The sequence below is a fragment of the Neomonachus schauinslandi genome, chromosome 1 (assembly GCF_002201575.2).
Source record: "Neomonachus schauinslandi chromosome 1, ASM220157v2, whole genome shotgun sequence".
In the NCBI taxonomy this organism is placed as follows: domain Eukaryota; kingdom Metazoa; phylum Chordata; class Mammalia; order Carnivora; family Phocidae; genus Neomonachus; species Neomonachus schauinslandi.
In genome coordinates, this window is record NC_058403.1 from 39,382,662 (window position 1) to 39,526,840 (window position 144,179).

At 36.0% G+C, this 144,179-nt stretch overlaps 3 protein-coding genes across 5 annotated transcripts; 2 read left to right on the plus strand and 1 right to left on the minus strand.

Annotated features, from left to right (window-relative positions):
- Positions 1-27,143: 27,143 nt before the first annotated feature.
- On the minus strand, positions 27,144-32,129 carry CGGBP1 (CGG triplet repeat binding protein 1). Of its 3 annotated transcripts, none has more exons than XM_021689406.2 (3): positions 31,933-32,129; positions 31,118-31,321; positions 27,144-29,115 (listed from the first exon to the last, which is right to left on the minus strand). In XM_021689406.2, the coding sequence occupies exon 3, from the start codon at positions 29,094-29,096 to the stop codon at positions 28,593-28,595; it is 504 nt and encodes a 167-aa protein (XP_021545081.1). In that variant the 5' UTR covers positions 29,097-29,115; positions 31,118-31,321; positions 31,933-32,129; the 3' UTR covers positions 27,144-28,592. The 3 variants fall into 3 exon arrangements, with proteins under 3 accessions (XP_021545081.1, XP_021545082.1, XP_044769814.1); XM_021689407.2 differs by lacking the exon at positions 31,933-32,129 and adding an exon at positions 31,492-31,869; XM_044913879.1 differs by lacking the exon at positions 31,933-32,129 and having other exon boundaries at positions 31,118-31,869.
- Positions 32,130-32,409: 280 nt separating this feature from the next.
- On the plus strand, positions 32,410-116,665 carry ZNF654 (zinc finger protein 654). Its single transcript, XM_021689414.2, has 9 exons — positions 32,410-32,625; positions 57,627-57,772; positions 80,270-80,351; positions 94,498-94,633; positions 97,242-97,444; positions 98,100-98,239; positions 107,054-107,195; positions 110,583-112,929; positions 113,526-116,665. The coding sequence occupies exons 1-9, from the start codon at positions 32,437-32,439 to the stop codon at positions 113,531-113,533; spliced, it is 3,393 nt and encodes a 1,130-aa protein (XP_021545089.1). The 5' UTR covers positions 32,410-32,436; the 3' UTR covers positions 113,534-116,665.
- Positions 116,666-120,911: 4,246 nt separating this feature from the next.
- C1H3orf38 (chromosome 1 C3orf38 homolog) lies at positions 120,912-127,731 on the plus strand. The gene is made up of 3 exons (XM_044913885.1): positions 120,912-121,307; positions 124,076-124,314; positions 125,805-127,731. The coding sequence occupies exons 1-3, from the start codon at positions 121,181-121,183 to the stop codon at positions 126,483-126,485; spliced, it is 1,047 nt and encodes a 348-aa protein (XP_044769820.1). The 5' UTR covers positions 120,912-121,180; the 3' UTR covers positions 126,486-127,731.
- Positions 127,732-144,179: the final 16,448 nt, after the last annotated feature.

A 144,179-nucleotide genomic window follows, 5' to 3' on the forward strand; every position in this document is an offset into this window, starting at 1 on the left:
GATGGTAACCCCGAAAATCACCAAGAGGGAAATGCAGAAGGGAGACAGGGAAGGGAAGAAAGCCAATATAGGACATGTTAGGGAGCAGAGTTTCACTTTGGGCAATGAAACTAAATCCCACTGGGGCCTTCTGGGAGATGCAGGACAGGCCTCAGATTTGTCTCATTCAAAGAACAAAAAACTGGGTGTTACCCAACCAATTCCTGTCCCTCATTGGCTAAGGGCTCTTCCCATGAGCATTAGCTCCCTTGAGATCCCATTCAGCCCCATATATGGCCAAGCACTCCCCTGAGGCCCAGGAAACTTCTAGTTTAGGGTCACAGTACTCTAAGTAAGAAGCTGTTGGCATGTGTGGGAAACATAATGGCATAAGGGATATGGCATGGACACCAACAGCATCAACTAGAGTCCACCCCTGCACTGCACAGATCTACTTATGTCCCACATTAAGTTCCTTCTGTCTAGTCACTGTTCTTCAATTGAGTGGCCAGTCACAATTTAAAATAAAATGAAATACTAATGGTAGGAAATAGCTGGCATTTCTGTTAGTCTAACTTGCTTCATTTGAGTGAAACTCAGACCCTCATTCTTGAAGGGTCTGATCTTTTTACTTTTTTCTAGCCAACCCATGGTTGTTGCAATTGGCTTTTCGCTGTTACCATCAAAAAAGTACCAAGAAGAACCCAGTGAATATCCTAAGTTCCAGACATACTTTTCCTTGGCCTGAGGAGCCAAAAATGACCAGGTGGCAGCCATAGCTTCAGATTTAGTAGAACTTTATTGGCCCCGTGTAGTCCGGGAGAAGTCCTACTTCTATCCTTTGATTCCAGGATTTATGTGTTTGACCGTCACAGTCATAGTGCACATAATAAACGTTGGTTCAAAGCATGTATCATATCTTGAAGGATAGCACTGCAGTATCACGGAATGTCATCCACAAGCTAATGACTTAGCTTGTACCTATTATGAAGTCATTTCAACATTGTATCACACTGGCAGATTCGGGTAATGTATCATAGGACCAGTGGTTCCTGGTCTTCTGCACATTGTCATGCCTCCTTTGCTGGTAAAGGGGTCCAAAGCAACCGAATTGCCACAGAGTTGTTGATTGATCTCCTTGAATGACTGTGCCATTTGGGGGCTCAGCATCAGTCTCTGCTGTGGCAGATCTGACGTTTCAGCAGCAGCAGTAGTTAGATTAGCATTGGTAAGAGGAAGCCATGCTGTTGAGCCCATGTACAACCTCCTTCTCCACCACCATGACTACCCTCTATAAGTATGCTGTGGGCACTGGCCAAGGACAGAGCTAGCTAACCTCCAAGGATGTGTTATTTTGTACACTTGGTTGTTAAGCTCCTCCTCTTCCATTTTATGCTTATTCCAAAAACCTATCCACATGTCTGTTACTCAGTGTTCCTTGATTCTGATCTTTCAATCTTGGCTCTTTCTAGGCTCCTGACCCACCAGCCAAGGTACCTGGCATGTCTCCAGATCTTATGTATAGTCTTCTTTCAGACTACTTTTCTGTCTACACAAATGTGGTGACCTAGGGTCCTGCCTGAAGCTGTGTCCTCTGGGAGGATTTCCCTTCATCATTGTCTTTCAGTGCTACATCTGAGTAGGTCCATAGTGTAGCAGTGGTTCATTTTTAGCTCACTCCAACTTACTGAGCCAACTTATCTGTAGAGAAAGGCATAAAAGAATGTCTTAAAAAATATTTTTTTAAAAAAAAACTGTTTAGAGATTTTATTTTTTTTGAAGAAAGGGATGGGGAGGGGCAGAGGGACAGAGGGAGAATCTTCTCAGGGCTCAACACAGGGGTCAGTCTCCCAACCCTGAGATCCTGACCTGAGACAAAATCAAGAGTCAGATGCTTAACCAGCTGAGCCACCCAGACACCCCTGTTTGGAGATTTTAAATAGCATTCTACTAAATGACCTCTGATTAAACAGAAAAATAAGAGAAACCTGTGAAATACTTAGAACTAAAAAACAATGTACTGTGTATCAAGTCTAAGGAACACTACTAAAACATGGCTTAATGGAAACATGATAATTTTAAATGTATTTATCAGAAAACTGGAACAATTAAAAACAAATGGGCTAGGAGTTCAACCTAAGACGATAGAGAGGGAACAACAGAGTAAAACTGGTGAGGGGAAAAAAGGAAGAAGGAAACAATAAAGACAGAGGAAGAATCAACAAAATAGAGAATGACCAATAATAGTAATAAACTGAAAAGGAGAGATTAATAAAACCAAGAGCTGGGGGTGCCTGGGTGGCTCAGTCGTTAAGCGTCTGCCTTGGGCTCAAGTCATGATCCCGGGGTCCTGGGATCGAGTCCCGCATCGGGCTCCCTGCTGAGCAGGAAGCGTGCTTCTCCCTCTCCCACTCGCCCTGCTTGTGTTCTCTCTCTTGCTGTGTCTTTGTCAAATAAATAAATAAAATCTTTAAAAATAAATAAATAAAAATAAAACCAAGAGCTGTTCTTTGAAAAATCAAATTAGATAGACAAGTAAAATACACATACAACCTATGACTCAGAAACCCCAGTCCTGGTAATGTGCCCAGAGACAGTCTTGCACAAACCCCTAAAAGAACAGATACAAGATAGTTTGTCTCAGCATTATTTGTGAAAGTGAGCATTTGAAGGAATCTTAGTTATCCACCACTGAGACAATGGATAGATAAAATGTGATGATGCATATTATAGAATGCTATGAAGTATTCAGAAATAATGAACTAGAAATAATCAAAGCCACATGGATAATCTTGAAAACATGAGAGGTGAAAAAAAAATACATAGTATAATGTCATTTGTGTAAATTAAAAACACATGAATAGAGAAGAAACACTACATGTTTTAGGGATACAAAAATTTTCTAGGACATAAAACACATTAGCATATACCCTGGGGGTAGGGGAGCAGATATAAGTTGGAATAAGATCTGAAGAGGAATATGATACAATTAAATAAGATAAAATCAAAGAGAAAGCTATGTTAATGGTGATAGTGTATCATGAACCAAGAAATGAGACTGGCAACTATTTGTACCTGAGGTTAAAAAAGAAATTGTATGTCACTATTAACTACTAATTACATGACATGGAAAATTTTATTTTATATAATGTAGAGATCACATTTTTTTCATACGGCCGAATAAATAGACACCAGATTTGATTTCTGATTCAGGTTTCCCCTGGGTTTGTTTTTTTTTTTTTTTTTGAGATTTTATTTATTTTTTTGACAGAGAGAGACATAGCGAGAGCAGGAACACAAGCAGGGGGAGTGGCAGAGGGAGAAGGAGGCTTCCTGCTGAGCAGGGAGCCCGATGTGGGACTCGATCCCAGGACCCTGGGATCATGACCTGAGCCGAAGGAAGACGCTTAACGACTGAGCCACTCAGGCACCCTTCCCTGGGTTTTATTACGCTTTTTCTGTGAGCAGACTTTGGCCATAATTTTCTCAATCCCTAAGGAATTCAAGTATTTATCCAACTTAAAGCTCCATAGAATATTGTCATTCAGATGAGTTAATTAAGATAATAAATAATATTCAGTGAAAAAAGGTCAATACTATGACTCATAAATAGAAAATTCAGAAAATGTCTTTAAAGGTATCTAAACAAAATGCATTTCTTCCTATGTATCAAATGTTCTAGGCAGAAATTTCTATATTTCTAAATTCTCAACATTTATTCATGTAGTCTTAGAGGAAACATACTCCTAGTAAACATCAAAATAAAAATCTAAAAGTAGATACTTAATAGAATAAAACATCCCCTGAATTACATCAGAATCAATTTCATCTTTTTAAAAAATTCATATCTAAATAGGAAAATTAGAAATCGTGGAAAAATACATAGTTAATCAAATTTCAAAACATCCTAAAAATAATAAATTGTATTATTTGATCCTAAAATCCTAGTTTTAGATCTACATTTTTAATATTTCAATTCCCTTTTTTTTAACTTTTATTTTTTTTTTAAAGATTTTATTTATTTAAGAGAGAGAGACCGCACAAGCAGGCGGTAGGGGCAGAGGGAGAGAGAAGCAGACTCCCCGCTGAGCTGAGTGGGGTTCCACTCCAGGACCCCAGGATCATGAACTGAGCTGACGGCAGACACTTAACCCACTGAGCCACCCAGGTGCCCCAACCTTAAGATATTTAATGATTTTTAAAGTTGATGTACGTGAAGACATTTTAAGACATTTTAATTGACTTATGTTATAAAATGTGCATTTTGCACATTTTAAAGTATATGTTTTATAGCTATAAGATCTTTCCCAAAGATATCAATTTATCTTTGTTTTGGACACCAAATTCATGTATTTTCCATTGTTTTGAATACTGATAATAGCTTTGTCCTATGCCAAACATGGTTTTATACAAAAACCTGCATATTTAAGTTTCGTGATCAGTTTTGGAGTGGAGACAGAATAAAATTGTCCTTTAGGCAAAAGTAATCCAGAGGGGGCGCCTGGGTGGCTCAGTCGTTAAGTGTCTGCCTTCGGCTCAGGTCGTGATCCCAGGGTCCTGGGATCGAGTCCCACATCGGGCTCCTTGCTCAGCAGGAAGCCTGCTTCTCCCTCTCGCACTCCCCCTGCTTGTGTTCCTGCTCTCGCTGTCTCTCTCTCTGTCAAATACATAGATAAAATCTTTAAAAAATAATAATAATAATAATAATCCAAAGAAAACTTGGCTCCAGGGTTAAGGCTGGAAGAGGCCTTAATATAGTTCATGAAAACTATTATCTAAAAGTATCACTTGTGTTAAAAGTAAAATTTACATGACTTAGTATACTGGAAACCTAGCTGGTATTCAATTAATATTTTGAAGGAAGGAAAGGCCAACACATCTTCTCACAGCATATCATTTCCTTTTAAATACCCTTCATTGAACACTTTTGTCTGGAGAGGTAATTAGAAGGTTCAGAAGGCAGGACATAGGGCCTGGAGGATAGTGCAGTTGAGGCTGAGTGACAGTTTTGTCTGCACTTCTAAAATTTTTTCTACTATTGCTCCTCATATTCCCTATACTAGGTCTCTGGCTGAATATGTATCAGGAGGTGTTGATGTCCTCGAGGGTATAGACTTTGTGACTTTTAGTGCTGTTGTAGATCAGATGCAAATACACATACGTATGCATTGATGTTAGTGAGTAGGCTACTGAGAATTTATTCCCATCAGTTTCACTTTCAATTTCTTGCGGTGTTAATGGTTCCGTTTGGCAATGCGTATTACACTGCGGCCACCAACTCTTTAAACTTAGCTTCCTGTAAACCTCTGTAGCAAAGAACAGCGTCCTATATGAAACTTTTTATAAAATGCCATTCAGAGATTTATGCTTATTCTGCATATTTAATTTACTTGGGCTTTTGTTGCCCCGCTTTTGTTTAACAATGTTTTTCTTGTTCTCAACTTGCACTCTGTGATTTTAAGAACATGATTTGTCCCTTGCTTGCTTGGTGCTTGGAGGAAATCTCTCCTGCTCAGTTTCACATCGATCACTTGGTATCTTAATAACTCCCCAGGATTTGGTGTTTTGTTCTTATAGCTGCTGTGATCTATCAATGAGCCCTTACAACTCTTTGGATGTGAGCTATGTGGTTTCACATATCTGATTTAATTTCCAAATTCCTCCTTGATCTCTGAACTCCTCCTCAAGGCCGGAAGCTGTGACTTACTCATCTTTGTATATCCAGGATCAAGATCAGAGCCTGAATTATGGCAGGTACTCAGTACTTGTTGAACAGAAAAAGAAGCAGATTTGGGACTGGAATCTGGAAGAAACTTATTCTAAATGTCAAATTTGTTCTATACTATACATCAGTGTCATATTATGTGGCCAAGTTATTTTACAATAGGTGCTTTTTATATATATGCGGCCACCAACCTCACAACAAAGTAGGAATTATTACCCTCACTTTATTAAAAACAAAACAGAAAACAGCAAATCTAGTGCTCGGAGAGTGTGAGTAACTTACTTGAGATGAAACAGGATTAGTACGAGTAGTAATAAAAAAATCTCTTTCAAAAATTGAAGCTCTGTTATCTAATTCCAGCTGCTAGAAGATAGATATGGCATTTCTCCCAATCCCAGCATGGTGTCAACCATGGAAGGCAGGAATATTTGGGGGGAAATGGCCTGTTTAGAACAAGAGGTGGTTGGATCTTACTTAATGGAGTTTGAATTACCAGGTGACAGACCTAAGGGAATTCTGGTCCTCTAACTGGCATGCAACCACCCAAAAACAGAAAGGAGAAGAAGCAAAAAGGAGTGTAGAATTAATGCAATTTTCTGTCTAGATGTTAACATTCAAGTAGTCATCAAACAAGACCCAAGATTAGAAGGTCTGATTTTGTAAACTGCCTTCCCAGTATACCATAAACCAAATAAAACTTCCAGGACAAAAAGACAATCTAACAATCGTTTATCAGATTCAGTTACCTATTGCTTCATAACAAATTACCCCAATATTTAGCAATTCAAACAATAATTTTGCTGTATCTCACAATTTTGTGGGCAAAGGAAGTTGAGCCGGTCTCAGCGGAGAGACTCTTCTGCTCCATGTGAGATTAACTGTGATCATTGGGTTATATAAAGTGGTGGATGGGATGATCTGGAAGGTCCAAGACCTTTCACCCGCATAACTGATACCTCGGTGGGAAAATCTAGAAGGCTGAGTTCAGCTGTACTGTTGCCCAGAGCACCTGTTTATGGCCTTTCTAGCATGACAGTTGCAAGATAGTCAGACTTCTTACTTGACAGCCCAGGACTCCCAGAAAGAGTTTTTCAAGAAACAGAAAGTATAATCTGCCGGTTTCTTAAGGTCTGGTCCTGGAAACTGGCACAGTGTTTTTTCTGCCATAATTTATTGGTCAAAGCAGGCATAGAACCCACAATGATTTAAGGTGAGGGGACATAGACTCTCACTTCTGGATGACAGGAATGTCAAAGAATTTGGGGCCATTTTTAACCCACTACATAGCCCAATTAACTTTCAGTAATTCTTGCTTATAAATTATATCCTTCAATACATTTTTTTTTTCAAAACCGAAAAGAAACATTTTTGTTCCTCTCTGTTCTCAGATTACTACTCCTGTAGCCATATCATATCCTACCTTATATTATGGCTACCATATATATTTTATCACCACTTCTAAAGTTGACACAGATATTTTTATATTTATGCCCCATAATTGTTTATATACCAATATGAATGGACAGTTCAGGCAGAAATTTCATAATTTCTTATTGAATTGAATATGAAATTTCATAATGAATTGTTATTCTCACTCTTTTCTTCTTTGCCTCTAACTGTTTAAATACTTTCAGACTCTGCTCTTCTAAGAGGAGGCTGAGTGTGCTGCCATTACCAGCGTCTCAGTGTGCACAGAATTTTTCCCATTATCATTAAACAGGAAAGGGTAAAGCCAAAAAGCATTTGGGGGACTGTATAGGCCAGACTTGACATTTCACAGAAGTAAAAACTGAGGTTCAGAGAACTTTATATTAACTTGTCCAAATCATGCAAATAATTTATAGGTCAGCTGGAACTAAATCTAGGGCTCATGGGTCTTCTTCAGTTGTACTGACAGTATACATATTTTTTTTCCTGTTTTTTTCCTAAAGATTTTATTTATTTATTTGACAGAGACAGAGATAGCGAGAGCAGGAACACAAGCAGGGGGAGTGGGAGAGCGAGAAGCAGGCTTCCTGCTGAGCAGGGAGCCCTATGTGGGACTCGATCCCAGGACCCTGGGATCATGACCTGAGCCGAAGGAAGACACTTAACGACTGAGCCACCCAGGCGCCCTGATAGTATACATATTTTGTGTTGGTCTTTTTTCAGAAGGAATTTTATTTGGGAACTAAAAAGGAGAAACTGTTTTTAAAATGCCAAATTAATCAAATGGAATACCAAACCATAGAGACTAGTGAATTGCCTGAAGGCAGATTTAAAACAAAAACAAAAATAGGGTGCCTGGGTGGCTCAATTGGTTGAGCATCTGATTCTGGATTTCAGCTCGGGTCATGATCTCAGGGTCATGAGATGGAGACCATGTTGGGCTCCACACTCAGTATGGAGTCCGCTTGGAATTCTCTCCCTCTGTCCCTCCCCACCCCCCGACTCCCCACCCCCCCAGCTCACACGCTCACGTGCACTTTCTTTCTCTCAAAGTAAATAAAACCTTAAAAATAAATGTCACAAGACTCAGTCTAAATGCTATTCATGGTATCCATCTCTCTCTCTCTTTCTCTTTCTCTCTCTCTGGCTCTCTCTTTTATTATTATTTTTTTATTGTTATGTTAATCCCCATACATTACATCATTAGTTTTAGATGTAGTGTTCCATGATTCATTGTTTTTGCATAACACCCTCTCTGGCTCTCTCTTTAAACTAACTTCCCTTTGTCTTCTTCCCCTTCTTTAAAGGCATCTTTCCAACCCTTTGTCCTTGCTTCTGGTTACCTCTTAGGTCTTTCCTGTCTCCAAGACAGTTCTGGTCACTTTGGCCAAATGGGACTACTGGCTCTTTATTGTTTTCAAGACAATTCCTTGTAGAAAACATAATGTATTTTCCTTCCACAGGAATGTGCTAACATATTAACCCGTATCTCAGCTATCCAGTAGAAAACCTATGAAAGGCAAATCAGCTTCAGATTCCATCTTAACTTATTGGCAAACATAGTTTCTTGAAACTTCCTCAGACTGCTTGCCTGGTATTGAGGATATAGGTGATAAATAACACTCAAGTAGATAAAATTATAATGCCAACATTTGTAATTAATGCATTTACTTATTTAATTGATTTTACAAATAACTAGAAGAAACTCAGTCACTGTGAGAAATCTCACTCCAAGGAAATTATAAATCTCATTCAGTCAAGGTGATAACCAACCCTCTCAAACCACACAATCTAAATTGAATTTCTTTTCTTTTTCTTTTTTTTTACTGTACTTTTCCTGTAGCCTATTCTCCTCACTGAGGAAATAGCATTTACTTTATGGAGTCACTATCAATAAGCTCTAGCTGTTGTAATGCTGAAAGTATAGACAAAATTCTTTAAATAAACCAATAAACACACCACTCCACTTGCCAGGGCTATTAAGCACCATTTGTAGGAGCAGTTGGGTAAAGAGGAAGGATGCCAGAATGTTATATATCGTGAGTTATTAGAGTATCGGTCATACCATGAAACTTTTGACACCAGCTACACAGATCCTAAAGACTGTAATTCTGAATTAATATGACCAACATATCTTGAGGCCCTCTTGCAGTCATAAAAGTAGCACGTACATAACTGAATATCTTTGTAATAAATTTGATAGGCTCCCATTTCCTACTGGTCATTGTTTGCTCCAGGGACATTAACTGCCTCACATTTTCAGGTTAGAAACCATGAATATGCATGTACAAGAAAATGAAAATTCCTGAGAGTCTCCTACCCAAAGACAAATGTTGTAAATACCTCAGGATGGATTTATTTGTAATTTACTTTCTCATTTAATATAAAAACATAATGTGAAAATTTTTTCATGTCTAAATCCTCTTCTACAGCATCTTTTTCTAAGAGCTGTGTAGCATTCTACCCTATTACTGGTTCATAAAAATGGACTAATTATTGGTCATTTAAATCTACTTCTTTGTTCTTAAAAAAATGCTGTCATGAATATACTAGAAGTATATTTATTGCATACATTCATGACTGTTTCTTCATGACAGAAACAAATAAGTGGAATCTCTGGACCAAAACATTTGCACATTTTAAGGCTTTTACTGTGTATTCTCAAAATGTATTCAAAATCTACCATTTTTTATCCTCTTGTCCTTTTTTTTAAGATTTTATTTATTTATTTGAGAGAGAGAGAGTGTGTGTGTGCGTGCATAGGCTCAGGGAGAAGCAGAAGGGAAGGGAGAGGGACAAGCAGACTCTGCTGAGTGGGGAGCCAGATGAGGGGCCCAATCTCAGGACCCTGAGATTATGACCTGAGCCAAAACCAAGAGTTGGGCGCTTTCCCAACGGAGCCACCCAGGCCCAGGCATCCCCCCTCATTTTTTATTCTCTTAACATTATATGAGATATCCATCTTTCCCATATGCTGATAACATTTAAAAAATACTAGTCATCTTTACTAGCTCAAAATAAGTTATCTCACTGATATTTCAATTTTCATTTATTTGAATAGAGTGAAGTTATTACACTGTACTGGGAATTTTTCCCCTCAATTCTTACCCTATTAAAGATTCTTGAGGTTCCTATCAGCTTAATCTTGTGTTCCTCAGGTCGAGAGCAGAGTGTCTCTCACAACACCCAGACCAGGGTGTACCCAATAATGTTTGTTGAATAAATGAAGATGGCATCAGAAAAAATTAGACCAGAAACTTAATAGATAGTGAGCAAAGTTCGCCCATAATTAGGAATTGGTCATATACTCATATACACACAAATATACAATGGAACAATTCACACATAAATAATATTAAGAAGAAATTAATTCTCTCAAAAGTGTAATAGAAGAACTTTCTTTGGGACTAATAGGTAAAAGATCATTCTAATGTAGGTAAAACCCTTAACTGTAGAATTCTTAAATGTGGTTTTACTAATTTATGAATATACCCCTGCAACTTGAAGTAGGAGCTTCTAAATTCCTTTCTAAGCCTATTTATGGGCCTGCTGCAATGAACAGACCAGATGCATATATAATTAGAGCTTTCCCTTGTGTATATTAAATTCATTGCTAAAACATTAAAAAAAGTGTATTCTCTTAAGTAATACGATGAATTCTGTTGATTATTGAAATGCTGATAAAAGAAAAAATATAGTAATCCTATGTAATATAATAAAAACCTCAGTTAGGTGAAGGAATATAATGCAAACCAGCACAATACAAGGCATAACTGTGTGGAGTGAGTTGGCGTGTATCTGTGTGCTTGTCTCTCCATGATACCACAACCCAGCTGAAGCCTTTAAGGAAAAAGTTCACTGTTCTGATGACCTTCTAGAGGGTGACCTTCCTTGACGACAAGGCAGTGTCAACATTTGATGTTACCACACAGTGCAACTTCCCAAGCTTTTTGTTTTGTCAGTTCTTCCTTTAGAGCCTGGAGTTCAGCCAGCAGAGGGGAAAAAGAATGAAAGAGGTTAATGTGGTGTCTCTCCAGATTGGATGGGGGCCCCCAAATGTGGGGCAACCGGATTGGGTGGAAGCTGATAGCTCGGGCAATGAAAGAATTCACCCGAGGCAGAACAAAGGAGATAGACGTTTATTGAACACACTGCAAGGGCAGGACAGCCCAGCAGAAGCCTCTGCCACAGGGCAATGGGTGGGAGCTGTATTTAAAGGGGGAAGGTGAGGAGGAGGTATGGGAGCATATGGAATTTTCCTTTTTTGGTACCTGTGTCCAGGTGTAAGTAACCCATTGGTCAGCTAGGGCTTATTGATATTTTGAGGTGGGTCTCCTGATGGGCCTGTCTGTATTCAGCCAGGGGGCTCTGGTCACTGTGGGCCCTTTCTAATTCCATTATTCAAGCCTGTTGCCTAAAAGCAGCCTCTACAGTTGACATTTGACTTCCACTCACATTCCACCAGCTAGCACACCATGACCTGAGAGAAGGAGACTGGGGAATGCAGTCCAGCTGTATGCAAGTTTGAGGAGCAGCTAGCCATTCTGTGCCACTTGGCCTTTTGGGTTTTGTCATATCTGTGTGGCGTCACACAGTGCCTTGGAGTATTTTGCTCTACCCAAGTCTCATATATGCTATTATTTATTTGGTATGTTTTACATTCACTTATTTTTTATACTTAAGGACTTATTTTAGAAGAAACCTAGCAAAACTATAATTGGAAAACCAAAGTGAAATATCCATAAATAGAACTTAACTATAAAAACTGATGTACTAAAAACAAAACAGTGTTATAAATTCTAAGCCTCTGAGCTGAGGCTGGCTCTTTCTTTGATGAAAATGGAGAGTAGAGGGCTAGAAAGAGGCAAAGTGTCTATTAAAGTATTCTTTTTCCATTTTCCATTTGTGAATTCTATTTGTTCTTTTTTTTTTAAGATTTTATTTATTTATTTGACAGAGAGAGAGAGCATGAGCAGGGGGTAGGAGCAAGGAGAGAGGGAGAAGCAGATTCCCTGCTGAGCAGGGAGCCTGATGACACAGGACTCGATCCCAGGACCCTGGGATCATGACCTGAACTTAAGGCAGGCGTTTAACCGACTGAGCCATCCAGGTGCCCGAATTCTATTTGTTCTTGACTGTAATATTTTCAAAAATGTTCTAGTTTTCCTAGCCTCTCACTAATATACCATTTTCAAACTTTTGATGCAATTTGAAGTACAGTTCTAAGTTACTTTTTAAAAATCCAATATTCCTTCAATAGCAAACTTTTCTATATGATAATGACAGATATATTTGGATTCATTCCTGCCACCTCATGTTTTGTCTTTTGCACTGCTTTCTTCGTCTTTTATTCCTTTCTTGATTTGTTTGAATAATTTTCTTTTTCTAAATTTCATTTCCATTAATGGGATTGGGAATTACACATACAGTTCCTGTTCTTTCATTAATATACACATTTATATTTTTAGTAATATCTATAGTCAGTTATATCAACATCTAAAAGTTGTAATTTTAGCAATAATTAAGGTTGATCTTAGCATGGTTTTAGGTTTTATTTACTTTGGTTTTTACTCTAAACCTTTATCCCAGTCTCTAAATGTTGTCATCAAGAATTTTAGGACCATATTTCACTGTTTTTAAGCATTATACATCAACACTATTAAAATCTAACTGTGTATTTATGTGCTGCTCTTGTTTATTACATCTTCTGTTATATTCATTTAACATTTTTTGTTATGTATTGTCATGTAATTATATTAAAGAGGTTCTGTGGGTGATAACTTTTGCAGCCTTTGCAGGTCAGAACATTCTTTTTGATCTTACATTTAAATTCTAGTTTGGATAGGAGTGCCTGGCTGGCTCAGTCAGTAGAGCATGTGACTCTTGAGCTCAAGGTTGTGAGTTCAAGCCCCGCATTGGATGTAGAGATTACTTTAAATAAATAAATAAATAAATAAATTCATTCATTCATTCATTCATTCTAGTTGGATAGGTAAATACTTGTGATTTCAGAATAATTCATACTCAGCATTTGGAAGGTATTTCTAGAGTATTTTCCAAAACCACCAAGTGATTCTTCAATTCTCAGTGGACACCAACTGGGTGTCCTACAAATGTAACTCAATTATGACACTACCTGGAGATAGCATTAGATCCCACCAGTTAAGGACTCAGTCCTGCAAGACTGACTTCATGTCAGATGCCAATCACAAGTTCAGGCTGTCACTTGTGCTTCTGACAGACTGGTTATATATGGGAGGTTCCCATGACCCTCTCTTCAGTTTTTTTAATTTGCTAGAGGAGTTCACAAAAGTCAGAGAAACATTTACTTACATTTATCAGTTTATTATAAAAGATATTCATAAATAGCTAGATGAAGAGGTACATAGGTGAGGTCCAGAGGACTCTTAAGGGCTGGAGCTTCTGTCCTTATGAAACTGGGATGCAACACCCTCAGCATGTGGATGCCTTCACAAACCTGGAAGTTCATCAAGTTCAGTAGCATAAACTCAGGTGTGTTCGAAAGAATTAGCCATGAATAACAAAAGACACACCTATCTCTCAGGAAATTATAGTTTTAGGAGCTCTGTGCTATGAGCCAGGGATAAAGACCAAATATATTTCTTACTATACCACAGTATTGATATATTGACTTCTGTTACCCAGTATTTAGTATTATTCAGTACTAAAGTACTGTCCAGCTCCTGGAGGCATTTTCTGACCTTGGGACACAGTCTCAGGGAATGTCATGGTGCCCCTAGAGTTTGCAAAGCATCATTTCCTGTTTGGATAGTAGTTTTCCTTTTGGGGAGCTTTCAGCAATTTTTCTGAGTCCTAAGAGTTCTGAAATTTCACAAGTAATTGTCTAAGGCAAAGATTTTTATTGTGTTAACATTTGAAAAAAAAAAAACATTCAGAGCACTCTTGTAAATCTCAACATTTGTGGTTTTGGGCATCATGGAAAATTGCCCTTTGTTGCATATTTGGTTATTTGTCCCCTTCAGATTCTCTTTTTCTGTCTTTCTGGAACTTTTTTTTTTTTAAAGATTTTATTTATTTATTTGAGAGAGAGAATGAGAGAGAGAGAGCACATGAGAGGGGGGAGGGTCAGAGGGAGAAGCAGACCCCCTGCTGAGCAAGGAGCCCAATATGGGACTCGATCCCGGGACTCCAGGATCATGACCTGAGCCGAAGGCAGTCGCTTAACCAACTGAGCCACCCAGGCGCCCTGGAACTTTTATTTGATAGACAACATACATGCTCACCTACTCTTTCCTGCTCTTTGCCTTTTGCCCTTCAATTGTGGAGAGTTCCATAACTTTATCTCCCAAATCATTTAGTACTGATTGTCCATTTATTAAATTTTATTATTTTTCATTTGGAGGAACTATGTTTTCCTCTGATTGCAATCTTTTTGTTGCAACCTATAGTTTTGTGAATACAGTGTTCTCTTGTATGATATCCAATCTGAAGATAGTTCATTTTTTAAAATGTTCTCTTGGTGTTTTGAATCATCTGATGGGTCATCTTAATCAATGTTATTTAATGCCTTTGGTTTTGTCAAATACCTGGTAAACTTTTTGACTGATGCACTAAGTTAATGAGTAAGTTGGTATTATGGGGTTGAATTGTGTCCTTCAAAAAGACACATTGAAGCCCTAACCCCAGTACCTGTGAATGTGACTTTATGTGGGAGTAGAGTCAATAGAGTCTTTGCAGATGTAATCAATTTAAGATGAGATCACTAGCATAGGCCCTAATCCAATATGACTGTGTCCTTATAAGAGGGAAATTTAGGGGCTCCTGGGTGGTTCAGTAGGTTAAGTGTCTGGCTCTTGATTTTGGCTCAGGTCATGATCTCACGGTCCTGAAATCCAGCCCCTGCATAGGGCTCTGTGCTGGGTGTGGAACCTGCTTAAGATTCTCTCTCCTTCTCTCTGCCCCTCCCCCCCTTAAAAAAAAAAGAGGGAAATTTAAGTACAGGCACACTGGGAGAATGCCAGAATGTGACAATAGAGGCAGAGATTGCAGTGCTGCTGCTGCAAGTCAGAAATTGCCTATAAGCCACCAGAAGCTGGGAAGAGGCAAGGAAGGATTCTCCCCTGTAGGCTTCAGAGGGAATATGGCCTAGCTGACAGGCTTGAGTTCAAATGTGTAGCGTCCAAAACTGTGAGAGAATACACTTCTGTTTTCATGTATATATGCATTCATATACATACATAAACATACATACATACATATATATATGAAGATTATTACAAGGAATTGGCTCATATGATTATGGAGGCTGACAAGTCCCAAGAACTGCAGTTGGTAAGCGAGAGACCCGAGAGCCAACGTTGCAGTTCCAGTGTGAATATTGGCAGGCTTGAGACCCAGGAAAAGCTGATGTCCCAGCTCAAAGGAGCCAGGCAAGAAGAAATTTCCCCTCACTTGAGGGAGTGTTAGCTCTTTTGTTCTATTCAGGCCTTCCACTGATTGGGTGAGAGGACAATCTCTTTTATTCAATTCAAAAGTTAATCTCTTCCAAAAACACCCTCGCAGACACATCCAGAATACTGTTTGACTAAATATCTCGGCATTCCATGATCCAGTCAAGTTGACACATTAAATTGACCATCACAAATCTGCCCCTGGTCAACTTGGTACCCATACACATCTCATTAAACCATACTTAATCTTCAAATAAAGACCATAATAAGGTCATAATTCCACCTAATATGGCACAACTATCCTGTGTACAACCAGAAACATACTAACCCTTCCTTAGAAGAAAAGGTTAGGTCTTGATGTGAGGTTTACTCTTCTCTTTAATATCCTTTAACTTAAGTTCTGTGATGTAAAATTAATACATAAATAGTATGATATAAAGGCAATACATTTATGTACCATGGTAAGGGAATAGGAAAAGAAAGAAAACAAAGAAATAGATACAGATACATAAACACACAAATGTATTTGTAGCAAAAAAAAATAAAAAGAGGGAATACTCAGTGACAATTACAGTCTTCATTTCTGTGATTGGTTTTGTGGTCATTGCTGGTATTTATAACTATCTTCTTTCACTGTCCACTCTGTATTCTCTTTACCTTCAGGAAATACCTCAGCTGGGCATGTTACCTGGTTGGGGGACCCAAGTCTTCATTTCTGAAGGGTTTGGGCCCTTTGTGGCCCTGCCTGGATGAAGTTGTCAGTTTTCCATTGACCTTAATCACAGGGCATGGCAATACTAAGAGATACCCTAAGGGATCTCTGTATTCCATACATACTCTTCCTTACCTCCATTGTGGAGTAGCAGTCCAATTTCCCCTTGGCAGTCAGGTTCAATTACCCCAGCCAGCACAATAACTCCCTTCCTTGGCTATTGATGCAGAGACATGAGAAGCCCAAAGTGGCTGAGCTGTTGTCTCAACTTCCAGTTTAATAGAATATCATAGTTGTGTCTCCTGATGGAAGCATTCCTCCCTTTGGAACTAAGGCCTCTAGGCCAGCAGGGCATAAAGTCATGAGAACAGGAAGCAAATATTTTGCTAGTGGGTCAGCACGGGTAATAGTAAGTGGCACCACTCCCATTTCTACTCCTTGATTCCCGCACTGCTTGTGGGAGAAACAGTACAATATATTGGATGCTGATTCAGGGTATATATAGCCTTCTGGAGAACCTTCCCCAGCCCTGTAAGGTATTGCCATCTAGCTAACCTTATTAGCCATTCACCCTGCTGATTACTCAGAGACAACATCTCCTTCTCTTCATATTCATTCACTTTGAGCTTGCCATTTTTCTGGATCTGTTCTGAATTCTTCAGTGGTTTTCTTCAAAGCATTTGGGCTTTGTTTTTTCTCACTGTCTCACTTCTCAATCGATCTAAAACAATCTACTTTTCATCATCCATATAATTCAATCTTTCCATTATCCAGAGATTCCTTAAGATGTCTTATGTGCTCATGAAAACCTTTCTTCTTTTCTTTTTTTTTTTTTTAAAGATTTTATTTATTTATTTGAGACAGAGAGAATGAGAGACAGAGAGCATGAGAGGGAGGAGGGTCAGAGGGAGAAGCAGACTCCCTGCCGAGCAGGGAGCCCGATGCAGGACTCGATCCCGGGACTCCAGGATCATGACCTGAGCCGAAGGCAGTCGCTTAACCAACTGAGCCACCCAGGCGCCCCCTTTCTTATTTTCTAATGCTACTATGAATTTCTTCTCAGATTTTACGGGGTTTGAGACATAAAGGGAAGCAAATATATGTGTTTGGCTTGTTATATCTATCCACTCTCTGGCTTTGATGTTTAAATGTCACATATTGAGACCAGAAACAAAGGACTTCTGGTTAAAAATGGTGAATTAGTGGAGTACCTGTTTGGCTCATTCAGTACAGCATGCAACGCTTGACCTTAGAGTTGTGAGTTTAAGCCCTACACTGGGTGTAGAGCTTACTTTAAAAAAGTAAATAAGAATATTTTTTAAAAAATCAAGAAATAGTTATTTAAAAAAAAAACCCTTTGTCCAAGTCTTTATAAAAAAAAAAAAGTGAATTAGGATGTTTTTATCTCCTTTGTCTCATAAAACTTCACTGAAATAAAAATACATAAATTAAAAGTGTGTGTGTGTGTGTGTACATGTGTATAAAACACAAGGACAAATGAAATGGGAAAGGACACATTAATATATGATAAATTTTGCCAACTTTTTTTTTTTAGAGAGGGAGGGAGAGAGAATGGGGGGGCAGAGGAAGAGGGAGAGAGAGAATCTTAAGCAGGCTCCACACTCAGCACCAAGCTCAATCTCATAACCCTGAGATCATGACCTGAGCCAAAATCAAGAGTCGGATGCTTAACCTACTGAGCCACCCAGGCGCCCCATGCCAACTTTTAAAAGCCAGAGTGTGGTTGGGCGGGTAATAAGTGACTGCCTGGAGTAGAGGAAGTGCCCAAGTCATTCACTCTAGGCTCAGCACTTACAAGCTGAAATGAGGCTCTGAGCATGCTGCAGTCCCACTTCCCTAGACCACACAAGTAGGTAACCATTTCCCCACTCATGCATCTCCACCCCTCACCAGTCAAAGGGCCAGAAGGTTATTCTCTGGAAAATGTGAGCCCGAGAAACTCTAGGTTCAGGAAAGTCAGCCAAATAGAGCGTAGTAGTGAGGCAAGGGGCTAACTACATGGGGTTAAAAGAATTATTACGTATTGAACCATAAACTCCTGTATTAGTTTCTTCACGCTGCTGTAACAAAGTACCGCAAACCACAAGTCGGTGGCTTAAAGAGCAGAAATGTATTGTCTCACAGCTCTATAGGATAAAAGTCCCAGATCAAAATGTAGGCAGGATTGGTTCCCTCTGAGTGCTATGAGTGAGAATCTGTTCATCTCTCTCCGAGCCTCTGGTGGTTTGCTGGCAGTCTTTGATGTTCCTTGGCATCTGCTGTATCACTCCAATCTCTGCCTTTATCTTTATGGGGCATTCTTATGAGTGCATGTCTGTATTCAAATTTCCCGTTTTCACAAGGGACCATGATATTGAATTGGGGGCTCATCCTCTTCCAGTATGACCTTGTCTTTTTTTTTTTTTAAGATTTATTTATTTGACAGAGAAAGACAGTGAGAGGGAACACAAGCAGGTGGAGTGGGAGAGGGGGAGAAGCAGGGTCCCGCTGAGCAGGGAGCCCGATGCAGGGCTTGATGCGGGGCTTGATCCCAGAACCCTGGGATCATGACCTGAGCTGAAAGCAGACGCTTAACGACTGAGCCACCTAGGCACCCCTCCAGTATGACCTTATCTTAAGGAGCTATATCTGCAATGGCCCTATTTCCAAATAAGGTCATATTCTGTGGTATTGGGGTTTAGACTTCAACATTTGAATTTGGGGGTACATAATTCAATCCATAATAGTTCCCTTACTCATCCTATTCTCAGAATTCCAATAATTGGGTATTCTATACACATCTTTGTCACCCCTCTCCCTATGTGTTTGAAAAAATTAAAACTAGATAAAAGATTTAAAAAAACTGACATTTGGAGTTCTTCAAAGACTGTGTTTTGCTTCTGATTATTCTACCTGTTGTCAAGTCTCACCCATGCATACAGAGATTGCAATCAGCTCCTTAGTTCTTAAATATGAATGAGCATCCTAGAATCACTAGATACCTAATAATGTTTCCAATAAGGAAGAGACAGATTGAAACAGTCAGAAATAGAAAGGCCTGAAGGAAACAGACACAATGCAGGATCAGAAGAAAGCTTTTTAAAAAAATTATCACAGAGGGATAAAATACTGCAATCATAAATTTATCTTTTTTTTTAAAGTAAACTCTACCCTAATATGGGATTCAAATGCATGACCCTGAGATCAAGAATCATATGCTCTACCGACTGAACCAGTTAGGAGGAGCCCCTGCAATCATAAATTTATAATGGGATGCGATGAAAAGGAAAGGTTTACAAAAAAAAGAAAGAGGTCTTAGAAATCAAAAACAGGGTAGAATAAATGAAGGAGAGTAGATTATCAAAGAAATAATAAAAATATAATATGAAGTATATACAATGAAACATATGTATGAATATATGAAAATACATATACATGAATTATATGTGAATAATACATATATTCCATTTATTTCCCTGGAGACCTTCCTTCTCAACCCTTTTTCCTCTTGCTCTACTCTCAACCTGTGTTTTTCCAGGTCCAATAGAGTAGTCATCCTGGGATGTCTCTTCACTGCTTTTCTGGAAATAAGTATTTACAATCTAAAAATAACATAAAACCACCTTATAAACTAAGAAACAAGTTTGAAAAAAGCTCTAGACTTACTAATAAAAGACAAGGAAGCAATGACTTCAAATTATCAAAGAAAATTATTTTCAATCTTCTTGGCCAAAATTTTAATTGTGAGGCAATGATGAAGTTATTTTTAGTCACACAACATATCAAGAAATAAATCTTCTATACATTCTTTCTTGGGAATCTTTTGGATCATCATGCTTAAGCCAAGTAATGGATTATGCAAAGCATAGGTGTGGACTACAAGAAAGGAAGAATCTAGCCAGACAAGCAGCAAAGCAAAGAGACATTTCAGGATGACCACTGTTTTGGACCTAAAAAAAAAAAGTAAATTCAGGGGCGCCTGGGTGGCTCAGTTGCTTAAGCAACTGCCTTCGGCTCAGGTCATGATCCCAGGGTCCTGGGATTGAGCCCCGCATCGAGCCCTGCATTGAGCCCCTCATTGGGCTCCCTGCTCCGCGGGAAGCCTGCTTCTCCCTCTCCCACTCCCCCTGCTTGTGTTCCCTCTCTCGCTGTCTCTCTCTCTCTCTATCAATTAAATAAATAAATAAAATCTTAAAAAAAAAGCAGATTCAAATTTGAGCAGGGGGAAACAAGGCTGAGAAGAAAGTTCTCTGGGAAAATAAATAGGATTAATAGTTTATTTGACATATTTTTGCATTATAAAGGTATCTGCTCTAAATAAGTATATGAGTATTTGCCATATCTCTTGGTGCATTTGGGAAAAAAGGGAACATAAGCAAAAGGAAAAATGATATAAAATGAAAAATTTTTATTTTTTTTATTTTTTTATTTTTTTTAGATTTTATTTATTTATTTGAGAGAGAGAGAATGAGAGACAGAGAGCATGAGAGGGAGGAAGGTCAGAGGGAGAAGCAGACTCCCTGCCGAGCAAGGAGCCCGATGCGGGACTCGATCCCGGGACTCCAGGATCATGACCTGAGCCGAAGGCAGTCGCTTAACCAACTGAGCCACCCAGGCGCCCTAAAATGAAAAATTTTTAAAAAATAAAAAAAATTGTTTGAGAAAGGAAATAATCACAGTACACTATTCGGTTCAGTGGTGAACAGTCATTTACATGGGCATAAAAATGGAAACTTTTTTTTGTTAATTTTAACTACATAAAAATCCTATGGTGAGAGAAAGTGTGGAATGATGATAGTGGAAAACAACAAAATGTTCATTTTTAAGCATCATGCCTAAAATTGATAAATCAAAATTGTAGCATAAGCATATTATATTGAAAGTAGAAGAAGAAACAGGTAAACAAGTTCAAGGCAGATGATGGGAGAAGTGAAGAATACGCAAGGGTGAGAGGGTGAAGCAGGGATTACTGATTATAAATAATTTACATTATTGGAGTTTTAAATCTATATGTATGCGTTATTTTGAAGAAAATAACAAATTAAAAAAAAAGAATACAGAAGCAAAGAAAATACCAAAATATGCTGATCATAATTTGAAAACATATTTGTAAATGTTATGTCTTTCCCAGATGTGATATGATGACTGTACTCTGCCTACAGCTCTAAGAAAACAATTAGGTTGATCGGATATATATATTATTAGCTTCATTGTTGACACAAGTTAACAAACACAAAAGTCAACATGATGGGCACATTTACATACACCTAATGAGTTTAAGGTTAACTGCAAAGGCAGAGAATTTTATTGTAAAACCTATAGAAATGTAGAATCTAGTCATGTTTATGTATAACTCCATGCGGATACTGGTTGCAGCATTCTGGCAATATTCGCAATTTTTTTTTTAATTTACTATTTTAACCATTTTTTAAAGTTTATTTATTTATAATCTCCACCCAACATGGGGCTTGTGCTCACGACCCTGAGAACAAGAGTCACATGCTCTACCAAGTGAGCCAGCCAGGTGCCCCAGTATTTGCAATTTGAATTACAAAAATCTGCTCCATCTTATGGGGATCCCTAAAAATGTGGATTAATAACTACATGGATTGTAGACCTGAATTTCCTACTTAAGACTCTTGTGATGTAAGCAAGTTGATAATATTTTGTATTAGCCAACGGTGCAGCATTCAGAATCTACAAGAGGAAGAGATGAAGAAGCATTAGAGAAGAAAGAAGGAAATCTGATAAGACAGAAAGATTAAGAACAGATGGCCATTGGTATATGGGAAGATTGCACCTTGATTGTTCTATGTCACCATGATACTGCATAGTAAAGAAATTACTGTTGTGCCACTAAGCAAGGGGATGCTAGGCAATCCCCCGCTAGAAAGAGTTTTCAAAAGACTGTGGATTCCAGAATAGTTACCTCCATGGAGAGGAATAGAGTTAAATGACAATTACCAGACATGGAGTTTCAATCCTGATTTAGTGCTGGTTTTCTGAAATAGAAAATTAAAGCGTCTCACAGACATTTTAAGTTATAAAGAACTACCTGATGATATATTATGACATTCCTCTTATTCCCATTAACTGACAGATTTTGAAACACATTGATGGGGTTTGAGCAGTGATTAAATTTATTATAGGCATTATTGAAACACAGTGGAGTAATGTATACAACTTCTGTGAACAACAGAAAGTTTAGGCTATTTATAGAAGAAGAATACAGGGATATTAAAGTTGTAGCTTTGAAATTAACTCACCAGTACGTACTTAGTAATGAATAACTTGGGAAAAAGAAAGATGACTTAACTTTGTAAATGTGCAACTAAATGTTATGAAAGTAAATTTTAAAGAATTAAACAAAAAAGATGTTTTAAAATATTTATTCAATATTCTCATTAATAGTGTAAATGAATCATGTGATATTGCTATTCTCTACAGTTGGATATAACTACTGTGTTTGCAGGTTTCAATAAAAGTCTACTTCATATTTCTACACACATATATGTGTGTGACAAAGATAACTTTGCTTGTTGTAAATAAGTCAATACACAGGGATGTAACAAAAAGCAAGTATTCTCTCTCACTGCATTCAATATCACCACGTCAGTAATCTTGGCATATGGTGCGTGCCGATCAACTCATACATAGTGCACTTCTACAGCAGTGTTTTTTTTTTCTCAGAAGTGAGAAAACACACTTTATAATTTTTAGTTAATATTGTGGATATCTCTTCTGATCCATACTTTTAGGTCACTTGAATAGCTCTGTAATATGGATGTGTCATGATTTTTGGACCATTCCCCTATTGCTGGACATTCGTAGTATTTGCAGCTGTTTACTATTACAATGTTAAAATTAACTTCCTTTTCATATACCTTTACATATGGATTATTTTGTTCCATAGGATATATTCATAAAAGTAGAATTTGCTTGATTAAAAAGGATACCTAAAATTATTATTATTGAATAGGTACTATATGAGCAACATAAGAAAAAATTCAGAGAGGAAAAATGAATATAAAAACAATGTCCTCCATTACACATTGATTCATTTGATGCTTAAAAAGAAAAGTTTGGAGAATCTGTCATCTAATATATATACCAGCCCAGGCAGGGCATTGGATTAACTAATTCCACTGATTATCGATATCCAATATTCAACGGACCTCTTAATTTACCATGCACATTGCATTACAATGTGTGGCAGGTTTGTATTTTACTGGTCTTTAAATTGGTCAATTCCATTGCTTAATAGATTTTAATCTGAAAATATGTATTTTGTGGATTACAAAAATTACCAGATTTTCAAAGGATGTGCAGACCATTTAGTACACAAATTTTCAGTTTTTACTGCTCTTCTTGTACAAAGTAAGACTTTGAGAATCAAAACAAAACCAGTGATGACAGTTTGGCTAACTAGTCTTATGACAAATGCTTAAAGGAGCTGCTTAGAAAAGACAACAATATGTCCCCTCCGCCCCATCACAGTGTTATGACAATGAATTATGATACTGTATTATCACTAGAATGTATGCTGCTTGAAGGCATAAATTTATTTTCTCTGATGTGTCCCCAGTAGCTAGGGTAGTATTAGGTGTAGGATAGGGACTCAATAAATACTAGTTGATTGCATATTATTCAAATTTAACCAAGAACTTGAGGACATAGGCTTTTAAATGATCTGATTCCAACATTTAAACGAGAGAGGTAAGAGACATTGACTGTACTAGTATGCATATAAAACAATTGAAATCAAGTAACATACTGAGAGGTAGTCAGATGGAAATCATGCCCTACATTATCAAATGCATCAGATCACAAGTAGTCCTATTCTACCACCTAGTTTTAGCTTTCACAGGGCTAGGTTAGTTACTCTGATCCCAGGAGCATCTTTGCGTGATGACATACTTTATTACAGGTACATAATACAACTCGACTTATACATAGACAGAAAAAAATATAGGAACTGTCATGAGACCCAGAGGCACATATATTCAATTGGTTTACATTTGATAAAAGTTTGGTAAGACTCTTTAGGAAAAGTGAAGACAGATCTTTCATGGTTTGTTGATATTAAACTGGAAGCAGAAGTATTGACTGATTTTTTAAGGTCCTTTCTACCATTTTGATCCCAGGAAATATACTTTATAAATTCAATAATTTTTTGTCAGACAGAAGTGAATAGGAGAAACATATGCCCTCAAAACTATGTGAAACTGCTAAAAGGCAAGACAATTTTCAACTTTTTTGCATTTTTTTTTTTACCCCCAGTGGTAAGAATATAGCAAATCTTTGAAAAACCCAATAAAACATATGAAGTGCAAATTAGGCCCTTGTCTTTCATAAATAATATTTCTAGAAGTAGAAAATTAACATGTTTCCAATTAAAAGTGCTTATTAGGTTAATTTAACTATTACCTATATAATTTTTAAGGAAAAGAGCTATTTGTAGCCATGATGTGTATCTGATTTGACAAAATATATGCTTTTTACATTGGCCATAAGGCCTAATAATCCTATAGAGATATAAGTAGGAGAAAAATAAAACTCTAATTAGTAAAATTCTGTTGCTATTTTGGAACTACAAAATATGTTACTTAAAAAAATAAAATACAGGGCGCTTGGCTGGCTCAGTTGGTAGAGCATGTGACTCTTGATCTTGGGATCATGAGTTTGAGCCTCACGTTGGGTGCAGAGATTACTTAAAATAAATAAATAATTAAAAAATATATAGATGTTACTGACTCACAAAATGCTTTCAAAACTTCTGAAACAATTTCTTTTTGAAATTTATTTCTAAAAGTCACAAAGACAAAACTTTAAACGTGACACATTTTTACTAAGGATACATGCGTGAGCAAAAAAAAAGCACGGGAATACAAAAATAAACATAGTAAAATTTTAATGAATACAGTATTGTGGATACAAGTAGAATACCACTAGGTAAGAACTGTATTTACCTTAGAAGTCTAGGGTAGTATGGATTGAGATAAATGGTTTAGGACAGCCACTTCACTATTCACAAGTTAATCAGTGCTGACCAGAAACTAAAGCAATTTATATTTTAGGTTAAGATTTTCAGTGAAATTATAGGATGAATCTTCTATTTAATGAGTATGTTTTAAGGTGATCTGCACTCATTTAAAGGCAGCTGGGGCAAGTCAAACCACAGAGAGCCCTCACAAAGACTAAGCACCAAATGACAAAATGTTTGTGGCTTTCGTTTTGGGCCACTTTAAATTTTATTTTGTTTAAATGTGTTTTCCATTAACATTCACATACAAATTCTTTCAGGCAAAAGTTTTAACATGGAACTTTCTGCTTGGAGATCTTGCCAACTGTTACTTACAATAGTTTTTAAGCAATGAATACTTCAGAACAATCCCAAGCGGATACTTAAATTGGTTACAATTGTAAGATGCAGAGCTTTTTCTTCAAAGTTTTCTGGTCCCCCAAAATTCAGTAGGGCCAAATGCATTAACTGGAAGTAGCATTTGTTTAAAAAAAAAAACGATGATAATGAATAAAATAACTATTTAGGCTCTCATACACAATCTTTCTAAATTTTCACCCTGTAAGAAATGATTACAATGTCCTTCAGGTTTGCTATATGCCCCACAGAATAAAACAAAACAAAACAAAACAAGGAATTTAACATTTCAACAAGCTAGTAACTATTTACTGTAAGCATATAGTGAAGTTCTGGAAGACATACCACCATACTTCAAGAAAACACTATTAACAGGTAAGCATGTGTTGAAGAAGGCAGTTTATAAATGAAACATTACAAATCTTGTTTATGCATACAACTTATAAAATAGAAAAACTGCTATTTTTCCAATAGTATAGCATCACACTAACACTATATAATTAAGATCGAAAGCTTCTGTACACACGTCCACTACACCTCCACAGCAGCATACGCCTTACACATTTTCATTTGTTATCCAACATATGCCAACCATGGTTTCACGGATTTGTACCAGTTTGAGCAGGCTAAAACAATCATTCTGCCTTATCAATTGACTATGAGACAAAGTTAACCAGTTTCAGGGAACAAAAAGTTTCATAATCAGTAAACAAACATATTAAACCTCCACACAGGATGGAAAATGCTTCTAAGGACATGATATAATCCTAACAGGAGGATGGATTATGCCCCTAGATAAAGTGTATGTGGGAATAGTTAGGAGCCTGGAGAAATACATTAAGACATATGGGACCTAAATGATCATCAAATCAGTAATAAGTACTAGAAACACAAATGTGAATTATTGACTTTTCTTGTGCAACATCATCCAGTTTACTGCTTAGGACTACTCAAAACTGTTCTGCCACTACATGTTTGCTGTTAGTGCAAATTAATATTGAAATAGGGAGCAGTCTGAATCACATGGAATTTTGAAAAATTAGAATGATTGTATATCTAACCTTATTTTTGTATTCTGAAAATGCTATAAAACTCAATTATTTTCCTAGCTTCGTAGATCTTCTACCATCTTAGATAATTCAAATTAAACATGGTTGCCTGCAAATTCTTTACTAGGGGAAGTAAAAGCAAAGTACATTTTGGTTTTGCTGCTGGTCTCATGTATGTGCTTTAGCAATGACAGCACTACTCCAGGCATTTATTGTGCTAGTTTACATAACTAAACATGAGAAAAACTCATAGTTCAAATTTTGACAAGAAAATTTTTTTTTTGGTGGCAGGCTTATTTTAAAATGAAAACAAAACAAAAACCCACTTAAAATCTAAAAATCAGATGGGCATTTTAACAACCTGAACTAGGAACTTAAGTCTATGAAAGAAACTTAGACATGGGAAGCTGTTTCTGAAAAATAGAACCTTTTCTTATTCACTTTGGCTTTTTTTTTTTTTTTAATGAAGATTTGTGGTAAAATGACCTCAAAGAAAATTCCAAGTCACATAGGGCATTCATGTCAGTGCTTTGTAATAGAAATATATTTTATAAGTATTTTAAACTTGAATGTTTTCAAGGAATTTAAGATTCTTTTTTAAAGCTCTAGTCCAAGTCTTCAGCTGTTCAGTTTTTAAAAAATATAATTTGGGTCTCCAATGGAGAGGACATAACTGGGCTAAGCTACTTTTACTTTGATGACATTACAGGATAGTGAGGTTCACATAGAGATCATTTCCTGAACATGGTTGACCTTTAACAGAACTGATTATTTCCTCACCCAAACAGTTATGCAGGATACTGCCACATCTCCACTACAAAATCTTGCCAGTCTTTCTAGACAATTGTTTACCATCCATGTTTAAAAATCTTGTACCACCAGAGGCAAAGCACATAAAAGTGAAAATAAGTAAACTTGTTTCTAGTCTATTTACCTAAAGTCTTATAAATCATATGGAAAAATTAATGTATATAATTTCCTTATTATCTGATCTGTCAGCCAAAAAGTAATTACTAGTTTTCTGTAAAAACAGGAAACTCAATCATAAAACGTGTTTAAATTAAAATGCCAATCTTGAAATCTTTTAACATCAAGACATTAAAAAAAAAAAAAGCTTGCAAATTCAAGGGGATGCTGGAAATGAAAGTTATGGTTCAAAAATTTGTTTATAGTAAGAGACTAAAATCATGTCACTGCAAAATTCCCCATGGCTTTTGGCACTGACACTGAAAGATTTTAGTCTTTTGGTCACTTGAAGCTGCTACTAAATACATTAAGCCTTTTTAAAAAGGGTGAAAAAAGTGAGGAACTGAATGATAGATAAGGTAACTACATCATATACACGCATAGTTTGAAATAAAGACAGTCATTTCTTTGAGGGATCTGAAGATATAAGAACAATTTCCCACCATCCCTTCCTTTTTGAAGAGGATCCTCTAATCAGAAATAATTCCTTTAAGTTACTGTGAGTGGTGTTGCCTGGCAGCAGCTTCAATTTCCTAGGCTAGTGTTCAATCCAAGTAATTAAGTAATCTCACAAGGAATAATCATATATGGCAACAGGGTAAAAAAGCAGGGCAGTTCTTCCATGCACAAACATTTCAGGAGAAAAACCATCAATTTTAAAGATAACCATCAGGTTTCAGGTATCCTAGCATACTCTAAACCCTAAGTTTTGCTTTACACCATTGGTGACTAAAATTAACAAGTTTTGCAGTGAGGTTTTTTTTTTTTTGTTTGTTTTTTTTGCCTGCAACTATATACACATTGCAAAACTATTCTGCATCACATGATTTTAAATGAAATAAATATAAAAATGAACCACACAATCAACACATAACTTTAATACTCCACATTTATCTTGATCACAATGGTGGTAACCTCCTTGTCAACAATCTTGTGAGTTGAGGAGTTGATTCTCATTTTCATATCCATCAGGAAGATATGCTCTCCTCAGCTGGTCTGACTTAGGTATGGAGCCTCCATTCTTCACATGGCGAGACAGGAAAGCACGGACTGCTGGATGATCAGCCTTCTCAAGTGGGATGTTGGCTTCCAGGCACATTTTCACAAAGTCCTGGATAACACTGACTTTCTCTGTTTGCGCAGTACTGTTGCACTGAAGGGATGCAGTTAGGGGCCTCTGCTTCTTTCTCACATTCTGCTCTTCAAATTCTGCCTTCCTCTTGGTATGAGTCTTCGACTTAAGGTGGTCACTAATGGCAGACTTGCGAACATGATTCAGAACCACATTGCAAGAAGTGCAGAAGAGTTTTCCTCCATCTTCGTGCAGCTCACCTCCAAACTCAGTGACTCGATCCAGGGGAGTCACATACAAAGCAGTCTTAGAACGGTTTCGGGCAGGTGGTGCTGTCACTACAAATCTTTCCATTCTGACTCTGAATAAGGTTCTTTCAAGACAAGAGGAACAAAAGTAACTGTTACAACAACAGCTCATTCGGGAAGTAATTAACAATAAAAAGCAGGTATAAACATTTCAAGACTTAAAAGACTTCAGAAAACTTAATTTAAATTAACAGAATGTGTGTCCATTAAGTCTTACCTGAAACGTGTAAGGAAAGGCAAAACCAGAGCAAGTTACTAGTAACAACTGGGTCCATTCCTTGAATTTGATGAAATTCAAATAAATTAGAACTATGAAAAAAGAACTCCAACTAACCCAGATGTCACTATCTTTTAGGAAAACCTAATCTGATGTCAATATTTAGGGTATTAATTATGTTACTCTCATTCAATTTAGATGTGTACTGAAGTTTAAAAGAGCTTCTTTTACCTTCACAGTTCTGGGACAACTGATTTTAGGAACACAATTATAGGCAATTGTGTACAAAGTTTGTTCAAACAGGTGGGCCACTAAACTGGCCTAATTCTATATGAAGATTTGTTCTGAGAAGAAAAAAAGCAAAAACTGAAAAAGAACACAGACCAACTGCAATTAACTGCAGCAACAATGACATTAAATGTTAAAGCCAAGATACAGAGCTCAAAGTCGGTCATTTTTTAATGCATATATACCTCCACTGAGTTTTCTAGAGCGTGATAATCAAGATATGCAAAGTGCTTTTTCTAACACTTTCCCCCTCTTTTTTCCATTAAAGACTAATACGTTTGTTAATTATTTATTTCACTTATTAACTAGTTAAGTTAGAACAAATCTAAGAAGTTAACACAGTGCCTAGTAAATATGATAAGTGCTCAATCACAATTTGTTGATGGAATAAGTAAATGATTATCTTTACTATTTTTCCAAGTATTTAACTCAGAAGCAGCTTAATAATTTCTCAATTTACCCTAGTAACAAATTTTTATGATCTTTGCCAAAATCATGACATTACATTATGGACACTAAAAACTTGAGATACTGAACAAATGTTGTCAGTGACAACCATTTGTTCTCTGGAGCCATGCCTTTGGGCCAAGCTCTGACATTAGCTTATATATAAGAAATTAAAATGAATTTGATACAATTCAAGATAGAATTCTGTTCTCTATAAATACGTTAGAGAAAAATTCCTAAGTACATTCTCAACAACAATGCTTTAGAAGTGTAATCAGCAATAATGGAGTATTCTCTTAACCCATACTAGAGAATTCATAATTGGGTAATAGAAAAATCTTTCTCAAAAGAACTCTAAATTGCCAATGTGTTAGACACCTGTGGACATAAACTGAGAAACAGACTTAACGTTTCACAGAAATTCTGCAAAGTATGATAAAGTTTAGATTTTAATACATTTGATTCTATTTTCTTTCCATTAACAAACTGTTCAATGCTTGACTCTCATGTGCCAAATACTGTATTAGGCTATAGGTTTTCAATGGCAGACAAGACAGACAGGATTCCTGCCCCAAAACAGTTAGCAATGAATTCCATTACACATGTTGGTACTTTAAGTCAATGGTACGTATTTTTTACTCCTATAGAAAATCAGTGAAAATTGTGATTAATTTTGTTCTAAGCTAGTTATGAAAAACATTAAATATCTGTGCCCAGGAATACCTAAATCTTTCGCTGTGAAAGTCTTCTGTCTTTAAATATCTGAATTTCAAGCTTTAAAACAATAAACATGTTCATTATTCCCTGAAGCGTAAAATGCTCAATCGTTTGTGCTAATGTGAAAGGCCTAAACATTCCAATGTCTTGTAACTTTCAAAAAAAAAAAAAAAAATCTGTTTGTGTTACTGTAGAGGCAAATATCCACCCAGTAGAGGATGCTCGACTTTACAAGAGACCCGAATAACAAAAGTGTTTTCAACAGAAGGTAAAGATATTTTAAACGAGGAAGTTAAAAAGTTAAGAGCAGGAATTAGCCAACAAAAGCGAAGCAGCAAATTATCTACTAGATCTTATTGAAATAAAACTCAGAGAAGTTTTCAAGTTTAAGTGTTTACCCGATCACTTTCCAGTTTTTTTCGTCTTGATACTTAGTAGTGAAGGGTCTCCACCGCAAAACCAAAGACGCTAGAAATCCTGGCACTTTCGTTTGTTCAAACCCGGAGATGCCTTCAAATCAGTTTTTCAACAAGTGGTGATGGGGAAATAGTTTCTGGGCTTGCACCCTATTTTCCCTGCGGTGCCGGGAAGTCATGCCTTTACTGTAAAACATGAAAAAAAAAAAAAAAATGGAAAGAAAAAATGGGGGAGGGGGAGGGAACGAAGGGAAGATAAAAAGACTAACAAGAACGACACAGCCACCACGGTGGTGTCTTTAAAACCGCTCCCTTTAGGTTAACTCCACACAGCAAATCCGGATCCCAACGTTTACCTCAACACTCCTCAACCCAGTCCTTTCTCAGTTGTCCGCCCCGCTTTGCACCTCCTCGCGCGCCCCAGGCCCCAGGGTTCGGGAGGGGGAGGGAAAGGCGGGGCGCGGGACGTTCCCGGCGTCTAGACTCCCTCCTCCCGCGTCAAGCTCAGCACGCTGGCGCCCCACAACCCCTGCCCCGCTAGCTAGGCAGGGCCGAGACCCAGCTGCCGGCCGTGGGCCCGGGAACTCGACAGCAGAGTTGGCGGCAGTCTCAGGGGAGGAGGCGGCAGGCGCCTGGCGGAGGCGTCTGCTGTCAGGCTTCCCGTCTCCTCCCTCTTCCTCCCGCCGACAACGGCGCCCCGGCCCCGCCCCCGGCTCCCGCTTCAGGACGGAAGGCCCCGGGCCCAAAGCCCGCACCAACGGCCGGGCCCACCCTCGGCCTCCCTAGCTCCTCGGTACCGTAGGATCGGGGCCGCCGTTAGGGGAAGTGGACGAGACCTGGTCGGAAGGGAAAGGAGGAGGAAGAAAAAAAGAAGCAAGGGGATGAGGGAGGAGGAAGACCCGTCGCCGCCGCCGCCGTCGTCGCCGTTGCCCGATCGAGCCCCGCGGCGGCCGCCGTGTCCCCCGCCGCGCCCCGTCCTCTTGCGCCGCCTACGGCAAAGCTCGTAGGCGGTCCCCAGCAACCGCCGAGCAGCATTGACCAACAGACCGCGAGTCTATCAAACAGACGGCTGATTTGGCCAATTGGAGTGGAAGGGTGGGCATGTGTATGATTGGCGGCTAGACTTCTCCAATGAAAACTGGGGGCGTGGGTGGGCGGAGCCGGAAGTAGAGCCAGCCGAGAGGCCCCTGTCCGGCTGGGGCGGAGGGAAGGGGGAGGGAACTAGAGGAGGAGGAGGTTAGCCGAGGCAGCTACAGCGGCGGCGGCGTAGGGGCTGGTACGCGCTGGGCGGCGAGAGCCTCATGGCGGAGGAAGAGAGCGATCAAGAGGCCGAACGCCTCGGAGAAGAGCTCGTGGCCATTGTGGAGTCCCCGCCAGGCCCTGTTGGGTTTAGAGCTGCGGGCGACGGCAGAGGTGGCGCTGGCGGCGGCAGCTGCGGTGTCGGCGGCTTTGGGATCAGCAGTCGGGATTACTGCCGACGCTTCTGTCAGGTGAGGCGCCCGTCGGCCTCCCGGACTTGTCACCCGGGTCTTGGGCCTCCCTGCGTCTCCTGGCCTTCTCGTTCTCGAATCAGGGCTGTGTCCGGTGTTCGCTCCCCCAGCCCAACAAGAAGAGAGAGTGAAGCTCCCTTCTCCACCTATCCCGCTTGGGGTGGGGGGCAGGGAGCGGGACTGGGATGACCCGCGGGTTTAGGGTTGCTGAGAAAGTGAGAGTTTGTCAGGGGTGGAGGGGCTGGAGGGAAGGAGGGTCAGCTGGCAGGAAGGCTGTGTACTGACATGCCTCCTCTCCTCCAAACAGACCCCTTTCTGCCCGAGGGTCCCGCCTTCTTGGGTTTCCTACCCTGTTTCTTCTCACCTCATTTGGAATCTCTGGCAACATTTCCTGCCTTCCCTTCTCCGCCCCTTGCCCCCCGGTATTCTCCCCCTTTTCGGAGATGGGTGGCATGCCCTCTCTCTACCGCCCCCTCTCCTGTCATCGCCACCCCTCCCCCTCTACTAGGGTCTCCTGTCATCCCCTCATGAGATCCCAGTGGGCCAGTTCTCCAGTTACTTTTTTGGGAGGTGGGGTTAAGGCAGTGTGATTTTCATCTTTCCTTTTCATACCCTGGTTCCTCGACACATGTACTGTCTTTTCTAATGAACTGCTGATGGAGAAAGTAGTTTTCCTTAAACTATTGCTCTGTTACCTCACCACCCCCTTCCATGTTTTAAATTACAGTGTGTTTTATGTAGACTGTAAAATACAGTGTCCGAACGGTGACGGTAAATTATTTACTTGGTCGTCTGCCACAACGATTTGATGTAGTTTAAAGTGTTTGACCATAATCAATTAGGGCAACAAAGTACTTGTCTAGGGGTAAAATTTGTGTATTTACATTCACATCTACATGTATTTATAGTTTAAACATTTCGTTCTCATTCACAACACTCTTGTTTCGAGAACTGTTTTGGATTTTTTTTTTTTAACACTCCGTTTCTTTATTTGTTTGTTATCTTGGATGTATAGGGTTCAAATCATGGCTCCACCACTTGCTAGTTGTGTTACCTTGTAACCTAAGTAACCTACAAGTTACTTAATCTTTTTGTGCCTTCGTTTCCTCTTCTGCCAAATAGGGAGAGTAATTAAATGAGAGAATATGTAAAGGATTTGAATCTTTTACATATTAATTGAACTTAGCTATTAATTTCATTGTGGTAACAAGTAGGAATAAAGTTAACAAGAAGTGAGCATTGTGTTTCCTGAAATTTGATTTTATGCCTTTGCAAGCATTGAAAGAAAAAGGATGGAGTTGACATTTTCAGGTAAGTTTTTAACACTTTAGGTTAAATAAATTGTTTTTTTAGCTCCCTCCTCCCACTTCCATAGATAAGTTGGTTTGAAGGTGGAAATTGTCCTGGTATAAAGTGTGTCAGTTTTCTTTGGCATTGCTCTCTGTTAAGTGACTTTCATAAAAAAAAAATTTTTTTTTTTTTTGGTATTGGCATTCACTGGATTTAGTGATTCAGTGTCTTTATAGTACTTATCTTCTAACTATGTTTTATATGTAGAAACCATGTTATAGGCAGACTTTGTATCTACGGTAATTTTAAATTTCTGAAAATAAAGTTACAGTTGATTTCTTTAATATAGTCAATGGCAGAAAATGTTTTCATTTTTTCTATGTTTTGCTTTTTATATCATTAATGAGCAACTTGGTTTTGGTTACATTTAGCTTTGTTAATTTATTTGATCAGTAATCAAGTAATCAGTATAATTTCAGTTAACTGCTGTAGAATTTGAAATTTTGAGGGCCAGAACATTTTTGTAGAACTTTTAACTACTCTTCTATATCTTGAAATCAGTTTTAAGAACAAATGAAGTTGATGGTTCTGTAAAACTCCACTACCTCCTAAATATCCAAGAAAATAAACTAAACAGGAAATACTTAACGAACTTTTATTTTATATTGCTAAGTTATGAGTTAAGTTATACTGACATACTTTCATGTTACCAACTTTTACCTGAAACCTCATTACATATTTTATAGTACTCTAGATTACCAATAGATCTGTTCTTAGGGTTCCTGTCCTAGTTCTACCTTGCAGGTGAGCTTTGTGAAGTTCTTTTTTGTATTAAAACTTTAAGATGGAATAAAGGATTATCTTTATTAAGTTGAATTTTATCCATTGTTTAATATAATTCTAGTATAGTAGTTCTGTTTTATTTGCCAGTAAGGGAAGCATTGGCTCATAAACTAATTCCCAAAGATTGTTTCTTTTTAAGCATTTGGTTTACTGATATTTACTAAGAATAATATTAAGTAATGTATATTCATTAGTAAATTACTTAATCATGGGTTATCTATAAAATGGATAATATACACTTGGGTGTGTGACAGTTAACCAAATATATGAATTATACACAGAGCCTTGTGGTGTTGAGAAGAAAGACTCCTATTTATCTTCGTTTTAGAAAGAAATATGAATCAAAATTTCTTGGCAGTTAGTTGTGTGGGTGAAGGGAAAGAGGAAGGAACACTTGAAGAGAGCTTCTTGTGTCTTTTACCACAAGGAAAAGTAAAACAGAAGACAGTAGGTAATGTACGTAATAAATTATGCCTACACTCAATACTTTGATGATATACTTTTCTATTTGAGAAGCAATACCAGTAATTATAAAAATCTTAAACTAAGGGAATAGCCCCTGAGGTTTCAGCTAATTTTTGAGATGATGAATTTGAGAGATTGAAAGTGTTGGTTACATGGTCTAATGTTGGACTAACTGCTTCTGTTACATCCTCCCTTGGCTCTTATTAGTAGACTCTGAACAAATGCTTAAATAGAATTGGCCCTTAACTGACATTTCATTTGCTTTAAGGAGGAAAGGAGGGGGAAAAATAATTTTTATTGAGGGCCTACTAACTATTAAGGCCTTCAAATTGGTCTTATTATGCAAGTTACATAATTGAAGTTGAGGCCTGAAAAAGTTGACTTGTCTTCAGTTTCAGTAGGTGGGCAAGCTGGGATTTGAACCCAGCCTTCAATTTCTACTGAAAGGCAGATTGAAATTACAAATAAATCCTCAAATAATTAGGGGAGCCTTGGTGGCTCAGTCGCTTAAGCGTCTGCTTTTGGCTCAGGTCATGACCAAGCCCCACATCAGGCTCCCTGCTCGGCTTCTCCCTCTGCCGCTGCTGCTCCCCCTGCTTGTGCTCTCTCTCTGTCAAATAAGTAAATAAAATCTTAAAAAAAAATCCTCAAATAATTATAAAATGAACTTTTTCTGGCATGTTGTGTAAAAGGGAAAAGTAGTTACTGGAAGTACTCAGGGAATCATGGATGAAAAATTTTAAAAGTACTCTTTCATTATGCCATAGTATAAAAAATATTTCAAGAAATAGATAATTATTATTTCTCTGACTTCTTTGGTACTGTGAACTATTTGTCCAATACTTCAAGGTTGTAATAATTCAACTTACCTTGCTGCTAGGTATATTGAAATGTTTTCATAATAAATTGTATGCTAGCAAGTTAAGGTACTTTGTCTTAGTTTAGTGTCAGAAAGAATATAGTGAGTGATAAGTATTTCTGGAAATATTTTGATATGTTGATTAAAATAGATTTTAAATTGTTTTTTACTATAATATAGTTAATAGCCATCCCATAAGGATGTCATGAGTAGAAAAGGAGAGAATGAACCTGAAGTGCTCAGTACTATACCTAGCACATAGGTAAGATTAAATAGATAGAAGCTATTAATATTTCTGTCGTGTGAAATCCTCTGAAGGTTTAAGACGCACACTAGAGATAATCTAATCTGTAGGTCACTTATAGTTTTTATCCCATAATAAAATTTAGAGAAAATTTAGGTATGTTACATTTCTAAAATTCTGTTATTTAGGGATGCCTGGGTGGCTCAGTCGGTTAAGCGTCTGCCTTCGGCTCAGGTCATGATCCCAGGGTCCTGGGATCGAGTCCCGCATCGGGCTCCCTGCTCCACAGGGAGCCTGCTTCTCCCTCTTCCTCTGCATCTCTCTCTCTCTGTCTCTCATGAATGGATAAATAAAATCTTTAAAAAAAAAAATTAAAAAAAATAATAAAAATAATAAAAAAATAAAAAATAAATAAAATTCTGTTATTTAATAGAAGACCCTGATGAAGTACTAAATGATGTGCAAAAACAACTACATTTCTCAGAGATTTTGTTTCCTTCAGGGGACCTTCAGTAAGTCTGGAGATATTTTTTTTTTTTTAAAGATTTTATTTATTTATTTGAGAGAGAGAATGAGATAGAGTATGAGAGGGGGGAGGGTCAGAGGGAGAAGCAGACTCCCCGCTGAGCAGGGAGCCCGATGCGGGACTCGATCCCGGGACTCCAGGATCATGACCTGAGCCGAAGGCAGTCGCTTAACCAACTGAGCCACCCAAGCGCCCCAGTCTGGAGATATTTTTGATTGTCTTCATTGGGGGGTTGCTATTGGCATATTGTGGGTAGAGACCAGGAAGGCTGTTGAACATGCACAGGGCAGTCCCAACAACAAAGAATTATCTGGCCCAAAATACCAATAGTGCCAAAGTTGAGAAACCCCACTATACCCTTACTTTGGAACTCAGTGGATACTTTATGTCTGTAATACTGATACAAATGGCAAACATGTATTTTTTAAAATACATGCTAATGTCTCTTACTTTAGAGAAATTAAAATTTAAGCTTTTTTTTTTTTAAGTTTTATTTATTTAAGTAATCTGTACACCCAACATGGGGCTTGAACTCATGACGCTGAGATCAAGGATTACATGCTCTTCCAACTGAGCCAGCCAAGTGCCCCTAGAGAAATTAAAATTTAATTGTTTTTAGAAAATATAGTCTTTATTTTTTAGTCTTAATATAGAATTTACATAGTGTTTATAGTTCTTTGAGTAGTTTCTTAGGGTATAAGAGTACATTATTAACAATTCTTGCTATTAATTGGAATTATTTTTTAATTTATTTGAATTTTTATAAATGTTTCATATGTATTTCTTTTAAAATATCCTACAGGACTTAAATATCAGGAATTGCATTTTGCTTCTAATAGAGACCTGACTTAAAGAGCTTAAACAGTTGTATACATTTATTTTTATTGTGAAAAGTCTTGAATGAGTAGTATTGGAATGATATGGTGGCTTTATCATCATAGTACCATCATTTGCTTTTTCTTATCAGTCATCCTTGTCTTATCTCAAGTTTGCCTCATGACTCAAGATAGTTTCTGGAGTTCCAGCCATCACATTGGGAGTTGTAAGTAGCAGGAACAGGGTGTGTCTGGGCTAAGCCAAACATATATTGCCCAAATCCTACTCAGTGACTTCCATTTCCATCTTGTTAGCTATCCCCATCTGAAAAACAATGTTAGGACTTTTTTGTATTGGTTTTTTTTTTTGTATTATTTTTCCTGATAAACACATGTCTGTGATTCTGCTAGTAAGGGAGAAGAAAGCAAGAAGAGATGTTAGAGAGGCAACCAGTTTTTTTCTTTTTATCCCCCGACAGCTTATCATAAAAAGCAGCAGTCATGCTCTGTCCCATTCTTAACCGACATATTCCCTGGAGGCAGTCACTTGCAACTCTTATAGCACTTATGATTTTTACCTCTATGTTTATAATTTTTTTTTCTCGTTATAGATATGATCAGTTAGCCTAGTTGATGGAGGAAGTAGGGAGTACCTTACTACTCACTGTTCAGTATGTACACTTTGATTTTACCACCCCTCCTTGCTTTCCTCTATATTGCTTCCCTTCCTTCTAACCCCTTCCTTCACTGCCCTGTCATTTCTGAGTCTCTTACAGTTCAGCCTCTTCAGAGAATCCAGAGTTTCCATTGATCTAGGAGTTGAAGGGATCTAGGGGAGACTTTGAACAGATCTGTTTCTCACTCTCACCTCCACTTTTGGAGATATGTGGTGTTTCAGATTCCTGAGATTTTCTGGTGTTCTTCAGTACAAATTAACTTGTTCCCGAATTCTCCCCCCTTTCTAAATAATAGCTATCTGAATGTTGTCATCTCTCTCTTTTCACTGTTTTCCTCCTTGTGGGTTTAGGTCTTTTAAAACAAAAATATTTTTACTGTTATTTCAGTGGAGTTTTCAAGTGGGAGCAGAAATAAATGTGTGTTCAGTCTGCCACATTTAACTAGAAGTCTTAGATTAGTTTTTCAGCTCAATAAAGAATAATAGACATGAAAGATGATGAAAAGGAAAAGAACTGAAACTAATTCAGAGTGATTTATTTACTTTTGAAAAAGAATATCCTACTTCTTGATGTACTCTGTAGTGAATATTCAGAGCTAGAAATAATTTCATCACACAGATTTACTTTGTTCCTTCTGGCAAAATAATTTTTATTACTAAATTGCAAATTAAAATTTTAGCTTTTTAAAAATCGTTTTCAAAATTTGACACATTTGGCACATTTCCACTGTTCATAAAAGGTGATTTCCATGGAAAGACATTAATTTATTATAATTAGGAAAAACAAAATAAAATGAACCCTAGATCTTGATGGCTATATTTGGGGAGCTAAATGCTTTGTTGATGTTGTTTAATGCATTTTAGGTTGACTTTCAGAATTAAATGGTACTGATTGTTCCTTATGACATTATTTGTGATAGCAAATCCTTGAAAACAACCTTAATGACCAAAGTTAGGGGAGTTGTTACATATAGTAGAATACTATGTTCTCCTAACAGTCATATTTTTAAATATTTGTTCATATGGAAAACTGTTCATGGTATAATATCTACTGAAAAGAAACAGGAAGCAGGTAATTTTTGTAAATAAAAAAGACTGAAAAGAAATATACCAAATTGTTAATAGTGGATAACTTCTTAGTGATAAGTTTATAGCTGAATTTGATTATTTTCTTTACACTTATTAATTTTTTTGTATTTTCTGGATTAAACCAACTACCTTTCTAATCAGAGGAAAAATAAAGTATAAAAAACATTTTATTTTTTACTCTTCCTACCTTCCTATCTTATTTTCTGTGAATAAATGCAGTAAATGCCAGATTACTTGAGTATGATAAAATGTTAACTCCTTGTTTCCTAAGAATATGTAAATTTTTAAAAAATGAATTGGTTAAGTGAACTTATAAAGGTCATTTCAGTTTAACCAATGAAACCCTAAATTTAAATAACTTCTTTATACACAATCTTGCATTAAAAATATGTCCATATTGCTTTCTAATAACCACCCATCATACTAGCTTAAAAAAAATCAATCTCAATTTTAATTTTGTAGATAAAATTGTAGCAGAAAATATTTTTAAGTGAAGTTCATTGCTTTTAAGTATTTTAATGATACCATCATTTTGCAGTTCTGCCAAACAGAAGTGAGGCACCAGTTGTACTATTATTGTTGGCACTGAATCTTGATTTTTCTGCCAAAAAGTACTAAACTATACCTTAGCAATTACAAACAAAAGCAGAAAAAAGAACTTTAAATGAAATTTAAGAAAGCTATGGTAAAATCGGTGTCTGGTAAGTTATTTGAAAACTTAAATAAGATCAGTTAAATATGGTTAATTGGTATACCATTTTAAATGTATATTAATATCTAATGGTAAGGATAGTGGAACATTTAAAATCTAAGGTAATTTACTTAGCTAAATATTAATTCTCATTACATTGTAAATCATTTATAGTAGTACCTAGTCTAAATTAGAGATTATTTTTAAGTTTCATAATGTCCAATAAATCTAATTCTAGATAGGTAACCTTTAGCTTTTATATAGTATATATCACATTGATTTCTTAGCTCCCTATTTCTCTGACAGGTCAGCTCATTATTTCAGCAGTATACTGTATTCACTATGGGTCTGTTCCTAGTATGAGGCCCAATCAGTATCACCTGGTTAGAGTCATGGTGGAATACTGGTGGCGAACTCAACATGAGAGGAGTTCTGTCTGTATAATTTGTTACATAAGATCCTAAAGTCTAGTACACTGACACTCTGTACCAAGCACTGGGTACACTCAACTCTTCAAAGCAGAAGTGAATATGAAAATAGCTGAAAGGCTGTCCATCTAGGCAGTAGGAAAAAAAGACATTGATATTATAGTTGAAGCTTGTCAGTTATATAAGGCACTGGGTATTTAGTAGTAAGCAAACATTGTCCTTGTTTTTGTGTACAGTTATAACTTTGATAAGTTCTATGAAGAATAGGTATACAATACTGTAAAAATAGGGCCTAATAAGAGGCTTGCCTATTTTTGGATTCTTGGGCAAGTTGAAGTCTGCTGAGATTTTTTGGTTTAGTTTGAACATGTTAAATTTAAGATGCCTTTCCTCAGCCAAGGAGAGATCTTGAAGATAGCTGGATTTAGAGAATCCAGAGTGTAGAAGTGAGGTCTGGTCATCCTAGCCGTGTGGATGGATGGTATTTGAAGCCGTGTGGATGGATGGTATTTGAAGCCGTGTGTATGAATAAGCTAACATAGGGAGATAATATGGAATGGGAAAAGAAGCAGGACTTAGAAATGAAACTTTAGCAACTCCATAGTTAAATTTCCTGGTAGAAAAGACTGAGTCTTCAAATGAAATCTGAGAAGGATTAGTTAAAGAGGTTGGAGAATACCAAGTAACTATGGTGTCATAGAAGTCAATGGAAGAGAATGTTTCAGGATGGAGTGAATGATACTTGACATTGAAAACTATTGAGATCCAACCATTGAATGAACATGGAGAGGTCTTTGGTGACTTTAAGCAGAGCTGTTTTGATGTAGTGATGGGAGCAGGAGTCAGACTGGAGTAGTTTGAGGAGTGAGAGGCAAAGAAAGAGAGACAGTAAGTATAGATAACTTATAAAGGAGAGGAAATGATATGGGTAGAAGCTGGAGAGCTTGTGGATTAAAGGTGAGTATTTAAAAAAATAGAGCGGTGAGAATTTGGCATGTTTAAAATCTGATGAAAATGATTCATTTGAACGGATGACATAAATCTACAAAAGAAAGAAGGGATAATCTATAATATAGGATGCCAAAAAGGGAAGGAAGGTTAAGATTCAAAGCACAAATGGAGGGGTTGCTTTATATAGGAGCTTTGGGGTAACAGGAAAGTTCATCTGTTGAGAGTACATGACGCTGGTTGGAGATTGAAGGTAAATGGATATCTAAAATGGTAGCTTCTTAGAGAGGTTGACTGAATTGACCTACAGAACCATTTGAATTTGCTGATAATGAATGTAGAGTGACCGCTAGTCTATACTTTTGTTCAGCAGTGTTTATCTGCATAGGTAAAGGCATGATTAGTTATATGATTAGATAATTATGTTATGTTGTAATTGATGAGTTACTTAACTTTGAGAAAAAAGGGCACAAGCTTATTTTCTGGCTCCATTTGTGGTAAAACATGGTACAGAGAAGTGAAAGGAGGAAAGAGAGAAGGTAAGAGAAGTGGTTATGTCAGTACAGTAGCCCCTTTGTCCACGGTTTCGTTTTCTGCGATTTCAGTTACCTGAGGTCATCTGTGGTCCAGAAGCAGATGATCCTCCTTTTGATGTACTGTCAAAAGGTCAGTAGTGGCCTAACACTATGTCACATTGCCTATGTCATTCATCTCACTTCATTTCATGATGTAGGCATTTTATCGTCTCACATCATTAGAAGAAGGGTGAGCACAGTACAATAAGGTATTTTTGAGAGAGAGAGATACCACATTCTCATAACTTTTGTTTTAGGAAATTGTTATAATTTTTCTGTTATAATTAGTTATTATTGTTAACCCCTTTTTGTGCCTGGTTTATGCAATAAACTTCATTATAGATATGTATAGGAAGAAACATAGTATATATAGGGTTTGGTACTATCTGTGGTTTCAGGTATCCACTGGAGGACTTGGATGTATCCCCTGAAGATAAGGGGGGACTACTATAGATATTAATAGGTGTACAACATTGCTCTATATACAGTGAGAATATGTATATGTATATAAGTGGGTATATATAATGTTTCAATAAAATGTATACCCAGTTTATTAATATATATTTCTGTAACTGGAGTTTACTAAAACTAACCATTGTCTATTTTGAAATTGAAATGTTCTAAATACTCACTAATCACTATTGTAACTGATTAGATGTATTTTATATTTTTAATATCTGAAAGGTTTATTTTTTGGAATGTTCTATATATGTATATATAAGTCATATTTTGAGTGTTTTCCAAGTATCAGGTGCTGCAATAAGTTCTTTCATGTGTTTTATCACTTAATCCATTACCCTACAGGTTATGTGCCACTGTTTCTGTTTTATAGATCAGGAAACTAAGACCAAGAGAGTAAATGGCTTGACTGAGGCTCTGTAGCTAGTATGTGATTGTTGGATTGGAATCTGGCCAGCCTGACTGTCAAGAGCCTATGTGTGTACTTAGCCATTTCAGTATACACATACATTATACTGTACCTAGGAATATGCATTTGGTATCTATTGTAGCATTTGTGAATATGTATTTGATAAAGCAGTTGTGGACGGAGTAGAAATAGTGATTAAAAAAGACTCAAGGCAGCAGAAACTAAAGATGTTCATGAATGTAAAAGAGAGAAAAAAAATCAAACTTAAGCTATCAGAAATTCCCTCTTATTTTTTTTTCTATCAACCCACCTAAATGGGATATACTTCTCTCAGAAGCAGTGGCTCACTGTAGTGTTTATTTTTAAAATGCAAGAGTTGTGATGATTGCAAACTAGTAGAAGTTATTTTATGTTACTGTGTTTTGAAGGCAGGAGAGTATGGGATATGTTTTAGATATTTATCTTAAATGATTAATTTTTAAAGTTTCTTTCCATATTACTTAGATAGAACCTTGCATAGATGTGGAATTCTTACTAATCCAGGGTATAGTGGATATGCATTTTTCGACTTAATTATCTATCCTTTTACCATGCTTTGAAAAACTCTTGCCTAAAGATCTCTCAGGTAAAAGTAAAGTCTAAATTTATATTCCATGCTCAGGAGGGTGTAGTGAAATGGATAGCTCATTTTCAGCTGGTGGGAGTAAAAATCACCACAACCTTTCTGGACCACTATTCATCAAAATAGATGACAAACATTAAAAATAATTTTTACTTTTTGGTTTAGTAATTTTCCTTAAAGCATTAACTTTTGAGGAAGTGTAAATTTGGATAGAAAGCTATTCATCATAACATTAATTTTAATTAATGAAAGGAATAAGTTGAAAATGGAAAAGCAACCAGAACATCTAAAATAGTTGAAAACTTCTCAACCCTCATAAACTATTATTTAGCCTTAAAAAATGATGTGTTCAATGACTATGTAATGACTTAGGAAAATCTAATAATACAAAAAAATTGAGGTGGAAAATTGGTAGCAGGATTATATAGTTTGAACGTAGGCTGGTGTAGTCTCACTGTGCTCACATGTGGATTTTAGAGAAGGAAAGTGTGAAGATAAGTCACATGAGCCACTTTATTAGAAATCGGATTTTTTGATGGTAGAATATAGGAGCCATTCGTATGCTTCAGAGTCTGTGAACTCTCTGAAATTATTTGCAAAAAGTTGTATTTGCCATTTCCTTGTTGAGTAGTCTGAGGTTTTTTTGGTCTGTTTTTGTTTTTGTCAGATTCTCTTTAAGAATTTCAAAACTTAGGCACCTGGGTGGCTCAGATGGTTAAGCATCTCTGCCTTCGGCTCAGGTCATGATCCCGGGGTCCTGAGATCGAGTTCCGCATCGGGCTCCCTGCTCAGTGGGGAGCCTGCTTCTCCCTCTGCCTCTGCCTCTCTCTCTGGCTTTCATGAATAAATAAATAAAATCTTAAAAAAAAAGAGGAAGAATTTCAAAACTTGCTAAAAAAATACAACCCAACAACATTCCAAACACACCAAAAGTTATGAACCTTTACTGTAAGCCATTGTGACATAAGCAGTATTGCCTGTTTTTATAAATAAAACTTTATTGGAGTATGCACATTCATTTTTACATTTTCTGTGGCTGCTTTCATGATACAAAGTCAGGGTTGAGTAGTTGGGATAAAGGATGTATGGTCCATAAGCTGCTTTTTGGCTCTTTAAGAAAAAGTATGTCAGCCCCTGTCCTAGATTCTCATTTATTCTTTGCAACAACCCTGTGAGATAGATACTATTTTTATGTTCATTTTATGAATAGTGCAGCTGAGACTCAGAGAGGTTAAGCAACTAACCCCAAGTCACACAGCTTGAAAAAGGAAATATAGCAAGATGTTAACAGTGGTTATATTTGGGCAAGTACAGTGATGGATGATTTTGTTTTCATATATAATCCAAATTTACTACAGTGAGCATATATAACTTCTGATCTAGAGAGGAGAAAGTTGTAAAAAAAATAGGTAGAACTAAGTTGTGAGAATCTTAAAAATCATTTATCCTTTTATTATTTTGATTTCCTATGTGTCATCCTGTGTTTATATACTTAGAGTGGATATGGAATTCCCTTGGCACTTAACTCTTAATACGCAACTCCTTAACTTCTTGATTTTATGAAAAAAATTATTGTATTTATAGTTTCTTAATTTGCTATATTAACTGAAGTCATTTTGTTCTTAAGCTCTTGAGATTCTTTGTTCTCTCTTTTATACTTTGAAGTTACCTTCAAGTATTAAATGCTCATAATTTAATAGGTGCTCTTAAAATGCTACATATGTGTCTGTCCAACAGTATATAACTTAACTTTTTCTTAATATCACTTGAATTATCCTTAATTATTTTAGGCATAGCTCTAGATACATGAAGTACCATAAAAGTGTTGTAGAAAGTATTCCTAAAAGAAAAAAAATTGGCTGTAAACTATGTGAAAAGCTTCATTTTAATGATTATAGAGGATTTAAGGAGGAAAAAGTCACAATTTCTGTCTTCAAGGAACTGAATCATCTGGTAAGAGAGAAAAGACGTAACTGACTACTGCATGCACTGTTATGACCTTGATCCAAACCACAGTTATCTTTTCCCTGGATTATTTTATCTCTCTGCTTTCAGTTTTTCTGTTTATTCTCCATACAGCCAAAGTGATCCTTTTAAAGACATGTGAGATCTCTTCTAAACCTTCCATGCTTTTCTTTCTCAGAATCAAAGCCAGAATTCTTACAGTGGACTATAGTGCTTCATGATAAGGCTCTTGTCTATCTCTTTGATTAGTCTTTTTTTTTTTTTTTTAAAAGATTTATTTATTTATTTATTCATGAGAGACAGAGAGAGAGAGAGAAGCAGAGGGAGAAGCAGGCTCCCAAGGAGCAGGGAGCCCGATGCGAGACTCGATCCCAGGACTCTGGGATCGTGACCTGAGCCGAAGGCAGACGCTTAACCGTCTGAGCCACCCAGGCGCCCTCTTTGATTAGTCTTATAGTACTCTTTGCCTCCACTAATTACCTTCAGCTGCACTAGCATTTTTGCCCTTCCTTCAACTTCTGTGCCCCTGCCCTTAGCCTTTGCACTTGGCTTTTGTTTTGTCTACCAGAAACACTTTTCATTTGGATTTCTATATGGTTTGCTCTAGGACTCGGCTCAAATATCCTTTTATAAGAGAGATGGAAGCCTTCCTTGAACATCCCACATAAAGTATAAAGTATCATCACATCTCTAGCATTCTCTTTTCTGTTTACCTTGTGTTTTGTTTTTCAAGGTACTTAACACTATCTAACATATATTTGTGTACCAATTTTCCTTCCACTAAAAATGAAAGCATTAGGGTACTTGGTACACAGTAAGCACTCAATAAGCTTAGAATAAATGAATGAGTAAATATAAACGTAAAACAGTGAAATAGTGGCTAGTCCCACTAACACAATGTATACTGGAGAGACTATTTCTAATAGTCGTAATTTGAGAAAGTTTTAGTGGACGAGATAACATTTGAATTGAGTCTTAAAAAATTGTTAGTATTAAAATGTAGACATGAGAAAGGAAGTGGTATGAGTAGGAGGAAATTATAAATAGAGCAGATAATTTGTGAAAGGTAGATGATGTATTTATGAATGGGGGTAGTTAATTGTGTAGGGCTGTGGTTCTTAAAAGTGTGATTCCCCAGACCTGCAATAGAATGTGAACACTATTAGCAATGCAAATTCTTGGCCCCACCCCAGACCTACGGAATCTTGAAACTTGGGCTGGGGCCCAGCAGTCTGTGTTTTTCACAAGCCTCCAGATGATTCTGATGCATACTAAAGTTTGAGAACCACTGGACTAGAACATATATTCAGAAAAGTATTGGTACATATTAAGATTGGAAAACATGGATTGGTCTAGATCTTTGCTTAGGAATTTGAATTTTAGGTTTAAAGGCACAACAGTACCATTATTAATCTTAAAATATTGTTTTAAAACAGACTTGATAAGTAATGAATGAAAGCCTAGTCAAAAGGAAGCTATTGGAGTATTTTGGAAAAGGAGTGATTGAGGGACTGACTGGATAGTGGTAATGAAAATGGAGAGACAGGAACAATTTCAGGAAATATGGAAATAAAGTATTTAGCATCTGGTTAAATGTGGAGACAGGAACAAAGAATTTTATGAATTTGCATTGGGTTTCTAGTTGAAATGTCTAGGAATATGGTGGTAGCATTAATGGTAAACGGTAGAAGGAAAAATTAAGGGATCTGAATGAACAGTACAGTTTGACTACTGGGTTTGAAGAGAGTGCATTCTAAAAAAAAAAAAAGGAAAAAAATTGTTAATCGCTAGGCAGAATGGACATTTTTTTTAATGTTGAGGATATGCATTTCCATTTAAGAACAAGGCATTTTCAGGTAACCGATGATAAAGTTTATTGAAATACAGAACTCATAATTTCTTTTCTCTTTTTAGTAATACTTTAGTATTTGGAGTAAAGGCTTTTTAAAAGAAGAGCCTTCTATGTTTGAGAGTTACCTTACCTGTGATTGTTTTCAAGTTTAAAATTTCCTTTCAGGTTTTAATTTGGGGACGGGACCAAATGTCAACACATCTAATAAATTAGATGAAATGATTTGTCTCCCATCATCAGGTTCACAAAGAATCCAAAGAGGGTAAGATCCCAAATTCTTCCCTTCCAGAATTTTGCTTAATCGGAGCCAGTGGGTCTTTCAGGTGCCCCTATGGTTAGAGGTGGGGATTTTTCAAGAGCTGTAGCTTGGGTTGTCTTTCTCTGATTGGGGATAGCTCTTTTCACTTCTCCAAAAGAGAATTATTTAACTCCCAATTTCTTTTGTGTCTTAACTTTTTAAAGAATCCAGAAGGTCAGTAGGGCAAAAATTTATTACTCTACCCAGTCCAATACCCATTAAAATTAGAACAGTAATTCCTTCAACTTAGTACATAGTCCAGTTGATTCGCATTACTTTTGCCAGTAGACTTTAGTGATATCACAGGGAAGATGGGTGCACAGAAAACAGGATATCAAGTCATTTTTGGTTTCAACCTCACTAGGGTGCCAGTCAGTTGTGCCAACTGCCAGAGTCTAGAACGTGTACCTAAGTTTTACTGGGAAAATTCATCAAGTGATTGATTGTGCCACTGTATGTTTACCATATTTTAGGGGGCAGTGGGAGCACTTAATCTTAACATTTCTACTTCCTTGAAAGTGTATCTGAATTTCTGACTTGCAAATTTCTGTGGAAGGCAGCCCAGGGCACTAGAATGTGTTTGATGTTTTCTCCTTTAGATTTTTTTCATATTAAAAACTTTTAATTTCCATTTCTTCTGTGTAGTCCTGGTATTCCTGTGCTGTAATAAGTGTGCATTCTGTTTAGTGGCACAGCTTCTATACCATCTCTTGAAAATAGTGTATCACTTACTTATAGTGTGTAAAGTTCAAGGCACGATCTCCACAAGACTCCAGCCCTGCAGTTTCCAAAGCCCCAGTGTCCTATCCTTATCTCTGGATTTCTTTGTCCCCAGCCTTGTGCCAGGACATTTTTAGTCCTGTGCTACCTTGGCTATTGCCATCTTTCCTGAAATTCTTAGGCCTGTTGAGCTAAAACCGTAAAAGAACTCCTGTTGTGCCCCTATTTGTATTATTTGGATAATAACCATAAACAGGTACCAGAAATGAAGCTGCTTTGATGTTTCTGATGTCTGTGCTTGAAGGAGCCCAGTGAAGACAATATCTCTTTTGCCACTTGTTCCTCTAGACCTTTTCTTTACTCTGCTTTAACTGTTCTGGGCCATGCATCATTTGTTCTACTTCATTGGTAGTGTAAACATTCCTTTTTGTCACATTCCTTTCAGCAATAGTAGGTTATGCTATTTCAGATAAACATAGCTGGTTTTTGTTTTTGTTTACATTTTAGCCTGTTTTTAAGTTGGCTTCTCTTGTCTTTCTTTTCCTTTCTCTTTGCCTTTGGGCCCAGGTTTGAATGTTCTACAATTTACCTCTTGTAAGATTTCCCATAATGTCATAGATGAAAGTCAAGGAATTCTGAGCTCATTAAAAAGCATTCATTATCAAACAGATTTTGCCCACTCTCATCTCCCTGACTTAAAGAAAATTTTATCAGCTCAACCTCAGACCTAGGACTGACCTCTTATTTCTTCTTCAGTGTTGTTTTACTTATTCACTCTCTGATGCCTAACTTTGAGTTCCTCGTGCACTTTCCATTGTGGCACCATGCCATACCATACATTACCCTCCATAATAACGAGTAATTTGAAATGTCCATGAAATGCTTCTGGTATTTTAAGGTAATCTCTCAGCCTTTTTTTTTTTTTTTTATGCTTCAAATCTGTACAGATTTTATGTTACCTTATATAATGGTCTTCAAGATGTGGTTTTTCACTTGCTCTTATTATGGACTTTCTATTTCTTTAAAAGAACATCTTACCATAGTTGGATTTCTAGTCTGGTTCATTCTGAGATTTCCATCCAGGGTTACCTACCATTCCTCTGTTACGTACCTTTGGAACTAGTCACCCTTCCTTTCTAATGAGGAACAACTAAAATACCTTTTCCCCTTAATTCCACTTTTAAGAGCACATAGTTCTGATATATATGTATTTCCTTTTTCTTTTTTCCAATCTGTCTAGTCTTCTTTTTTTTTTTTTAAAGTTTTATTTATTTGAGAAAGAGAGAGGGGGAGCAGGGGGAGGGGCAGAGGGACAAGGGGAGGGAGAGAATCTCAAACAGACTCTCCACTGAGCACAGAGCCTAACGCGGGGCTCAGTCTCATAACTCTGAGACCATGACCTGAGCAGAAATCAAGAGTCAGACTGCTTACCCAACTGAGCCACCCAGGTGCCCCTATCTATCCTTAATTCTAAGGGTAAACTTATTCTTAAGGTAGTACCTCTCTTCCATCTTTATCAACATGACCTCCTTTTATTTTTTAACTCTCCCACTGTTATTTTAATTATAAGTGTATCATTTTTAAACAAATTTAGTTCTTGAGACTGAGCAAACCTGGTACCTAAAGTTAGTGTTTAATGCATGGACCTTTTAAGTTTCTCTTTTGGCCTCTGAATTTGTAATAATTCCATTGAATTTTTTTTCTGTCCCAGCCTAAAAAAGTGATTTACGTCCTATATAATAAGGAATCTTACTCTTCTTCATCTGTTCACTTGATAAAATCTACTGGCCATCTTTGTTGAACTCAGATAAAATCTTCACATCTACAGCCTTGATTAGATTTATGAACTTATAAATTCCAGAAGCTACTCGAGACCATGTTGTGACACTGAGTTTAGAAGCCTTTGGACAAGTCACATGAATCTAAGAGCCGTTCTTTGAGAACAAAATTAAGAGGGAGAGGGATAGAGTTTAGTTCAGCTGATCTAGGACTAACTATTTATTTTTCAGTTTTTATCAAATTAAGAAATTTCCATTTTTTTAACATACAGTGTTACATTAGTTATATTAGTTTCAGATGTACAATATATGTGATTTGACAGTTCCATACCTCACCTGGTGCTCATCACAGCAAGTGCATGCTTTAATCCCCATCGCCTATTTAACCCATCCTTCCAGCCCTTTGGTAACCATCAGTTTGTTCTTTATAATAGTCTGTTCCCTGATTTTTTTTTCTCTCTCTCTTTTTTCCCTTTGTGCATCTTTTTTGTTTCTTAAATTCTACATATCAATGAAATCATATGGTATTTATCTTTCTCTGACTGACTGATTTTGCTTGGCATTATACTCTCTAGCTCCATCCATGTCATTGCAGATAGTAAGATTTCATTCTTTTTCATTTTCACCTATTAATGTCTAAAAACCCTATATGACTAAAGGACATTTAAAAAAAAGCAATAATAAAATCAGGGCCTCAGCCATACCTGCAATACTGTCTCTGGCTAGGTCATGCTGAATTGAAGTCAGATGCAGAGCTCTGCTTAGCCCAAGCTAGTTAAGTCATTATTATGTGCACACACATCTGTGTATACCACTGGCATCCTACATTGTGTTTGATATTCATATACATTTGTGTGTGCATATATTTTGGGGTTCACTTGTTTATTTGACAGTTTTAATGTTTATGAGGGAGCATTCAGTATATTATTCTTCCTAGTGAGTTTGGAATCAAATGAAAAATTGACAGGGATCAAAATTTGTCTAGAATATTTAAAATGAGCCTATTTCTTCTTTGGGTCAACATAAGAGAAAAGTTGGGTCTTATTTTTTTTTTTTTTTGGAAAGTTGGGTCTTTAAGCAGATATTCAGGCAACCACATATGATATGGAAGCAGAAAACTCAAGAAGGAGATGAGAGCCTTCTGGGAGTGATATTGTAATGGAATATTCTTGCTTTGGTTTGTAGCTTTGACTAGCTAATCATGAAGATTCCTTTTAATAGTAAGATTGTGTGGAATATTAAGGGGTGCTCAGTTGGTTGAGCATCTGACTCTTGATTTCGGTTCAGGTCATGATCTCTGGGTTCTGAGATTGGGCCCCACATTGGGCTCAGTGCTCAGCGTGGAGTCTGCTTGAGATTCTCTCTCCCCCTTTCCCTCTGCCCCTATCTCCCATATGCACGTGCACACACACACACACACACTCTCTCTCTCTCTCTCTCAAATAAATCTTAAAAAAAAGATTGTATGGGACATTAAGATTTAGAGGCGCTTACTCCATTTTCCATTTTGTAACCAGTTGATTCTTAATCACATTTCACTATTTAAGATCTTAATGTTGCAGAAATACCTATTTAAGGAGTGGTGAGCTGAATAAACAGTGTGCTTAATTGAGCACCCAAAAGAACTGGGTTTTAGGTTGTCTGTTACTGAAGATTATGTCCTTTGTAGATTCCAAACAACTTTTAACTTATTAGGATCTATTTCTAAACCATTTTGGTGGGTTTTTAAAATATGACGTTAATTTTAGATTTTCTTTACGGGATTATCCTGATAGAAAAAAGTCAAATGACAGTTTTGTTTAGAATAGAACTTTTTGAATAGAACTTTTCTTTATCTTTTTTATTCTCAATGGAAAACTGGTAAAAAATAAAAAAGAATCCTGAGGTATCTGTTCAGGAATGAAGCATTTTATTTGTATTGCTATATCTAGGATATGCATCTCTTTGTCAATGAGTATTGAACTAAATAGTTGAAACTCAGCAGTAGCTTTTGACTAGATTTTATTTGGGAGTGGCCTGTCTGCTTGCTTAAAGTGCATAAAATTTGTTGTAATTCATCATACTTGGAAACCTATAATTAATCAGTTAACATTGATGCAATGAAATAGTCGAAAAGTTAGCTTAGCTTTGCTGTTTTCTTAGAGTGTACTGGTATGCGCCAGGAATTATCTTAGATTTTAATACATTATCTGACTTCTCTCATCACCCTGTGATTAAGGTGAGACTAAATTCATTTTATAGGAAACTTAGACTGAGAAGTATAATAATTTTACTAAGTTTACACAGCTAATAAATGACAAAGCCAGGTCTATCTGATTCTAAAACCTATACTCTTTCTACAGTGCTGCCAATCTACCTATTTTTCCATCTGATCCTAAAAAAATACCCATAGGCAAGGGTAAATCTTGATGTGTAGTTAGGTAACAAAATAGAGAAAGTAAACGTATAATTGTACTTATGTTATAAAATAGCCTCTAGAAAATAAATTAGAATATTGAAATTTGAGGGAAAAGGTAAAAACAGAAAAAACTTTTTAAAGTTTTAAAAGCTGAACTTATTTTATACTTATTGAAAATATAGTGTAATTATCAGGAACAGAAAAGTAATATTGGTGTAATAATCACTAAGTTACAGACCTTATTAGAAATTTAACCGTTTTTCCACTGATAATTTTTCTATTCCAGGATGTTATTTCTGGATCTCACATTGTGTTTAGTTGTTATTTACCCTTAGTCTCTTCCAGTGTGTAACAGTTCTTCAGTTTTTTCTTATCTTTCATGACCTTGACACATTTGAAGAATACTGATTAGTTTTTTTGTAAAACATCCCTCAGTTTATGTTTGTCTGATGATTTTTCATGATTGGAATGAGGTTAGACATTTTTGGCAAAAGTACCACAAAAATGCCATTGTTTCTTTCTTGGTATGCTATATGAAGAGATTTATGATAATGATATGTTGTATTACTGGTGATATTTACTTTGATGATTTGGTTAAGTTTGTGTCTGTGGGGTTTCTACACTCTCTTAAGTTACTATCTTTTATTTTTAGTTGATAAATGTCTTGGGGGAGATAATTTGAGACTGCAAATCCTGCATTGCCTCAAACTTTTTTTTAAGATTTTATTTATTATAGAGAGTGAGCGAGAACGAGAGAGCACATGAACCTGGGGGAGGAGCAGAGGGAGAGGGAGAAGCAGGGAGCCCCATGTGGGGCTCCATCCCAAGACTCTGGGATCATGACCTGAGCCAAAGGCAGCTGCTTAACCGACTGAGCCGCCCAATGCCCTTGCCTCAAACTTTTACCCACAAATACTAGCATTGATCTATGGATCTTGTCTGCAGCATTCATTACTGTGTATTTGCCTAATGCTGATTCTCTATATCTCTCTTTTCTTCTGTGTTTAATTGGGATTTTACTGTGAGGAAGTGTTGTCTCATCTCTAACATTTATTTATCTGATTATTTGTATCACTGTGGACTCCTGGATATGTATCTTGTTCTATGGATTAAAGTCTAATACTATCGTTTATTTTGTTGCTTAAATTGTTCCAACTTTAGCACTTAGGCGCTTCTTCAGGTTGGCTCCTGTGTTTTTATACCCCATCATTTTTTCAGCATTTCATTACTTTCTGGCACCACGAAATGTTCTAGTCTCATCTTGTGTTTTCCCTGCTTTAGGCCTGCTGGAGGAGGCCTTGAGGAGTCCAAGTTTCTTTTTTGGAGAACAGTGTTTAGAAACCAAGATTTGGTCCCTAAGTGTATATATTGCTACTGGGGTGTTACTGCTCTTACGCCCTCTCAGTAGACAGAGCTAGGGGATTATTTATATATATAGTAGCTATGTTACAAATGAATAACATAATCATACTGAAGGCGGTGGGGAAAATTTAAGTATTTAGAAAGTTAGCAAATTCATTCAGAGCATCGATTGCATATGAATTATAGGGGGACACTTTTTCGTCCATAGTGATTGGATGATGTATCTTAATGTTCTTAAATAATGAATGTAATTTTAACTGAATGGGTTTACAATAAGTCTGTCTTTTGACAATTTTGCCAGAGAATGAATCTGTGCTCATTCTCACAATAGTTTGCCTTGGTGGGCGCCTGGGTGGCTCAGTCGTTAAGCGTCTGCCTTCGGCTCAGGTCATGATCCCAGGATCCTAGGATCGAGTCCCACATCGGGCTCCCTGCTCGGCGGGAAGCCTGCTTCTCCCTCTCCCACTCCCCCTGCTTGTGTTCCTGCTCTCGCTGTCTCTCTCTGTGTCAAATAAATAAAATCTTTAAAAAAAAATAATAATTTGCCTTGGTAAATTAAGATATGGCAGTATATGGCATATACTATATCCCTTTTAGATCAGGATATATGCTCCTGTAAATGGGAGTGCTGAGAAAGTGCTGCAGGATCATTGCACAATTCCAGCATCTTTCTTTGGCAGTAGCTCTGCCCTTCTTTTGAACTCCCCTTATATCACGGCATGCTTTGGCTTTAGCTTTAACTTCTTTCAGCAGTATTCATATAGTTTCTATAAATTACAGTAAAGTGCACTGCAGTATTTTTGTTATGCTCTTCAAAATGAAAAAAAAAAAGTTTTTACCAGTCTCTAATGGACTATTGATCTTGATCCTGTTTCTTAGACCACTTTCTTGAAGAATTTAGAAGTGTAGCAACGGTTGATTTTAAAGATTCAGGTAAATACTTTTCCTTTGTTTGCAGCAGCTTCAACATTATTCTGGCCATTATGTTGAGACTGTGACTTATTAGAATGCAAAAGAAAAAGAAAAATGGAAGAGGTGTTTCTTGCTGTACTTTGGTCTGGTAGAGCACTTTCAGATTATGATGTTATGTTGTTCACTTTCATTAGCTGAGTGCTTATGATAGCACAGGAGAAAAATTTCCAATAAAAGGGAAATGTAATGTACAATTTCACATGTTTTAAGGAAAATATTTAAAAGAGAAATGGTGTTATAGTAAGTCTTAAAGTGTTAGGTTAATGTTACATTGTATTAGCAGTGTCTCGCATGATATTGAACAGTATAAGAATGATAGTAAATTTCAGTAATTTTGTTTCTCTCCCTTCATAGGTATTCTAACAAACCTATTGGAGGTGTTGCCCACAAGGACTTTTATTGTGTTAGGTTTGGGCTCAGCTAGATCAGGCAGTATATTAGTAGCAGAATCTTGCTGAATGAGGGAAGCTATAATAAGAATAGAAGCTGAGAAAATAGAAAGTTTCTCTTTTAAGGAGATAAACTCATCCCATAAATAGGAAGTGAATAAGGTTATAAGTAGATAAGGATTAGGGCAAACTGTTTGGGATGGAGGACAGGAAAATATGAGACGCTCAGGTACCTATATTTAATGTGGCATCGGAATGGGTTATGGTGGCCAAAAAGAGGTTAACAAAACTGGTCAAACACTCTAGTGAAGAGAAAATTTAAAGGCGGGTAACCACAGTTTATCCAACTTTTTTTTTTTTTTTTTGCCTTTGGTAGTTTAGAAAAGTGTGTCCTATTTGGGGTCATCATAGTAGTAATTTTTACTTCCCAGTTAACTTTCTGGTAGTGCAATTTGGAATTGTCAGAGAACCATGAAGGGTGTAAGATTTTATCTAAGTTAGCCTGCCACAGTTTCATGGATACTGGCAGAAAACATGAAACTCCTGGGTCAGAGATAATGGACTTTATTACTCATGGCACAGCAAGCAGCATGAGCTTCATGCTCATGGTGGTTCCCCTTGCCCCTCAATGCTCATAAAGGTGATATAAGTGGCATAGGTGGATCCTGCACTCGCAGTGAGTTTTCATCATAGCTGAGGAGCCCCAAGCTTAGGAAACCCTAATCTTTTATAATGGTCTACAAGTGTGTCTGCCTGGCTCTTGCTCCAGAGAGAGATGACATTGTAATTATGCTAAATAGTAAACAGGCTCACTGCTGTGGAGGGAGACATCATCTCTATTTTTCAAGGCTGTTGCCTATGAATATCTTTGAAAAGATGAAGGCAGTTGGGCCCTTTTTTGAAAAACTGTAGAAATACAAGAGACCCATGGAAAATTGTCTCCTAAGAGGAAGTGATGAGTGTGAAAAGTCCTTGAGCTCTGAGTGTTCTTGGCTTTTGTACTCTGTTCTGTTTTTTCCAGCTTTTAAAACAGAGTTGGCAAACTTTCTCTGTAGTGGGGCAGATATTAAATATTTTAGGCTTTGTGGGGCGCCTGGGTGCCTCAGTCGTTAAGCGTCTGCCTTCGGCTCAGGTCATGATTCCAGGTCCTGGGATCGAGCCCCGCATCAGGCTCCCTGCTCCGCGGGAAGCCTGCTTCTCCCTCTCCCACTCCCCCTGCTTGTGTTCCCTCTCTCTCTGTGTCTCTCTCTGTCAAATAAATAAATAAAATCTTTAAAAAAATATATATTTTAGGCTTTGTGAGCCATATGATTTCTGTCATAACTGTATAACTGGTTGTTATAGCAGGAAAGTAGCCATAGAGAGTATGTAAATGGATGAATCTGGTTATGTTCCAGTAAAGCTCTATGGACATTGAAATTTGAATTTCATATGATTTTTAGACATCACAAAGTATTTTTTTCAACCATTTAAAAATGTAACATCCATTCTTAGCTTGTGGGTCATACAAAAACAGGTGGCAGGCCACATTTGGCCTGCAGGCCATAGTTTGCCAACCTGTATTATATGATGTATTTTAAAAATATAATACATTGTTTTAGTATAGCAGTCTTATATATGAGAAATCATAATTAACATTTTATAGCAATTGATAGTTTTAAAATGCTTTCTCATAAATTATCCTAATTTAGCTTCACAGTAAACCTGCAAGATAAGTGTTATTATCTCTACTTTATAGTGAGGAAACTAATGCATAGAGAAGGAAGATGACCTATCCAAATTCATAAAGCTAGTAAAGTGACAGAGCCAAGACTAAATATATTCTGGACTCTTCTCCATCTTATTGTACAGCTTAAACTTTTATAATCGGAGCATCATGCCACTATATCTTTTTAATACCCATTGGTGCCAGAATGCTTAGAATTTAGTCTTTAATAAATAGTAATGGTAATGATCATGTTCATTTCTAATTTTCTTTATTACTACATTCTACTGTCTAGCTATTTTAATCTTTGATAATTGATGTTTTGACAAAGGCTGGATATGGGAGGTGAAGGACATTTGTTAGAGTTTATTAAAGATTTGGCAGTTGGACAGTATAATTATTCGTATACTATATTTTTTTTCCACGTTTTCAAAGATAATTAGTTAATTTTATTTTCAGATGTACACTATGAAAATAAACAATAATCTTTTCCCCCCTAAATCATTTGTATTCATGCTGAACTAATGCTTTAATTTATCTAGTAGTTTCATCATAATTTTTAAACTCAAGATGTTGAGAACATTTTCTATAATAATGTACTTTTTGGATTATTTCTCTATCAGGTGGTTGAAGATTATGCTGGAAGATGGCAGGTCCCTTTGCCACAGCTTCAGGTTCTTCAGACTGCACTTTGCTGTTTTACATCAGCCAGTGCATCATTCCCAGATGAATGTGAGCACGTACAGTATGTTTTGAGTAGCCTTGCTTTGTAAGTACGCTTTACTTCTTATAAAAGTATTATTTTTCCTGACATATCTGAGAATTGGGTTTTGATTATTTTCTCTGTGGAAGTAGCCTTTCCTAAAGTCTTCCCTCAAAAAGAAATTTCCAAAACCCTGGACTGTAAAAAAAAAAAGAAAGAAAGAAAAGAAAAGAAATTTCCATTTCTTCAATAAGTATTTAGGTTTAACTTTGAACATATAGCCATAATTTTACTTTTAGTTTTAGAGTTAATTGGAATTTTTGCATAGATTCTTATGGTCACTGCCATCACTTTCCTTTTTTAATTCCCTAGCACTAATGGTAAGTCCCCAAATACAGCAATTGAGGCCATCATAGTTAGCAGAGGGACCTTAAATCAGGCCAGAAAGAGCTTAGGAAACTCCTGGTTTTTAAAAATACTTGTAGAGGAATTCAAGTTAAAGATCACAAACCTGAGCACTTGTGTTTATTCTTTTTGCTCTGGTAGATCCTACTAAAGTTATAGTAAAAATGTAAAAGAGAGAAATACAGTGAAAAGAAAGTAGAGAAGAGCCATCAGTGAATGAAAGATTTCAAAAATTTTCTAGGGGAGAGAACAGAGAAGAGTGTTCATGACAGAAACAAGTCACAACTTCATTTTCTGTTTTGCGCATGTGTGCACCTCAGATCACACATCACAGTAACACGTTGTAAAATCATTTATCAACATTAGAAAATACAAGAGAAAATATCAGAGAATGTCTTGTAGGATCAGTACTATTTAGTGACATTCTTGTTTCATATATTTATTTTTATGTATGTGTGTATACTTGATTATTTGTAAAACATTTTAAAAAACTGTAGCAGTTAAAACAGAATTATCTTCTGCCTTATAGAAGGTCTGGCTTGTCTTGCCCCCCTCCCCCCAGAATCCTAGAGAGGTGTAGAATTTGAATATGCAAGGTGTGAAATAGAGAGTAGGGAATGAGATACTTTGGGAGAATGCAGATAAAGGAGTTAATTGCAGTTTTTCCATTCCGGCCAATCACCAAACCTTAGGGCCAAGTTGGGGTAGGGAAACAGAGTTGCTACTTTTTTTTCCCCCCTCTAAAGAATTAAATGACTTTGGAGTAATGACCTTTGCATTCCGGAAGTTAAAGTTTCCTCTTTGAGACAACTAGATAATCACTTAATTACCCTAAAGAAAAACTTGTCAGTCACCAAAGTCTAGACATGCTCATAGAGCTCCCAATTAATCTGTTTATGGCCTTATTCTTAAATATTAATGAGGATTCAGGAATCCTCAGACAGTTGAGGAATGCCTTCAACATGAAAAAAATACAGTGAAAAACAAAAACTTCGAAAGAAAATAAAAAATAAAGAAAAATATAAAATCTATAATGTGTATTTTCAGAGAGAGTTAAGATGGTATGTGTAACATCAAAACATCAACATATCATGCTGTGTGAATGGAATAATGAGATACCAAAAATGAGTCTGTTTAAATTAAGGAAATCTAATGATGGTTAAAATTTAAAGTTCTGTAGGAGGAAATTTGGAGGGTAAAGTTGGAGAAATAATCCAGGATGTAAAACAGTACCAAAGAGAAGGAATGTGTCAGAGGAAAAAAAAAAATGATATGGTGCCTTTATGCAGGAGGTTCATTATCTAACTAGTTGGAGTTCCAGAAAAAGAACTTAAAGAAAATATATTGGAGGAAAATTTTAAAGAAAAAATAAAAGAATTTTCCAGAACTGAAAGTCATGAACTTCCAGACTGAAAGAACTCAAGAAGTGCTTAGGACAGTAAATATAAGAGATACTCTGTTAATTACACCATTTGTGATTTCAAAATACCAAGAATGAAAAAACAGATTTGAACATCTTGTAGAGAGGAAAAACTAGGTTACCTACAAAGGAACAAACATCAAGTTGGTATCAGTCTTCATACAACTCATACAACTAACAATGGGTGGTAGACTATAATGAATCATTGTCTTGAAAAATTTGAGGAGAAATTATTTTCAGTGTAGGATTTTATACTCATCCAAACTGTAAGTGAAGTGTGAGAGTTAGAAAGAACATTTTCAGGTATGTAAGGATGTAGAAGATTGACTTGTTGACATACCCTTTCTTTTAGGAAGTTATTAGAGAATGTATTCCAGAAAATGACAGTGGATCTAGAAAATAGTGGTTTTTTTACTTGAGATAGAGGGAAGAGAAGTCCTAGGATCACTGTTGAGTAGTAGGTCTCATAGATCACCTTGAAAAGGTAATATTCAGTAAAACTGGAGATTTGAGAGTAATCTTGAGAATTTAGAACCATTTAAGGTAGTGATAAAAAAAAAAAGGCAAGAAAATAAAAAGGGAATTAGATACTCCAGGAAAATTAAAAATAATCTGAACAGGAAAAAAAAACAGAATTATAGCAGACTACTTCAATATGTACTGAGTGTTATTTACATAGTTTTCTTTTTTTTTTTTTAAAGATTTTATTTATTTAACAGAGAAAGACACAGCAAGAGAGGGAACACAAGCAGAGGGAGTGGGAGAGGGAGAAGCAGGCTTCCCGCAGAGCAGGGAGCCTGATGCGGGGCTCGATCCTAGGATCCTGGGATCATGACCTGAGCTAAAGGCAGACGCTTAACGACTTAGTTTTCTTAATGTAAATGATGTTTACTGACTTTAAACTTTATAGAGTACAAAAATAATTACAGAACAGAAGGAAATTATTAACCATTCAATATAAGATTATTTGATGGAAGTTACAAGTTGAAAGTGAAGAATAAGGGCACTAAAAAATATCCTTCGATTCTTACTTTACAAAACAGAGTATCAGTAGTACATGAAACCATAAATAAATGTGTAAGTAAAGTTATAAAGATCAATAATAGAAGAAATAATAACTAATGGGAATGTGGAATTGGTTGTGTGAGGAATTAAATTCTCTTCTCCCACAGCAGAAAATCAAGAGGTAATATTTAAAATTGGTAAATAAAGAAATACTGACAAAGCTTATTATCAACAGCTATTAAAAATTTTGAAAGTTGTTAATTCTAGGGCATTGGACTAGTGAGAGAGAAGACTGAATTCTTTCTGTACAGTTAGCATTTTTAAATCTTGAAGATGTATTAATTTCATATATATGAAGTATATGGTTTTTTTGCTTTATGTATGTATATAAAATTTAAAAGAGTACATGTACATTGTGTTTCTTTAAAAGTTTATTTGTAGATATTTAAAATTATATGAGAACTGTGTGAGGTGATGGATATGTTAACTAGCTTGATTATGGTGATAATTTCACTGTGTATATGTATATCAAAACATCAAGTTGTATACCTTAAATATATATAATTTCTGTTTGTCAATTATACCCCAATGAAGCTGAAAAAAAAAATTGTAGGAGGAAAGAGTTTAGAATATAACCTTACAGATTTGTAAGAGCAGTGCAGTGTAAAGAAAACTATATTATTTAAAAATGTATATTTCTTTTATTTATTTTTTTTTTATGATGCCCAAATGAATATGGGAGATGTATTAGGACTTTCTGATTATAATTGACAAACGTACTCAAACTAGCTTAAGCAAAAAAAGAAGGGTGTAGGGGGATTTATTAGATGACTACACCATGGAAAAGCAAGGACTAGAACTAGTTTCAGGATTTTCTGAATCCAGAGAATAAAATATCATCTAGAACTGTTCTCCCCCTTTCTGTCTTCCCTTTTTTGTCTTCATTCACTCAGGGCGCCTGACAGTTCTGCAATTAAGCTTAGTTTATTAACCAAGAGAGAAGAACCTCCCCCCACCCATTTGTAATCCTCAAAATATTTTTGGGAACTTGAGCCCAGCCAACTTATGTGCCTCCTGCTTTGACTAATAGTTGTGTTTAGGAGAGTATAGTAAGAATTTTGGCTCAGTCTGATGATCAGCTCACCATGGCTGGGGGAACGAGGATACTACATTTAGAGGCCAATCAGAACCATAGAAATGTTGGAGGGGTAAGCAAGTTCCCTCAAGAAGCAAATGAGGGAGTGTGAAAGAGAGCTGCTAGGTAAACAAACATAACAGATGTCCACTACAAAGAATAATTTTATGTGTCATTTTGAAAACTACTGAAACAGTTTTAGTTATTTTCTACTGATTTCTGAGGAAAAGAAAATAAGTATCAAAAGAAATACATTATTTGTAAGCAAAAAGTATTATTCTTGTTTCAGTGCCTGTTTGGATTTTTCCCCCACCTTTCACCTATATAATCTTTGTTAACATTCGTGTTATAATGGGAAATGCTTTTAAGGTTTTCAGAAGTACTTTTTTTTTTTTAATTTAACTCATTTGTTAGTTTCTGTTTCATTGCTTGCTATCTTTTTTACTACTGCTAATGAAAAAAATAATGTATTAAGCAGAAGCAAATTTTTGCACAGTGTTAGGCAAAAGAAAGTAAACTATCTTAGTGGTTTGTCAAAGAGTAATGTTTCTTATAAGGAAAACTTCCTGCATTATTTGAGTTTACTTTAACAGAAAAGTTAATTGTATTTTTAATACCAGAAGAAAAATGAGGAAATAGCAACATGGTGATACTATTAAAAGACTAAAGAGTCTGTAACAGTGTTCAGTTTATTTTAATAAATATATAAACCAGAAAATTCTTCTAATTCCATAATCATTCATTCATTCATTCAGTGAATCTCTTGTGCTTGGTCCTAGGCTAAAATAGAAAATAAGAGAGATAAGTCCTTGTTCTCAAAGACCTTACAAAGCTAAAACATATTAAATAAGCAGTCACAGTATTATGTAATTATAATTATGAAAGAATTACAGGGTACCATGAGAGAGTATAACAGGGGACTTGGTCTTGGAGGTCAGGGAAAATTTGCTGGTGAGCTAACACTTGAGCTGAGCTCTGAATGAATGATAACAGTTATTTAGATGAAGGAGCAGAAGAGCCTCCCAGGGATGGCAAATAGAATGTGCAAGGTGACTGGATAGGATGTCAGGATATTAATGGATTTCATTATAATTCATACCTGTTTGTTGAATTCTTGTTTGTGGTCCATATCATGTACTTAACGTTTCTTACTCACTTGACATACTAAAAAATTATAGGTGAGCTGAAGAGTTAAGTAATATCTATGAGATTTTGTTTTATATAAATATATATATAAGTATATATATATACATAATATATGTTAAACATATAAGTTACTTTATTCTGTGGCAGTATTATCTGGTCCATATGTCCACCTTCATAAAAGCCTGTTCCATCTTGTAAATTATACATATGTGAAGATGTGCCTTCTATAGACTGGGAGACTACAAAAACTACAGTTTTGTGAAGGTCTTTACAGGGAAGGAAGGTGGATTCTGTTTTTATTCATACTTGAGTTTGTTTTTTTTTTTTAATTTTGTGGCAGTGAATATAATCATGTAGAGAATTGTCTTAAATTGACTAATTATGATTTTACCTAGGTTGACTCGTTTAGTAAGTGTATTTTCTAAAGAAATGAAGATTTAGCTGTGTGTGTATGTATGTATGTATTTTCACTAAAAAGGACTTCAGGTTAAATCTCTTCTATAGATAAGAAAACTTAGGCCTGAGAAGTGTAGGGGACTTTTGCAAGTCTGAGTTAAGTGTTTTTTGTCTTGTTTTGTTTTGTTTCCTATTGTTTTCTTGTTTTAGATTGGTTAAACACTGATTTCTGTTTTACAGAGCCAAACACCCTGAAATTAAGTGGATCTTTAGGCAGAGAACTTAGACTTCACCAGTTTTATATAAAATAAAAGCAAACTTTAATGCTGCCTTTCCAGCCACCTTTAGCCTAACAGAAAGTAAATGTTCATAGATTTTAGCATTCCACACAGGGTTCCATGATGGACAGTACCTATTTGCCTGGCAGCCGTTTAAGGTCCACAAAGATCTATATGATCCACTGGAGAGGGAACTAGTTCAGCTAGTAGTACTTATTATGTGTAGTGGCAAATACTAAAAATGTATACCCTAATATGCCAAATTGCCTAGAAGAAAAGACCAAAAGGCCGTCTCTTTCATGGAATTAAATGGGTATAATCAGTGTCTTATTTAGATTGGGTAGACATTCATGTGTTAGGCCACACATGTAATGATAGATCAGTAACCCTTTCTGACTATGTTGCTAAATGGAATTACATTTTAAACATATTTTGTACCTAACTTCTATTCAACCAAGTTTTATTTGGTTGTATTTATAACTTAGGTCTAGGCTTCAACTAACTTAGGAAATAGCTTACAAATTAAAGGAAGAAAGGATAATTATAAAGGGCTGTTTTTGGGGTGGGGCCAGGCCCCACTAAAGGTGTATGTCTTATGGCCCCAATCTGTATGTCCTTTCTCTGCAACATGTAGCACTTACTGCTTCTTGATTTTTTAATTTTTTGACCAACACTTATTCAAAACCTTCTCTAATTTTATATCTATTATCTTTACTAATCATTTGTGGCAGGTGATCTCATTTATTTTACAGAGAAATCTAGGCTGTCTAGCCTGCTATTTCTTTGTTTTCTCTCTTTAAAGAAATGATTTCTGGAGCGCCTGGCTGGCTCAGTTGGTAGAGGATGTGACTCAGTCTCAGGGTCATGAGTTCAAGCCCCACATTGGGCATGGAGCCTACTTAAACCTTAATTAATTAATTTAAAAAAAGAAATGATTTCCTTTTCGAGGCAATTGGTGATCTTAATTTAATTCCCATATTAAATTCTCTCCGCATTGCTTTGTTTTTCTTTACCATTAAATTAGAATATTTTGTTTTCAGGATTTGTTGTAGCTAAAGTCAACATTAGACAAACCTGCATGCATTTGTTTATACTGGCTATGTTTAGAAACTCAGCATTTCATTTGGTGCTAGTAATGCCTAGAATTTTTTTCCTTATAATTTTGGCCTTTATTGTTCCATTTGTTAATTTTGGGGTGAAGCAATTGAGACTTCATTTTATTGGCATTTAATAGTCATTTTATTGGCAAAGAGATAGAGAGGGATTATTAAGTGGTATATTTGTGTTGACAGAGATGAAAAGTGATCAGGTGATGACATACTCTATTCCCATCCATGTTGATATATATCAGAACCTAGAGGTATATACATGCATAGTTTTATAAAATGGTATTTACTGCTTTTCTAATATAATTGAAGGAAGGCTTGATAATTCTTGGTCAGTGGAGATACACAAAAACTAGAGTGAAAAAGCAGTAGACTAAAAGCTGTTACTATTTTCACTGCTATTAGGAAGATTATTCTTTAGAAGAAGATGTATAGAGTCATTATGAATTGTGTAAATACATGTTTGAATTTTTCTGAATTTGAATGTCTTTATTTTGGGCTAAGCCAGATTCCTGAAAAACTACAGATTTGAACCTTTTAACTTTTCCTCCCTTCCTCCTAATAGCTTTGGTTTGTAGAACTGGACCACAACATCATACTGTCAGCTTTCACTGTGGAATAAAACAAGAAGAAGAAAAAAAAAAGAAATGCTTCTGAAATTGTTGAAAAGATGACAGAGTTTTGCCCATTGCTCCTTATACAGAAATCTTAAAAACATTCTCTTAGATGCACCTAAATTACATAAAAGCAAATATTAAGAGATCTAAAGGGACAAATAGACAGTAATATAATGTAGGAAACTTTAATATCCCACTTTCATCAATGGTTAGATCATGCAGATAAAAAATAAGGAAACATTGGCTTTAAACAACACATTAGACCTGACGGACTAAACAGACATATACAGAATATTCTATCCAAAAGAAACAGAATATACCTTCTTTTCATGTGCATGGGATAGATCATTTATTAGGCCACAAAAAGGTCTTAATATGTTTAAGAAGAATGAAATTGTATTAAGCATCTTTTCTGACCACAGAGGTATAAAAACAAATCAATTACAAGAAGAAAACTGGAAAAACTACCAATATGTGAAGATTAAACAGCATTCTATTGAACAAATGGGTCAAAAAAGAAGTCAAAGAGAAACCAAAAAATACCTTGAGACAAATGAAAATAGATATATGTACAACATACCAAAACTTACAGGATGCAGCAAAAGCAGTGCTAAAAGGGAAGTTCATAAAGATAAATGCCTACTTTAGGAAGCAAGAAAGAGCTCAAATAAATAACCTAACTGTACATTGCAAGGAACTAGGAAAAAAAGAACAAATGAAGCCCAAAGTTGATAGAAGGAAATAAATAACAAAGATCAGAATGGAAATGAGAGACTAACCAAAAGAAAAGATCGATGAAACTAAGAGCTGATTCTTTGAAAAGAGAAGCAAAATTGAGAAACCTTTATCTAGATTCATCAACAAAAAAAGAAGACTCAAAATCAGAAATGAAAGAGAAGATAGACAAGTGATACCAGAAATACAAAGGATAAGAGACTACTGTGAACAGTTACACATCAACAAATTTGACAACCTAGAAGAAACAGATAAATTCCTAGAAGCGCATGATCTACCAGACTGCATCATGAAGAAATAGAAATCTGAACAGACTAATTACTAGAAAGGAGATTGAATCAGTAATCAGAAACCTCCCAACAAACAAAAGTCCAGGACCAGACGACTTCACTGGTGAATTCCATCCAATATTCAAAAAAGAATTAATATCAAACTCCTTCAAAAAACTGAAGAGGCGGGAACACTTCCAAACTCATTTTACAAGGCCAGCATTACCTGGATACCAAAACCAGAAAGGGATACCACAATGAAAGAAAAATTACAGGTCAGTATCCCTGAGGAGCATAGTTACAAAAATAGTCAACAAAATATCAGCAAACTGAATACAACAGCCTATTAAAAGGATCACACACCATGATTAAGTGGGGTTTTTTTCCCCAGGGGATGCAAGGATGGTTCAAGCATTCACAAATCAATGTGATATAGTGCATTAATAAAATAAAGGGTAAAAATCATTATGATTCTCTCAATAGATGCAGAAAATCATTTAAGAAAATTGAATATCCATTTATGATAAAAACTCTCAACGAAGTGGGTATAAGGGAACATACATCAACATCATAAAGGCCACATATATCACAAGCCCATAGCCAACTCATACTCAGTGGTGAAAAGCTGAACGTTTTCCCTTTAATAAGACAAGGATGCCCATTCTTGCCACTTTCATTCACATAGTAGTGGAAGTCTTTGCCAGAGCAATCATGCAAAAAAAAAAAAAAAAAGTCATCCAAATCAGAAAAGAAGTAAAACTGTCTCTGTTGGCAGATGATGTGATATTATGCATAGGAAACTATGAAGAAAACTGTTAGAACTAATAAAAAAAGTTAATAAATTTGCAAGATGCAAAATCAGTGTACAAAAATGTTGCATTTCTGTGTACTAATAATGAACTGACAGAGAAATGAAGAAAACAGTCTTATTTACAACTGTATCAAAAAATAAAATATCTAGAAATAAATTTGATCAAGGAAGTGAAAGACCTGTACACTGAAAACTATGTGGCACTAATGAAAAGAAATTGAAGAAGACACAAATAAATGGAAAGATATTCCATACTCATGGATTGGAAGAATTAATGTTGTTAAAATGTTCGTACCACCCAAAGCAATCTACAGATTCAGTGCAGTCTCTATCAAAAATCCAACGGCATTTTTCACAGAAATAGAACAAATAATTCCTACGATTTGAATGTAACAAAGGAAGAACAAAGCTGGAGGCATCATATGACCTGAATTCAAACTATGTTACAAAGTTGTAGGAATCAAAACAGTATGGTATTAGCATAGAAACAGACACATAGATTAACATAACAGAATAGAGAGCCCAAAAATAAATTCACGCATATGTGGTCAGTTAATTTATATCAAAGGAGTCAAGAATATATATTGGGGAATGGACCGTCTCTTTAGTAAATGGTGCTGGGAAAACTGGATAGCCACATGCAAAGGAATGGAACTAGACCATGTCTTACACCATACACAAAAATCAACTCAAAATGGGTTGAAGACTTGAACTTAAGACTTGAAACCATAAAACTCCCAGAAGAAAACATAGGTGATAAGGTCCTTGACATTAGTCTTGGCAGTGAAATTTTTGGATTTGACACCCAAAGCAAAGGCATCAAAAGCACAATAAACAAGGGGGCTTACATCAAACTAAAAAGCTTGTGCACAGCAAAGGAAACCATCAACAAAATGAAAAGCAGCCTACTAGATGGGAGAAAATGTTTGCAAATCATACATCTGATGAGGTGGTTAATATCCCAAAGATACAAAGAACTCCTGTAACTCAATAGTAAAAACCCAAACAATCTAATTAAAAAATGGTCAGAAGATCTGAATGGACATTTTCCCAAATAAGATATGCAGTTGGCCAACAGGTATATGAAGAGGTGCTCATCACTAATAATCAGGGAAATGCAAATCAAATCACAGTGAGTTACCACCTCACACCTGTTAGAATGGCTAGTATCAAAAATACAGGAAATAATGTGTTGGCAAGGATGTGAGAAAATGGAAACCTTGTGCCCTGTTGGTGGGAATGTAAATTGTTGCAGCCACTATGAAAAAAGGTGGGGAGTACCTCAAAGAATTGAAAGTAGAACTATTATATAATCCAATAATTCTTCTGGGTATTTATCCAAAGAAAACAAAACCATTATCTTGCAAAGATACTGTTACTCCTATGTTCATTATAGTATTATTTACAATAGCTAAGACATGGAAAGAACCTCAGCACCCATCGATGGATAAATGGGTAAAGAAAATGTGATACATCCCTCTCACATAAAATGTGTATATATCTCATATATATATATCACAAAAAAGAAGGTATCACGTTATTTGTGACAACATGGTGGACCTTGAAGGCATTTTCCTAAGTGAAAGAAGTTAGAGAAAGGGTGTTGAGTTTAATAAGTTCTTTATAGATTTTGGATACTAGCCCTCTATCTGATAAGACATTTGTAAATATCTTCTCCCATTCTGTAGGCTGTCTTTTGGTTTTGTCAACTGTTTCATTTGCTGCCAGCAGTGTAAGAGTACCTGTTTCCCTATACCTTTGTCAATACTTGTGTTTTAAAATTTTTTTAATTATGACAGTTGTCAAACCTATTCAAAAGTAGAAGGAATAGTATAATGAACTGCCCTATCCATCACCAGCTTCAACATTTATCAGCATATCAATTTTGTTTTCTCTGTACATCCCCACTCCTTACCCACTTCTAGGTTTGTTTTTTTTTTAATTTACAGCTTTATTGAGGTAAAAATTTTGTATTATTTGTGCTTTGCAGGTGTATACTTTGATAATTTTTAGTAAGTGTGTAGAGTTGTGCAGCTATCATCACAATCCAGTTTACATTTTCATCACACCGAAAAGCTCCCTCATGCTCATTTACAGCCAATCCCCAGTCCCTCCTCAGCCCAAGGCAACCCCTGATCTATTTTCTATCTCAATAGAGTTGTTAATTCTGGACATTCCATACAAACAATATATAACACAATATATAGGCTTTTAGATATGATTTCTTTTAATTAAAATAATGTTTTTGAGGTTCATCCATGTTGTAACACTTACCAGGAGCTCATTCCTTTTTGTTCTGAATAGTATTCCATTATATGGATATAGTACATTTTGTTTATGCATTCAGCAATTAATGGATATTTGGATTGTTTCCAATTTTTGGCTTTGAACGTTTGTGTATTATTTTTTTTTTTTTAAAGATTTTATTTATTTATTTGGCAGAGAGAGACACAGTGAGAGCAGGATCACAAGCAGGGGGAGAGGGAGAAACAGGCTTCCCGCGGAGCAGGGAGCCCGATGCGGGGCTCGATCCCAGGACCCCGGGATCATGACCTGAGCCGAAGGCAGACGCTTAACGACTGAGCCACCCAGGCGCCCTGAACGTTTGTGTATTATTAAGTCTTGTATGGACAAATGTTTTTATTTCTCTTGAGTAGCTACCTAGGAATGGATGTTATATGTTATGTTTAACATTTGTTCAACACAGAACTGCCAAACTGTGTCCAAAGTAACTATACCATTTGAAGTTCTAACCAGCTGTCGGGGAGGGTGGGGTTTAGTTTCTCCGCATCACTAACATTTTTTATATTATTTGTCTTTTTTATAATAGCCATTCTAGTAGTTATGTGATGGTATCTCATTTTGGCTTTAATATGCATTTCCTCAGTGCTGTTGATGGCAACCATCTTTTTGTACTTGCTATAGCATGTCTTCTTTTTTTTTTTTTTTTTTTTTGCATGTCTTCTTTTGGTAATGTATCTATTCAAATCTTCTGCTCATTTTTCAGTTGGATTGTTTGCCTTATTGAGTTGTAGGACTTTTTTTAATATATTCTGTTTATACATTCAGTATCAGATAAGTGATTAGTAAATACTTCTACTCTAGCCTCTCTTCATTTTCTTATTGGTATCTTTTGAAGTTTATTCCTGATTTTAAGAAATTTGATTGTAATTTGCCTTGTGTAGTTTCCTTTATGTTTCTTGATCTTAAGCTTCTTGGGTCTTTGGACTTAAAATTTTAACCAAATTTGGGAAATTTTATAAAAATAAAAAGATTTTTATTTTTGAGTAATCTTTATACCCAACGTGGGGCTCAAACCACAGTCCTGAGATCAAGAATTGCATGCTCTACTGACTGAGCCAGCCAAGCACCCTCAAAAATTATTTTAGAAAGCATCATTATGTTTTCTTAAGGGATGACACTTGAAGAGAATCCACAAATGACCCACAGTTTACTGATGGTTCTGTTCATTTTTATCAGTTCCTTTCTTTTCTTTTGGTGTGTTTTATTTTAATAATGCTCTCTCTTGTTTTCACTGATGTTATCTTCTGCAGTATCTGATTTGACATTAATCCCATGTAATGTATTTTTCATCTCAGATATTGTATTTTTTGATGTATAAAAGTTTTATTTGGGTCGTTTATATCTTTCTTAATGTGGTTATTCTTAGGAGTTGGCAAACTATGGCCCATGGGTCAAATGCTGCCCATGCCCTCCCCCCTTTTAATATGGTTTCCAAGCTAAGAATAGTCTTTGTATTTTTAAAGATTTATTTATTTTATTATTTATTTAATTTATTTTTAAAGATTTTATTTATTTATTTGGCAAAGAGAGAACAGGGAGCACAAGCAGTGGGAGAGGGAGAAACAGACCCCCTGTCGAGCAGGGAGCCCGATGCGGGACTCCATCCCAGGGCCCTGGGATCATGACCTGAGCCAAAGGCAGTCGCTTAACCAACTGAGCCACCCAGGTGCCCTAAGATTTATTTTATTTGAGAGAGAGAGAGAGCGAGCACGCAGAGGGAGGGGCAGAAGGAGAGGGAGAAAAAGAATCTAAAGCAGACTCTCTGTTAACCATGCAGCCAGACTCGGGGCTTGATGTCATGACCTCCCAAACCTAAAATATCTGGTAACCCAGCCTCCACCCTAAATATAACAGTAGAGGAGGGGCACCTTGGTGGCTCAGTCAGTTAAGCGTCTGCCTTCAGCTCAGGTCATGATCCCAGGGTCCTGGGATCAAGCCCTGTGTCAGGCTCCCTGCTCAGTGGAGAGCCAGCTTCTCCCTCTCTGCTGCTCCCTCCCTGCTTGTGCTCTCTCTCTCTCTCTCTGTCAAATAAATAAAATCTTTAAAAAAACAGTAAAGGAATTTGAAACTGGTGGTACACTGAAGGTCGTGATAGCAACAACATAACTCAAACCCACTTAATTCATGACTAGATTTACTTAAATTTCCATAATAAAGGTCTAATGGAAGAAAAGGCATGTCTATCCCCTGGTATAAATACTATTAACATCAGTCTATGCTGTTGTATATCATGAAATCCAGCTTTCAGCTAAAAATTATTGACACTATCAAGAGAAAATCAATTAGAAGAACTAAATTCAGGTATAAATGCTTTAGTGGAAAAGGTTGATAACATGGTTAAACATTGGGGATTTTAGCAGAGAGATGGGACACTTTAAGAAAGATTCAAATGGAAATGCTGGAAATGGAAAACACAGTAATAGATGATGAATGCCTTTGGTGGGCGTATCAGTAGAGTTGACATAGTTGAAGAAAGAATGAACGAACTTGAATATAAGTCAATAGAAATTACCCAGACTAAAAGTAAAAGAGAAAAAGAGAAGAAAAAACAGAGCACTTAAAAAAGAGCTTTAGGGAAATATGAAACTGTATAATATATGTCTACTAGAATCCTAGAAGGAGAAGAAAAATGAGGCTGAAGAAATACTGCTAAAGTGATGGCCATGAGTTTTCCAACTATAAAGAAAGACATCCAACCACAGATCCAGGAAACTCAGGAGCAGGATAATTTCAAACATATACACCCTGACCTACCACCTAGATCACCTAGATCCATCACATTCAAACTCTGAAAATCAGAGAGGAAATCTTAAAGGCCACCAGAGTAAGGCATTACCTAATTTAGAAGATTACAGAAATACAGCAGACATCTCAGAAACCATGCCAGTCAGAACACAGTGAAGTGACATCTTTAAAGTGCTGAAAGAAAAAAAATAATAATAACTCTCCAACCGGAAGGAAATTAAAGATGTTTTCGGGGAATCAGAAGCTGAAATTACTCATTCCCAGAAGATGTGGACTACAAAAGATACCATACTAATATGATGCCAGACAGAAAATCTACTCAAAGAAATGAAGAGAGCTGGTAATGATAAAAACTGAAGATAAATATAAAATAGAATTTTCTTGTTTTTAATCACTGTGAAACATAACTGCCTAAAGCAGAAGTTGGCAAATACTGTTTTAAAGGGCCAGGTTTTTTTAGACCTGCAGACTGTAGGGTGTTGTAACTACTCAACTCTGCTCTTGTAGCACCAAGGCAGCCATAGACAATACACAAATGAATGCATGTAGCTGTGTCTCAATAAAACTTTTACAAAAACTGGCAGCCAGCCTATGGGTCATATTTTCTAAATGCTGAGATTACAACAAGAATTATAGTGAAGCACTGTTGGTTTATACCATATTTAAAATGAAAATGAAAATGAATGACAAGAATAGCACAAAGATTCTTATACTAAAGCAGCATAGTATTTGAAGGCATGCCGGGATTTGTTAAAGATATATATTGTAAATTCTAGGGTAATCACTAAAAACATTGAATACAGAGGTGGATATATTAAGCCCAAGTGGAGATAAAATGGAATTATAAAGTTAGTTAATCCAAAAATAGGTGGAAGAAGAGGTCAAGTGCAATAGTGAACCAGATAGATCAAATAGAAAATAGCTATTAAGAGAATAGGTTTTAATCTAAGCACATCAAAAATTATATTACATGTAAATGGTCTAAACCTATTAAAAAAGACAAAAGTTGGTTAGTTGGATAGAAAAACAAGATCCACTAACATATATAACCATACCCCTATGCCCTTTTTATGTAAACAGATACACACTTTTTTTTTTCTTAACTTAATATTATATCTTAGAGAGTACTCTTTGGAGATAAAGATTTAGTCCAAGTCCCTGTTTATACCTCATAGTATTCTATTGTATAGATGTGCCAACTTATTCCGTCATATCTGCTAATGATATATATTTGTATTGTTTCTATTATTTTCCTATTATAAATAGTGCTATGATTAATATCCTTTTGCATGCATTTTTTTGTTTTTGCCAGTAGATTTTTAGGGTGGGTTCCTAGAATCAAAGAATGAATAGATATGTAATTTTGCTAAGTAGGCCAAAGTTTTCTTTATAACAGCTCATACCATCTTGCATTCTCACCCACAAAATTAGTCCTTGTTTACATTCAACTTTACCAATTTTGTGTTATCAGACTTTTGATTTTTTTGCTAATCTAACAGAGGAGTAATGGCATTTTAGTGTATTTTAAAAAAAAGATTTATTTATTTATTTTAGAGAGAGAGAGAGCACAAGCAGGAGGGGCAGAGAGGGAGGGAGAGAGAATTCTTAGCAAACTCCATGCTGAGTGCAGAGCCCGATGCAGGGCCCCATCTTATGACCCTGAGATCAGGACCTGAGCCAAAATCAAGAGTTGGATGCTCAACCAACTGTACCACCCAGACACCCTTCAATGTAGTTTTAATTTGTATTTTTAATATGTATTTTCCTTTCTTTTCTTTTTTTTTTTTTAAGATTTTTTATTTATTTGAGAGAGCAAGAGAGCAAGAATGGAGGGAGGAACAGAGGGAGAGGGACAAGCAGACTCCACGCTGAGCAGAGCCTGACATGGGGCTCCATCTCACAACCCTGAGATCATGAGCTGAGCCAAAACCAAGAGTTGAGGGCTTAACCAACTGAGCCACCCAGGCGCCCCTTAATTTATATTTTTCTTATTGTGAGTGAAGTTGAACATTTTTTGCATATCCTTACAAACCATTATTTTTTCATTCATCTTTTGATTTTGCTTATTTTGTTCGTATTTTTAGACATTTTAAAATGTAATTAAAATTTGTCAGTATTCCTCTGTTGCTCTTGCATCTTGAATCATAGTTAAGAATGATTTAAAGAAAAATGATTTGTCTATAACCAGGTTATATGGGATTTTTTCCTGATATTTGTAATGTCTAATTTTTTATATTTAAGTTTTTGATCCACTTTGAATTTTTTCTTGTTTGGAACCTAGAGTGAATCAGTTTTGTCTTATAACATTTGACTATCCAATACAAAGAAGTCAACTTTTTCCCTACTGATTTGAGATGCTGCTTTTGTCATATATGCACTTTTCACATCAGTTGGTCTATTTTGGGATTTTTCATTTCATTAGGCTATTTTTTCATCTGCCAATACAATGGTGGTTCAATTATAGAGGCTTTACAAAATGTTTTAATATTGGCTTGCTCCTTTTCATTGCTCTGTTTCATGGTTTTTCTAGATATTCAGCTTTCTAGATAATCAACTCTCCTACCTCCACAAAAACTTGCAAGTACTTTTATTTGTATGTAAATTTTAAATTACCTTCCTCCAGTCTAAGGACACTGGAACAATAATCCTAAAATTTCTCCTTCCAACTTAAATGCTATTTATGTCATGTGTTTTTGCTGTATTTTAAAGCCCAGATGAGATTATTTCTTCATGAAGGGTGTCAAAATTTGTAGCCTATATATTCACTAATTTGCATCTTAGATCCTTCTTGCTAATTTAATTTCCTATCTATTTGAAAACAGTTTCTATTTTTCTGTGGTTGTTTATACATTGTTTTTTTTTTTTTTTGTATTTGATGTTTTATAGTTTACTGTGATTAGCTAGGTTTAGACTTATTTTTATTAATCCTTAATGGGGTTTCCTGGGCTTCCTAGATCTGAGGGTTGGTATTTTTCATCAATTATGAAAAAGTCTTACCTTGTTTTTGTCTTTACCTCATCTCTCTCTCTCTTTTTTTTTTTGTGCAAGTATAATTAGACATCTTAGACATGTACACTCCACTCCCTGTATCTCCAGTTCTTGCTTGTGTTTTCTGTTTGTCTTTCACTGTTGTATTCTATATTAGTAAGTGGATTTCTTGAATTTGGATAGTTAATAAGCATCATACTTCAGTGGAATTTTCCTATGGTGGATAAATACACAAATTCACATTCTTGTATTTCAGGGTGAAAATTACCTATATGCTACAGAGACCCAAAAAAAGAATAGTAATTCTCGTTGTAACTACCAAACAATCTACTATGTGTGTCTTATTTTAAGGAAGTCTGATACTTTATTACCATTTGTAATACATGAGAAAATATAGTCTGACTTCCAAGAATCCTGATGGCGGTGTGTAGTTTGTTTCATAAATAGGGACTGTACCAGTACTCTACTTATTTAAACTTGCATAACTCATAGCAATATACTGATTGATGCAAGTCAAGTAAGTATGATTATATATGGTATAATTTTTTAAATTCAAAGGCATGCTATTTATCATGTATATGTCCCACTATAAATAATTTGTTTTTATAGAAGTCATTTTAAGTAATTCTATTTTGAATAAATATTTCAATTTATGTAAATGAACTTTAGTTAACTCATAACTTGGACTAAGGTTAATTATAAATTGATTAGTATATCGACTGGTAATATTAAATATTGTATTAAATATACATTATACAAACATTAAACATTATATTAAACATATTCAAAATTAAAAACTGATATAAACATACACTAATAAATTTTTAAAAAACCCTTTGATGAATTTAGTCAGATATCTTAAAAAGCTTCATAATGTAAGTGAAGAAAAATTGATGTCTTATGTTTCAACAAAATTGACAGTACACAGCAGAGAAGAACAAATCTATGAAGATCTGTGTTTCCTCTTAGATTATTGAAGGAGGAACTTTGATGGCAATGTTAATAATAAAAATTAACAGTACTTTTATTATTAGCAAGCATCAGTAGCACAACCAGGGATTGATTGTTCTAAGTGCTTTACAAAAGGTAGTTATTATTTCTGTTTTATAAACAAATAAACTGAGGCATAGAGCTATTAAGTGACTTGCCCAGGGTTACATATCAAGAAAGTGGTGGAGCTGAGATTGAAACCCAAACACTGTGGCTGTAGACCATGGGTGAGTAAAGGGCCAGACAGTAAATATTTCAGGCTTAGCTCTTAAGGTTTCTGTTACCACTACTCAGTTCTGTCATTGTAGTGTGCAGGCAGCCATAGCCAATATATAAATGGATGGGTATGGTTGTTTTCTTATAATATCTCATTTATTGACAGGATATTTGAATTTCAGATCATTTTTACCTGTCACGAAAAGTTATTCCAGGTTTTTCTTCTCTTCTTCTTCTTCTTCTTCTTCTTTTAACAATTTAAATATGGCTAACTATTCTTATCATGCATTATTCAACAGGCTATCATTGGGTCAGATTTAGCCTGTGGATAGTAGTCTGCCAGCCCTGCTCTAGATTGCTACATATATTTTGGGGGTCCTACTTTGTTCTAGTCTGGACTCACCCTCCATCATAGAGTTTTCTTCCATGAGGGCTAGGTCACTTGATCTCTATAAACATTTAGTTGATCCTTTATACCAGTCAATAGGAAATACAACAGGTTTGGAGCCTGAAGTTTCTACTTCTATATATAATCTAGATTTTTCCCCTAGTGATTTCACTACCACATAAATACTTGTTTACTTCCCTGAAACCCTAAGACAGAGCTAGCTAGATTTGTTTTTATTTACTCTTTTGTTTTTATTTACTCTTACTTTGCATGTAGTTTTAACATTTTAATATCATTATCATGGAGTTGGGCCTTGTTATTGAGGTAGCCGATAGTGGGGCCTGCACAGATCTCTGTCTTTTGTTATGTTGGCTCCCCTTTCATTTTCACATAATTCAGACATATAATTCTGCATATTTTGTTGGATTTTGTACAAGGTCACATGCGTCTGCATACTCAGATCTAAATAACTCCATAGCACATTTTATTTCTACTAAAAACCTTTGCTATCTCTCTCCCTCTTTTAATACAGTTAATTGCCCTACTAGTCAATACTATCTACTCAACATAATGATGCAATCCCTTTCCCTTCTACTTAGTGCAAACTTAATGCCGCTGTTTCAACAGGTTATAATATATACGTAAAGTACAATACTATGATAGTACAGAATCAGCTATATATTTGGAGAGAAGGAAGGGAATTTTAGACCAGATTCCTATGTAAAATTGTGTAAATAGGTCTTGAGGAAGCAAAATAGATCCAAAGACCATAAGAGCATATGAGTTAAGGAAATGGGGAGAAGCTGTGATTGGAGAGCATGAAATTTCTGATAAAAGTTATGTGTGTAAATATAGTTTTGAATCAGACATAAAAGTTTTTATATCAAGATAAGGAATTTGTATTTCCTGCTGTAGATTAATGATCTCAAATATCTACATAGAATGGGAAGGGAATGTTAGTAAAAAAATCAGTTAAGCAGCTAGTATGTTGGAGAGGTGGACGGAGACTGGCAAATTGGAAAGGAGGTTCATGTTCTGTCTAAAGGTAGTAGCTGCTCAGCTTATTTTGTCATAGAGAGATGCAAACCCTGTGTTATAGGGGTTCCTGTTTCATAGGAGCTCAGAGAAATCTAGATTTAGTCTGAAGTAGCAAAGTTTTTAAGTATTAGCAACTAAAATATTTTTTAAAAATATTTTATCCATACAAAATAAGTGTGTCCTCTGAATGTCTTTGCTTTTAGATGGTACAATCCAAACAGCAGTTTGTAAAGTCTGTTAAGTAGTCAAATCATTCTGTGTTTTAGGATGATAACAATGGCGGCAACTATATTAAACATGTACTTATGAGTGAGTGAGTGTGGAATAGCATAGGAAAGGTCTATTAGAAATTTAAAGATGATGTAGATGTGAATTAATGGTATAGGGATAGAGAAGATTCCAGGGGTACATTGATGGGGCTTTTTTCATATTCATCAATAGTAAAATAAATAATTGCAAAAGGGTTAATAATGACAGTTCTTTACATTTCTGGCCCCCAAATTCTGTTTTACTTACGTGGAGTCGACTGCTTTTACCAGTTTGTTGCATATCCCTCTAGATACTTTGACAATATGCATTGGTATTCATGTGCCCTCTATCCCCTCCCTCCCTTCACACAAATGATAATGTAACTAATATATTTCTGCATCTTTTCTTAACAGTATATCTTGGAATTTTCCCCTTGTCTATTCATATAGATTTAAGTGTATTCTCACTAATATTCTCATTAACATTTGTATTATATTTCATTGTATAGGTGTATTGTAATTCATTTTCCCAGCCCCCTGTGGTAGACATTTAGTATGTTTCTGTTCTTTTGCTGTTACAAATCATTTGTGGATGCATATCCCTATATAGTCTTTGAGCTAATGTGTGTATATTTGGCTGATTTAGTTCTATAAGTGGAATTGCTAAGTCAAATGATTATGTGCATATTGTAAATTTTCTGATGACTATTACTGTGTTGCCCTTTAAAAGAGGTAGTACCTCTTACCATACCTCCAACAAGATACCAGAGCTTATTTCTCTACATCAGAGCCATCGTAGAAATATGTCAGCATTTTCATTCCTATCATAAATATGATAGGAAAGGTATTTCATCTTCATAAATTTTTACTTCTTTGAGTAAAGTAGAACATCTTTTCATATTTGAAAAAAAATTCACTTGTGTTTCTTTTCTGTGAGGTAGTCCTCTTCCAGTGTTTTACCAGGTTGTTAACTTTTTCTTCAGGGGTGTCTGGGTTGCTCATTGGGTTGTGTATGGCTCTTGATCTTAGCTCAGGTCTTGATCTCAGGGTCATGAGTTCAAGCCCTGCATTGGGCTCCACACCCAGGGTGGATCCTACTTTAAAAAAAAAAAAAAAATTGTTTAAGGTTTTTAATTAAGGAAATCAACAAAGATTCTTTATGTATCATTTTCTTTGATTACTTTTATATATTTTGGTCTGTTGACATTTAAAAATTGTTTTTAACTACTTTAAGTAATTAAAGTTTTATAAAATACGTTATGGGGCATGGTTATTTAGAAGTATTTAATTATTGTGTAATACTTGGGTCTTTTATATAATTTTTTTAAAACTACATAGTCTCATAGTTATGTTTGCATTCTAAAAACTTCATTCTTAGAGATTAATTTGGATTAAAGGCAAAAAATGATTAAAAAATACAGCTTTGGGTATTCCTAGTTGAGGATCTTGTAGGTGAATTAAAATCTAAAGATTCTGTGGTATTTGTCATTTGCTCTACTTTAGGACTGCTAAGTAATATTAAATAATTTTCATAGTTTTTCATGCTCATGATTAGGAAATAAGTCCTATTTCTTCCTATATGAAATTATGAATTTATAAAGACACATAAAGTATTTAGTTACAATATTTTCCAAAAACAATTATTTAAAAAGGAACCACAGACTTTTGGGCTGTCTGTCATGAGTGGGAAAATCAAGGTAAGCCCAGAGTTTGAGAACCCATGTATCGTTTATTAGATACCTAATTGGTGATACTACTATAACATAAATGTTGGCTGAGAGTTTCACAGTGACTCTCTAATTTTCTTATACTTTTGTGTTAATTTTACCCATCCTTTATATCCATCTGAAGAAAATTAGTTTTTGAATTTTCTAAGGGGCCCATTTTATAAGGGTGAAGCTGGACCCATTTTAAATCATCTTGACACATGTAGCAAAATTTTTGCCACCTGGTATACCACTGCGTTTTTTTGTTTGTTTGCTTGTTTGTTTGGGTTTTTTTTGCATTGTGAACACTGGTAGGCATGAGTAATGTAATTGTTCATTCTATAGTTCTAGAACTTCAGACGAGATCGGGCGCGTTCAGGGTGGTATGGCCGTAGACTAGAACTTCAGTATATTTCTTTGTATTTTCTTTGAAGACACTTCTATTAAAATTTTACTGAAAACGTAACATGAATCTTAAATGATCAATGTAATGATTCAAATCTGGCCATTTTAAAACTAAATATCTGATATTACATAGCTTTTATCTCGAGAATATTTTAAATTGGGGCAAAAAAAAATTAAAGAAGCAATGAAAGTTATTCACTTATTCTTTCTAGGAGCTTCTTTGAGTTGCTGCTGTTCTTTGGAAGAGATGAGTTTTATGAAGAGCCCTTAAAGGATATTCTTGGATCATTCCAGGTAAACAGTTTACTCATTCACATTTTGTCTACATTTAACACATGCCTTATTCTCCCCCTAAAAATGATATATTGATTGTTTATTGCTTTTAGGTTTTTATATTTACTAAGATGGCAATGGTTAGGATCCTATATATTTTACTAGCAGAAAAATAAGGTTCTTAAAATTAACTTTTAGCTATATTACTAAAAGCAGTTCAAATTAACATTCCAGTTCCACATTTGCTAGACGAGAGCTTGCTGCTACCACCCTTGTAGATTCCTAAGCACATCTTGCACATATACTCACACTTTTTATTGCGATAGGCTTTGGTTTCAAAGCTCCATGTAGAACTCAAGAAGGACTCTTCTTGCCTAGCCTAAAAGCAGGCTGTCTGTCCCATGTCACTTATTCCCCTTGGCTATATCCTGATTTTCTCATTTATTTTCTCAATAGCCTTCCCAAGATAGGAAGCAATTTTTTTTTTTTTGGCATGTGCTATATGAGAGGAGAAAGTAAATCCAGAAGGGAATGACAAAGATCCAAAGATCTGTAGACGCAAGAACATTTGATCATTTGATCTTTTTACCATTTGCTTGGGAAGCAGTACCTAGTACTATGGCTCACTAATATGTCCTTGTCATCTCATCATTATTCTCTAGGGTGGAATAAAGGAAGATGTACTTTGAGCTCCCTCTAGGGGTAAAGTGTTCAGACATCTTACATTTATTCCTATTATGTGTTATTAAGAGAGGCTTATGGTCAACCAGGAGTGTTGCTGTCCATCTTAAGGAAGGAGATCAGCATAGTAACAGAAACGTCATGCATTGCTTTCTCTCATCTGGAATTTTTATTTTGTATTTATTGAAAGAGATCTTTTAGACTGAATTAAAATAGATTTTTATGATTTCTCACTCTGGTGCATACATAGACATAGGAAAATTAGAAGCAGACTTAATTGGCTAAGATATATCTAGAACTTCTTCACATTTAGAATCTGACTCTAGATTTGTTTTTCCACTCAGTCACTGTCTGTTTTTCTATACCATTTTGTCTTCAGTGGCATCAAAAGGTAGCATTTCCTAAAATAGTTGATAAAAGAGCTAAAAGCCATTGGCACTGGGCTTTTAAAAGCTTAAGCTTTTTTTTTTTTTTTAAAGATTTTATTTATTTATTTGACAGAGACAGAGATAGCGAGAGCAGGAACACAAGCAGGGGGAGTGGGAGAGGGAGAAACAGGCTTCCTGCTTCCTCCCAGGAAACAGGGAGCCTAATGTGGGACTCGATCCCAGGACCCTGGGATCATGACCTGAGCCGAAGGCAGACGTTTAAAAACTGAGCCACCCAGGCGCCCAAAGCTTAAACTGGTTTTATGGGTCTGTTTAACCAGCCAGCTTTTGACTCCTGCTTCAGAGTATTGTTAAATTACATTAATTGCCCTGTGCCCTCCCCATACCATTTGCCTCCCACAAGTTAAAAGAGTGCTCTGCTAGTCTCTTGGATTTTATTCGGAGTCACCAATATACCTTTGTGCAAGTTTTCATGCTGTCTCTTCGAATGTCCATGGAGACAGAATGACAACTACATTGTGATCATTACCAGGCTGGCTTGGATTCTAAGATAGCGTTGACTATAAAACATACTCTGATTTTAGAGTTGTAAAAATAGGAAAAAAAATGCATCTTAGAATCAGTAAAACCAGGTATATTATGTAAAACATTCTACTTGCTTACATTTTTTTTTAAATTTATTTATTTATTTATTCGTAATCTCTACACCCTTTGTGGGGCTTGAACTCATGACCCCGAGATCAAGAGTCCTGTGCTTTTCCAACTGAACCAGCCAGGTGCCCCATTATGGAGCTTACACTCTAATTAAAATCTATATTCAGAAAACTTTGTAATTTTCCATTACATTTTTCTTTGACACTTGTATTCTTGGCATTCCATTTTTGAATTTTTACTAGGCAAATATTTATTAAGTCTCCAGTATATGCTAGGCACTAAGCTCTGGCAAAAACAGTAGTAAGCAAAACCAAAAGAACCCTCCTATTGTGGAGTTTAATTCTAGTAAAAAGACAGAAAGACAATAAATCAAATCTTTGTAAATTTAAGAGTATTTTAGAAAGTGACAAATGACTCACAGGAAAATGAAGCAGGCCAAGGAGCTAGGGAGTGCTGGCCTGGTGGTATTGGGGAAAGAAATTTCAGTTTTAAATGAGATAGTCAGGAAATGCCTCATGAAGATGTTAACTGAGCACTGATAATGGGAACCACTGAAGTGTTTGTAGAGTAGATGAGAGACGATATTTGAATTATGTTTTAAATGTGTGAAATCATAACATCTGTGAAGGGATAAAAATTTCTTTTTTCTTTTTTTTTTTTTTGAGCAGGGTTTCCATTCAGTTTTCAAAATAATTCCTCAGGGAAGAGTTCTTGGTTTTGTACCCTTTACTATCTTCTGCTCAATTTCTAAAGCCCAACCCTCCTTTTGTTCTCTTTTGTTTTTAAAATCTCTCTGCCACTTCTGCCACTTTTGTTGCTATGGCTTCTTCCTACTTCCAACTTCTTTCTTCCTACTCTGAATTTTCTCAAGCCTCTAACTCCTGCCTCCTAGGAGAGATTTCACCACCTTTCGTCCTCCATTTTCTGAACTGAGCTGCTGCTATTTGGTGCTTTCAGGCCTGTGCCCTTAGGGACCCACAAAGGGCCAACATGTAGTCCATCATGTACACTTCCCTAAACTCTTGCATTTGCTAAGCTTTGTAAATTCCCCAGGCTTTTGACTTATCTTTGATAGTCCAGTGATAATCCCAATGTCACTTTTTGGAATGTTTTTATATTTTCTAATGCAAACCCTGTTTCCCCAAGTGGTTCATTACTATTCATCTTTCTTTTTTTTTTAAAGATTTTATTTATTTATTTGAGAGACTGAATGAGAGAGAGAAAGAGCACATGAGAGGGGGGAGGGTCAGAGGGAGAAGCAGACTCCTTGCTGAGCAGGGAGCCTGATGCGGGACTCGATCCTGGGACTCCAGGATCATGACCTGAGCCGAAGGCAGTCGCTTAACCAACTGAGCCACCCAGGCACCCACTATTCATCTTTCATAAAGATTTGTACCAGCTTAAGATCTTGCCTTTTCTCCTCTACCATAAGTAGGACGAAATTAATGTTGCTCATACTTTAATGTACCTGGGAATCTTGTTAAAACGCAGATATTGATTCAGTAGTTCTGGGGTGGGGGCCTGAGAGTCTACATTTCTATCAAGCTCAGAAGTGATGGCTATGGTGCTTGTCCCTGGACCACAATTTGAGTTAACAAGGGATTAACTTTCTTTGCTGGATTTGAGTTAATTATCCCTCCTTTCGGCGTGTGGGCTCTGAAGTCCTCCTACCTGGATTTCTGTTTTCACAGTAAGACCAAAATCTGGCCCTTAAGTTTATTCTTAAGTTACTCTTTTCTTCAATGAATTTCTGATCTCCTAAAATCTGAGCTGCTCAAGTAGAAATTTTAAATCTTGTTATTGACTGACTGTAATTTTTCCTCTACCTTATTCTGAGAGGAAATTTCATTCTTCGAGCCAGATGTTCTATTTGCTGGCTTCTAAAAGCTTGCTTTCTTAATTTTTGTCTTTCAATAATTTTTCTTTACCTCAAAAAAAGATGACGACACATTTCTTATATGATGAGCCTACCTCATTATTATTTTTAATCTGTTCATTGGTAAGCTTTCCATAGGCTTGTGATTGAATTCATACACTGGGTCTCCAAAACCCATTAATGTAATTAAATTTAGATTCCCAATGAAATGATAAAAATAACAAGAGAACAAAATTCCTTATGAATGTTGGAAACTAGGATCAGGATCTATATCACGCCCTCAGGGATGAATCCATCTCAAGTGATAGGCCAAACAATACTTGATTAACGGAATGTGATTAAATAGGGGAAAGAGAGGGAAGGCCTTCCAAATGCTATCCAGTAATGCCCCCTACCCCTATCAGCTTGTAACGGTGGGGACTGGAAAAAATTCCAGATGGTGGGGCATTAGGTGTATGGCCAATCTCATTCTTGTTGGTGCTTCTTGAAAGTGCACCAGGTGTGCCTTCAAGCCCAAGGAACAGGAATACTGATATGACTAAGCTCTCAGTATTAAAAATGGGATGTATGGCTCTTCATGAAAGCATTCCTTCCATTGAGAAGATGAGAGTATGACCCAAACTAAATGCAGCCTGCCCCAATACCCAGAGGTTAGAAAGTTTTGCAAAGAGGTGTGGTTGTCTCCCACTGTAGCTTCCTCTTTACTGCCTCATGGGCCATTGATCTAACAAAGTAAACTTAGAACCTTTTCTCTTCTGTCTTGGTTGAGCTTAAAGGAGTCAGAGAGACTTATTTACCCATTAGTAAAACAGCTTTCTTTCTAGATATTCTAGGTAAAGATGAATAAAGAGATTAATGCCAGTTACCATCAGTTACATGGTTAAGGTAAGACCGTTAAAAAAAAAAAAAAGGATCAGTTTTGTTCTTTCTGTGGTTGAGTTCAGGGTATCCTCCATGAAATTGGAAGTGAAATTGTAAAGAAGGGACCATCCCAGAGAATTTATGGAGTTAAAATATTGTATAGAGATGAAACTACTAAATTAAAAGTAGGTGATCAATAGCAGATTAGCTCCAGAAAAAAATCAGTGAAGGAAACAGATCTCTAAAAATGTATTTTCAATAGTTACATGCAGCCATATCTTATTGTTACATAGTATTTTCATAGTTAATATGCAGCCATATCTTATTGTAGTCTTCAATTTTCAGGATAAAGGAAAGTTCCTACAAATGCAGGACTCACGTAAAACAGGATTCTCACAAAGGTAAAAATAAAATCAGGCTGGAAGTGAACTTCTCCACTGTAACAAATACCAGAATAAATAAATAATGTCTGTGGAGTTTTTTAAGGGAAAAAAATGTTATTTCATAATATAGCTGCCAAGCCCTAGTTTATGAGAGAGGGCAACAGAAAGAAATAGTTCAAATACTAGAAAAACAAAGCAACTGTAAGTCTTTTATCAGAAAAAAAACCCAGAAGTATGCTAACTGATTTAGAAATGGTCAAAACAAAGAATTTGCAAATAGAGTTGTTATAGAATTAAAAAATAGGACTGATATGAGGAAACAAGTAAAAATTAAACTGTTATTAATATGGCTGTAATGAAAATTCTTTAATGTTAGAAATGATTCTGGGAAAAGAAAATACAAGCCCACACATAATAATATGGAACTAAAATCTCAGATTATGGTATTGATTGGATAGAGGTAAGGAAGATAGGGAAGAATCAGGTATATTTTGGGGGCATTTAAGCTGATGTAACCATATACAGTAGTGCCATTCACTAAGTGAGCAGTGATTATAGGGTGAAGAGCAGTGATTATAGGGGGAAGAACAGGATATAGAAAGAAGATAACTTCCATTCTACACAGAGTTTTAAATATCTTTGGAACATCCAAGTACTAATGCCCAGGGATGGTTAGATTGATGGGTCTATATTTGTATCTTTCTTGCTTTTTTTTTTTTTTTTTTAACCAAGAACATGTATTACTTTTATAAATCAAGAGAAAAATAGATGTTATAAAGCCTCCCCAGCCCCAATTTAGGGGGAAAAAAAAAGACCCTGGAGTAGTCAGCAAAATGCTAATCAATAATCTAAAAGCCTTACTGCTAGAGCTCTGCAGTTGTTTTAGTAAGCCTGCCCTGACCTCAGTGAAAATTCTGTCTTCATCCCTTGAGGTCAATGTATAAGTCACAAAGATCTTTTTTGTTCAGAATAGAAGTAGGTCTTAGTTAAACTACTTTCTTTCCTGAGACTCTACCCTATTTTTCAATCTGCTTGTCCTTCTTTAGATAATTGTGGGAAGCAGATGGGAGAAGATAGGGGATACAACCTCCCAAACAGGAGGAGGCCCAACACTATTTTATTGCGATAGCATCGTAAAAGAAGAGCAAAAAGAATCAAAAGTAAAAGAACCAGCCACAAGAGAGGAATTTAAATTGTTATGCCCATCCTATTTCACTGGGGCAAATGTTGATTTTCCCTAATGGAAGTCAGTGGCATTATAACCCAGCATACCTCCCAGATTTTATTTTTAGCTAATATGATTTAAAAGATTTATTTATTTTATTTGAGAGAGAGAGTGCGTGTGTGAGAGAGAGTGCACATGGGGGAGAGGAACAGAGGGAGAGGGAGAGAGAGAATCTCAAGCAGACTCCCCACTGAACACTGAGCGTGGAGCCCAGTGGCGGGGCTCGATCTCACTACTCTGAGATCATGACCTGAGCTAAAATAAAGAGTTGGACACTTAACCGACTGAGCCACCCAGGCACCCCTAATATGAAGAACCTACTTTCTACTAAAACCTTCTGGACTGTGTTCCCTTCCTAGACTACTTGCAGTAAGCTGCCTAAAGACTTAATTTGGTAAATCCTAATCTTGGTATTCAAACCACCTTTGTAGTACTGGTTAAAATGCTTTTAGAGAATATGATAATACCAACTTAATAATATAAGAAATTTTGAGGAGCAGTTTCAAAATTTATGTTCACATATTCTTTTTTTCTCTAGTAGAAGTTCTCTCTTGTCTCTGCTTAATTCCATTTTGACTGCATATGATGCCACCCCACTCGCCCCACCACAAGCTTTTCTACTGTTACTGAAACACTAATCCCTCTGTGTTCTGTCTGTTGCTTGATAAGCCTCTCCAGCTATGCTGTTAGAGCTCATGGGCAGAAGCTACTTTCATCCCTGTGTCTCCAGCACTTAGTAGTCTTAGCCCCTAGTATTGGTATGTTTGCCAACACAAATGAAGGATAAATAAGTCCATAGGCATTTCTTTCTTTAAAAAAAAAAATCTCTCTTAGAGATGTGTAATCATTGCTGAACTCTAAAAAACAAGAAAGAGTGAGGTACATTTTCTGAAATTTACTTCATGGACCACTCGTTACTACTGTACAGTGAGATGGGGGACAGATCAACAAATGCATTCAGGGGATGAAACCACTGAATATTTATTTGTGGATTCTACTTTGGCAGCGTGTAGAAAAAAGAGAAATTGAAGTCTGCTTAATTGTGAAAAAGGTATAAGGGAAGAGATTTCACTATCTATGAAAGAAACATGCTCAATAAGTATGCCACATATTTAGCATTGGGAATGAAAAAGACTGATGTTAAAATTAAAATTTCAGATTCTGAAATCATTTTATAAAAATTGTATTCCTTAGATAAATCTTAGGTTGAAATGGGTAAAGCTTTGATATTTTTTCACTGTCATTTATATGTCTGAACTTGTTACTCCTATTAATAATTCTTGTATATTACCACCTCAGGAATGTTTTCACTGTCTCTATTACTTTTTTTAAAAATCTGAGAAGGAAATATTTTACCTCAACTGTTGAAGTTCTGTAATCACTTTGAAGAGATTTAAGAGCCAGAGTTATTTCAAGCATAATATAATTAATAAACTTGAGACAGTTAAGCTCAAGGGACCAAGACGAGCCTCCAAAAGATAAGGCTGTCAGCATCAATAAGTTGTGTATCTCAGGAAAGGCCAGTATACCCTGACACATGGAACGGCAGTCATCTCAAAAGCAGGTACTAAACATTGTGCATTGATAGTTATTCATACCACAGTATCCAACTATAAACAAAGATCTTATATTCTGAGCATCTTACAATTTTGTGTTGTCAGGAGCAGGCATGGAAGTGCCTTCAAAATCAATGGTAAGATTAATACTTTGCAAATAGCCCTGAAAGCGCATCAGGGTCATTGAGGCATTCGTTGATCACTGAAAGATGATTCTATAGTGTCCTAATAACTAGAATTATGAGCATATTAGTGCTTGAAGTAGTTTATGTTTTCCCAGATAATATACTAGATCGTAGAAAATTTAGCTGTAAAGCACTGTAAAGGTCATTAAATCCAGTCTAACTTTAATACATGATGAAACCGAGGACATGGAAATTCATTCATTCGTCCATTCAATAATATTTATTGGAGATTAACTTGCCCAATTTGTAGCATTGCCAGTACTGTGACCTGTTGTCTTGACTAACTCTATTGCTCTTTCCGCTGAATCAGATTTTATATTTATTTCTTTGTATGGGAACCTGTATTCAAGTAAATCTAGCACACACCTTAATTCTGCATCAGGGTCTGTCTTATAGGTTAGAATCATAACAATAGCACTTCTCTGTTGGCCATGTTATTTCCTTACCAATTTAAAAATGTTACTGGTAGGGTTGTGCTTTCATTAGCATGGCGGTCACCGATTCTGAAATTTGGTTATGCTCTCAGTTGAAGGTTTTGCTGTACTTATGATTGACTTCCCCTTCAGATAAAACTCCAATTGCTAATTTAAGTAACATTTACATTTACTACTTAAGATTTTTAAAATGTATAAAAATATAGTCATGTTTATTAAACAGGGAACAATTGCTTACATTTAAATAGCCATTTTTTTCTAAAGTCCCCAAATGAGGCATCTTAAATAGCTCACTAAGTACATGATACTAGTTATTTTTAAAAATCAAATTTATGTAATTAATAGGCATTCATGGATTTTTATAATTTTGAGATAATTGTTTAATCCAATAATCCCTTATTTTACAGATCAGAAAATTAAGCTCCGATGGAGTTGAGGTTTATAGAAGTAGGACAAGGGCCTAAGTCTTACTTTCAACCAGTATTACACTTAATCTATTCTATGAATTGATATAATCACGTGTTTGCAGTAATGTAGATGTCAAAACAATAGGTTTAAAGAAATTTTTTTTTTAAGTTTTATTTAAGTAATCTCTAGACCCAAGAGGGGCTTGAACTCATGACCCTGAGATCAAGGGTTACATGCTCTTCCAACTGAGCCAGCCATGGGCCCCTAAAGAAATGTTTATTTATACTGCTATTAATAAAATGCTTTGTGATCTAACATTTTGAGGCCTTCCAAAGACTTATTGGGGGAGAGAGGAAGAAGAAATTAATGTGGTTATCTAAATGATAGCAGATGAAGGCCTACACTAGAGTGTAAACAGTAGAAATAACAGGAAGAAGCACATCAAATAATAAAGTTGACGTAATATTGGGATCAATAGAAGACGGTGAGTTTTATATTTGATTCCAAACCCAGTGTAAAAACAAATAATACCTAAAAACAGGAATCTCTACTTCTGATAGGACAACCATTCAGGTTTTAAAAAAATACATACATATCAATACACGTATATTTGTTATTTATGTACATGTACTAATATATACATTATAAAACAAAAAAAAATTTAAAAAGATAAAAGTAAAATGTTTTAACAGTGTAAGGACTAATGACAGCAGTGTGACTGAGTATGTTTTATTTTGAAAAATTTTAACTCTTGGTCATATAGTAATTCATAGTCTGATTTTAGGTTCAGTTTACTTTGATACTTGGTTTTAATAGCTGTCATAGGTGAAAAAGACACCTTTGGTAGATCCAAATGAAAAATCTTCTAAACTGTGATACTCAGTTTTAAATTCCTTCCACCAAATTTAGAGTTGCTGAAATTTGACCACTAAATTTCTATTGTTACTGAAAGCAGTGTTTTCTTGATACTAACCATTTTTAACATATGAATTGAAAATCTATTAAAATGCTTCAGTTGAAAGGTTTTTCAATAAAAAAGTTCTAATTTAATTTTTTTAAGGGCACAGATACAAACATTATAGGTGACATGCTGATTTTTGGCAACAGCAAACATGTAAAAATGCAAACACTTCCAAACGTTCATTTTAAATCATTTTCTCCATAAGAACTTTCTTTTGAAAAGCAGTAACCTTTTCACTGTTATACTGTTTTCTTTATATGGACAAACTCAGAATGCTTATTTTTTAAAAAACATTAGGTAAATATTCCTTAAGAACTTACCACAGAAAAGAACAGCAAATGTGTGATGTTGTCTTTTTTTAAAAGAAAACTATGTAACATCTTTATATTTTACAGCTTTTTGAAATGCTTTGCCATAAGATAACCAATGAGAAAGTGTGATAAATAAAAGATATGATCATATCTTATTTCAAAGTATTGTTAAGATTTTACTGTATTTTAAAAGCTCTGTTTCTAGACATTGACCACATTGAAGACCTTTTTAAAATATTTTTAATTTGATTTGCTATAATAGCTTGTTTTATGAATGAATTTGACATGGTATTCTATAATTTTACTGTGGAACCTGCATTTCATTCAAAATAAGACAGACACTGCATAGTGCTTCTGATTACATGGATTTCCATAAAACCCTATTTTAATTAAAAAGTTAATTATTGAGAATTTATCTTCTCTGGTATACCTTTCCTTTCTTGGCTCTGTTTGAAGAAGCTTTTAATTACCTAAGAAGTAAGATGTCAACCCTTAATACAAGGCCTCCTCTTATATGATAAATACCAGAAGAGTAGACTGGTACTCATTTTCAGTACTGCAGAAGGAATTAAGTTTATTATGGATTGAGGTAGCTAGTAGAGGTTTCTCAGGGAAAAGTAGGACTATGAAAAGATAGGAAAGGATTTAGAATGGTTTATGGGAAGGTTTAGATAGGTTTATAGGAAGTTGAAGGAGAAAGAGAGTAATAATGAGAAAAGCGTAAGCAAGACAGTACATGATGAATCTAAGAGACATGGAAGAGATGAGGTTGGAGGAAAGGATTCCTGTACAATAGGTGAATGTGTTAGGAAGGTACATCCAGAGGTCCTTAAATATGAAGTTGGGGCATTAAGAATTTTATGCTATTAAAAAAAATATATATGGGGCGCCTGGGTGGCTCAGTTGTTAAGTGTCTGTCTTTGGCTCAGGTCATGGTCCCAGGGTCCTGGGATCGAGCCCCACATTGGGCTTCCCGCTCGGCGGGAAGCCTGCTTCTTCTCCCTCTCCCACTGCCCCTGCTTGTGTTCCCTCTCTCGCTGTGTCTCTCTCTGTCAAATAAATAAATAAAATCTTAAAAAAAAAAATTTTCATTCTATAAGCTGCCAAAGAAGTATATAGAATGGCCAGAAAACTGGTCTGCAGTTTTGCAGACATGTTATAGGTGCCAGTTCTAAAGAGGCAACAGGTTCAGGGAAGAAAATTCTTCTGAACAAAACATTAAGCCCATACCACAATAGATTCTGAAAGAAGAGTGAGGGAAGGAGTTGTGTTTTCTACCTTTGCCAAAAACACAAGGTTGAATGGAAATTTCTGAGGGAATTATGTTTAGCACAGTGTGGTGGGTATCAACTATAGTAGACAGATGACTTAATAAAAGATTAAGTTAATATATAGGTCCAAGTTTTTAATTAAGTAAACATTCTAAAAAATATATGTATATATAGGAAAGATAAGTTGTGAATTCTACAGTGGTTTAAGTGCTTCCTTTTTCACTTTCAAGGCTTTTAAATTGCATATCATCCATAGGAGTGGGGAGCCAAAAGATATTTACAGACAGATTTGTTCTCTTTCATCCCTTGTCTTTTTAAATAGACCAAAATGAAATCTTCATTTCATCTCTATTTCCTGTCCAGAGCTATTTCCCATAAAAGTGGTCTCCAAAATATGGTGCACTTGATTCAAGAAGTGCACATACACAAAAAAACAAAACTCTACCTTATAATCTTTATCTTAGAAAAATGAACTTAAGCTAATTGACTAATTTTTAATAGAAGTGTTGATAGGAGTACAAGTATATAATTTCTAGTATTAGCATTTATGAAAGTACACTCTAAATGTAGAAGGTACAATTAAAAAGTATGCCAAAGTTGACTGTGGGTGGGGGTTATTAAATACACAGTTTATCAGGGCTTTCCTCTAGAAATTTTGATTTAGTATGTTTGAATTGGTGCCTGGGAATCTGTTTTTTAACAAGACCTCCAAGTATTTCTTACTTTTCAGCCATATTTAGGAAATTAGCAATAGACCTATTGCACCATATCTTGACTTAGGCCTAAGTCCAGTTATAGGTCCCACAATGCTAATGGCTGGATGATTGGTACCTTACCTACTGTAAGACAGCTAGAAAGATGGGTTGTCCAAGAGCTCAGAAGCAAAGCTAAAGCTCACCAGTGATTCAGGGGCTAGCAACCAGCTCACCTTACCTTTTGTGCTTTTATTGGACCAAAAGCCAGCTTACAGTAGTTGAATTTTAGGGGTAGCGGTATGTGTGTCTAGAGTAATTTAGAAGTTTGTTTACCTTTAGGTTTGAAATTGATGATTGTTTTAAATCATAATTTTTTACCACAGATTGTTACTATGTTCCATGTGTTTAAAACATATCATGGCTGATCAAAAACTTTATACCTTATTTTTATGAATGCTATAACATGCTGACACATGGAAATGTAGAAATTAATTTTATGCTAAGGCATTTGGGTATGCTAAGATAAACTTATTTATCCAAATTGTTAAAAAATACTAGAAGAAATATTAAGTGCTTACTATGTGCCAGGCACTGTACTAAGCACTTTTCAATACTGTATATTTAAACCTCACAACAATCCTGTGAAGTAGGTGTTTTTAGTATCTATTCTGCAGATGAGTTAACTGAAGGAGCACAGAGAGGTTAAGTAACTTGCCCATTACTTATATAGTTTTTGTTTGTTTGCTTGCTTGCTCATTTTAATTTGGGAATACTCTAACTTTTAGAAGATATTATTTTCATGTTATGACTTAATGATCCTTTGACTTCTTTGACTAAATGATTCTTTATCTTAAAACTTGATACTTCTACTGCCTTGTTCTCTTACAAAACAAATAAAACAGCTTTTTATGTAGTTTAAACAAGGAATAAAAAGTGGCATACCGATAACCACTTTTAACATTCAGATGATGAAAGAACATGACATATAAAAGCAAAGTGTTTATTGCCACTTTGAATATGTAGCCTGATGATTTATGTCATAAGTAAGGTTTGTAATAATGTATTGTTTTATACTGAAGCTTTGCTTTGCAACTGTTACTATGTTTTTAATGTCTGAGGGATTTTTTGAGCACAAAAATTTTGGCAGTTGTTTTTAATTGATGTGCAATTTATTCAAATTTTTAAGATTGACAATTTCAATATCTTATTTTTTTCTTAAGGCTGTAAGCTCAGTGTATGCATTTAAAAAAATATATCTAGTCATACTCTTCACTAGGCCTTCAGTTAATCTTTTAAAATTATTGAATTAAATTCATGGAATCATTTTCAAACCAAGGTGTATAATGAATTTAAAAAGCATAATCAAACAATTAAATTTTATATATCTAAATCGAATAAATAATATTTTTAAATTCAGCCGGCCAAGCTCTCCTGAATATTAAGATTTGTTTACAAACAACTTGTTACATAATTCATATTACTATCACGAGTCTAATATAACAGATTCTCTAAAAAACATTTCAAACATTTTTTAAAAAAAAAAAATCCCAGAAAATGCATAGACAAATTATCAGTTAATGCCCAACTTATCAGTACATCTTTATCTTAAAACGAATGCAAAGTTTTCATATTATAGGTTGGATTCATTCCTTCAGTCTGCCATTTCTTCATCCCAAGACTACATATCTGCTAACACAATAAAATGCAATAGAATTTCCATCTTCCAGCCTTCCAGCATAACCCAAGAGTATACATTTGGGATCAGAGCAAGGGACCTGTGTCTATCTGCCAACCACAGTCTGTATTGCACAGGGACCCCCTCTACCTCCTTTTTATAGTCAGGCTCTTGCTTGCCATTGTAAACAGAAGTTTTATGAGCCCTCAAATTTAACTCAACATTTAAGTTTTACATTTTTGCAACCTGGTTCTTTTCCTAGAAATGATGCATCCTGTAAGTTTTTCCTTTAGGTTTTGCAACCTGGTTCTTTTCCTAGAAATGATGCATCCCTTAAGTTTTTCCCTTGGGTTACACTTCATCCCTATTATAATTGGATTTTCTAAGTCCAATTATGTAAAAACTCTGTAACCTTTGGCATTAAAGCCTATTTGTGTACTGATGGGGTTTTGACACCCTACTTAGGTTACTGTAGCAACCCTTTCTCTTTTATAATTTAATAGCTGCCTCATTGACCACCAGTCATTTTATTGACAAGGATGATCAAGTTTAGTTTTTAACCCCTTTAAATTCACAAAGCCAAAATGATTTTTCTCTCCTAGGAATGCCAGAATCACCTCCGCAGATATGGAAATGTGAATCTGGAACTGGTGACTCGAATCATTAGAGATGGTGGCCCATGGGAAGATCCAGTGTTGCAAGCTGTTCTTAAAGCCCAGCCAGCATCTCAGGAGATAGGTACTTCAGGAGACTCAAAATCAAAACCAACATTTGTGAGAAGCAAGCGCAATTTCATTTCTAATTAGAGCAGTAATAGTGATTTTTCTTTATCTTCTAATACTGAATAAGAGTAATGTATTTTCACATGAAGTGTGTTTAAATTGTTATACTAACCTGGCCCAAGAATGACTTTTGACACCAGACTAGGTACATTTATTTCCAGTAATTTCCCATTTATTCTAATGGGAATTCAGAGTGTTAACACTTTTACTATCCAGACGTTACTTACAGAGAGTTTGTTTTCGCCACTTGTTATGTTTTAAAAATCTATTTAAGTAGGAACAAACACCCTTAAAAAAAATGCCCTGCTTAAGCACATGGAATCTCCCTTATACAGGAAACTCTGTGAGGGCTGGAACTCTGCCAGTTTTTATCACCACTACTGCATATCCTATACCCAGCCCAGTGCCTAGGACAGAGTAGGTGCTCACTATAAGTATTTGTTAACTGAATGAATGACCACATGATGAATGTGTTAAATGAATGAGTGACTAGTCGAATGAATAAGTAGATTTCAATTCCAAATACTCTGGAGCAGTATTTCCCAAACTTCATCCATTAATAGACGTTCCCCTTAATGCCCTGTGTACTTCTTTGACATTACTTCCTCTTCAACCTAGATCCACAGTGTTTCCTGTGGGCCAAAATTTCCTTTTGAGGCAAAAGGCTCTGTCAATTACTTCTAGTTAATTCTTTTTAAAAATATTTGCCCTATTATTCCTGAGCCCCAGAACATTTTGGATCATTAAACTTAGAATGTAAACTCAGCAGTAGTATAAGCAAAAAAGTATGGAAAACATTTGAAAGCATGGAGAGCCCATGAAGTGCAATTATAAGATGGCCAGAGGGAAAAGAAAAGACTTCCTAGCCTTGGAACCATTCAGACCTTGGTCTGGTGAGGATACTTCATACCACATATTATGCTGAGCAGATTAGGATCTTTCCATTTGTCTCAGGTTAAGGGTTGCGGGTGGGCTTTGGTTAGAGCTGAGTGGAGAAGGGGCTGTGCTTCTCCAGCTTAAGAGTAAGCCAACCCCAGATACAAATGTGGAGGACTGTGACAGAGATGTGAGAGAAGATGAAGAAAGAGAGAAGACCAGGAGAAGTAGTGCAAAGTGATAGGATGAGAAGGCTACGGTATATATCACAGTGGTTTAGTGGTAAACACCTAGGGGATACAAAGGCGACTGGAAGTTGATGTGAGGGTTTCAGAAAGGAATAAAAACTGAAGAGGGAGAAGTTGGAACTGAAGAGAAAGAGTTGGATCATTGAGGAAAAGTATTAAGAGTCCATATAGGGAAGGCAAGGGTGACAAACTGAAGAAAACTATGAGGAGACTGGGGAGTGTGGCCAGAGCAGACAGGAGCGAGACAAAGAGTTTCAAAAGGAGTGAGAACAGAGGAGAAGAAAGTTTGGACTTTTAGGGGAGCTTTGAAGCTTCTCTGACTAGGAGCTAGAACAAATCTGTTGTTGGTTGGTAGGAGGGCTGATGGCATCTCTCTCTCTCTCTCTCTTTCTAGTCCTTATGTACATACTCCTTTCATATTCCACTAGCATACCTCACTTTGGGAAAAGCTGCTCTAGAGTCTGATTAATATGGATGACTCTCCTCTAGTTGGTGACTTTTAGGGTAAAGACCAGTCTGAAGTTTATCTTTGTATTAACTATACAAATCACTGTCTGCTTATCGTATACAGTAAACAGAACTGCAAGGCAAATGTTGAAGCCCAAATAAAACATCACTCGTAGGCATTTTAGGAGCTACTGATTAAACATACACAACTAATAAAAACAATTTGGATTTGAAATATGGGTCCCTGTTCGTGTTCTACCACTTACTCCTCTTTGTCCTTGGGCAAGTCATTTGACCTCTCTGAGACTCAGTTTTGTGATCTGTGAAAGAAGTACTATGATACCTGTCATAGGTTGTTGTTAGGTCTAAATAAACTTATGTAGATAAAAGGTATTTATATATTTTTAAATTGTGTAAAAACATGTATTAATTAGTAATTATTCTTAGTGACACATGAGCATATATTAATAAGCAATCCTATTTGGCACTACTTTCAACTTAATTTTTTGTTAAAAAGTAATAAAATATATTACGTTTTCATTAATTCAAATTACTTTTCTCTATAATTTAAATCAATGTGGTTTTAATGACAAATTAGGAGTCAGCTTTTTTAATCCTATAGTAATGAAAAGATTGGGCAGTAAAGAAATAAAGTACATAGAAATTCCAGACCCCATGTTATCTGAAACATTTTACCATATTAGTGAACTGAAAAGAGAATATTTCATTTTATTTTCTTTTTAAATTATTTTTCACTTTTTAGACTGAAAAGAAATCAATAATTCTTGAGCACTGTTTTGGTGTTGCTCTTATTTCCATTTTTCCAATCATATAACTGAGTATTCTTTGCACAAATAAACTCCTACTAAGGAAAATGCTATTTAATAACTACTTAATCTCCTTAGGTGTACCACATGTTTAGTGGTAAAGTTTCAAACAACTTTGAGAATCTTTTCTTAAGAGTAATAAGAGTCTGTTTTCTTTTTAATATAGTGAACAAATATTTAAGTTCTGAAAATCCACTGTTCTTTGAACTGCGTGCCAGATACCTAATTGCTTGTGAACGCATACCTGAAGCAATGGCTCTTATTAAATCTTGTATAAATCACCCAGAAATCAGCAAAGACTTGTACTTCCATCAAGCGCTCTTCACATGTCTGTTTATGTCACCTGTAGAAGATCAGCTATTCCGGGAGGTATTGTTTAAGATTATGTTTGCCTATTACTATTTTAACCTTACCAAAAATAAAAAAAGTTGCCCATTCTTGTAAAATTCCTTTTACTGTAACACCAAAAGTTTTAAGATTACATTATTAGATGTGTTCTCATTGGCACCATTCTTTAAGCTCCTGTTCAATTAGACAATCTGATACTAACAAATGATGAAATTAACAAAACATTCATCAATAGCATTATTCATCTTGAGCTTCTTGTGACAGATAAGAGGTTAAATAAATACTGAGAAGCATTTTAAATAAAAATTTCAATTAATTATTCAGCACTTTTTAAAATACATTTGTATAAAGTATTTTGCCTTTTAAATAAAATCCTAAGAAATTCAATGCTCATGTTTGTTATTTTGCTTTTTTTTTAAGATGAAAGAATTAATCTTTTCCTAATAGAACCTATTTATCTACAAGGTGTGGACATTAATGAGATTAAAAGTAATCATAAAACTGTAGGTTTTATATAGTGAAACTATGGAAATATTTCTGTATAATTCATCATTGTCTTTGTAGAAGAAAACCAGAAATCTAATTTTTTTCCTAAATGTTAACTCTACACATTTAATGGAATTAGCTTTTTAGGTATTTTTAATGATATGGACTGATTTTTCTTTTCGTTTTATAGCATTTATTGAAAACTGATTGTAAGAGTGGAATTGATATCATCTGTAACACTGAAAAAGAAGGCAAGACTATGTTAGCCCTGCAACTCTGTGAATCCTTTCTTATTCCACAGCTCCAGAATGGAGATATGTACTGTATCTGGTAAGTGTTCCCAATACAGAAACTGAAATGGTAAGATGGGGAACAGAAGGAGAATTGGTCAGCAGAGTCTGGACTTTGTTTTTCAAAAAGTTATGTGAAAATGTTAAATCGCTTTTTAAAAATTTATTGTGCAAGAAACAACAGTAAGTTGTAAGATGTAAAAAAGTCAATGACCATGTATCAGTAATTGACAGTGTAAATGCTTAAAGTATGTATTATAATGAAACAATTATATTTTAAATTAAATGTGGAGTGTTAGTTTTTTAAGACTTTATTTTTTAGAGCCGTTTTAGGTTTACAGCAAGATTGAGAGGGAAGTACAGACATTTCCCATTATATCCCCATCCCCATACATGCATAGCTTCCCCCATTATCAGCAGTACTCAAAAACAAAACAAAAAACATTACTCAACAGAACGGTAATTTTTTTTTTTTTTTTTTAAACCAAGGATGAACCTAAGTGGTATATCATAACCACCCAAAGTCCATAGTTTATCCTAGGGTTCACCATTGGTGTTATATAATCTATGGGTTTGGATAAATGTATAATGAAATACATCATTGTAATATCATACAGAGTATTTTCACTACCCCAAAAGTCCTCTGTGCTCCACCTATTCATTTCTTATCTCCCTCTCCTCTCCCTCACCTCTGGAAACTACTGACCTTTTTACTATTGTCATTGTTTTGCCTTTTCCACAATATTATATAGTTGGAATTATACAATATTGTATATTGTATATTGTATAAACAGTGTATAGCCTTTTCAGATTGGCTTTTTTCACTTAGTAATATGCATTTAAGGTTCCACCATGTCTTTTTGTAGCTTGATAGCTCATTTCTTTTTAGTGTTGAATAATATTCCATTGTCTGGATGTACCAGTTTATTTATACATTCAACTACTGAAGGACATCTTGGTTGCTTCCAAGTTTTGGCAACTACGAATAACGCTGCTATGAACATCCTTGTGCAGGTTTTTGGTTGGACGTAAGTTTTCAAATCCTTTGGGTAAATACCAAGGAGCACGATTACTGAAATGTATGCTAAGAGTAGGTTTAGTTTTGTAAGAAACTGCCAAACTTGTCTTCCAAAGTGGCTGTACCGTTTTTTATTCCCACCAGCAATGTATGAGAGTTCTTGTTGTTCATCCTCACCAGCATTTGCTGTTGTCAGTGTTCATAATTTGGCCATTCCAATAGGTGTGTAGTGGTATCCTGTTCTAATTTGCATTTCCCTGATAACGTATGATGTGGAGCATCTTTTCATATGCTGTTTTTATATCTTTTTTGTTGAGGTGTTGGTTAAGTTTTTTGGCCCATTTTAAATCAGATTATTAGTTTTCTTTTTGAGTTTTGAAAGGTCTTTGTATATTATGTATAGTAGCCCTTTATCAGATGTGTCTTTTACAAATATTTTCTCCCAATCTGTGGTTTGTCTTTTAATTCTCTTGATACTGTCTTTCACAGAGCAGAGTTTTTAATTTTTAAACAAAGTCTAGCTTATCAATTATTTCTTTCATGGATCATGATTATGGTGTTCTAAAAAGACATCACCATATCCAGGATCATCTAGGTGTTCTCCTATGTTATCTTCTAGGAGTTTTATAGTTTTGCATTTTATGATTAGGTCTGTGATCCATTTTGAGTTAATCTTTGTGAAAGGTATAAAGTGTGTATCTAGATTCAATTTTTTTTTTTTTGCATGCGGATGTCCAGTTGTTCCAGCACCATTTGTTGATGACACTGTCTTTACTCCATTGTATTGCCTTGGCTCCTTTATCAAAGATCAGTTGACTATATTTATGTGGGTCTATTTCTGGGCTCTCTGTTCTGTCCTCTTGATATATTTGTCTTTTCACCAATACAACATTGTCTTTATTACTTTAGCTTTATAAATATGTTTCAAAGTGGGGTCTCATCAGTCTTCCAACTTTGTTCTTCAATATTCTGTTGGCTATTCTGGGTCTTTTGCCTCAATATAAACCTTAGAATCAGTTTGTTGATATCCATAAAATAACCCCGTGGGGTTTTGATTGGGATTGCATTGAATTTGTAGATCAAGTTGGGAAGAACTGACATCATGACAACATTGTTTTCCTATCCATGGAAACATGGAATATTTCTCCATTTATTTAGTTCTTTGATTTCATTCATTAGTTTTGTAGTTTTCTTCCCACAACCCTGAGATCATGACCTGAGCCAAAATCAAGAGTCAGACCCTTACTGAGCCACCCAGGCACCCCAGGTATAGGCATTTTTTAATCAATACTTTTGAATTTTAAATTCTGAAATATGTATTTTTCACAAACTTTCTCTTTAATAGATAAACTTAACATCAGTGGCAAGTTTTAATAGAGTAGAAAGCCTTCACTATATATTGTCTATATTTAAAGTTTATTTTTCTGAAGAGAGAAATTCCACGACTAATGTCCCTGAAGATAAGAAATATAAGAAATAAAATAAACTGCTAGTTTTTTAAAATTGTTTAACCTAGTGGTTACAGCTTGTTAAGTTAAAGTTATATGTTGGTTTGAGTGATTGGTAGTGATAAAAATTATCCAGAATAGTGAGTCAAGATATATTTGGGCTTTAAAAGGATACCACACTCCTAAAAACAGCAATTTAATCCATCCTCATTTTTTACAATTCTTTTTTCTTTTTGCCGTTCAGCTTGGGTGCTTTCCATTACCCTTTCAGACCGCTGATCAGTTCTGCATTCACTCATCTGTTGGTTCCCTTTAATGTATTTTTCACTTCAGTTTTTGCACTTGTCAACTCTGGTGGTTCTTTTTTATATTTTCTATATCTTTAATGAAATTCTCACTGAGTTCATCCACTTTGAACTTTTTATCAGGTGGATCACTTACCTGTTTCATTTAGTTCTTTTTCTGAGGTTTTTTCCTTGTTCTTTCATTTGGAGCATATTCCTCTGTCTCCTCATTTGCTTGACTTTCTGTTTTTGTTTCTATGAATTAGGTGGAATAGCTGCTTCCGCACCTGAAGGAATGATCTTGTGTATGGTCATCTCCTGTGTAAACTGTGTGTGCCTGGTGACTTTGGCTAGCTAGCTCAAGCTGTGGCTGGCCCACTGTGTACTGGGGCCACGCTGGTGGGAAGGCCGGAGCTGAAGTGGATGTAGGCTAGGGTGGTGCTGGGGTTCTCTGCACAGAAGGTACACTGGCACAGAACAGCTGAAGCTTAAGTGGGTGCAGGGTGGTCCCAGGGCTCTCCTGTGTTGAGGGTGACAGCAGATGGTAAAGTGGGTACAGGCTGGGGTGTCCTGGGATACGCTGTGTAGGGGGTTGCCCTCATGGGGCAGGCAGAGCAGAAGCAGGTATGGACTATGGTGCCCTGGGATGCTCTGCTCCAGGGGTACTCTGGCAAGTTGTCTGGAGCTGAAGCGGTGGGCCTGGAGTATTTCAGGGTGCTTTGTGCCTGTGTTACCTTGTCAGGTAGTCTGGAGCTATAGTGAACACTGACTACAGGTGTCCTGGTGGGCACTACACAGGGGCTGCCAGTGGGACAGTTGGGGCTGGTATGGGTAGAGGACCAGGGAGATCACTGAGGCGGTACGGTGCCCGGACCATGCTCCTGTCCATGCTGTCAAGGTGGATGGGGAATGTAAACTGTGGTGCTTGACAGCCCCACTGACTTAGAATGAGAGTTCCAGCAGTGTCCCTGACGTTTGGCAGAGTTCTAGGGCCAGATTCCTTATATTCTAGTTGCCCTTTTAAACTGCAGCTTTGTGTGTGTGTGTGTGTATGTCCACGCGTGGGTGTGGGTGTGTGTGCGTGTGCATGCCTCAGGACAGATGAATCTGCTCGCAGACCCTCAGTACTACCCCTCCCACTGCAGTGCACAGTGTTGGGAGTGGGGGTTCCCTTCATTACTGTGTCTCCATCTTTCTTGCTGTTCTCTATGTGGTCTCCCTATCTTTTGTTCTGCAGAAGTTGTTCAGTCAGTCCTTAGTTCTTCAGGAGGAACTACTCTATAAATGGTTATAGATTTGGTGTGTCCCTGGAGAAGCTGAGTTCAGGGCCTCCCTATGTTGCCATCTTGGACCTAAATTCTTAAATATTTAAAACAGCAGCTTGAAGATGGATTTAATGATTTAAGAGATTAAAATCTTCAGACTCAGAGATATAGTCAAATAGCTAATTAGTAGCAGAGCTGGGTCTAGAAACTAGTGGGCTTCTAAGGGAGTATACTTTTAGTTAGATTATGCAAATCTGTATTAAAAAGTTTACCGTGTAAATTGGAATTTCAAATAGAGGGGATCAGGAAACAGTGGTAAGACATACAAGTTTAAATAGTTTTTAAAATATTATCATTTCTTTTTTTTTTTCTTTAAGAGTGGGGGGACGTGGAAGGGGCAGAAGGAGAGGGAGAGAGAGAATCTCAAGCAGGCTCCACACCAACCCATGCCTCAATCTCACAACCCTGAAATCATGACCTGGGCCAAAATCAAGAGTTGGGTGCTTAACCGACTGAGCCACCCAGGTGCCCCTAAAGTATTATCATTTCTTGATATGTAGTTAGAATATAGTCATGACTATTATAGTAGATCTTTTCCTATGGGGAAAGGAGGAAAGGAATGTTCTGACTTCAGCTATATTAAGCTATTTATTTATTTATTTATTTATTTTTAAAGATTTTATTTATTTATTCATGAGAGACAGAGAGAGAGAGAGGCAGAGGGAGAAGCAGGCTCCCAAGGAGCAGGGAACCCGATGTGGGACTCGATCCCAGGACCCTGGGATCATGACCTGAGCCGAAGGCAGACGCTTAACCATCTGAGCCACCCAGGTGCCCTATTAAGCTATTTAAACAGGATATCTTTAGCCTTTTCATTTTAATATACTCATAAGTAAATTGGAATCTCAAGTATAAACAAACAAACAAAAAGACCAAGAAGACATTCTATTTTCTTCTTTTGGCTAACCATTTAACTCTTTAGGGAGGGACCTTAAAAATAGAAGAGTGCCTATCTTTCTTGCCCCCAGCCACTGGCACCCTCTAAGAATAGAAGCTGGGTATGCAACTCCCAGCTGCCTAACTGTTCTTTATCCTTCCTTTTGGGTAGGCGGAGTTCTGATTGCCTGCTCTTTTATTTCTTCTAACTCTCTATATTTCTGAATTGCTGGGATCCTTTTTTCTTGCTTCTCAATATTGATTTTCACCGTAACTGAAGAGCAGGATTCTTTCCAGCCTATAAGGTCTGTGTTGTCTATTTCATTTTGGCCTTCCTTATGAACCAGCTTAACCTCGTCTCCCCTCTCTGTGGACAGAACCTGATCCACAGTTCAGTTTTGCTCTATCTGAAGCCAGTGGAGCAAGTTACCAACCCCATTTCTCTCAACCATTGCTAACAACAACTACTAGTAATAATAATAGCAGCTACTAATACCTACTGAGTGCTTTCTATAGTCTATACTTTGTATATGCATTCTCTTATTTATTCCAATAATCTTATGGGATAGATACCATTATGCCTAAACCATGCAACTAGTAAATAATGAAGCCAGGATTCATACCCAGGCAGCCTGACTCAGAGCCTCTGCTGTTAAATACTACTTATTATACATAGACCTGCACTCTCTGCAACTTGATGATTTTATTAGTTGTTAGCTACCTGGGAAATGTGTTTGTACACCATATAGGTGCTGTGTTTTCTGAAGGACCCTCTGTTTGAAAAGAAGATGTAAGCTTCATAAACAGTGCTTGCACATAAGCAAAGACGACTATCACTGGTTTTCAGGGTGTTTATACAATCAAAATCCATTGTGTAAGTAAAACCTTAGAACCCTTTTGTAAATTCAGTCAAAATGGAGCTTCATAACCATATCCTGAGATTTCTGCTTTGCTTGCTAGAAAGCTAAAAGCTAAAATCCATATTGGTAGCCCTTTTCTGGTAAATTTATCAGGATCTTGAGATTACATTTTGTTCACCAAGTTTCATCCTGAATTAAGAGAAACAAAGGGAAATAAGATCTCGCTCTTCAAAAAAGAACAATAATAATAATAATATTGTATTCTAAGGAGTCTTAAGAGTCTCAACTTTTTTTTGGAGCAAGTTGGAGAATAAGTATATACATTTCTAATATGTTAAACGTTCATCTGTGTAAAATTAAATGCAATGAAATACTCTCCCATAACTTCCAACTATCATTTTTTACTTTTTTCTCTTTAAATCTGTTGCAGAGATATGGCATGTCTTCTTAAACAGTTAATCTGCTTGCCTTCTACCTCATCCCTTTGTTCATAAAATAACCCTTATTTAGAATGTCCACCATCATCTTTATATCATTCTGTCTACAATTTCCCTTAATATATTTCCTCAAGAGACTCCTCCTAAATGTCTTTGCATTTAGGAATACATTTTTTTTTCTTCTACCAATTTATTAACTACCAAATATTTATTGAATAAATCTCACTGCTTGGTACTATTAAGACTGTAAAGATAAGGAAAGAATATAGGAAATTAGTGATTTATTAAACATTGGTATATACTAGACATTTCACCTAGGTGTTTTCACTTACCTTTCTCAATTCTTTTTATGTATAAGAAAACTGGATAAAAGAGAAAAGCCACATAGGTAGTAACAAAATGGAGTTGGGATTTATACTAGTCAATTTGCAAGTGGTAGCACCCTATGTCTAATTAGTTTAGGGAAAAGGTATTGGGCATGGAAAAAATACTGGGGTATGACAAAAAAAAGGGGGGCAGGGATATAGTAGGTACCCAAATACAACTGTTACCAGGGACACTGATTTGTCTTTTCTGCCAGTTGACTTCATTCTCTCCTGTTGCAGATCAGAAGGAATGTCAACAGTCTCCAGCCTTCATAGTTTAGAGTTGAGAACATTCCAGGGACTCTGGCCTAACTGGGGTCAGTTTTATACCCCTGACTTAATATCTTAAGGATGCTGAGGAGGTTCATATAGGAAACATGGCCATTGGTGTTCCAACCTTGTGTAGTAGGGCTACTTCCAGAGAAAGGTGGCTCAGTGTGAACTGGGTAATATCACACCTATTGAGAAATCTCTTATTCCCAGTCTCATGTTCTTCTTGCCACTACTTCGCCTATATAATGTGTCACTGAGATTTACAATGTAGTAATAGTTGGGGGGACAGGACCTACAAAATTAGAAAATATCAACAAGGAAATACATGAAAGGCATGGAATCAACAAGAGGGATAAGATCTGTTCTAAAGTAGTTATCACTTTAGTTTGGGGTATTCATGAAGGCATTCATGAAGAAGGTACTTGATAATAAGCTCATCTTAGAAATGAGGTACTTTCCAAGTACAGTAAATTAGCATAAACAAAATGAGAATAAACAAAGCACATTAACTGATTAGCCTCGAAGAGTGCACAGGATTAAAATCCTATCCTTCTGACCCCAAAACCCATGTTTTTGTTGCTATTAATACTATGTGACATATGAAATACACTGAATGAAATGATTTGAAAGTCTGGAAACAGATCAGCTTAGCAACCCCTGTAGAAGTACATATGTAAGATTAGAAGACTTAATGTAGTAGTACTGAGAAAGCATGGTATGGTTGTGGGCAAAAATATAATTGAAATACATAGGCTGTGGGAAATAAACGGATTAGAACCAAACAGGTTTGAGGTATGTTTAGTGTCATTGACTGACCTAGGAAAAGATAGTCAGTTTTGCAAGAGTATTATTTATTCTAAGTGGATTCTGGTGGTAGACAGCAATCTAAATTGAAATATCCAGGCATAGAAATTGGAAAGAAGTCAGAGCTAGAGATTTGGGAGCAAGGTGTGAAACCTGGTGAGCTTTTATGTATGCAAAAAAAGTGGGGTTGTGGATTGAAACTTATGAACACCCACACACAGCTAGAAGGAGATGGAAGTAGAATTTTGGTTTTATTTCTTCTATGTTGCTTGCTATCATTTTCTCTTTTGTGTTTTCTGTATTGTCTCTCTAAGTAGACTATGTGCACCTTCATGATAGTAGTCAAGCTGTCGTTAGACTTAATAGCTGTATGTGTTGGGCTCAAAGTACATACTCAGTCAATCACTTAAAAAAAATGCATCAATTATTTTAATACTTTTTAGATTACGGTGCTTTATGTCACTTGACACATTTTAAGGAGTTATAATTTACTAGCATATGATATCTAAATATATCATTTATATCTTATGATTTCCTTTGTCTCAAAAGCCCCTGCTCCTCCCTTGTCTAATAACGTTAGCCATATTTTAGAAGAGAATCTACCTGTGAAATACTTTAAATGGTCCATAGCTTGTCTGTTTAAAAGTACTCCATCTTAATGAATGAGCAGATGATCTTAAATATAAAATTTTAGAATCCATACTATATCTTACACTTTTAATCTATAGTACTTTGGGTATCTTAATAGATTGAAAATGAAAAAATAATAAACGTTTCTTTGCAGAAAGTGTACAAAACTGATTTCTAAATTTACAAGTAGGTATTAAAGACCACAGTTTATTTTTTTTTAAAGTAATATCATTAATATTGGTACATAGGGATTAGAATTTGTTATCATGTACTAGAGGTGCCTAGGTTTGTCAGCATATGATTGGAATTCATCCCTTACCACTGTAAGATTAGTTTCTGATCTCTCTTTTCTCTCCAGCTTCTGTCAGTCCCACACAGGTAGCAGAAGTAGCTTGGAGGTTAACGTAATATCCATTTACGCCCACTTTGTATACACCCCAGCCAGGGTACTTAAAGAATCAGCAAAAGACAGCTAATACCTGTATTTGAATAAACTGTATTTTTGATATTTCTCTTTTTTTTTCTCATTTACAGGGAGTTGATTTTCATATGGAGTAAACTTCAGCTTAAGTCTAATCCTTCAAAACAAGTTTTTGTAGATCAATGCTACCAGCTCTTAAGAACAGCAACTAATGTGAGAGTCATATTTCCTTTCATGAAAATCATTAAAGATGAGGTAAATAGGATATCTTTATCCCTTAATTTTAAATGAAGTTTAAATGACAGTAAACCAAAACCTGAACCTTTTATGATAAAATTTATTTGAAGGGAAGGAGGATTTTAAGGCCACATTCTCCATATATTATTTTTCCCTCCCCACCAACCTCAAACTCCCAACATGGTACTAAGGGTATACATAAGTGAAAATTACTGAAAAAAGACAGAAAAACTGCCAGTTTGGTGTTACTTAAAATTTAATAAGCTTGTCACATTTAACACTATCCTAACTCCTGTTTGTAGAATCTTATTTGCAAATGAATTTTGTATATCCATAGGTAATACTGCTCACTTTCACAAAAATATAGTTCATAGTTTTAAGTCTGGTGTTCAGGTAAAAAGGAACAATGAATTTTGAGGCATTTTTGAAACTGGACAAATTTTTAGAGTATTTATTTAAAGTAATAGTGAAATCCATTACCTGTTTTTAAAAATAGTTCTGAAGTAAGTTTTTCATGGGTCACTTAAAAGTGGGTGCAGTTCTACATAAGTGTCTTACATAGACATGAGATGGGATCCTGCAGATCCTTTAACGTTTTCCCCTCAAATATTAACAGAACTTTGAATACAAAGATAAGAAAGATAAAGCTACCCTACACTTTAGGTAGCTCCATTTAGCTGAATCTTTATGTGGGTTACTTTTAAATATACAGGAGGCATCCATTAAATAATATATTTTAATTTTTCTTATATATTTATGCATTTATCACATCATGTCACTCATTAGATATATGACCATGTAGTGATTATATCCCTATAATATAAAGTTAGCAGCATTGTATTCAGAGTTTTATAAATTTCCTATTTATTTTACTAACTGCATTCATACCTTCATTATTAAATAGTGAAATGTATTCAAATGCATTGTCAAAGTTAACCTCTACCCCCCTCAAAAAGGGGAAAAAAAACAAACTATGCTGTAGAATCCTTTTCAATATTTGAAGTGCATCAGAATCACCTGTAAAACTTAAAAAGAAAAAAAAAGTATCCATATGTACTTTTTACATAGGATTCTTATTTGCACCACAAGTTGAAGGATTTTTGTTATAAAAAGTTTACAGTATAGGTGAAGTTCACACAGTTAACATAAAGCTTTCTTATTTTCACATCTAGTCAACCTGAGAGTATACGAGGAAAATTCAAAGATGAAATAAATATTAAAAATGTGCTTAACTATTTATACTCTACTAAAAACATCTTTACTGATGGAGTAGATCATTTATGTGCCCCAGTACTGTGAAAAGCTGCACAAACAATGCTGTTCAGAAGAATGAGACATTACAGATGGCATATCTGAAAAAGTTTCACAGAAGAAGATGCTTTAAGCTAGGTTTGAATGATAGAGGAGGATAATACTAACCTAGAGGGTTTTGTAGTTTACAGAGCATTTTTGCCTCACAATATATATTACTTGTTTTTCTCACAACTGTCCGTTGGCATTAATAGGGTAGGAGAAATATGGGGAGGTATGTGGGAGATGAAGCTAACTGAAGAGACTGCAGGAAGTTACAGAGTGGGGGGTGGTTGTTGGAAATCCTTAAGGGGCTTGCATGCTGCACTGAAAATTAGAACTTCACTCTATAAATATACTGGAATTATTGAAGGATTTCAGTTAAGAAAGTAGCTTTTGTGATGATCTTAAAATTTTTAGACTTGGACAACTGGGTACATGATAATTTCATGCGTTAACACAGAGGATGTAGATAGAACTTAGGGGAAAGAGAAGGAATTCTGTTTTGAAGCAGTGGATTTTGAATTCACTATATCTGGAAAATCTAGGTGGAAATACTAATTGTAACAGATAATCAGAAGTAAGAAATAGGAATTCAGAAAAGGATTCCAAGCTGAAATGATGGATTTACAGGAAGAAGTTAAAGTCAGTAGAATAGATCTGATCCCATTCACATTTGCAAAGGCCACTATATGCCAACTTCTCTGCTTATGATAGGAGGATACAAAAAATGAGATACTGTCCCTGTGATTTAAGAATTCAAAGTCAGGGGGTAGGGGCATACACAGTTACAAAACAATTATGTATGTGCTTTTTATAAATAAGTATAAACTATTCTCAGTGGAAAGAATAGGGAGTGTTTATCTCTGCCCCAGGGCTAGGGCCAGAATGAATGGGGAGAAAAACTTTCAGAGTAAAACTGATTCTCAAAGAATGAATAGGAAATAGATAGTTTACTAGCTAGATAAAGTGGGATTATGATGTGCAAAATTAAGGTCTGCTTGTAGAACTGTAAGTAATTAAGTAGGGTTAGACAGCATGTAAGGGACGATGAAGCCATGAGGCTGGCAAGGTAGTGATCCTTCCTGTCATCTACAGTATACGAGATGCAGGCAGTACACACACACACACACACACATACACATGCACGCACGCACACTTTTAAAGACATATTATTATTGTGTCTTTTTCTATTCAAACAAGCATTTATATCATTCCAAATCTATTTATCATTTGAGTTAAGGTGGGTGGACAATAAATTCCCAACTGCAGTTATCTTTGAGTCATCAGTACAAGTTTCAAAGCTTGAATAATTTTCAAGTAGTTTCATTATTCTGATTTTTATTAGATTTGGAAAGATTGTAATTGCCTTCTTCATGTGGGCCACACTTTTCCTCTTACTTGGATAAATAATATTACTTAATAAGTAATATTTTTAGTGCAGATTTATGAGTTTCTGTAAGCAGTTTTTTAAAAAATATATAGTTCTTTTTTAACATTGATAAATGTTAAAATTGATAAATGCTTTAAATACATTTAATTTAACCTTCTGCCTCAGAATGTGAGATTGGTACCTAAAATAAATGGGGCTGGATTTGTAAGAAACCTTAATCACCATAAGGTTATGAGGCATTTTGTATTATGGTTACTAGGAATTGTCAAATTTGAAAATTAAATAAATTGGAAGCTAAAATGCTATCTCTTCCAGATTATTCTCAAGTTAAAAAAGAAAGATTTACTTATTATTAAAAAAGAGTTAAGGCTACCTGTTGAAGAAAACTGCACATTTGGAATACTGTGTTTATTCAGCTTTCATTTCAGAGTTTATTTTATTTTATTTATGTTTTAAAGATTTTATGTATGTATTTGTCAGAGAGAGAAAGAGAGAGAGCACAAGCAGGGGGAGCGGCAGGCAGAGGGAGAAGCAGGCTCCCCTCTGAGCAAGGAGCCTGATGTGGGACTCAATCCCAAGACCCTGAGAACATGACCTGAGCCAAAGGCAGACGCTTAACCGACTGAGCCACCCATACGTCCCAGAGTTGTATTTTAAAATGATAAAAGTATAATAGTATTTTTTTTTAAAGGTATTTAGTAGTAATATTTTTCCTTTTCCAGGTTGACGAAGACGGCCTACAAATTTGTGTTGAAATATGTGGTTGTGCTCTACAACTCGATCTTCATGATGATCCCAAAACTAAATGTTTAATTTATAAAACAATTGCACATTTTTTGCCAAATGATTTGGAGATCCTCAGGATTTGTGCACTCTCAATATTTTTTCTTGAGCGCTCCTTGGAAGCTTATCATACTGTTGAAGAGCTTTACAAACGTCCAGATGAGGAATATAACGAAGGCACAAGTAGTGTTCAAAATCGTGTTCGTTTTGAATTACTTCCAATTTTGAAAAAGGGATTGTTTTTTGATCCCGAATTCTGGAACTTTGTAATGATTAAGAAAAACTGTGTAGCATTATTGAGTGATAAATCAGCAGTCAGATTTCTAAATGAAAGTACACTGGAAAATTCTACAGGTAATCTAAAAAAGGCAGTGGAACAGCAAGGTTTAGATGAAGGGCTGGACTCTCTTACAGATCAGAGCACTGGAGAGCTTGATCCTGATGATGTATCTAGAGTACAGCCTAAGGGTCACGTTAATACAAAGAAAAATCTTATGGCTCTTAATGTTTCCAGAGTAGATCACAATGTCCCAAGGCATCGGTGTATGTTATGTAACAAGGAATTTCTAGGTGGTCACATTGTAAGGCACGCCCAGGCTCATCAGAAAAAGGGTAGTTTTTCATGTGTAATATGTGGTAGGAAATTTAGAAACAGAGGACTTATGCAGAAGCATTTAAAGAATCATGTTAAGAAAATACAAAGACAGCAAATTGCTGCAGCTCAACAAGAGGATCAGGAAATCCCTGCTTTGGAAGAAATAAATTGTTCTGATACTTTCATTTCATTTGAAAATGGGAATTCTGGTAATAAAGATTTGGAAATAGAGACAATTACTGCTTCCAGTGATGGAAACAAAGAAGTCATCCCTGCACATGTGGCTGAATTCATTGAAATTCCCGTAAGTGTATCGGAAGATGTTATTGAAAACATGATTGAAAATGGAAGTCCTGATACTTCTTTAAATAATGTCTCAGAGCCTTTGCCTGTATGTGAGGATGACTACGAGGAGGAAGAGGATGAAGAAGGTGATTACGAAGATGACGATTATGACCTGAATCAAGAAACTTCAGTACTTCATAAAATCAATGGAACTGTGTGCCATCCAAAAGACATATATGCTACAGATCAAGAAGGAAACTTTAAGTGCCCTGCTCTTGGTTGTGTCAGGATATTTAAAAGAATTGGATTTCTAAATAAACACGCAAGGACTGTACATCCAACTGACTTAAACGTGCGGCAAACAGTAATGAAGTGGAGCAAAGGAAAATGCAAATTCTGTCAGAGGCAATTTGAAGATTCTCAACATTTTATAGATCACCTTAATAGACACAGCTATCCAAATGTGTACTTTTGTTTGCATTTTAATTGCAATGAGTCATTTAAGTTGCCATTCCAGCTTGCTCAGCACACAAAAAGTCACAGGATATTTCAAGCTCAGTGTAGTTTTCCAGAATGCCATGAGCTTTTTGAAGATCTTCCTCTGCTATATGAACATGAGGCTCAGCACTATTTAAGTAAAACACCAGAATCATCTGCACAACCAAGTGAAACAATTCTTTGGGATGTTCTTACAGACTCAAATCCTAATCATCAGGAGAAAGACTCATCTAGTAATGAGAAACAAACTATTAGTCTGCCAGTTTCTACTAGCAAATCAAGGAAAGATTCCACAGAACCAAAGACATGTACAGAAAGTATGGAAAAGAAAACAGATGGTTTAGTTCAGAATGGAAATGAACATTCTGATGACACTGTTTCTGATATAAGCTTGACAGACCAAAAGATGCCTGACATAGAGCCAAATTCTGAAAATAATTGTAGTATTAGTGATTTAGTCAATGGACACAGTGGAATAGAGCAGACACCTTTAGTTTCGTCAGATCCTGCTTTGAAAACTGATGCAAATAGAATCAGGACAGAAAACGGTTCCATTTTACCTAGTGTTGTACCACAAGAACATAATACCCTGCCAGTATCTCAGGCACCTTCCAAACCAAATCTGACGAGTGAACATACTTCATATGGCTTAATTTTAACAAAGCCATATGTCAGACCACTGCCTCCCAGTTACCTTGATGAACGGTACCTTAGTATGCCAAAACGCAGAAAATTTCTGACTGATAGAGTAGATGCCTGTTCTGATCAAGATAACGTTTGTAAAAAATCCGTGAAAAGATTAAGATGTGGCAAATGCCTGACCACCTACTGTAATGCAGAAGCACTTGAGGCTCACCTTGCACAAAAGAAATGTCAGACACTCTTTGGATTTGATTCAGATGATGAAAGTAAGTCTTCTATCTTCTCAATAGGTCTGTCTGTAGAAATAGAAAATGCCACAGATCTTTATGAGGTTAAGAAAGTTAACATTTGTATAGCACAGATAATAAAGCACCACCCCATACATTATTTCTTTTAATCCATATACACACTATTTAAGGTGATGTTACTACTCCTGTTTTATAGGTCAAGCAGCTGAAATTTCACAAGTTAAGTAATTTGTATAGGTATAGCCTATGAACTTGTGGAAGTCAGAACTTGGACACAGTTTTTCATACTCTTTGATCATACTCATTCACTGTGTCTGAGGCATTTCTTCATTACAAGTTTTATGTAATAAAAGTTTCAGAAACAAAGTAATTGTGATGGACATGTTTTTCATTTGCATGCCAGAATATAAATCAAGTGAAGTTGAGCTGCTTTTACAGAAACAGAAGTGAAAAAGAACCAGAAAATAATTGAAAGACAAAATTGAGCAAAAGAAGATCTTGCCTTTCTACTAATATCAATATTTTTTGAATGAGTAAGAGTATAAACAGGAATCTGACTTAGAATTTCAGTTGAACTATAAAATTTGAATTAACAGACATGTTCTGTTTTACAGGTGCCTGATAAAAATGTTTCAGAAAGATCTGTCGATCAAGCAGTAGTGCGAAAAAAGCACTGCAAGAAATTGCATCATCAGTTTGCTATTTTCCTGATGGCCTTAATTTTCAAGCGGTCTTGGATTACTAAAGATAAAGACAAAGCACATTTTCTAGAATGAACTCAGAGAGGAGATGTGCTGGTTTAGACTCCAAAAGGGTTATTACAAAACTCCCAAAGTACCAGTTATCCAGAAAACCACATTTCTTTAAAAAGTTGATGACTTAATGCAGCATGTTCAGTTTCACTTATGTGAGAAACATGTTCAGGCAACCAGTCAGAAAGAAAAACCAGCTATGGCCTTACAGAAAGGGAAAAGTTAATCCATTATTAAAAAAAGGGGAGGGGTTTATTGTTTACAATAAACAACTTGAAGTATTCTACAAATGAGATTTGTTTTCTTGTCATGCATAATCAGATTATGTCCTCCCTTCTCTTCAAACATGGTTTAAAGAACTATTGCTATTTGGTTTATTATAATTTAGAAACTGATACGTGAAAATAAAACTTGATTTATCACCATGCTATCCATAAAAGATTGTAACTTGTTTCCAAGATGATGGATTAGACAGGACAGAGTTCAATGAATGTTATGCCAGCATTGGAAATTAAAAAACAAAAGAAAACAAAACAATACTTTGCTAATAAGCTCTTAATAGAACTTTACACTTTCCATTTTTGTAATACGAGTGAATTGTATTTAAAGGCAGCAGTGTCCATTAAATAGAAGAAGTACCATCAGTAACTTTGGGGAGAGATGGGAGGAATCTAAGACCATAAAGGCTATCTAATGGAAGGAAAACACTGAATTGCAAATAACTCAATGTGAATAATGGTATAAGCACACTGGGATATTTCTATTTGTATATAGAGTAGTGTTAGGACATTGCTTGATGATTCATGGTAAGGTCCTTTTAGACGTTAATGTGAGTTATCTAAGTACAGTCCTATAAAAATAACTGGCTGTAAAAAAAAAAAAATGTCAGCTAAAATCAGGTCAAGAATTCATTGGTTTTATTCAGTTAGGAGAGTTAATTCTAAAATAAGCCATACTACTACTCATGCTTTCTTATTTATTAGTTATGAATTTGGTCTGAATAGTAATTTTTATATATAAAAGGAAATATTTACACAAAAATTTGCACAGCAGGAACACAGTTAAGATATATTGATGCTTTTATTTTCCTTGATAACCAGTAATTTTCCTAAGGAAGATTTTAATTTATTAGGCAATGAATTGTTAAAACACAAAACGCTTTTTAAAATACCCCCTCAGATATGTTCCACTTGTATATTCTCTAAAAGAGGAAGCTTAAAGACCTTCTTTTACCTGTTAGTGTGTTAATCTATAGCAGGGATAAAATGAACAAAAATGCAAAGGCAAATTCTTAAAAGGTGGAGCTACTAATGTACCATGGTCAACTAAATATTCCAGTTATTCCAACTGATACATTTTTGTTCAAAGCAGATAATCTTACTGGATTCTACTATTAGAAATTTTTGGATATTAAGCTTCTTGAAAAGTCACTAAGGAAGGGGACATTCCTTCCAAGGTAGCATCCAGACTTTACTAAATCGGGATTTCTAGGTCATGAAAGATCTCAAAAAAAAAAAAAGCCCAATTTTATTAGTTTATTTATTCATTCACTACTATGCAATTGATAGTCACAAGCCCGTTTCAATCAAATTAAGGTTTTTGTTTTGTTTGTGTAGCCTACATTAGGCTGTGGAATTTACATTTAAATAACAAGTAAACAATCAGATTTTTAAATCCCTTAGGGTCAACTAAAAAAAAAAACAAACAGAAAAAAACACCTTCTGTACTTCCTGATACTGAAAATATAATACTTGAGTTCTATTTCAGTTCAGTATAAAATACATCATGTAATAAAGAGTCTGTTTGGAAACTAGTTCATTTGGACAATGAAGTTTTTTTGAAATATAATTTCTGCTTTGTACATTTTCCAGAAGTTTAAAATTACAACTTAACATTTTATCACATTTTTTAACTTTTTATTTTTTTATAAGTTGTATCTATTGACAAATCCATCTCTGCAAATTATTTTCATTCATTCTGCAGTTCGTACCAAGATGTTTTAAGCATATTCCACTTGTTAATTTTGTCTTTAATTTGAGGTTTTATTTCTACTTCTGTGTTGCTAAGGGAAAACTTTTTGAAACACTTAGATCAAATCGGTTTATACATAATTAAATCAAGGAATGTTTTATAAAAATCTACTTGGCCATGCTGTTCTAAACCTCTTTATATACTTCTCAAATAATTGCTATTGAAAGTATGTATACATTTCATTATTTATGTCTTAAAAAGCATAACCTTCTATCATTTTGCTTCGGTGGGGTGCATAAACTTCCAACAGTTCTAATTTAGGATTCAGAAGAAAAGGAAGCTTTCTTATTCTTCAGATTCTTCTCTTTTACTTTCTGTTCCTTCTGTTTTGAGGATATGCTTATCTTACATGGACCAAGTTTCAATTCTTATTTTTTTAATAAAAATTTCCTTCAAAACATTAACTATAAACTTTCTGCTATTTCAGTAAGGTCAAGAAAATAGCAAATCTGAATTTTTGCTGCTCAGATATTACAGAAAAGAGGGATCTCCGTGGACAAGGACACTGGTACTTTGGGCTTTAGCCATATTCATTTTTTTAAACCACCGATTATATAATGAGTAGATAACTTATAACATTGAACTTGTGATTCTTTTCAAATCACACTTGAAGGTTCAGCCGTACTCCTTTCATGTTTGGTTTAAACTGTTGTATGGATGAAAAACCTAAAAGGGATGATAGTGTTTATCTTTTAATTTATTTGGTACTGTAAAACACCTTTTCAGAATGCCTAAATGCTGCATATGCATTTTGGAATTGTTAATATGTGAAAGATATTACAGATTCAGCAAGAAAGGAAATTTGTGCTTCCTTGTTGAACATTAAATTATTTTACTTTGCATTTTATAAGAGTACAAATTAAAACTGAGCCATTGAACTGCAATAATTCAACAATAGCGTCTCATTTCAAGAAATTTTTTGTACTGTACATAGACTTGTTCAATAAAACATTGTCCTTGTTGGTAATGAAGTGTTCAGTTTTATGTAGCACACTGCTTCAAAAGGAATTAGGCTTAAGGTATGTAGTAAATAAGAAAGTTTCTATTATGTCTCATAAGAGAATGAATTATTTCAGTTAATATTACCATATTCAGATGATTAATTTTTAAAAACATTTTAAAATAGAAAAATCTAGAAGTTTACATAAAACATTTTAGACATTATTTTAACTAACGTCTACATGCAGGAATTACAAGTTGACAGAATGCTGGTTATTAAAGTTATTTTGGGTACCCTCTGCAAACTTAGTAGGTAGACAAATATCACAACTCTCTAAGTGAAAGTGTGTTGGTAAATCTTCAAAAGATGAACAGCATCTGGTGGAACTCAAAAAAAAAAAAAACACTGGGAAGTCACTTTGAAATAAGGTGTAAATATTGATGAAAATGACTTCCTAAAAAGCATTTCAGGGGGAAAACATGTAAACCAATTAATCTGTAGCTAAAAGTGAGTCCTTGCGCATGAGGGCTCCTACTTTTTTGGTTGACTAACAAAGGAAAACACCCTATACCCTTTGCTATAACTTGCAACTAGAAAAAAATGAGGGCTGAAGTAGAAAAAGACCCTGTTCGATGCGATGATAGCAATGCAAATCAAAGGACGGTGCTATGTCCAGTGATTTGCACATACTGCAAACATGCTTTGAAAAACACTGGGAAAGTTATTCAAGCATTCTAGAGCTGAGATCTGGAATTCTCAGTCTATGCTTTTGGTCATATGATTTTAGACTATTAAATGTACTGAGGTATTTAGATAAAGGTATTGGAGTTACCTAGACTTTTTTTTTTCCTGAGACTTGAGGAATTCTGGAAAGCAATATTACTAAGTATGCTTCCAAGATAAACAAAAGAGGTTGCTTTTCAGAGCTTAATATAAATTTCATACCAGCTTCAAGAATCAACTAATAAAAGGGTCAGGAGTTTTGGCTGTATATGAAGATGTCAAATGGAGCGGCAATCCAGTATTATGTGGAATTAAAACTAAAAGTAGGGGAGAGGTTCATGCCTTATTTATGAGTGCTACACACTGGAGAAGAAATGTCTCCTGTTTTACTAAATTACTATATACTAGCTAATTTATATACGTTACCCCTAATTGTTAAAACTCAAACACAGATAGGAACACTGCGTTTTAGAAACCAAGGCTCAAAAACATTAAATAACTTGACTGAAGTCACGCAGGAGAGGTTGGATTGAAAAATCAGATGTGTCCTCCTAAAACCATAATGCCAAGCAGTTTTCATTCTACCATGCAGTTTTCCCTGCAAATACAGAGCATGAGTGGCTATAATATATCCAAATAGAGTCAGACCTGCCTGAGGATCAATGATTTCAGAGACAAAGGATGAAGTCTGGTAGGAGTAGGTGGCTGATGTTTCACTTTCTTCTATTAGCAGTGATTCTTACAGTGTGGTCCCTGGAGCAGCAAAATTAGCATCACCTAAGAACTACTACTTTTTTTTTTTTTTTAAAGATTTTTATTTATTTGACAGAGAAACAGCGAGAGAGGGAACACAAGCAGGGGGAGTGGGAGAGGGAGAAGCAGGCCTCCCGCGGAGCATGGAGCCTGATGCGGAGCTCGATCCCAGGACCCTGGGATCATGACCTGAGCTGAAGGCAGACACTTAACGACTGAGCCACCCACGTGCCCCCTAAGAACTTCTTAGAAATTCTAAATTTCGGGGGGTGCCTGGGTGGCTCAGTCAGTTAAGCGTCTGCCTTCGGCACAGGTCATGATCCTAGAGTCCTGGGATGGAGCCCCTGTTCTTGGGCTCCCTGCTCAGAGGGGAATCTGCCTCTCTCCCTCTCCCCTCTCCCCTCCCCCACTCGTGCTCTCTCTCTTGCTTGCTCCTCTCTCAACTAAATAAAAGCAAGAGGCAAGTTTAAGGAACAAATAGCAAGGGGACCCCTGTGACTAGTCTGGAGTAAGAGACTGAGAGAATAACAGAATAAAAGAGCCAAAGTCTTCACAATGGCCTGCAAGGCTCTAGATCTGCAATATCCAATACAGTAGCCACTAGCCACATATGGCTATTAAAATTTAACTAAAATTCAAATAAAACTTAAAAGTCGGTTCCTTGATTGTACTAGCCACATTACAACTGCTCAACAGATACATGTGGCTCATGGTTACTATACTGAACAACACAGATACAGAACACTTTCATTATCTCAAAGTACTTTTGGACAGGTGGTTCTGTATCAGTGGTTCTCAACTGGGGATGATTTTGCCTCCCGGGGACATTTGGTAAATTGGGAGATATTTTTGGTAGCCACAACTTGGGGGAGGAGGTGCTACTGGCATCTAGTGGGTAGAAGCAAGGGATGCTGTTAAACATCCTACAATGCATAGAACAGCCCCCAAACAAGGAATTATCCTGCCCAAAATGTTAATAGTGCCTCGACTGAGAAACCCTGCTCTAGATCAATCTTGACTGCAACTCTAACCTCACTGCCTCCTGCTTGAACACGCTGCTCTGGCCTCCTTCCTACATTGCCAAGCACTCTGCTTCTTCCTTGGAACCTCTACTATTGTTTCTTCCTACAACACTCTTCTGTGCTTCACTCACTTTCCTCAGGTCTTCCTTTCAATATTACTTAGAGAAGTCTCTCTTGACAGTCTGTATAAAAACGCAACATCTGCTCCATCCCCCTCCTTTTGATTTATTTTTCTCCATAGCATTTCCTGGCATAGTATATAGTTTCTTATATGTTTACTGTCTATTTCTTCCCACTAGACTGAAAGCTCCAAAGAAACTGTATTTGTTCCAACACAAAGAACAATGTCTGGCAAATAGGTGCTCAATAAATACTTTTTTTCCCCTTTTTAAATGAAGAAATGAAAGAAAAGGTTGGGTATGCCTTGTATATGGTCCCACACCAGCATGATGAGCACTTGCTAGCCCTTGCAGCACTCTCAAAAGATCCTTGAAAGGAGGGTCTGTGTCATTTCTCTGAATCTTCAATACCTAGCATAGTACATACTCATTAATACTTAATGAAAAATGAAGGATTTTTTTAAAAAAGATTTTATTTATTTATTGGACACAGAGAGAAACAGCGAGAGAAGGAATACAAGCAGGGGGAGTGGGAGAGGGAGAAGCAGGTTTCCCTCTGAGCAGGGAGCCCGATGCGATGCGGGGCTCGATCCCAGGACCCTGGGATCATGACCTGAGCCACCTAGACGCCCCGAAAAATGAAGGATTTTTATCTGTTGAGTAAATGATACCCCAAATAATATCCACTGGCAAATTAGTATAACCATGCTTTGAATGCCTACGCTACATTTACAATTTATTTTAAAACTGACATTTAGCTGTTATATTTTTTAAAACGTTAAATTTGCTCACCTGAATCTGCAGAAATGTACATTTCAGCTACAAAATGGCAATACCCTAATTAAATGTTAACAAATCAAAAATATGCCTAAAATGTGGGAGAGGCCAGAGGCAAGTAACGATGTTTAAGCCTGATTATTCATCGCTCTCGGTCGAGCCCAGCATGACTTTTCCATTGGTGAATACGAGTTGCTGCCACACTAACAGCAGCAGCTAACATGCACTGAGTTCCTTCTAAGTGCCAGGCACTGTCCTTCACCCCGCCCCGCACCCCCGCCCCTGCAACCCTATGATGTAGCTAACTCTACTAGGTCCATTTCGAGATAGGAAACTGAGGGACAAAAAGGCTAAGAAGCATGTCCACGGTCACAGTTAGTGAATGGTGGCGGAGTAAAACCCTGGTAATCTGGCTTCCAGAGTCCCCAGCCCTAAATTGCTCGCGATACAGCATCGTCTAAAACCAAGCCGGCGAGGACCGGAATCAAGCAACAGCCGATCCGGTACAGATGAAAGCAAGAAGGCATGGCATGTGATAGGTGACTTTTTTTTTTAACCTTTCATAGTCTATTGCTAAACAGAACCAAATTATTTTAACACCGTACTACGTAATTTAAGAACATCAAACTACAGGTGCACCCAACTCAGAACTGGCCGCAGAGGACGTTCAAGCGCTCCCGGGGGTCAGGCCCACGGGCGGGGAGCAGGCGCCTCCATTGGCCGGCCCCGCGGCATCACGGGAGCTCGCCGTGCGCAGGAACCGCCACCCGCTTTCCACGCACCTGCACCTGCGCAGCCCTTCCAGGGGCATTTTTGGAGGTTGGACTCCTCAGAGTAAAGGGCATCGCTTTCCGGAACCAGGTTCCTTGTGGAAGATCGCTGTTCTCGGTGCAAACGCGGTAGTTCCTAAAATGAGATCCGTTGGATTCCCCTCCGTCCTGTCCAGCCCGGAACGACAAGTCGGAGCACCGCATTTCCTGATTGACCTTGTTGGCAATCACTTCCGCCCAGGGGTTTGGAATACCCGAGGCCCTTTGGCGGCGAACAACAGGAAAGGCACTTCCGGTGTACGTTGCCTAGGCGCCGGTCTGGTGGGCCTGCAGGGACGGCATTACTAGGTCGTCCTCTTCCCCCCGCCTTTTGGGGGTCGAGATGTCGGGGCTCAGCTATCCAGAGATGGAGGGCTGCCGTAACCTCCTCGGCCTACTAGACAACGATGATATCATGGCCCTGTGCGACACCATCACCAACCGCCTGGTGCAGCCTGAGGACCGGCAAGGTAAGTGTTGACTTTTCTCCCCAGGGGCGGACGCCCCTCCCAAGACCTCACTAGAGCCCCAGGTTGCCAGAACGTGGGAGTAGAGGAGGTGCGAGACCTAGCCCCGCAACGGGGTCCGACGGTGCTGGGGCGGAACTCTCGAGAGTCCCGGCCGCCGCCGCTGCCTCCCGGCCTGGGAACCGCCGTGCGCCTTCAGGCCCCTGAAGCGCCACATCCCCGGGAGAGGTGGTGGCACTGGAAACCGCGCTGCTTCCAGGTTTTACCTGCTGGATGTATGGGCAAATGCTTATTTTTTTCGAGAATTTAGAGTACGTGAATAGTGATTTCAGAATTTCCAGGGTGTTTTTCATTTTCATTTTCGGCTGATCTGAGGAGTCAGCTGCTGACTCAAGTTTTCTTCTTCAGGCCTCTGGGAGGATATCATAAACACTTCAGCCTTGTAGGTAAAACTACTGTAATACAAGAGCAGATAGTTTGAATCCATGTCTCTTTTGGGATCTAATTTTTTTCTGAGATGGTTTTGCGTAGTAGGAATACGTTGCTTTCAGAGCCAAATGAACATTTCTGTAGAGTAGATTTAAAGGGTTAATATTCAATCAATATTGATTGTAGCTACTCCATATAAAAATGTAACCAAGAAGCCTGTGTGTGTATTTCACTTGGCATATCATCGGGACAGTCTTACTTTGAAATGTGAAAACTCCAGACTTCTATGTTAGTATGACTTAAATAACTACAAAAGCATAATCTGTATTTCTCTGGTTTTAAATTGGATTTACGTTTTTGCCATTTAAGAAAATCATTCATTTGAAACTTCAAACTTAATGTTTCCTCAAACATTAAAAGAAGAAATTCCTAAGAATTAAGAATGCAAATAGTTTTAGATTTAATATAGTTTTGTTTTTTTTTTTTAAGATTTTTTATTTATTTATTTGAGAGAGAGAGAATGGGAGACAGAGAGCATGAGAGGGAGGAGGGTCAGAGGGAGAAGCAGGCTCCCTGCCGAGCAGGGAGCCCGATGGGGGACTCGATCCCGGGACTCCAGGATCATGACCTGAGCCGAAGGCAGTCGCTTAACCAACTGAGCCACCCAGGCGCCCCTAGACTTAATATAGTTCTTAAGCATTTATCTATTTCACATGCTAATCACCACCTAACAGTCCTTGTGAGTGTGAGTTTAAAATTGTAATAGATAAAAATGTTGGATTTAATTGATGGTGGGTCTAAAAGCAAATAAAAAGAAACTTCCTAGTACAGAAATGTTAAATGATTTGGAGAGATAATTTCTCAGAGAGGAAGAAAATAATAAGCATATGCAAAGATCATCTCTTTGTTTGTTTATTATGAAAAGATAATCTCTTTAAAAAGCAATGAAATGAAAACCAAAACACAGTGTTTTCCTGTCTACCATATTGGCAAAAAACTAAACGTGGTGATCATGCAAAGCAGCTCTTTGACAATTGGAGGAGTGTAAATTAGAACTTTGGAAAACAAGTTTGACATCATCTCTAAGTGGAATTATTTGCTTATTTCCGGGCTCATATTCTGGACCTGAGCTTCTCAAGCTTGAATGTGCCTGTGAATCAATCCCTCAGGACTCTTGTGAAAAATGCAGATTCTGATTCAGTAGTTTTGGAGTGAGCCCAGAAATTCAGCATTTCTTCAGCTCCCAGGTGATCCTCATGCTGCTTGCCCCTCTATGCACTGGGAGACATTTATGAAAATGTTCAAAGTGGTGGTGTTAGTAATTGGACACACCCAGTAAAAATCTATGAACAGAAGGATAGATAACCTTGTGATGTAGTCATATAATTTACTGTGGTACAGTTAAATGAATTAACAGTCAAAAAATTAGCTAGAGCTACATATATCCACAGATTAATGTCAGAAACGACATTAAGTGAAAAGCTGAATATGAAAGACTGTATGTGTGTGTGTGTGCGTATGTATATATATGGATTGGATTTATAGTGTGTTCCAAAAATACCAAACTGTATTGTTTAGGAGTTCATAGTTATGCTGTACAATTATAAAGAAAAGCAAGGTATTGATAACATTTAGGATAGCAGCTACCTCTAAGGTGGGTGAGTAGAGAGAGGGAATAGTATTAAGTAGGGAGGGTTAAAATGAGGGCCTCAAAGATACTAGTAATATCTTATGTCTTAAGTTATGTTGTGTATACATGGGAGTTCATTTTTTTGCTATTCTGTATTCTTTATACATGTAAAATCTTTGATCTGTTTAATATAACATTTTTTTAAATTAAAAAAAGAATACAGGTCTTAGTTCTGCCACTTCTTAGAAGCATGATTGTTGATACCTCATATATCCTCAACTTTCATTGTCTATAGAGTAAGGAGTTTAAAAGTCCTTGCACATCTAAAATAACCGTAATTTTACCTATGTTAGGCATTATAAATGAATTTAGGTCCATTGGCCTTCTTAGAAAAAAATTTTTTTCTCTGGCTCAGATTTTTTTCTTAAAACATGTCATTCTTTAAAAAAAATGCAAAACTTTTACTATCTTACGAGAAGTGAAAGGAAGAGGTAAGTAAGTTTAGATAGGGAAGTTCAAAGCATAAAGAAAAAATTTTTTAAACCCAAAATGTGACAACCCACTTTCTGGTTTTTAAAAATTACCATCTCATGAAAAAGGAGTAATGTCATGACAGTAATTTATAAATATCATTTGATAGGGTTTCTGCTGACCCTGGACAGATTTATAAGTGACTTGTGATTTTCTACTAATCTTTATAATTTCCTTCTAGATGCCGTTCGTGCAATATTATTGTACAGTCAAAGTGTAGAAGAACTTTTGAAGCGTAAGAAAGTCCACCGAGAAGTCATATTTAAGTACTTGGCAACACAGGGGGTTATTATACCTCCAGCTACTGAAAAGCACAATCTTATTCAGCATGCAAAGGATTACTGGAAAAAGCAGTTACATCTGAAATTGAAGGAAACACCTGAGCCAGTTAAGACAGAGGACATTAGACTATTTCAACAGGTAAAATAGATCTTATATTTATACCCTAAATCATAGTTCTGTCTAAACTCTTTAGATAATCCTAGATCTGTGGGAACATGGCTAATATTTTGGCTTTTATAATTTAGCTTCACATCATATCCTTTGCATTCTAAAGGAACAACCAGTAAAGCAGACTAGTAAAGGTATTAAATTGTAAAAATTCTATGAGAGAAACTTAAGTAATTTTTACATTTGATTTTTTTTTTTTTAAGCTAGGAAAAATCCTCTTGTAATAATTTCCTCCAGCTGACATTGTCTGTTCCTATTTCTTTGTATCCACTGGACATTTTAGATACTGTGTGAATATTTAAATATTGACTGTATGAACTCTAGGTAATTTGCAAATTTTATTTTTTTTATTTTATTTATTTTATTTTTTTTAAACACAGCACAGAAAGACAACCCCTTTTTCAGATCAAATATATAGCTTAATAAACGTCCATAAAGCAAAAACATTTGTAATGACCACGCTGGTCAGGAAATAGAAATTTGCCACCCACTCCAGAAGCCCCTTCCATGAATTTGCAAATTTTAAACTACATACTTTGAATTTGTGAGGTTTTACAGTAAGAGGCATTTGCTTTCACATTAGGAAAGGATCTTCTAAGAGCTTTCTTAATATGCTAAAGAGAATGTTGACTCTGAAATCATACAGATGTGACTTCAAATAGGTCCTGCCCTGTGCTAGGTGTGAACTTGAGCAAGTAACTTGACTTTCCTGAGCCCTGTTTACTTTATCTATAAAGCAGGCATAATAATGATAGTATCTGTGTAATTAGGCTTGTGAAGATAGAAGGAAATAGTCCATAAGTCCCAAGCACAGAGCCAGACATACTGAATCATGGGTGCTCTGTCAGTAAAAGATTCTTACCATCAAAATGAGGTACTGTGCTCTGGAATATTCTCATCTATTCACATAGATGAATAAAATCAAGCTTGTCAGGTATATTTTTGCAATAACATTACCCTTTGTAAAAAAGAGAAATAACAGTATAAAAATAATCCCAATCATAAAAAGTAATGTATTTCAATCGTATTAGAACTCTGTTTAAAGGTAGTAAAAAATTCTTATTTGTTACCAACTTTATTTTAGTGTAGTTTATATGCAACGAAGTATATCCATTTAAAGCATCAGTTTGAAGGTTTTGACAGACATTGTGAAACCACTGACACAAGAGAAAATACTTATGTAAATCATTGTTGACTGTTCATGCTGATATTTTGAGAGGCCTTGTTAAACCTTAATTTCTTAGCTGAATTTTCAGATGTTTAAGGTGGGAAATTCTAAAATGATTTTCCCCTTTTTGGAAAAACAGTTTGTGCATGATGGGTTCAGTGAGTTCACTTGTAGTTTATTTAGCTTCTGCTATACTCAGCATATGAAAACTTAGCTCTAAAACAGACTAGGTAGAAAAAAAGATAAGAGAACTGACCTTTGTTATATTTTATATTTTATTTATCTTAATCAGCAGGAAAAAGAAGATAAAAAAGCTGAAAAGGTTGATTTTCGTCGATTAGGAGAAGAATTTTGTCGCTGGTTCTTTGAACTTCTTAATTCTCAGAATCCTTTTCTGGGACCACCTCAAGATGAATGGGGGCCACAGCACTTCTGGCACGATGTCAAGCTTAGGTTTTATTACAACACCTCTGAACAAAATGTGATAGACTACTATGGAGCAGAAATTGTGAGCCTTCGTCTGCTGTCCCTAGTGAAAGAAGAGTATCTTTTTCTCAGTCCCAACCTAGATTCCCATGGACTGAAATGTGCTTCTTCTCCGCATGGTCTGGTTATGGTTGGAGTTGCTGGGACTGTCCACCGAGGGAATACTTGTTTGGGCATTTTTGAACAAATTTTTGGACTCATACGCTGCCCTTTTGTGGAAAATACGTGGAAAATCAAGTTTATCAACCTGAGAATTATTGGAGAGGGTTCTCTTGCTCCTGGAACATTAATGAAACCAGCTATTACATTTGAACCTTGTGATCTAGATGCCTTTTATAACACTGTTACTTTATGCAGTACCAACGAAGTACAACTTAATGTAAGGCAGGCATTGGATAGTGGAACTGGAGACCAAGCTTTATGCAGTGGAGATGAGGCATTGTTGAACAAAAGAGAACTGAGTTTACCGAGCCCTCTAAAGCACTGAACATGTTTGTCAGTCTAAAAAACCTTCTATACAGAAACTCTTCCAGATATCACATTAGTAATGTCTAAGTGATTTCAGATGCGAGGATTGACATATTTTAGTTGAAATATCTTTCTTGACAACAGACTAACATATGTGAATACTTGCCTCTTTCTACCTGAGTTGCAGCAAATGTTCTGAGAGCTAATGCAGTTCATCAAATAAATCCCAGTTTAGATGGTATAACTAATGGTGTGCCTTAGAAACCAGGTAATATTTTCATTTTACTTAGTGAATATTCTGCTAATATCTGTACTTTTCATGTTGGAAAGGTTTAATGTAAACTCAGAGTTACCATTTTAGAAAACTTAAGTGACATTCTCACGCAAAAAGTCCAATAATTTAGCAGGTGGGGAAAATTTACTTTGCCTTTTTAAAATGAGGAACATTTTTCAAAGTTATCTATAGTAGTCCAAGCTAAGTATCTTAAAATCTGCAACATTTTCTGAACTCGTGGGCAATGATAAGTGCTATTCTCAAAACAGACCTTATTCTTATCTAAGGCTTCAGCTAAGTTTTATAGAACATTTATTGTAATACCATATAAAGGAAACATACTGTTGAAATTTTTTAAAAGGTGTGCCCAGTTTCTAACTTAAATGAATTACTATTTTCCTCTTGATTGATCTTGGAAGAGGTGACCAAAAAAACCCCCCAAAAACACACACAACTTTATAATGTGGTCATATCTATATACAAATAGAGATATACTCCCACATCATAAATTAGAATTATTAGGATTTCTCACCTCTAAATTGTTCTACTAGGTTTGAATTACAAAGTTAAGTTTCCAGATTAAGTACATAGTTGCTTTAGGGTTTAAATTCTTCATCACTTGGCAACTGCTTGCTGATCTTTGATTTAGTTAGTAATTTTAATTTACAAAAATGCCATATGGAAAAAATTCAGCTGGGAATTGTGATGATGTGTTGTACATGTTAATTTTTTACCTTTAACTCGTGATCATCTAGGGTAACAAGAATTTTGGAAGCAGGAGGAAAAAACTCATCTTTTTTGTATTTTAATGCCATGCCTTTTATGAAGAGTACAAATTGATACATCCTAAAATAAGAACTTAATAAAGGAGGGAAATTCCTACTGTCTGCTATAAGAATAGTATATTGTTTAGATTTAAAGCAAGTTATCATTTTCTCCTTTAAGTATAGAGTATCATTATAACATGTACTCAATAAATATCCTGAGTAAAGGATAAAATTAGAAACTATTCCCATCTGTTTCCTTTGTGCTATTGATGAGTACTGCAGAAATATTACTACAGATGCTCAGGGTGGGCAGAAATTGCCTCTGGCTACCTTCAGTATTGGCTTTTTGAATTTGTGTAATGCTCAAGTAAGGCTGCAATCTTTGCATGTTCTTTTAATCAGCGTTAGAAATTTGAAACCTTCCTGATAGACTCTCTCGAGAACTGAAACTATGTTTTATTTACTGTGAATCCCTACAGCTGGGCCACACAGTAAGACCTAATGTTTAACTAAATGGGTTCAGGTATGAGCAAAAGAAGTTTACATACTGTATAAAAGACTTTTCTGCATCTAGATTTTGTCTTTGGTTCTTACTAGTGATGGGTTTTTTTTTTGATCATTTGTTTGAATTTCATACAGATACACAGAAACTTTTAGGCTCCAAGCTAACAAATTTAACCTTCTTTTAAAATTTACTAAATTTAAAAAGCCCAAGGGTCAGAATGGGATAAACTGGAAGGCTCTAATCACTTTAGGGGAAGTGTATATTTTTCTGTTCAGAGAAAGAAGACCTGGAGGAATTGAAATTTATTCACGAAGTTTAGAGCTTGGTCAGGTCTTTAAGAAGGTCCAGTAGCACACTGCAGATTAACTCTTCTTTTGCTACCATCCCTTTGTTTTGTATATGTTAGGGAATGGCAGAGACCCCAGCTTTAGGTCTCTTTTGCTTCATTTCACCCTCAACTGGTATTTTAAAGTTGTTGGAGTCAAGTAGTAAAGAATACAGCACTACACATAATTCATAGTGATTGAATGAATGGTCAAACCAGGGGGGCAACTGGGCTTTATTTACTGTAGACTGATGTGCGATAGCCTAATAAAAGGGCATACATGAAGTATCTGTTCTCGTTAAAATAAAAATACCTTAAAGTAATAGTTACATTGGGATGTTTTATTAGTATCTAGAATGCCAAAAACAAATTTCATGAGTCTTACTAAAATACCAAATAATAGAAAAAAAGCCATCTCTGTTTTATGAAATCAGCTTGCAAATGGCCAACACAGGAAAACTTCGTTTCTGTGTTTTCTTAAGCTAAAGGAAGCTAGTTACCCAGTGCCTGTAAGAAATTGTAATAGCACCAGAAAAAAGGGTTTAAAGAATAGTGGTTTAATTTAAAAAATCAGCGATTTTGTGTTTTAACAAAATGGCTATTATGGCTAAGTAGATGATAAACATGAACAAAAACCATACTCTAATGTTTTTATTAGTATCCATATTCACAAATTTAGATGCTTTTTCTTCATGGTTCTTAATTTGGGCTGTGGGGAGTGGTCATGGATTTTTTGAAAAATGAGAGCTGTGTTCTCTCCCCAGAAAAGAATGTGTTTGCATATAGTATTACAATTTTTGCATTATTTCAGTGAGCTTATGGACTTCCCTAAAGCACGTCTGTGACTCCTATAAGGATCCTTATATTTCATGTTAAAATCCTGCCATAATAGTTATATTTCCTCCAAACTACTCTTTGATACTAAAATTATTTTTAGAAAATTTTGTGCCCTTGCTGGAGTCCCTAAACTAGAGGACTAAATCTTCCTTATGAATGAAAGGATAGGAAATCTATTCGTTTATGACAGTTGTTAATTTGTGGATTTTGTTTTTCAAAAGACATCAGATACTAAGACAAAACCTACTGAAATACTGTTAAGTGAAACAAAAATATTCCAAATTCATTTTATTTTGGCAAGATAAATTCAATGAACAATAACGTGCGTTAGAGAAAGTGTGAGGGAAAAGTCTGAAAAGCAAAGTATTCAAAAAAATTCTCAGGGTGCCTGGGTGGCTCAGTCGGTTACGCATCTGCCTTCTCCTCAGGTCATGATCCCAGGACCCTGGAAATGAGCCCATTGGTCTGCCTGCTCAGCAGGGAGCCTGTTTTCTCCCTCCCCCTCTGCCCCTGCGGCACCCCCCTTGCTCTCTCAAGTAAAATCTTTAAAAAAAAAACCTCTAGATCTTTACAAAAACTTTATCCTGAGATGTTTATTTAGTAATGATCGTATACTGCTCATTTTTTTGAAGGATTTTAAACGTAGGACCATCTCCTCTGAAGGGCTTGTAGATGTGATCTCACACCATTCCCTCTCCCCTCACTCCCACCCCATTTATAACGTCTGTATATACTCAAGTTTGAATGCAGATAGCACACCTGCAAGTGCTGGGAAATAAGACTTTCTGCATCTGGGTTCTCTTCAAGTTTATTTGGCATATTTATGCGGCATCTACAGTTTAAGTCACTGAATCAAGCACAAGGTAAAATAATACATCAATAGGTTATTTACCTAAATGTCCTATGTTAAGTTTCAGTTTCCTAGTTTAGATGTCTTATGGTGAGAACTGCTTTAGGCCCTTTTTTTTTAGGTATGGTTATATCTTTTTGTATGGGTCAGGAAAAAAGAACACTTAATTGAAATTTTAAGTAGCTGTGTGGCCCTGGCTGTGCCATATTGATTGTATCAATGCAGAATATAAGATACTTTGACAGACCACTTCATTTAGAGTTAGAAGGAAAATATTTCAGAACTGTGTTAGAGTGCACTAACTCTTTTTAGCTTTATTTTTTTCTAGTTTGAACCTTTTCCAGTAGTCCTTCAGTAAAACATTAATATTAAAATGGAGTATTATTTACTGTGAGATAGAATGTACTTCAGTGTATTAAGCCAGAAACTCCAGAAATGTGTTAGACATGAAATGTTAATAGAATCACTGGCCTAGAATTTGGTACCTCCTAATTTCTATTCCCAGTACTGCCCAGTATTGCCCTTCATAGTGAGTCATTTACTGAGGGTTCTTTGGCTAGCAGTTTTCATCTTCAGTTTTTAGACACCCTAAATTTCAAGTATGAAATTAGTTACATTTGAATTAATGAATTTAAGAATTGAAAGAATCCCCTGCTTCACAGTGCCAACTGTGTTACTTATCTGATGTTTTCTGAACAAAAATTAAAATCAGTTAACTACTTAGGAGAGCCTTTTTTCTTGAAGTATTTAGTTTCACAAGTTTGTGTGAATCTTTTCCATCTCTTAAAATACTGATGGTTAGTATTCTATTTAATTCTCAAATTGTTACATGTAAGTTACTACTGCCTCCCTAAGTAGATGGTAAATTACTTGATCTGGTGATTCTTTTCTAAAAGAATTTTTTTTTTTAATTGTAGTATAATTAACATACAGTGTTACATTAATTTCAGATATACAATATAGTGATTGGACAGTTCTTTTTTTTTTTTTTTTAAAGATTTTATTTATTTATTTGACAGAGACATAGCGAGAGAGGGAACACAAGCAGGGGGAGTAGGAGAGGAAGAAGCAGGCTTCCCCGCGGAGCAGGGACCCCGATGTGGGGCTCGATCCCAGGGTCCTGGGATCAGGACCTGAGCCAAAGGCAGATGCTTAACGACTGAGCCACCCAGGCGCCCTGTGATTGGACAGTTCTATACATTACTCAGTGCTCATCCCAATAAGTGTACTCTTAATCCCCTTCACCTGTTTCTGCCATCCAGTTTTTGATGAATCCTTTTGACTGTCTTCAGTATGAAGGTCATTTGCTGGCTCTGATTTCCAAAGCAAAGATGCCTTTAATCTCTATTGTTTATCTAAATACAGAGTAGGAGTGTTAGTGCATGCTGTATCCTCTTGTAATTATACTTAAGTTGCTTGGTGATTTAAAACCACTTGAAAAGATATAGAATGGTCATGTATGATATAAAAAGGAATATAAGTAATTGGGATATATAAAAATATATGTAAAAATTTACATGAAATTTCTTGAACTCAGTGTCTCATCACAATCTCTAGTCCTCTTCCCTTCCTGTTGTACTTTCAGCCTCAGAAACAGTCTGTTTCACACATTTAATTTCTTTCCATGTCTAAATGCAACATATCTCCAGTATTGCTTTCTATTTCAGCTGCTACTATAATTAGAATTTCTTTACCTAAACATGGACTCAATAATTTATTTCTTTACTTTAATATTTTTTACATATTTATAACATTAAAATTTCCTTAAAGTACAGCTTTCATCATATCTTCCGTGCTCAGAACTTTCAGTGGTGTATGCCATTACCTCCAAAATAAAGTCCAGGTTTTTTGTTTTTTGTTTGTTTGTTTTTAAAGATTTATTTATTTATTTATTTGACAGAGAGAGAGAGAGAGAGAGAACAAGTACACAGAGAGGCAGGCAGAGGGAGAGGGAGAAGCAGGCTCCCCGCTGAGCAGGGAGCCCGATGCGGGGCTCGATCCCAGGACCCTGGGATCATGACCCGAGCCAAAGGCAGCCACTTAACCAACTGAGCCACCCAGGCGCCCCTAAAGTCCAGGTTTTATAATCTGGTTTTCATCACCATCTAGGTTTGATTTCACTCGTTTTCATGCATTGTTTGGTCCAGCCAGCATCTGCTATTAAGTAGTCTTAGTATTTGTCCTGTGCTTACTCAGCCCTCTGCTTTTATTGGCAAGTATAGACAGTCGCTGACTTAACAGTGGTTCGATTTAGGATTTTTCAACTTTACAAAGGCATGAAATTGAAATGCATTCAGTAGAAACCATACTTGTTGTTGTTTTAAGTAATCCCTACACCCCACGTAGGGCTTGAACTCACGACCCCAAGATCAGGAGTCATATGCTCCGACTGTGCCAGCCAGGTGTCCCAGTAGAAACGGTACTTTGAATTTTGGTCTTCTCGGTGCTGGTCAGCAGCAGGTTGCCCCATGTCCCAGTCAGCCATGTAGTCACAAGGGTAAACAACCTGTATACTTAAAATCATTTGGTATCCATATGTTCATTCTGTTTTTCACTTTCATTACAGTATTCAGTAAGTTACATGAAATATTTGACACCTTATTTATTATAAAATAGGTTTTGTATTAGATGATTTTGCCCTACTGTAGGCTAATATAAGTGTTCTGAACACATTTAAGGTAGGCTAGGCAAAGATAAGGTATTCAATAGGTCCTAACCTATTAAATGCATTTGCAACCTAATGATATTTTCAACTTCTGTTGGGTTTATTGGGATGTAGCCCCATGTAAATCAATGTGGGTCTGTATACAAAATAGTGAAATTTAATTTTTTGTTGTTGCAGTCTGATAATATAGAATTAAAAGGGCTATGATTGAAATGGTTTAAAAACTGGAAATTAAGTCAAGCATTTTTTTCTCTTGAGGTGTTTTGTGTATATTATCTGTCTAAAATTTTCCTAGCTTTTTGCATGGCTGCTTAATTTTTATCTTTTAGGATTTGTCTTAAATGTTTTCCCTCTGTAAGTGGATCCCATTTTTAATATTTATCAGAGCTGTTTATTTCAGCTCTAGCACTTTAAATATTAATTTACTAACTTGTTAATCTCCCCCACTAGATTTTAAACTGAGAGCAGAGACTATAGCTGTTTGGCTTTCATTTTTTTCCATTGCTTTGCACAGAGACTAGGTATTCAAGTTGATATTTATTAAAGATATAAATAAGGGAACACATGATACTTTTTCAGAGCCTTTTATATTCCTAGCCCTTTGCCTGTCTGCTAAAGACAATGCTTAGTGTATGTATTAGGTGCTCATAAATATTTGTTTAATGAATAAAGCCAAAGTTATCTTCCTGAATATTAATATATGAGCTCTAATACAATCAACAATAATCTGCTAGATAGAATTATTGAAGTTTTATTATGCTTTTATAAAAGATGAAGAAACTGAGGCCCCCAAAGTTAAGTAATGTGCTGAAGTTCACAAAATTTTGTTATGGGGATTTTTTTCCTGTTTTTATTTTGCGTGCGGGGGGAGGGGGGCGGTGCGTGGGTGGAGGGATGATTTAATTTTTCAACTACAAAGTCTGTTTTTTTCTTGCACTTCGTTTCTAATCTGACTACTGCTACTACCTTATAGTGAAAGAATTTAAACTCTAATTCTCATTTTCTTCACATGTAAAAATAATTTGATGATTTCTAAACTGCTATTTTGAAGTTACATGGTTTTGTGAGTGTACACTTTCTTAGCAACTCAAGAATATTTTAAAGGAATTTGTAGTTCATTGAAGTTGAAGAAATTATTTTGCTTCCTTATAAATTATGCTCATTGAAAAACACTTTTTATTCTTTGTTTTTTTTAACAAATACACATTTATAAATATGTGTGTAGTGTGTGTATTTCTATTTACAGAGGGAAAAACAAGAGGATGAAATATTACACATTTCTAGAAAAAAGTATGAAGCCTTTAAAATAGTTTCCTATTTTCTATTTTTTTTTTAAGCTTTTATTTATTTATTTGACAGAGAGAGACGCAGTGAGAGAGGGAACACAAGCAGGGGAGTGGGAGAGGGAGAAGCAGGCTTCCCGCCAAGCAGGGAGCCAGATGCGGGGCTCGATCCCAGGACCCTGGGATCATGACCTCAGCCTAAGGCAGACGCTTAACGACTAAGTCACCCAGGCGCCCCTGTTTCCCATTTTCTAATCACTAGAAATTCTGAAGTTGTTTGAACTACTGTTGTGTAAAACTTTTTTGCTTTGTTACATTTGTTCAAAATATATTTTCATTTTTTAGTTGAAAAGTGCAATTGGTTGACAGAAGGCCAAATTATAGACTGCCAAAAACCTGTAGCAAAAATTTAGATGTTAATAAAATAATCAAGTACTAGATAGATGATTCCTTCAAAGAGACTGAGTAATAGGAGTTGACATACATTTAAGAGTGACATTGGAGACGAGTGGCAGATTTGGGATAGAATTTTTCTGTAGGAAGCATGGCCCTGGGTGGGTGTACTCATAAGGTCATTAAAAGTTATTCTAGGAAGTTTAATGGAAAATACTTGTTTAGCAAAGACAGGAGGTTTTGCTGTACTGACTGCACTGATTGGAGTAGATTAGCTTTGCGATAGAATGAGCTTAGAGTACAGAAACAAGATAGCAATAGAAAAGTTAAGCGTGTCAGGGGCTTTAATGCTGGGACTAGTAGTAGAACAATCATAAAATTGAACTCATAGGAACTAAGATAATTGCAGAATAAGCCATAATTTTAATTCTAAATCAACCTTAAGCTAGAGCAACAGTTTAGGACTGAGAAAAAAGTTGATTTTAAATAATGTATTAGTGTTTTCCCTTAAACAGTCTTCTCTTAATTTGGTAAACCACTTACAAAGCACTTACTATGTACCAGGTAACCTAATGGAAGACACTTGGTACTTAAAATATTTGTTCTAGTTTCTTAATGCTTTTCTCACTTTAACTTGCATCAAATAACATTTACTGTGTAATAAAAGTTTATTAGAAAGTGCTTCCCTCTGCTCTCTCATTGATGCCCTACTTGCTGCTTTAACCATTGTCTTCTTTTGGTCCTTAATCTGAATTGTAGGTAAAGCCCTAACCTTTGGATTAGAACAATGCTCCAAAAGGATGGTGATCCTTGGTAACTAGTTTGGCAGTTTCACAGGGGAAAAAAAATGCACTGAAACTTTTTTTTCCATATCACATATATTTTGGAAATTTTATGCACATAATTCACATATTTAGCAAGTTTTATAGGTAAAATCTCATTTAGTTTTTTTTTTAAATATTTATTTATTTGATAGAGACACAGCGAGAGAGGGAACACAAGCAGGGGGAGTGGGAGAGGGAGAAGCAGGCTTCCCTCTGAGCAGGGAGCCAGATGTGGGGCTCGATCCCAGGACCCTGGGATCATAACCTGAGCCGAAGGCAGATGCTTAACGACTGAGCCACCCAGGCGCCCCAAATCTCCTTTAGTTTTTAATAGTGTTATGTTCTTAGTGTACAATCATTAGATGCATATGTAATAACAGACTATGTTGGTCAGTTTATCACAGGCAACATGAAGTCAACAGTGTATTTTTACTAATGTACTTACCTGTGAATTTTAATGCTTGTTAAATTTGCATTTTATGGTTGGTACTCTTTTATCTCCGATTCACAAAATGACTCATTGAAAAGTGATGAAAATAGTAACAAATACTGTAATGTCATAATGTGAATGCAGAATCAGAATCTATGTTATATGCAAGAGATTCTGTGAGTATGATGTTTTTAAAATTTCAGCTGAACTATACAAGGAAGGACAATTATGAATATGAAATGTGGCCTGCAGTCCATTCACCACTGGTTAATAGTACATGGCCAGTCAAATATTTGCATCACCATCAAAAGTCTCACGTCATTTATTTTGAGGCGCATTGGTTTCTCTGGTAAATGAATTTGGGTAATTTTATTTTTCCTGAACAGGTATAAAATAACATCCCAGTTTAAAATTTGTCATTCAAGATGAAGAGTTCAGAATTACAGAAGTATCATTCAGAGTTGCATTTCTTAAAATGAAAGCAAGTTTTTGTCCCAGACACCTGGCACACACAGCCCACTCAGTGCTTGTGGCAGAAAGCCAGCTCACTTTAGATTGTCACCAGAGTTCCTCCGTTAGTAGAGTCCTGCCTTAAATCTGTTACTTGGACACTAAGCCATATTTTAACATCTCTTGTCTTAATGATTATATCCATTTTTCCACTTATTTTCTGCATTGTGTCATTGGACATAATCCTTGGAAATAATGCTCGCTAGCCTCTGACAACCGTAGAACTGTCGTTACCTGTGGGTCTGAACTTGGAGTCTCGGTTCAAATATCAAACAAATATAACAGGAAGTAATAATTTTAAAAAAGGCGTTGTTGCTGAGTAGCTGGTAAAAACAGTCTCATATTAATAAATATAATCAGAGATTATAAAACGAGCAATTGGAAAAATTCTGTCAAAAAGAAAATCTCATAATTCAGGGAAAACATGGAAGAGCAACTTCCCATCATGTGTTTAGAGGATATCGTATTTTGCAGACAGAACCACTAATGTGCAGTGTCTGAATCATTTGGCATATATGTGTGTTACATATAAGAGTGAGAAGTCCTTAGCAACTTCTTATTCTATTCATCCCTGAAAATTCATCAATATGGAAAACGAGATTACACTGGGCAATAAGCTTTGGTGAGAACTAGACAGAATGTATTACAATCTTTAATGATGGTATGTACACTAGCTATTTGGGCAGCAATGAAGGTGTTAGGTGAATAAAAGGGTTGTAAAAAAGCCAATCACCTTTCTTAAGAGAGCAGCTAGTTATCAACAGTAAACCATCAATATGCTGATTACAAATTTTAATGCTTCAGTCTATACTGTTTTTATAATACTGTATGAAAAACTGAGCAGGAAGTTGCAAAACTTTTTTCTTCTGATACTTCCTGTGTGGAGGAACGGTGTTCACATGAGGTTTTGAGATAAGAACAGAAATTAAAAACATTTCTTTGAGATATTGTTAATGTCAGGAAAGGGCATTTTCTTTGATTTTAGGTGCCTTCCTTAAGTGGCATTTCAACCAGTCTACCCACTGTCTTGAAAAGACATCCCTCCAGATTCATAATGTGAATTATAATGGCAAGGAGTTCACATTATGTTAAGATTACACAACTTGTGTGAATGGCTCAGTTCTGAAGAGCTTCATCCCCACCCCCACCACAATCTTATATTCCTGGCTTACTGCAGAAACATGTTTGGGTACATATTTAAAACCATGTCCAAATACTGCAACTATATAACATGAAAGAACACTTTCCTGAGCTGAATGCAAAGGACAGATGAGAAACCCCTTTAACACCATCTACAGGTAGATTGTTCTTTTGGCGGCTCTAGGTGAGAAGATTATTGTGATAGTATATGAATAAAAAAGAATTTTATATGTGGATCAGTAAGAAAAACAAGTTTTTTAAATCACATACCTATTCTTAGAATACTAGAATAGTGATAAGCTTCCTCTCTATATGACCATAGGAATGTAGAACAGAATTGTGGGAAAAAATAAAACTGCTAGAATATATATCATTATTACAGAGTGTACAAATGTAGAGTACACATTGTACACAAAGTTTGTGCTGATCTGACTTTACTGTTTTTTTGTTTTTAAGCAATAATCACCTTTTCACCCAAACAATTTAACTGATATCATCACCTTGATTTTAATTTTTAGCAGCCATTCAATGCCCTTATTTTCTGTCCTTTCCTAATCCTGGTATTCTGGCAATTTGTTAGAGATCATTCCACTATCTCCTTTTACTCTCCACCCAAATAAGTCTTAGTTGGAAACATTTTCAGTACTGGAGTGAAAAAACTTGAAACTATTTTCTTTTGTTCACGTTCTATAAATTACATTTTCAAGAAGACATGTCATTTATCAGTAGACAGTCTGTCAGAAGCATGTAGAGCACGAACATGTTTTTGCACAATATTATTGGAGGGAGGCAAGATTTTCATCAAATGATTTTTATATTCTTTGTTATTTCTGGCCAAAATAAAGCTTTTGTTCATTATCATAATTATTAAATGGGTAAATATGTCTTATTTCTATACTTAAATTCAGTTGGCTTGCTGTGATGTCTTAATTTTATAGGTTAGTCTTTGTAAAGCTGGAACTTCCGAAGTTCTTGGATTTGCGCATAAGGGAAAGTCCCAAGAGTTGTACATAAGTGCCTTTAAAATACTTCTGGTCCCAATTGCTTAACTTTACATAGTGATGTTTTTAACTTTTACCTATAATAAATGTAGCATGCCAATAAACAAGTTCTCAAGATACATAAAATATAGTACTATAAATATATAGCACTCTTTTTTTAATTATCACTTTTGAATAAGAAATAGCTAATTTCTTCAAGACTAAGTGAACTTGAATTATAAAAATTTTAGAGGCTGCCTAGAACTACGTGGATGAATGAACAGGTACCTTTTTTTGGGTACATTTCATTTTCTAAGGTAAATTTGTTTTAATAGATAAATTTTTTTTATTCACAAAATGTATTTTCCAAGGATTTTAACAAAATGATTTTTACAAGTTGTTCCATTTTAGAATACCTACTTTAAATTATTGAATGTCAATTCCATTTAAACATGTTTATTGGGTTGCATTTTGCTAGAAACAAATTTGTGAAGGCCCAGATAGCATGAGATAATATTGGCCAGACTACCTTGCCTTTCATCATCCTTTCTTTCCCCATCACATTTTTTCTTTTAAAATTAAGGAATCAAAGAGACTTTATCCTTCTTTTATTTAGATTTCAAATGCTGCTGCTAATTTTTTAGATGGAAAGAAGCTTGCAATAGCATCTTAAGGTGTAACATGGAATTTTAGTGACATCTTGTGGCTAAGGCTTTTCTTCGAGTCTATGTCATAGAATCGGCTTTGTACTAGCGGACTTCCAGCTGGAAAACATGTACTTCTGAACATACCTGAAGACTCAGAAAAACTTAAGCTGGCTTGAAGACTTTTAAGGCAATCTATTTCCTTATCCTCAATCTCCTGCCCTCTCTCCACTAACTTGAGTGTGGCTCTGGGTCTGAGCAGTATACCACTTCCCTTTTTTCAACTTTTTTAAAAAAATTTTTTTTTACAGTTACCATTCTTTCACTTCACAAGAGTAAAATCTATTTCTCAGCCCTCCTGAACCCTCATTATGTTGCACTGCCCTATGGTATCAAAACCTCTGGGTACTAAACACAGAGAATTTTGAATTATTCACATAAGGAGTAGGTGTAGGAAAAGGGAATCACCACAATGATTTTTCAACAAAAGTTTTGTAAGTCAGATGGTGCAAAAGTTGAAAGAAAAGACCCAGCTGGAGGCACTGTGGAATTCAGGATCTGCTGGACAGTTTTCAGTTTGCTCGGAGGTAGCTGAGTAATCAAAAATGTCAAATCTCAGATTCATTGTGGACCGTAAGATCTTTATAACCAAGAATCTGAAAAACTTTGTTAATGCTCTCTAGCATTTGTTTGATATCATTACTTGTCACCTTTGAGCCTGAAAAAGAGTTCTGGATTGATTCAATGGCAACAACAAACTTGCTATTTAAATTTGATCAACAGCCCTACATCACCAAGGTCTTTGTTTCAAACCTGTGGCCACTCTATATGCATGTTGTTTACACTTTGTACAAGTAAATATGCTAGAGACTTCAAAAAGTTTTACAAGTCAGGTGGCTGTTAAACTTTCTCTAAAATTATTTGGTTTCAACAAAATTAAAAGGAAAACCAAATTAAGTTTTTATGTGGTCATTTAGTAAGAATAAGTGTTGGCAATAAATCACTATCTGATTTTTTTCCTTTTGATATAAAATTTACATACACTAAAATGTGCAAATCTTACTTAGGAATATGTTCAAAATATTGGCTGATACTATAATTTCATTCCTCTCTATTAATATATTCATGATTTCTCATGCTTATATGCTAAAAAAAAAATAGAATTGAGGATGAACTCTGACTTATACAAGCAGTAAACCCATCTCATTAAATTGTGGGTCTCCAGTAAAATGTGAGTTAGTTGTGTTGTTTTGATCAATTTTATAATACTAAAACTTATGGTAATTCAACCCAGAAGAAATGTTAGCACTTAAAACATTGTAGGGAAATTTAAAAACAATTATGATCATATTTTTGTCGCATAGAAGTGTTTACAGTGATCAATCAGTCTTTTAAGCACAAAATGTATCACATTGGGGTAAAATTCTGTGAGGCAACTGGAATAAAGTACAAATCAGAGAAGTACAAGTAAAATTTCTAACTATAAACAGGAGCTTGTTTGTAAATATTTAATTAGATATCTGTGGGTATAGAATTCAGTGAAGTTGCTCACATTTTAAAGAGTTATTTAATGCTTTTATTTAAAAAAAATGGAAATTACTTCTGTGTGTGTTTATTTAAATTCTATTAGCCAACATAATACATCATTAATTTCAGATGTAGAGTTCAGTAATTCATCAGTTATATATAATATCCAGTGCTCATTACATCATGTGCCCTCCTTAGTGCCCATCACCCAGTTACCCCATGCCCCCACCCGAGATTACTTCTTTTCAACTATTTAATAACATAATGAAATATTTCAGATGTGTTGACTCAACATTTGTGAAGGCATATAGTTTGTAAACATTCTTTTACGGAATATGTAAGCAAAACTAGTTTGAAAAGCAGGACTTTATATCATTTAACTTGGCCTTCAGTTCCATGAACCACATAAATGGGAGGAAAATCACTTTTATTTGCGCTTTAGATAAGTGATAATATTTTCTAAAATTATTCCATTGGTTATAGGCTGCACCACTGATTCAATTACTTTTTGGTGCTAAAAATTCGCATCATATTCAATGGATATATAAAGGTAAAGAAAACAAAGCCAATGTCAGAAATGTTAAAATAAAGAGTATGTGGGGTGGGGGAAATGAGGAAGTGTTTTAAGATTGAAGAAATAAGCTACATACATAGAGCAGGTTGTTCTAAATTGTTCTTATGTGGCAAGGTTTAATGTGATGTGCCTAACATTCATCAATATTATTATTGTTAGTGACCACAGACAACGAATGCTGAGTGTCTGTTACTGCATGACATTGTGAGAAGTATGGACTATGACCAATTTTTTTTTTTTAAGGTAAACAAGAAAGTTTAATAATGAGAAGACAGCACAGTTGGTACTATCAGTGTGGAAGCATTCACAGATCCCAGAACAGCCTGAGCTATAAACGAAGAGCAGGACTTAGGTCCGTGCAAAACAGAGAGCTGATCTTGCTCTCCAGGGCTGAGTTGAGTAGTTATGACAGAGACCATATGGGCTGTGAAGGGGTTCAGAACAAGCCACCCCAAAATGTCCCACTTTAGCATGTATACATTGAACTGAAGTGAACCAAGGCTCAAAAGACTCAGGAAGAGATTTTTACCTCCCCCTTCAGTGCCTGAAAGAACTTGGAAGTGATGTAGGCATGCCAGGTCAGAGGACCAAGAGGGGGTCCTTGGCTCTGTGCAGGATAGAAATCAAATGCAAGCCAGCAGGAATGAGAGCAGAGTTTATTTAAGATATAGGGAGAGTGCAGGTACAGAGCGTTTGGGAGCCTCAGAAAGGAAAGGAGAGTCTTGTCCTTGCCTGCGGTCTGGGGTTTTTATTGGGGATGGTGGGCTGGTGTATGTGTCCTCTCGGGTATCCAGGAACCAGTCAGAACGAGGACACATGTCCAGGTGTCTTCCATAAGTCACTTATTCCTTGGATCCGGGGTCTTGGCGTCAAGATGTTTAACACCACTAGTTTGGAATACCCACAGGAAGGCCTCGACAGGTCATTCTCACCCAGTCCTTCCTTCGATGTTATCTAGTGTGCTGTGCTGGAAGACTCTAAAGAAATCATTAACTCCTTGACTTATACCAGTAAGACATACTACAAGGCATGTGTAAGGTGGGGATGCAGGTCCTAGCAAGAACAGAAGCAGGAAAAGGAGAAAAAGCAGGTTTGTATGGAGTCCTTCAGTTTCCCTACCTCAGAAGCCCTGGTCCAGGAAGAGAACTGTCACCAGAGATAACTATAAAGAATTTGGGCTATGTGTGGTAAGCTGGGGGAAAACTCTGCAGGGCCTAGAGATCAACTTCTTCTCCTGTGTCCCACTGTCTCTGCACAGCAGGGCACACAGTTGTTTACCAAACATTTGCTCTTCCCCTTTGAAGTCTCAGACCTCTACCCCCTGCTCCTGAGCCCAGGATGGCGCATAAAGCTCAATTGCTTTAGTGCCTGTGAGTCTCCTTCTCTTATGGAGCTCTCATACATACACAATTAAATTTGTTTTTCTCCTGTTTATCTTATGTTCATTTAATTAATAGACCAGCCAAAAGTACCTAGAAAGAAAGGTTTTCTTCCCCTACGCTTGCAAAGCCTAAAATATTTGTTACCTGATCTTTTTTTTTCTTTTAAGGATTTTATTTATTTATTTGAGAGAGAAAAAGAGAAAGCAACAGAGATAGCAAGAGAGAGCATAAGTGGGGAGGAGAGGGAGAAGCAGGCTCCCTGCCTGGGAGGGCCCTGGGTTCATGACCTGAGCCGAAGGCAGACGCTTAACTAACTGAGCCTCCCAGCTGCCCCTTGTTACCTGATCTTTAACCCAAAAAGTTTGCCTGTCTCTGATAAAGAGCAACTTTACAGGCAGGACTGGTGATGCCCACAAAGGCTCAGTGGTGGGAGTGCAGGGTGATGAAGTAGAAGTAGTAGAAGAGTCAGTAGAAGTGTGTTAGGGCCAGCTTGAGAGATTTTACATCAGACATTGAGATGCCACAGCAATTTTCTGAGCCAGGGAATGATCGTTATGTTGCTCTTTAGATAAAGATTAATTTGGCAGCCATATGTAAAGTAGATTAGAATGCAGTATTAATAACTCAGGGAGAGAAGGAAGTTAGAAGATTATAGCAACGGTAAATATATAAGGCAGCATGTATCTCCTGCTCAGCAGTGACTTAGGAATGAAAAGAAAGGAACACAAAACATTAACTCTAATTTTTATTAATAATACCAATATGACTTTAAAAGATCTTTTAATCTGAACTTTATTCCAGGGTCCGTAAACATGATTTGACGCCAGAATGTTATACAGAATCATGTGCATAATAAGATGCTACTCCAGGGGCGCCTGGATGGCTCAGTTGGTGAAGCGTCCGACTCTTGGTTTTGGCTCGGGTCGTGATCTCAGGGTCATGAGATTGAGCCCTGAGTCAGACTCCACGGGGAGTCTGCTTGAGACTCTCTCTCCCTCTCTCTGGGCTCCTCCTGCTCGTGCTCCCCCCTCAAAAAATAAATAAATAACCCCCCCCCAAAAAGATGCTACTCCAAATGTGAAATTAATCAACCAACCACAAAATCACCTCTGGAATGCAATGTTGTTAACTTACTCATCTATTAAATCATTTTATTCACTAAAAATTTATTCTGTGCCTACTTTTTTCTAAGCGCTATTCTTGGTGAATGAAAGAGCAGTGAACAAAAGAGACAAAAACATTTCTGTCCTCATGAATCTTACATTCTAGTAGGGAAAGTAAAGGAAGAAACATGTAAACTATAAGAAGATTAGATGGTAGTAAGTGCTATTGGAAAAAAAAGAAAAAGAAAACAGGCAAGAAAGGTAAGCTGTAAAGGGGAGAGCTTATTAAAAAATAAATTATTTTTTTTGTCTAGAATGGTGGGGGAAAACTTCCCCAAGAAGGCAACATTTAAGCAGAGTAGGAAGCGGTGCAGGAGTGACCCATGAGGCTATCTGGGTACAGAGAACACCAAGTATAAAAGTCTTGAGTGGAAATGTGATTAGCAGGTTTGAGGAACATCAGGGAGACCAACAGAGCCAGAATGAATCAGTGAGCGAGAGGCAGAGCAGTGGAAAATAGAGTAGCAGGGGGCACAAAGCCAGGGCCTTCTAGTTCATTATAAGAACCACGGTTTATACACTAATTACAATATGAAGCCATTGGAGGATTCTGAACAGAGTAGTATGATCTGATTTTTGAAAGGATCCTGGCCATGAGAAAGAGCGGGGACACAAGGGTGGGTAGAGGCAGTGAGACCAG

What these genes read in the sequence shown, in the direction of transcription:
- CGGBP1 (XM_021689406.2), bottom strand. Translation starts at nt 29,096, where the DNA reads ATGGAAAGATTTGTAGTGACAGCACCACCTGCCCGAAACCGTTCTAAG.
- ZNF654 (XM_021689414.2), top strand. Translation starts at nt 32,437, where the DNA reads ATGGCGGAGGAAGAGAGCGATCAAGAGGCCGAACGCCTCGGAGAAGAG. An exon ending in ATATTCTTGGATCATTCCAG is followed by an intron (nt 80,352 to 94,497) that starts GTAAACAGTTTA and finishes TTTCTCTCCTAG; the next exon opens with GAATGCCAGAATCACCTCCG. An exon ending in GGAGATATGTACTGTATCTG is followed by an intron (nt 98,240 to 107,053) that starts GTAAGTGTTCCC and finishes TCTCATTTACAG; the next exon opens with GGAGTTGATTTTCATATGGA.
- C1H3orf38 (XM_044913885.1), top strand. Translation starts at nt 121,181, where the DNA reads ATGTCGGGGCTCAGCTATCCAGAGATGGAGGGCTGCCGTAACCTCCTC. An exon ending in GCAGCCTGAGGACCGGCAAG is followed by an intron (nt 121,308 to 124,075) that starts GTAAGTGTTGAC and finishes ATTTCCTTCTAG; the next exon opens with ATGCCGTTCGTGCAATATTA. An exon ending in ACATTAGACTATTTCAACAG is followed by an intron (nt 124,315 to 125,804) that starts GTAAAATAGATC and finishes TATCTTAATCAG; the next exon opens with CAGGAAAAAGAAGATAAAAA.